General features: G+C 40.1%; 3 protein-coding genes across 19 annotated transcripts; 2 read left to right on the forward strand and 1 right to left on the reverse strand.

Annotated features, from left to right (window-relative positions):
* The first annotated feature begins 17,201 nt into the window (after positions 1-17,201).
* Positions 17,202-21,950, forward strand: ZNF32 (zinc finger protein 32). 3 transcript variants are annotated; one of them, XM_025990175.2, is made up of 3 exons: positions 17,202-17,303; positions 19,613-19,752; positions 20,968-21,950. In XM_025990175.2, the coding sequence occupies exons 2-3, from the start codon at positions 19,683-19,685 to the stop codon at positions 21,759-21,761; spliced, it is 864 nt and encodes a 287-aa protein (XP_025845960.1). In that variant the 5' UTR covers positions 17,202-17,303; positions 19,613-19,682; the 3' UTR covers positions 21,762-21,950. The 3 variants fall into 3 exon arrangements, with proteins under 3 accessions (XP_025845960.1, XP_025845976.1, XP_025845985.1); XM_025990191.2 differs by having other exon boundaries at positions 21,010-21,950; XM_025990200.2 differs by lacking the exon at positions 17,202-17,303 and having other exon boundaries at positions 19,618-19,756; positions 21,010-21,950.
* Positions 21,951-33,728: 11,778 nt separating this feature from the next.
* Positions 33,729-110,509, reverse strand: ZNF485 (zinc finger protein 485). Of its 15 annotated transcripts, XM_072739408.1 has the most exons (13): positions 110,382-110,509; positions 77,245-77,321; positions 65,071-65,341; positions 60,294-61,075; positions 55,321-55,472; positions 52,220-55,041; positions 49,121-49,426; positions 47,833-48,007; positions 46,685-46,956; positions 46,027-46,113; positions 43,372-43,498; positions 42,915-43,010; positions 33,729-35,228 (listed from the first exon to the last, which is right to left on the reverse strand). In XM_072739408.1, exons 8-13 carry the CDS (start codon positions 47,873-47,875, stop codon positions 34,147-34,149), a joined length of 1,707 nt encoding a protein of 568 aa, XP_072595509.1. In that variant the 5' UTR covers positions 47,876-48,007; positions 49,121-49,426; positions 52,220-55,041; positions 55,321-55,472; positions 60,294-61,075; positions 65,071-65,341; positions 77,245-77,321; positions 110,382-110,509; the 3' UTR covers positions 33,729-34,146. The 15 variants fall into 15 exon arrangements, with proteins under 15 accessions (XP_072595509.1, XP_072595510.1, XP_072595513.1 ...); XM_072739409.1 differs by lacking the exons at positions 65,071-65,341; positions 77,245-77,321; positions 110,382-110,509 and having other exon boundaries at positions 53,169-55,041; positions 60,294-61,463; XM_072739412.1 differs by lacking the exons at positions 65,071-65,341; positions 77,245-77,321; positions 110,382-110,509 and having other exon boundaries at positions 46,685-47,243; positions 53,169-55,041; positions 60,294-61,463.
* On the forward strand, positions 61,034-73,773 carry ZNF239 (zinc finger protein 239). The gene is given in 6 exon segments (XM_072739423.1): positions 61,034-61,097; positions 61,361-61,401; positions 71,919-71,983; positions 71,986-72,037; positions 72,040-72,123; positions 72,126-73,773. Coding segments are annotated over 6 exon segments (1,533 nt in total). The 5' UTR covers positions 61,034-61,083; the 3' UTR covers positions 73,403-73,773.
* Positions 110,510-144,179: the final 33,670 nt, after the last annotated feature.

Consider the following 144,179-nt stretch of genomic DNA (forward strand, 5'->3'; position numbering starts at 1 on the left):
CTCAGGGGAGTAGCAGTTCTGGGTGGGTCAAGGCATTGGAGGAATCCTAATAGCCCCTCCTAGCCCACCTGAAAGGCATGAGAGGCCATCCCTAAGTCCACAGGGGACCAAGTGGGACATGGAGGTTAGATAACCTATTCAGAGTTTTGAAACTGGAATGTGAGAAATAAGTCAATCGGAGAAGGACAAACAGTGTATGTTCTCATTCATTTGGGGAATATAAATAATAGTGAAAGGGAATATAAAGGAAGGGAAAAGAAATGTTGGGAAATATCAGGAAGGGAGACAGAACATAAAGACTCCTAACCCTGGGAAACAAACTAGGGGTGGTGGAAGGGGAGGAGGGCGGGTGTTGGAGGGGAATGGGTGACGGGCACTGAGGTGGACACTTGACGGGATGAGCACTGGGTGTTTTTCTGTATGTTGGTAAATTGAACACCAATAAAAATTAATTTTAAAAAAATTAAAAAAAAATTAAAAAAACAAAAATAAATAAATAAATAGCAAAAAAAAAAAAAAGAAAGAAAGAAAGGGGAGGGTCATCTAGCATCACCCCAAATCTTAGAATCTGACATCTTTCCAGTTATAAGGACTGTTTTTTTAATTCCAAAACATAAAAAGGAGAATATGAGCAAAAAAAAAAAAAAAAGAAGAACCCACTTGGACCCAGGGAGATTCGGCTAACCTCAGCAGATCTCTCTCTCCCGAGGAGCCAAGGGACCATAGACATCATTCCCAGAGCCTCCTAGCCCTTCTGTGAGTGGCCCAAGAGAACACAAAGCATAAACTGGAGATAGGCAGGGACCAGCAGAGGCCCCAGAGGGACTGAAGCCTTAGAAGAGGCTGGTCGCCTGTGCTGCTAGGTGGGTGGTTGTGTGCTCCCTAGGCAAAATCAGTTCAAGGATACAGTGAGAGGGAACCAGTGTGTTTTAAATCTAAAAATAGTCGAGCAATCTCTAAATCGGCGGAGTTAACCAGAAAGTGTTTGATTCATCCGTATCAGGCATAAAAGAGAAAAAAAAAAAAAAAAACAGGCTGGAATTACGGGAAATAATGGCAGTGACATGTCTTTTACACCCGTGTCTGAATGAGAGCTTTGGACCACAGCAAAGGCATTTCCAGTCTGCAAGTCGGCCTCCCCAGCACCCTGCGTAAGTCCCCGCTGAGAGGCTGCCCCAGGCTGAACCCACCTCCCTGCCCTCCCGGAAGGCCTGTCCCCGGCCCCGTTGTGGGGTGTCACGCAGCCTGACAAATGTCCAAGCAAAGGAGAAAGAGCAAGTTCCATCAGCTCCACGTGATTGTAATCTATGCTGCTGCTGCTTTTAAAGAATTCCCTCAGGCTGGAATGATTCGTGTGGAGTGAAAGTCAATAAACTTTAGACCATAAAACGGAGACCAAGCCGCTCCCAGCTTTTCCAAGATTTTGCAAAGTCAAGTCCAGCGCCGTCGGGGAAAGCTCCCAAGCTGGCCTGCACTGCCCCCTGCTGGAAGCGCCCCGCACCAACGCGCCCTGGCCAGAGCCGTGCAGGCATCTGCACTTCCCCGCATTAATTCGTCTACCCTCGCAGAACACTCCCTAGGCGGCCGTCCAAGTAGCGCCGTTCTTAATTCTCGGATTTCGCTGCATCCAGACTCTGACTTGGGCGCAACGAGCTGCTCTGGGATCCCCAGCCGGGCCCGTGGACCACAGAATCCAGACCAGCCCCCTGACTTTGGGTGCCAGGCCTGGGCCATGGGGAGGTTCAAGGAGCTGATATTTGTCTCCATACCAGGACATGCAGTTTGCTGCCATTGCAGTCCCCTGTGCTGTCCCCTCTGCCAGCTACTGGCACATCTGAAGAAGCACCTTCCCATGGCAGGGAAGGAGACCCCTATATGACAAGGCTTCTGAGCCTAGGAAATCATTGGGCCCAGTTTACAGAGAGGACCCAAAATCTCTAATTGGGCAAGAGTACCTCCTAAGGCAGGGGGGCAGCAGCAGAAGTCACAATATCAGAGAGAGAGTAGTGTAAAAATGTCATAATCAGAAAAATACAAACAAACCTTCAGAAAGCTACCCAACATTAAAAATTACATTTGAAATTTCCTAAATGTCCAACAACGTGGGAAATGGTTGTGTTATGTTATAATTAGAAATAGCCATTTATTTAACTGAAGCAACAAATTTTATTTACTAGTATGATCACATTGTGCCTTTAAATGCATCCAATGGGGCACCTGGGTGGCTCAGTCAGTTAAGCGGCTGCCTTTGGCTCAGGTTAGGATCTCAGGGAGGCTAGGGATTGAGCTGCGGTTGGGTTCAGGCTCCCTGCTTAGCAGGAAGCCTGCTTCTCCCTCTTCCTCAGCCCCTCCTCCTGCTCTCTCTCAAATAAATAAATAAAACATTTTAAAAATCAAAATGCATCCAAAAAATAGAAATATTCATGGTGATTTTCTATTTGATAGAATTAGTAACAAATTGGTTTTTTTTGCAAGTTATATTGTTCTTATAATCCTAAAAACATTTTTACTTTTAATAAGAACATTTGGAAATAAGAAAAGATACATGAAGGACTAAGTTGGCCAACTCCATCTGCTTCCAAAGTGGCAGCAGGTGGCCTCCCTGATGCCCACTCTGGGAGCAGTGGTACAGAAGAGCTAAGGGCTCAGGCCTGATGGTTCTCACTTCCTCTGAAGCATAACAGGATGCTGTCTGCTGAGGAAAGGGCTGCTGGCTGAGAAGAGGACAGCAAAGATCTTAAAGTGGAGCCTGAGGAGTGGCCAAGAGAGCTAAAAGGGGACATAGAAGGGACGGGAGTCTAGTGGTCACAGGTGCAAACGTGGGGCTGGGTGGCAGAGGCTGGCATCCCCACTTCCCTGGCTTCAGGGCAATGGGCAGGCTCTTTATCATGGCTCCCCTGGCTATTTCGGTCTGCCTTAATTTTTTTTAGCATAGTATAGAGTTTTTGTATGTATTTTGTTAGATTTCTTCCTAGATATTTGAACATCAGTGTTTTGATGCTATTGTAAAAAAAATACTTTTATTTCATTTTCTAGTTATTGGTTGCCTTTATGTATGAATACAATTAACCATTTATTGACTTTGTGCCCTGTAATTTTATCAAATTCAAGTATCGTTCTAGTAGCTTTATTTTTATATTCCAAAGGGTTTTCTACATACACAGCAATAACAGGAACCAATGACAGTTTCACCACTTCTTTTCCAATCTGTATGCTTTGGCTACTCTGGGGTTAGGATAAAGATGGGAAGCATCTTTTGGATTTTTTTTTCTTAAGATTTTATTTATTCATGTGAGACACAGAGAGAGAGGCAGAGACAGGCAAAGAGGGAAGTGGGCTCCCTGTGGGGAGCCCAGCATGGGACTCGATCCCAGGACCCCAGGATCACAACCTGAGCCAAAGGCAGTCAATCACTGAGCCACCCAGGTGTTCCAATCTTTGGGATTATTGAACAAATGTTTACTCACTTACTATTCATTGACTACAAGCTACATGTATGACACAACTCAGTAATGAAAGGGGCTCACAGACACACTTGGTCAAGATCTTATTGTTATAGTCAGAAGGAGATGTACATAACTACTACTAAAGCTGCATAGGAAGGTGCAAAGGTCATAAAATACAGACTAACAAAGTACTGTAGGATGTCTTAAGAGTTCTAGGACCACTGGGTAACATGAAACCATTAGATTCACAACCAGCTTTATGTTTTTCACAAAGTGAAATCTAACTACCAGAATTAACCTTCACAGGTCCATAACACAGGTAAGGTTGTTGTCATTTTTGAGGCACTTAAAAAGGTCTGCCCAAAGTTACAGAATGATGGATCTATGCTGGGGGTGTGATTTTTTTTTTAATTTTTATTTATTTATGATAGTCATACGGAGAGAGAGAAACAGGCAGAGACACAGGCAGAGGGAGAAGCAGGCTCCATGCACCGGGAGCCCGATGTGGGATTCGATCCCAGCTCTCCAGGATCGCGCCCTGGGCCAAAGGCAGGCGCCAAACCGCTGCGCCACCCAGGGATCCCGGGTGTGATTTTTATATTTGTACACTTCCCACCATTGGCCAAAAATGGTCCTTGGAAGTTATTTAATGCTAAAAACCCTTAAGCTGGAAAGGAACTTTGATGAACCTCTTTTCTAATTTAGCACTGCTATTCTAGAAGGATTGTTTGCCCTCTTGAGGAATAGACATAATCAGAGCCAGTTAATTATGCCTCTGGATTCCTGAAGCCCTTTCAACACACAGAAGAGAAGCTAAGTCCCTCCCTCTCCGACCCTCCTCAACTGGGCTTTAACAACAGTCTGACCTAGCATCTATTTCCTGTTCAGAAATCTACTACTTTTTTCCTGGAAACTATACTAACTTGCCAATTCATGCTATAAATTCCATGTTTTTTCTTTCTCCATCAGGACTTTAGGATTCTCGTTTTGATGTTCACTCCAATGGAGGTTGAGCAAACCGGAATCTTCTTGATCCCTTCTAAACTCTAGCATTTAAGCCAGGAGCAATCCTGCTCCCTGGGGTCTGTCAACAAAATGAATAGCCCAGAACTCATCCTGGACTTCTCAGGAAAGAGAGGGAAAAAGAAATTAAAAACTACTACTATGCCCTCTGGTGGTCATGAGAGAGACCCAAAACACCAAAACATCAAATTTCCCAAAAGTATTTAAGTTACAATTAATAATATCTGTTTATAACTTTATCAAATAAATTATATCTTTACCATAAATTATATCTTTACAGAATAAATTATATCTATAGTTTAGTAATGAATTGTATCTACTACTACTCTTATTTTTTTTTTTTTATAAGTAGGCTTCACACCCAGTTGTACAGGGCTTGAACTCACAATCCTGAAATCAAGACCTGAGCTGAGATCAAGAGTCAGATGTGTAACCGACTAAGCCACCCAGGTGACCCTACTCCTTCTTAATTATAGTACTGTTTGTACATATTGATCTGTTTTTCTTGATCATATTTTTTAGTGAGTTGTCTTTTTGAGGTTCATAATTTTCAGTTTTTATTTTCTAATTTTTTCTTTTATTACTGTTATTTTTGTCTTTTACTTCTTTGTATCCCTCTTTCCAAGAAATGCATATTGAATGCTTTTTTTTGCTTTTTTACTTTAGTGATGATAAAAACACTCTATATGGGGATCCCTGGGTGGCCCAGCGGTTTGGCGCCTGCCTTTGGCCCAGGGCGCGATCCTGGAGACCCGGGATCAAATCCCACGTCGGGCTCCCGGTGCGTGGAGCCTGCTTCTCCCTCTGCCTGTGTCTCTGCCTCTCTCTCTCTCTCTGTGACTATCATAAATAAAAATTAAAAAAAAAACACTCTATATGAATTTTCTCTTGAATATTGTTTTGATAAAAATCACAGATTTTTGCATGTAGTGTTATTTAATAAACAGCATGTTGCTATACTCTTTAATTTCCCACTGTAGCCAATTATTGTTCGAGAGACAATTGAGCATATTTTAAATGGCACAATTTTGTAATTCCTATTGAAACATTTATTATTACTAGTTTTGCTATATTGTGGGAAGATTTTAAAGCCTGTAAGATTTTTTTGTAATGTATTGGTTTTCTTTCTGTTGTAATGAATTATAATACTTTATAAAAATTTCAGACAGTGGAAAGTTTTTAAGACTTAGATTCTATTAATGAATTCCATTTTATTGTTTTGTAATATATACCTACATTTTGCCAGCTTGGCTTAATATTAACTGGTAACAGTAAAATCAGGTTTCTAAGTAACATATTTTGTCAAATACTCCTTAACTCTAAATGTTACATCTTTAGGTCAAAAAGTAACAAAGTTCATAAACTTTTTAAAATATTCTTTAAGGGCAGCCCCGGTGGCTTAGTGGTTTAGCACTGCCCTCAGCCCGGGGTGTGATCCTGGATACCCGGGATCGAGTCCCATGTCGGGCTTCCTGCATGAAGCCTGCTTCTCCCTCTGCCTGTGTCTCTGCCTCCCTCTCTCTCTCTCTCTCTCTCTCTCTCTATCTCTGTGTGTGTGTGTGTCTCATGAATAAATAAATAAAATCTTTAAATATATATATATTCTTTAATATAATCATAATTTTGTTAAATGCTATATATGTATATACATATATATATAGCCAATTTCTGTTGACTAAACACTGCTTTCTTTAATATTGATGTTAATGTCAGCTCTGTGTTCATGTCTGATAAAGCCCTTCTGGGTTGTCTTGTTTCAGGGGCCCCACTGCAGTGCAGGGCACCTCCTGTCCAGACAACCCAGTGGGATGGAGGAAGCCACATGCTTGGAATAAGAACTGGACAGAATCCCAAACTGGCCACTTAATGGTTGGGAGACCCTGGATACGTAACAGACATCTCTCTGCTAACTAGGATTGTTGTGAGAACCAAATTATATGTAACATACATAACTGTCCACTGAGACACTGTTTCCAAGAGCATCAGACTTTCCAAGTCCATTCTTGGGAGCTTTTGTGTAGTCACTATGGCTTAGTATCTACTGGGGACCTAATATGTACAATTAATTGTGAATTTTAGGCAAATCAACATTTAGGAACCTATCCTGGAAATCCGGGGCTGGAAATCCAGGTCACACATTGTGGACTGGCAGAGAGGCAAGAGTGGAGGTGGCAGATCCAATAAATAGGAGTAAAACTGGGACAGAGTTTGATGGAATGTGGGAGGTGAGAGGGGAGCCTCTTTACCATCAGAAGATGCATCTTGTGAACATTCCCCATCCAAGCCCAATTTTTCACACTTGTCTATTTTTTATCTTCAGATAAGTGAACGTATTCCCATTTGCTTCCATCTTTTACTAAGGTGAAGCAGGGAAACAGCCCAGTTTTGATCCCATGATTGTTATCCTAAACCGTATCAGTCTCATTTAAAATATCTTAAAATAACAATAAACTTACAAAGCTCTATTTACTTGCCTTTATTTTATTTATTTATTTGACACAGAGAGAGAGCACAAGCAGGGGAAGCAGGAGAGGAAGAAGCAGGCTCCCCACTAAGCAGGAACCCAGGAAGCTGGGATCACAATCTGAGCTGAAGGCAGACATTTAACTAACTGAGTCACCCAAGAGCCCCTCTATTTGCCTTTCAGATAAAAGATTCTAATGAGTTTTGGCTTCTCTCAATCTACTTTCCCATTCCTTCCTATTCTTTTATTATTTAGTCTATGACTTAAGCGCTGGTTTAAAATCATACTGTCTTGGAGGTGAGTCAGGAGATGGGTGAAATAGGTGATGGAGGTTAAGGAGGCCACTTGGTCACAATGAGTTCTGGCTATTGTATGGAAGTATTGAACCACTATACCATACACCTGAAATTCATATAACACTATATGATAACTGTTCTTGAATTTAAAATGTTTCAAATTTAAAAATTTTTATATGTTTTAAAATAAAATAAAATGTAAATTGAACACCAATAAAAAATAAATTTATTTTAAATAAATAAATAAATAAATAAATAAAATGATACTATTTTTTCTCCCAATACGTGTGTATGTTGCTGTTGCATCTGCTTCTGTTGGTCCATCAGATTTCTTAATAATATACCCTTATCTATTGGAATTTGGTGATTTTCTTTCTTTTTTTTAAGATTTTATTTATTTATTAATGAGAGACATGGGGGGTGGGTGGCAGAGACAAAGGCAGAGGGAGAAGCAGTCTCCATGCAGGGAGCCTGATGGGGGACTCGATCCCGGGCCTCCAGGATCAAGCCCTGGGATGAAGGCGGCACTAAACCGCTGAGCCACCCGGGCTGCCCAGTGATCTTCTTTAATCTCCAATTCCTTCATGTAGTTTTTTTATTTGTTTGGGGGGTTTTCTGTTGTTTGTTTTTTGTTTTGTTTTGTTTTGTTTTGTTTTGTTTTGTTTTGTTTTTGAGAGATAGCAAGCGCACACACAGGCACAGGGGTGGAAGCAAAGGGAGAGAGAGAGAATTTTAAGCAGACTCCATGCCCAGTGTGGAGCCAGACACAGGGCTTGAACTCACACCGCTGAGATCAAGGTCTGAGCCAAAATGAAGAGCCCTAGGCTTAACTGAATGAGCCATCCAGGTGCCCCAAACTTCAAGTTGTTTTGAGGCCCACCAAGAGCTTTTCACCTCTCAATAAGACTGATAGTTCTGTTGTGTTATTTAGTTCATATGGTATCTCCTGTTGGGTTCCCCAGAAAGTAGACCCAAGACAAAGACTTAAAAGCAAGTAATTTGAGAAACACAGGTAGGTAGTGGGAACATGAGCCAGGAAGGGAAAGAAAATCAATCAAGTGTGCATGAAAGAGTGGAGTAAATGTGGGCAAATGAGGTACAAGCCTGCTGAGGCCCTCTGAGAAAATATAGGACTTACTCCAGAATTGTCCAACTGAGAGGGGAGCAAGCTGGAACATTTCTCCATGAACTCCTATTCCTGATTGGTTGAAGGGGACTCCTGAAGGCACTAAATCCCCATTACTTGAGGCCTGCCAAGAAAATTCCTATGGCCAAAGAAAGTCCTCAGGCAAGGAACTCAGGTTCTTGAGGTAAGGAGTCCTCCACATATGGAAACATTGTTCAATGAAGCTTAAGGAGAACTCAGGAGATAGAAGAGAGGCACCAACAGCATCTACTAATGGTGGTATTTTATAAAGTCCCACAAAGAGCATCAGAGGCCATACCAACTGGACGTATTTGACAGTAATTGCATTACAGTGCTGCTTCACAGCTATTTTTGGAGTCTGTGCCATGAGAATGCCTTTCCATTCAGACCTCAAGGCATGTGAACAAGAACAGATTCCAAAAATTATAGCAACTTCTCCTTTAGTTGTAGAAAGATTACAGAAAAAAATTTTACATCTCTTATTTCGTTAGTAAGCACTTTTAAATGTTAAATATTTTCCAATTAAATGTTTTAAATTTTTATCACCGAAGGCATTTCTGAAAATATTATTCAGAAAAATGTAGGAAAATACTTTCCAGCAGCTTGTTTTATGAGTTGGAAATACCTCATTTCAACACTTTGTGCAACAAATTTTACTTTAAAGACATCTTCTTTAGCAAACTGGCAAGTTCAGAATCAAATACTGGAAAAGTCATAAACATTTACCAACAGTTATATATCATACAATGGAATATTACTGAACCATAAAAAAGAATGAGCTCTGTCATTTGCAATAACTTGGATGGCCCTAAAGGGTATTATGCTAAGTAAAATCGATCAGAAAGAGAATATGGTTTCACTTATATGTGGAATCTTAAAAAAACAAAACAAATGAATAAATAATCAAAAAATAAAATCAAATATATAAGTACAAAAAAACAAACTGATGGGGGTACCTGGGTGGCTTAGTGGTTGAGCATCTGCCTTTGGCTCAGGGTATGATCCCAGCGTCCTGGATTAGATGCTATGTCAGGCTTCCTTCGAGGAGCCTGCTTCTCCCTCTGCCTCTGTCTCTGCCTTCTTTATATGTCTCTCATGAATAAATAAATAAAATCTTTAAAAAAAAAAAAAAAAAAGAACAAACTGATGGTTGCCAGAAGAAAGGGGGAAAGTAGGTATGGGGGAAAATGAGTAAAGGGAAGTTAGAGATAACAGGCTTCCAGTTTGGATTGGATAACTCATGGGAATAAAAGGTACAACATAGGGAATATAGTCAATGGTATTATAGCAGTATTGTGTGGTGACACATAGTAGTTACACTTGTGGTAAGCATAGCACAACATATAGAGCTGTTGAATCACCATGTTGTATACCTGAAAGTAATGTAACACTACACATCAACTACACTGAAACTGAAACCAAAAATAGTTTATGAACATTTGAAATGCCAACAGACTATATTACTTTTTAATGGTTGAAATTTTTAAATAGTTGAAAGGATTTCAAAAATAAAAAAGGACAAAACACAAATGTTGTGTTCATATGTGCCCATTGGCATATTTTGCCACATATTTAAATTTTTTAATGAAAAATATGCTCCAAAATGCTATAGCATAAACCATTTTCTCAATTAGGGTCCATTTCCATAGTGCTCTGAAAGCAGCAGTCTTTGACAATGTGAAGCATAAATTTAGCAATCACCCTACAATTTATCTTTTCTCTCTTTTTTTTTAATTGGAGTTCAATTTGCCAACATATAGCATAATACCCAGTGCTCATCCCGTCCAGTGCCCCCACTTTCTCTTTTTAAGTAAACACTGAGACTTCTATTTTTAGAACCTGACTAACCATCAAAGTAAGCCTGAATGTCTGAAAAATACTCTGTACTTGAGGGTGCCTGGTTTCTATAATGAAGAGATGCACTCTACTCATAGTAATTTTATCAGATTTGAACATTTGGAAAGATACTCCCATTACCATACTATGCACAACCACCACCTCTACTGGAATCACATATATTTAGCACTAAGATGGAAGTTTCTAAAAACAAAACAAAACAAGACTACAAAGCTGTTCTTTAGGCCTAAAGAACTTAGATCTCAACAAAACATTCAAGATATTTTTTAAAACTCTAGAATCTAGACATCTGTGCGACCTACCAATAAAGACTACCACAGATCATGATCAGGGTCTTTCAAGACAGTGGTTCTAGGGGCATCTGGTGTCTCAGTCGCTAAGCATCTGACTTCAGCTTAAGTCATGATCTCAGGGTCTCTGGATCAAGCCCTGCATGAGGCTCTCTGCCCAGCAGGCAATGTGTTTCTCCCTCTCCCCCCACTGAAGCTCTCTTTCTCTCTCAAATAAATAAATAAAATCTTAAAAAAAAAAAAAAAAAAAAAGACAGTGGCTCTATTTTGAGTTTAATCCCCACCATATTTAAAAGAACTATTATGTTTGTTAGAAACCCCTAGGGCAAGTAAGGTAACTTCAGGTCTGAAAGTGACCAGCTCAGTTCTACTGTATTCTTACAAATAAAATGTGTTGAAATGAGGAAGGAAACTTCAGTTGAAGTGGGTCTACTAAACATAAAATGACACTTAACCAGTAACAATATCTCATTTGTCTCGGGAGAATAATTATTTTTATCTTCAAGTACAAAGTTTCAGATTCAACTCTACAAGTCATTGCAAAAGTTTAGGCCAGTTGCAAAGGTGGGGGAACAGTCTACAGGATCACCTCACTTCTGACATCAATTTCAACTTTGTGGGGTTCCCAAAAGCACCCTTAGTTTTTATAATTTGCTAAAAAGATTCAAGGAACTCACTGAAAGTTGTTGCACTCTTGATTGTGGTTTATTACCAGGAAAGAACAGAGATTAAAATCAGCCAAGGGGAGAAGTGCATAAGGCAGAGTCCAGGAAAAGTAGCAAGCATGGAGCTTTCTATTGTCCTCTCCCCAAGGAGTCAGGACAGGATTGCTTTCCCAGCATTAATGTGAAAGTACAACAGAGTATTGCCAGCCAAGGAGGTTCACATGAACCTTGATGTCTCTGGAGTGTTTATTTGGGGTCTATCACATAGATATGATTAACTGCCCAGGTGGCTGATCTTAATCTCCATGTGACCCAAAGTTCCCATGCTGTGTCATACTATTACTACCTGGAGTGTCCCGGTTCCATCCTAAGACTATCTAGTGTGGCAGCCCACACCCTAAATCACATTTTTAGACTACCCAGCATAATCTAAAACCTCCAAGCAGTTGAAGACATTCCTATCAAGCGTGAGATTCACTTTCCCTCTTCCTCCGCCCCTCTCCCCACTAGCACTCTTAATTAATTAAATTAATAAAACCATCAGTTGCATTTTTTTTACTTACTTTAAAATAAATAAGTTACTACAGTTAGCAAATAAAAATAATTTGGGGGCATCTGGGTGGCTCAGTTGGTTAAGTGTCTGCCTTTAGCTCAGGTCATGATCCCAGGATCCTGGGATGGAGGTCTACATGGGGCTCCCTGCTCAGTAAGTCTGCTTCTCCCTCTCCCTCTGTGTGCTCATGCTTTTGTTCTCTCTCTCTTGCTTTCACTCTCTCTCAAATAAATATAATCTTTTTAAAAAATGAAATAAAAAATAAATCTAATTTTTAAGTTTTCCTTAGAAAGAAAAATGAGTAAAAAGGAAAAAAGAAGGCAGCAGATCATTTGTTTGTCCTTACATTTATCTTGCATTTTAAAGTCATCACTACCAACAGATTTTATTTTCTTCTTTAAAGTAAAATGGGTAAAATTATCAGTAAGGTCAGTTATTTACTGTTAAGCATTACCCTTGGGTCTTATATCAGTGTTAATCCAGCTGGGTGAAAGATGAATGTGAGAACTCCTGTATTGTTCTTGCAACTTCTTTTAAGATTATTTATTTATTTATTTGAAAGCGACAGAGATAGCAACAGAGATGGCGAGAGAGAGTGCTAGTGGGAAGGGAGGGAGAAGCCAGGCTCCCTGCTGAGCAGGAGCTCAGTGCAGCTTGATCCCAGGACCCTGGCATCATGAACTAAGCCAAAGGCAGACATTTAACCGACTGAGCCACCCAGGCACCCCTGTTCTTGCAACTTTTCTATAAGTCTAAAATTACTTCAAGATAAAAAGTCAGAGTGTCTAGGCACCTCAGTTAAGTGTCTGACTCTTGATCTCAGCTTAGGTCTTGGTTTCAGGGTCGTGAGTTCAAGCCCTGTGTTGGGCTCCACGCTGGGCATGTAGCCTACTTAGAAAAAGTTAACAGAAAAAAAGTTTAAAATGATCTATGTTTATTCAAGGATTCTCTGAAATAATCATTTTCATCTTTTTGGAGGTCAACCAATTATTTGATGAGAAATACTAACTGCTCCAAAAGTTCACTTATGCCATTTTGCAAGTTCACAGATCCACATGGGGCCCAAATGTGGGCCCCCAGTGAAGAACCCTGGCTCCAAGGGATGTAACTATGACTTCAGTGTAGCAGGAAGTGACATCCAACAGATAATCTGAGCAGGAACAACTTTTAGCCCTTACCTACAGTCCCATTCATGCCTTCATTGTCTGGCTGCTTAGGAGGCCTTTCTACAAAATGCGCTGAAGATGGGGATCCCTGGGTGGCTCAGCAGTTTAGCGCCTGCCTTCGGTCCAGGGCATAATCCTGGAGTCCCGAGATGGAATCCCACATCAGGCTCCCTGAATGGAGCCTGCTTCTCCCTCTGCCTGTGTCTCTGCCTCTCTCTCTCTCTCTCTCTCTCTCTCTCTCTCTCTGTGTCTCTCTCTGTGTCTCTCATGAATAAATAAATAAAATCTTTTTTTTAAAAATGGGCTGAAGAATCATAGCACTTCATGCTCCCCCTTGACATTTCCTTAGAAAGGTCATTATGAAAGGACACACTTACCCACACAACAAAGGGCACCTCCTCTTTCTGAGCCAAGCAGCACCATAAATATACCCTAAAAGGATTCCTACAGGCAGCCCCACTAAGTATGACCAAAAAAGTTAGCTCTGGGCATTAGAGCCTCGGCAGGAAACTATGGTCTAACCCCTAGCACTGGAAATAGATGCAAATATAAACTAAGTGTGGGACATCAATCGCCACCCCAAGCTTCCCCTTCCATCTTCTGCTTTATAAACAACTCCATCAAAAAACTGAATGAAAAAAGGCGTAGTTACATAGTAGAAATAAATGGCAAGAATAAAAATCTGTCTGAACCCTGCACAAATAGTTTTCCACAAAGATGAATGATTTATATTGGAATAGCTGTGAGAGTTACAAAGTTACAAAAGCTAAGATGCACATTCTAGGCATCATTAATGCCAAACTGTTAGCATCAGGTAAGAAGAGTGAGAAGAAAGACAAGACATATTTCCTCAAAGGAACAGAAGCAGCTGCAGAGAACAGGAATGGCTTGTCCAAGAAGAGGCCAGGATGACTTCCAGCCCTAAGAAAGACCTAGCAAGTCAAGAGGCACTTGGATGGCTCTAGCTGAGAATTTAACCTTTCCAAAGAATTGCACTAACACGGAGATCCCTTTCTTTCTGGTAGGTTCAGTTCCTCAAGCCTGGCCACTGGGCAAAAAGGACCTGAGAGACAGCCAGCTTTCTGCCAAGCACTGGCCTACATGACGGACATAGTGGGATAGCTTTGGGGGGATGGGAAGGCTGGTTAGTTCAGTGAATGTACAGAATAGTGGTACAGAAGACATAAAACACAGTTGTTGAAAATGAATAAAGGGGCTTGCATTTCTGACATGGACTAGAATAAATACAGACTCAAAACATAATGGAAATTGTTCTGATAAACTCTTCCAGGAGGGCAGATTCTTTACCACTCTAGACCCAAAGACTGTTCAGAACGATGGCAGCAAGCGAAAGAGTGGAGCTCTCCTGCAGTATCTCGCCATCTCATGGAAACTTCCAGGGCAGAAAATCCCTTCAAAGAAACCAGTCAAGTCCTTTCCAAGTCAATTATTCACTTTACAAACGTGGATGCTGCAGCTTTCGTTCCACATTTATAATACATTTATCTCATTTTCTCCCCCTGGGGAAAATATTCTAGACATAATATATACATTTTTAGGACTTTTTGATACATATTACCAAATGTCTAATCAGAATGGCTGTTCTATTTACACATGGATGAAAATGTCCATTACCTTAGTCCCTTTCACAATTTTTGCCATTCAATAGTTAGAGGGGAAAAAATGTCCTGTTTCACCTGGCATTTTAAAAAGATTAATAGCAAATCTGAGTATTTTTTCTTTAATCCTATTTTTTCTTTTGTGAGTTGCTGTACGTTGCCAAACTTCTATTGAAATGTTTTTATATGTTATCTTTAAATATGAAAGTTACTAATATTTTCCCAACTTATCATATGTTAACCTCGTAAATGGTGTTGACACACATAAGTGTTGGATTTTAATACACTAAAATCCAGCAATCTTATTCTTTACTGTTTCTACCTTTGTTACCATGGTTAGGAAAGCCTTTCCTATGCTAAGATTATAAAAATATTAAGGCATACATTCTTCCGGGCCTTTTGTAGATCTGGGTTTTACATTTTACATTTAATCCATTTGGAGGCTAGTTTGGCTATAGTAAGGTAAACATTTAACTTTATTTCTTTCCCAAATGGTTGTTAGCCTTTTGTCATAACACCATTTATTGCATTATCTGTCCTTGCCTAGTGTTTTGAAATGCAGGCAAGTTGGGGGAATAATTCTTCAGCAATTTTTCAAATCTATCCTACTGATACCATCACCCTGCTTCCCCACCTCCTGTTGAGTGTGGGCCTTAAGCTGCTCGTAGTAGTTGAAGACTGGGTCCCATTTAGGATTGGGGTGAAGACTGCTAGGTGTCTGTCTAGGGAGCAATAGGTCTCATCAACTCCAGGCCTAACTGCTTTCTCCCCCATTTCCATTCAATATGCCCACTTTCCTGAGACTCCTTAAGAGAATTTATGCAGATTTGTGTGAGAAAAATAACTACAAGTCCCCTTTTACAGCCACTGTTTTCCACCAAAGCTTTGTCATCTACTTTCACCGTGTGATCTAAAACTTGTCCTAACATCCACAGCTGATCCTGACCTCAACAGAACCAATATGCCCAGAGTGATTTCTAGGAGCCTGGTGCTGCTTATCAGCTGGAGAAATGACTCCTGGGTTTTTGGGAGGTGAGCCCTACTGACACAGCCTTGGGAGAGAAGCAAGCAGAGACACTCATACAGCAAACACAAGGATTGGCCTTTACTATGTGCTTCCTGAGCTTTGAAATGATAAAAGTGTCTGGATGTTCAGCAAGGAAAGAGAGAGAGAGGAGTGATTGTGCCCCATCCCCTGGTGCCCTATCCCTTTCTCTCCCTGACTCTCCCTAACAAACAAACAGAGGAGGCATCACAGAGAACTCCTCAGTGGTGCTAAGGGGACTTTTAGGAGAGGCGTATCAGTCATAGTAATGACTACCATTTAAGAACCAACTTATTACACTCTGTATACTCTGTGAAATTAATTTTTTGTTCTGTTTTGCTTAACAGATAAGTGGCTGTGGGGTAGAGGACAAGGATATAGCAAGAGGTAAGTTTGGTGTATGAAGCCCTCCATTCAAGAGGGCAAACCAGTGTCCAAATGGGAGTTCTGGAGCAGGGAGCCTGAAGAGCACAGTGAGCAAGAGAGCTCCAGGGAAAAGGAAAAGGAATGGCGATTCTAAGGAGGAGGGAGCCCCAGGCAACAGCAGCCTCAGTCATCAGGAACTTTAAAGCCATTCTTCTGCGTCCAAAATTTTCTCTTGAGGAGAGGTCAGGATCTTATAAAAGTACATTTGAAGAGGCTTAGGGCATCTTTAGAGAACCTTTATCTCACAGATGCTCAAAAGCAATCTTACCCCTAGAAGTATCACACAACGGAGACTAAGGACTTCACTGCCTGTGTTTGAGTGGCACTTCAGAGACGCCCCATAAAAAAAGAGCTCTGGCACCACGTGCTGAGTGATTATCAGAGCTCACAATTCCTCCAAGTTTCAATCACATCTCCAGTTAAGAAATCTAATTTGCTACCCTAGAAAATACTGTTTTCTCTCCATAATTCATAGAGTACATGAAGAACGGTTTTTCTGGGTTCACTCACGTACCTGCCTTTGCTCTGAAGGAACAGAATGAGGGTTGCCTGGCCTGAACCCTGGCTCTCCCGAGAAACTCACCTGGTGCCTGTTCTGCCACTTAAGCATAGCCTGGCCTCCCCACCGGGGTAAGAAGCCTATCCAGAGCCCTGCAGCTAGTCCATGGTGGAGCTGCCAAGTATCTTACTAAAGAGATCTGAAAGGAGTAACTCTACACCGGACAAAAGTATCCTCCTCCCAGACCCTCGAAATTCTCCGGTTGTGTCAAATTCTTCCCCCACAGTCTCTGCTTGAAAGATCTGCTCCTAGCTTCAGAGCCCAAACTGCAAAACATCTAGTCTTTGCTCATGCAGCAGCTCAGTACAAAGCCCTTAAGCACCCAAGGCTTTTCTCTCCACAAGACTTTGTTTCCTTCCTCGAAACACTGCAAGAACCCCGAATTCCCGATTTCCTAGCCCAGCTGACTGCTTTCCTAGACTGCTATGCCAGGCATAGCTAAACTGAGCCGCTGCGTAGCGCCCTCACTCTCGGAACTAGGCAGGTAGATCAGACGCCTCTGCCCAGAGGCCCAAGGGGACCTGCCTGAGGGCCCCGCCCCGTCGCGACCTTCCGAGCCCCAGCGGCAGGGCGCGCCGCCGGACTACGTTTCCCACAGTGCTCCGAGACGCCGGGACGCCCAAGGCCCGGGACCCGGCGGGCGGGCTCACGCGCAGCCTCCTGGGAGTTGTAGTTCGGTCCGCTCGCGCCGGCGCTGCGGTGGGCTCGGCGCTGGCCTTTGTCTGTCTGCGGGCGCGCGCCGCTGCGGTGAGTGAGGCCGCGGGCCGGGTCAGTGCGCCCGGGCAAGGCGGGGCCGCGTGGGCGGGCCGTCGCCCCCGGGCCCTACGCGGCCCCGAGCAGGCCGGGCGGCCTGAACCCCGAGGGAGGCCCCCCGCGAGGGGAGAGGCGTGCGGCCCGCGGAGAAGGGTCCAGCACGCAGGGCGGGCCGGGGGTCCTGAGGCGGGAGGGGAGGGTGTGCCCGCGGGAGCAGGGGCCACCCGACCGCCGCTCCGCAGGACAGAGCATGGGTGAAGGCCCCGCACCCTGGAGACGCGGGAGGGGGAGGCCACAGGCAGGTGTGCGCAGGGGCCTGCAGTGAGGATTTGACCTCACGGCCTGGGGAAAATACTGCCTCTCCAGGGGCGGGGATGGGAGAGAAGACATTTGTCAGGGTGGAGAATGGGAGAAAGGACAAAATGGATTCAGATGTGAATCACCCCTACCCTCATCTCCTAAACCTGAGACTGTCGCCCAAGAGGTTCCAGAGACAGCAAAGTTTACCTCCTCTGCTAGGGCTCTCCTGAGGACACTCAGCTTTAGGCCTTCAGTCTGTAGGTCCTATCAGAGATCCTTCACATTTGGTTCTTTGATTCTCCCAAGAGTTACCTGATATGACAGTGTTGTTAACCTGTTTAGTTCCTGAGGAAATAGAGCCAGGGCTGTTTGGTTACTTGTCCAAGGCTGTATGGGGGTAGGGGAGAAGTCAAGACAAGAATCCAAGGCTCTTACGGCCTAATTCTGAATCTTTACAAAGGATAAATAACCTTTCTGGTAGGAAAAGCAATTTTCTATTAATAAAGCCACTTCTCCAAAATCTTCAGGAGATTATTTCCTCAGATTTGTGACCTAGGGAGAAAAATAAAATAATCTCCCTTTATTAACCAAGGCAGTTCCTGAGACACAGCTGAGCTTTTACTTGTTGGAAGATCTCATAGCATGTGGAGAGGCAGAGCTATAAATTCTACCCACTAGTTCTGACCAAACTAGTTGCTGGATTTCCCAGGGACAGAGTCCAACCTGAGGCACCAGGTTTTGTGCACTTTCCAGGGACTCTTGATGGATATGCAGTTGTTGAGCTGTAACACCCTGAACTAGCAAATGAATGTCCTATAGCATTCTGGTACCCTCATAAAAGATTCCTTTTTAGTTTCTACTCCAAATTGGAGCTGAGGCCTCCAAATACAACTTTAAAATGCTTCTCCAGTCAAAACAAATGTAGCATAATATATAGTTGTCAAGACCAGGTGCTCAGGTTAACAAAACAAGAATTGTAATTATTTGTAATTATTTACTATTTCAGTAAATCAGGAGGCCAGCATTTTGATGAGATATATTGGAGGGAATATGCAGTGAACCACTGCATAAAGTACAGATTTAGTAATTTGGGTCATAAAGTAAGGGGGAAAAAAAAGATAGATAATATGGAGCAAGAGGATTCCTAGGATCTTGAAGAGTAGTAAAGTCTGGTCAAGCACTGTTATATTCTGTTCCATTTTATAAAAGTTCTCACCAGCTCTTTAGTGAAACTAGAGACCTGTCTAGTGTAAAGGCGTAGACTTTGGATCTCGAAAGTCTTGAATTTGATCCTTTGTCCACCCTGGACTCCTTATTGGCTCTGAGAATTTGGGCAGGTTATTTATCCTAGTTGGAGTGCCTTGGGCTTGGTTTTGAGAGTCTAAAGTAGGTCTTCCTCTTCCAAGAATTGACAAGTATTTACACTTAGAATTGGTATTCTCATATCTTGAAGAATAGGAGAGGGGTGGATCTGGATCTGGAATCTCCTAAATAATGTTAAAAGGTAAAAACATATGAGATCTCTTGCTTTGTCCTTATAACTTAGGGGGAACTGGAGGGGAGAGCTAGAGCCATTTTCATCTTAGAACAAATCATGAAGGCTGAAATGTTTTTTTTTTAGATGCTGAATTCCTTTCAAGGCTTGAAGGATGAAAGAGTAGGTGGTTAGGTGGGGGAAGAAAGTGGGAAATCCCAATCACATGCCAAGGCTAAAGTACAAACAAGAGTGACCATTATCTTGGGATTGGCAGGAAGAGATATATATGTTTTCTGCTTCCCCACCTCATGTTTCCACTGTGACTCATTTATGTGTGGTCATGGTACTTTTTGGCCAACTTTGCAGTTACATTATAAGTGATTACATCACGCCAATCCAGATTTCCTCCATTTACTCCTACCCCAAACTGCAGCTCCTGTTGACTTTATGCTTCTCACCTATTAATTCTCCTGCCCTTATCTGTTATTTTTGTTGTTCTGTTTTTTGTTTGTTTTTTCCTTTTCAGGTGTTCAAGAATAGCCCATGGAAGAACCATATGAAGAGGTGGTGATTAAGGTCATACAGCAGGCGTGGACATGTTTGGATTTCCAACAGCTACCCTGCTGGATTGTCATGGAAGATATGCTCAGAATGTAGCATTTTTCAGTGAGTGAGTCGGTTGATTGCTGAGATGACCTCAAATGACAATATTCAGTGTTCCTGTACTCAAGCACTGGTCAGCAGGCTGAGGAAGTAGAGGAGACATTCCTTTAGAGGAGTTAACTAATCCTGGGGGCTACAGGGAAGGCCTGCAAGCCAGAATTAGAAATAACATTAGAAATAGCAAGAAAATGATCTTGATATGGAGGTAGTTTTGAGGTAGTCTCTGAAAAAAATGAATAAGCAGCTTTATATCTCCACACAATCACTGAATAAGGGGTAAGGCAAGAGAACAAGGAGAAAATCTTCCTAAGATGACTCCAAGAAAACTGTTAATAGTGATAAATGGACCCATAATAAAGTGCAGTAAGAGACTCAGATGTAGAGCAGTATGGAAAACACTGTCGGCATCTGCATAGGAAATATTTGAGAATAACTTCCAAGCCAAAATTGATTTCAGTTCCACTGTAGCTTAGTAGACTGAAATAGCATGGATATTAAGGGGGACATTTCCTTGGATTAGATTCTATAATTTTCCTACTTTGATCTAAGATATCAGACAAATTATTTAACTTCCTTTAGCTCCAGGCTCTTCATCTGTAAAATGGGACAATAAACTACCTTGCAGGGTTACTGGAACTAGAGATAATAGATGTAATGTATCAAAGATTCTGATACATATTTTCTGATATCATGGTGCTTACTTGTCAGGACAACAGATTGGTGCAGAGATAGATTTCTCATGTATTGGTCTCTTCAGGCCCCAGTATCTAATTTTACAGTTTTTCTTAATATAATGCCTCCAAAATTTTAAAGCTTTCAGCCCTACACAACCTGGATCCATACCTGTTTTGGAGTCAGATAAAACTTGGGTATGGGGCTCTAATTGATCCTATGTAGTTTTCTTAATTTTTCTGAGCCTGTTTTCTTATCTACAAAATGGAGATAATCATGTCTACCTTACCAGATTCTTTGGGAGGCTAAATTAAACTAAATTTAGAGGCAGAATACTACTGTGGATCATGCCTGCATTTGAATATCAACTCTACACTTAACTAGTTGCAAGATCTGTGACAACCTCCCTATGCTTTCATTTCTTTAGCTGTAGCACTCTCATAGGATTGTTTTCAGGATTAAATTATCTATGCAAAATTCATAGTATAATGTCTGGCACATAATAAGCATTCAAAGCATTGTTTCTTTTTTCCCTATTCTTCTCAGCATATTGGTGCATCTTACATGACTTCCCTCTCATTTTACCAGATGTGATGACAGAAGCCCACCACAAATATGATCACTCTGAGGCCACAGGATCCTCAAGCTGGGATTTCCAGAATTCTTTCAGAAGAGAGAAGCTGGAACAAAAATCCCCAGATTCTAAGACACTACAGGAAGATTCACCTGGAGTGAGACAGAGGGTCTATGAGTGTCAGGAATGTGGAAAATCCTTCAGGCAAAAAGGTAGTCTAACCTTGCATGAGAGAATCCACACTGGTCAAAAACCCTTTGAGTGTACCCATTGTGGAAAAAGCTTCAGGGCCAAAGGCAATCTTGTTACACATCAGCGAATACACACAGGAGAAAAGCCCTATCAGTGCAAGGAGTGTGGGAAAAGCTTTAGTCAACGAGGTAGTCTGGCCGTTCATGAAAGACTCCACACTGGACAGAAACCCTATGAATGTGCTATTTGTCAGAGAAGCTTCAGAAATCAAAGTAACCTTGCTGTTCATAGAAGAGTTCACAGTGGTGAAAAGCCCTATAGATGTGATCAGTGTGGAAAAGCCTTCAGTCAGAAAGGAAGCTTAATTGTTCACATCAGAGTCCACACAGGCCTGAAACCCTATGCCTGCACACAGTGCAGGAAGAGTTTCCACACCAGGGGCAATTGTATCCTGCATGGCAAAATCCACACAGGAGAGACACCCTATCTGTGTGGCCAGTGTGGGAAAAGCTTCACTCAAAGAGGGAGTCTGGCCGTGCACCAGCGAAGCTGCTCACAAAGACTCACCCTTTGACCACTCTCTTCAAAGGAAGTTTTCTTTATGAATTAAAAGTACAAAATCCTCAGATCAAGCAACCTATCCAATTCTATGGAATGAATGGAGACTCTTTCACAAAGACCATGATTGGGTAGGGCAAACTGACTTTTCCCTTTCCCCCCAAATAAGTATGAAAAATAAATGTCTTGTTTATTATCATTATCACATATGTTTCATAATTTGTCAGTTTATTTTGACCTAAGTTCCCAAAGTACCTCCATTAATCTAGTGCATACTTGGGAGATTGTTCTGTGTATAACATATAAATTTTAAATTTGTAAGTTGACACCATTAAATAGATCAGCTCTTATGAATCCAAAGTCTTCTCTTTACATATCCAAATCAATCTTGTATTGGATTCAAGACCTCTGGGAAGATATTCATCCCAAAACACTTGATAGCAAATCTTTATCATCTAGAGAGGTAAATTATATCAAAGGTCTTTGGACACAGAAATGCTTTAGAAATACTATGGCTTTGAATAGTAATATAATATTGGCCCCGAAGATACCCTGATACCATTTGAAGATGTATACAAGAATGTTCATATCATCCCAATTCATAATAGTCATAAACTGGACAAAACCCAATATCCAACAATACATAAAGTAGTATATTATAATATGTTCATATAATGAAATAGGACTCAACAGTAAAAAATAACAAATGATACATGAAATAATATGGGAGAATCTCAAAGCTTTATGTTGAATGAAAGAACACACATACACACACCAGGAAAAACTAATTAATAGAATAGAACTAATAGATTCAGCTAGTGGCCAACTATGGGAGGAAGAAACTGGGTAAGGACTTGAAAATGGCACAAAGCAACTTTATAGAGTGAAAACATTCTCTATACCTTATTTCAGGTGGTGGATGCTTGGGTCTGTACAATTATCAAGATTCACTAAGCTCAATATCTACAGTCTGCACTTTTTTTTTCTGTAAAGCATACTTCAGTAACAATAAGGCAGCTTAAAAATACTACACACAAGTTCTTTAACACTTAACTCATGAAGAGATGGGGGGGTCTGTCACCTCCCCTTGAGTTTGGGTAGGGTTGTGACTGCTTCAAGCACAAAAAACAACTGATGCTACATGATTTCCAAGAATAGGTCTGAAGAGCTCTTTAAAGGTGTGAAAGTTTCTGCATGATTCTCTTGAGACACATACTCTGAAGAAAACCAGCTGCCATGTAAAAAGTCTATCTTAAGGCCACTATGATGGACAAGCTGCATATACATGCTCCAGTTGACAACTTCAGCTGAGCTCCCCACAGACAGGCAGCATCAACTACCAGCCATGTGAGTGAGTTATTGTAGATGTCCAGCCAAGTGCAACCTTCAGGTGACTGGAGCCCCATATGACATCTGACCAAAACTGTATGAGAGCCCTAAGTAAGCCTTCCCAAATTCCTAACAGACAAAATCATTAGAGAAATCAAAAGTTATGGTTTTATACCACTAAATATTTAGATTATTTATTATACAGCAATAATAGAACATTTTCTAAAAGGATAAGATACTGTGAAAAGAAAAGGAAAAATCTGGAAGAACAACTTGAGATTTACTTACTGATTAAACCAAAACAGGAAATTATGATTCATAATTCATCAGAAAACAAGATTTAAAAGTAAACATTTCTTTTGACAAAACAGAAGGCAAAGTATAGATTAATTAACCCAGATACAAGTTACAACATGAAAAAGTAAATGCTGGTCTCCAGCAATCCTGCACTGTAAGAAATTTATTGGATAGATAGATACTCAGTAACAATGAGGCAGTTTAAAAACATTTCCCATAAATTCTTCAACACTAATCTCATGAAGAGATGGAGGTCTTTTTCACCTCTGGGTAAGCTTGTGACTGCTTCAGACACACACACACACACACACACACACACACACACAAACAACTAATGGCACATGACTCACATGACTTCCAAGAATAGATCTGAAGAGCTCTAAAGGTGTGAAAAGTTTCTGCATTAAGTACACACATATCTATATATAGACATCTTAGAATCCTGGTTCTGCAGAAAAGAAATGAGTAAATAAAGAGTAAATAGATTAGAAAATATAAAAGATCTTTTATAATGTTCTTTTTTTAAGATTTTATTTATTCATGAGAGACACAGAGAAGCAGATACAGGCAGAGGGAGAAGCAGGCTCCCTGTGGAGATCCTGATGTGGGACTCAGTCCCAGGACCCCAGGATCACACTCTGAGCCAAAGGCAGACATTCAACCACTGAGCCACCCAGGTGCCCCTAAAATGTTCTCTTTATACATATGTTATTAAATTTCTTTGAAGATTGCTGGCTGCTTCTATTATAGTAATAACAAAAGAGAATACCAGATTAAGAGGACAATGTAGGAAGATCCTGGATTCACCTCTTCACACATAAACCTAATCTACAGCTACCTATGAAACAATTTCCTCTGGGGGGAAAGAAAAAAAACAACTAGAAACTCACTGAGTGACTCCAACAGATAACACAAATAAGAAAAAACACACTGAAGCTGGTAGGAGAAGTGGAGACAATTGCCGTAAATCCTACCCTTGGTGCAGCAACCCACATTCAGGAGGGAACCCACAACCGCAGCTTCTTTCTGAGGAGCAAAGACTTTGAGCCCCAAACTGGGTACTCCAACTTTTAAGACTTGAGACATGTGTCCCCAAAACATCTGGCTTTGAAAACCAACAGGACTCACATTCAGGAGACCCACAAGGCAAGACTAGAGTGAACTGAAAAACAGCTCTTAAAGGGCTCTCACGTTTAGACTTTTCCCCGGGACCAGCATGGAAGCAGCCAATCCAGAAGCATTCAGATTTCCGGTGAAAGAACCTTATTTTCTTAAAGTGATGGCCTGAGGCACAGGCATCTAATTTAACACACACCTAGGGGCTTTGCATTTCCAGGTATGGAAAATGGCTGGCACCATCTTTCCATTCTCCCTCTGCCTCACTTCAGCCCACTGGTGTCTCCCAGAAAAGAGCTTATAGCTTCCTCTGGCATACCAATTATTGCAGCTGTGGCCCAGGTGGACAACTCTAGTTGCCTGGCTCTGGTAGCCAGTGGGGCTTATGCTCATGGGTCCAAAGGACTGTAACCAATGGAGAAATAAGTTCACTGGCTCCCACCCTCAGGGCACAACAAGAGACAACAGACCAAGGCACTCAGTCTCTCTATGAAAGAGCCCTATTAGCTTATCTTCATAGATGTGGCCTGAAGGGCAGTATTCTAATTAAACATATAGGTAAGAGCACACTATAATTCTCTCCAGAGACCTCAGAGGGCAGTCATTATCTTCATTCTCCCTCTGCTGTGCTCCATAGCACCAGTATTTCCCAGAGAAAGCATGTCTCTGGTATGCTGGGTTTTATGGGTACAACCCAGAGGACACCCTTTGAATTGTCTTTCTCTAGTGGCCAATAGGGCTTGAATTCTTGTAACCCAGGGGATTGTTACAAACAAAGAGACAGTTCTTGGCTGGCCACCAACCCTAAGGCACTGTGCAGAGAGGAAATTGAAACACCCCCCTAGTCTTTCTGGGAAAGAGATCTATTTGCTTGTCCTGGAACATCAGCCTGAGGGGCAGGCTTCTGGTTTTGCACACAACTAAGTGCCTACTGAGATACACTAAGAGATGGGTGCTAGTGGATGCCATGTTCATGCTCTCTGCCTCACTCCAGATCCCTGGTATCTCCCAGAAGGAAACTTGTATACTCACCTGGCACCTAAATATAAGTGACTGCCTGACACCCAGGAGACACTTCTAGAACATCTAGCTTTGGTGACCAGTGGGACTTACACTTGTGGCCCCATAGGACTATGTATATTTGCAAAAGTTAGAAGCTACTGCCTGAGCTGAACCTAAGTGCTGCTTGATATCCTACCCTTTGGGACACTGACAGGTCTTAGCACATCCTCTGCTAGTAGGAGGCACTAAAATAAAATAAGCTGCTTGGACAATCATGAAGGCTTGAGAGGTAACCAAGAGTTAGGGCAAGGTTTGCATGATAAGGCTCATCTACTACACAAGTCTACTTCATCAAGACTGGGAAAGGTGACTATTTTATCCAGCACATAAAAACCAACACAGAAAGAAGGAAAATGAAGAAATAGGGGAATATGTTCCAAATGAAAGAACAAGATAAATACTTCATAGATGTGGCCTGAAGGGCAGTATTCTTTTTCCCTTCAGGGGAAAAGTCCTTAATGAAATGGTGATAAGTGAGTTACCTGATAGGGAGTTCAAAATAATGGTCATACAGATACTCACTGAACTTGGGAGAACGCATGAACACAGTGAGAACTTCAAAAAAGGTATAGATAATATAAGAAGGAACCAAATAGAAGTCATAGAGATGAAGAATACAAGAAGTGAATCGAGAAATATTGTAGAAGGACGACTGGGTGGCTCAGCAGTTGAGTGTCTACCTTTGGCTCAGGGCATGATCCCAGGGTTCTGGGATCAAGTCCTGTATCAGACTCCCTGCAAGGAGCCTGCTTCTCCCTCTGCCTGTGTCCTGTGTCTCTGCCTCTCTCAATTTCTCTCTCTCTCTCTCTCTCTCTCTCTCTCTCTCATAAATAAATAAATAAAATCTTTTTTAAAAAGAAAAATATTGTAGAGGGGTTAAATAATGAAGCAGAAGAAAGACTCAGTGAACTTGAAAACAGGGCAGTAGAACTTACCCAGTCAAAGCATCAAAAAAAGAAGAATAAAAAACACTGAAAGTACCTTAAGGGACTTATGGGACAACATCATGTGGACCAACATTCACATTATAGGGGTTCTACAAGGAGAACAAAAATAGGCAATTTACTGGAAGAAGAAATGTCTAGAAACTTCCTTAATCTAGGGAAGGTAACATATCCAGAACATATCCAGGAATCCCAGAGTTCCAAATAAAATGAACCCCAAAAGACAACAAAATGCTTTATAATTAAAGGGTCAAAAATAAAAGACAAGGAAAGAATCCTAAAAGCAAAAAGACAAAAACAACATCTTACGTGCAAGGAACCCCCCCCCCATAAAGGTATCAGCAGAAACTTTGTATGTCAAAGAAAGTGGCTTATATATTCAAAGTGCTGAAAGAAAAAAAAAAAACTGCCAACCAAGACTATCGTACCAGCAAAAGAAAAAAAAAGTCCTTCTTTATCCTGCAGGATAGTTTTTCAGACCAAAAAAAAAAGAGTTTTCCAGACAAGCAAAAGCTAAAGGAGTTCATTATTACTAGACCAGCCTTACAAGAAATGTTAAAGGGACTTCTTTAAGCTGAAAAAAAAGGGACACTAATTAGTAGCAGGAAAACATATGAAATTATAAATCTCACTGATAAGGTAAATAAACACATAGTAAAATCTAGAAAAATCTAATGTTGTAAATGTGGTAGATTAATCAATTATGAAGCAATTATGAAGGTTAATAGACAAAAGTAGTAAGAATAACTATAATAATTATAACTATAATAATTAGTTAAGGGATACACAAAAAAGTATAAAATGAGACATCAAAAATAAAACGTGGGGAATGAGTAAAATCCAGAGTTTTAGAATATATTCAAATTTAACTTACCAACTTAAAAGACTATTACAAATTGTTACATGCAAGCTTCAGAAAAAGAAATCTAACATACCACCGAAGAAAATAAATCATAAAGAAGAAAGCAATGGAAGATAGGAATAGAGGAACTACAAAACAGCAGAAAACAATTAACAAAATAGCAGTATGTACATCCCTATCAAATTACTTTAGGTATAAATGGACTAAATTATCTAACCAAAAGATATAGAGAGGCTGAATGGTTAAAAAACAAGACCTAGGGATGCCTGGGTGGCTCAGTGGTTGAGCATCTGCCTTTGGCTCAGGACCTGATACCAGGGTCTAGGATCAAGTCCCACATCAGGCTCCCTTAGGGGAGCCTGCTTCTCCCTCTGCCTGTATGTCTCCTTCTGTATGTCTCTCATAAATAAATAAATAAAATCTTAAAAAAAAAAAAAAAAAAGACCCAGGGTGCCCGGGTGGCTCAGTCAGTTGAATGTCTGACTCTTGGTTTCAGCTTAGGTCATATCATGGGTCATGGGATCCAGCCCATGTCAGACTTCACACTTAATGAGGAGTCTGCTTGAGAGTCTCTTCCTCTGCCCCTCCCCTCAGCTCACACACCTGCATACACACACCCTCTCTCTATAAATCAATCAACCAATCTTGAAAAAAAAAAAAGACCCATATCTATACTGCCTACAAGATACTCCAGATGTAAGGACAAACACAAACTGAAAATGAGAAGATGGAAAAAATATTTCATGCAAATGAAAATCAAATGAAAGCTGGAGTAGCTATACTTAGACAAAATAAACCTTAAAACAAATACTAAAATCAGAAACAAAGAAAGGGGTGATAAATAATGATAAAGGGGTCAATCCAACAAGAGGGTAAAACATCTGTAAATATTTATGCATCCAATGTAGGAGTGCCTAAATAAATATATAAAGCAGTGTTAACAGAAATAAAGGGAGAAACAGACAACAATGCAATAATAGGGGACTTTAATATCCCACTTAGATGATACAGACAAAATCAGTAAGGAAATATGGCTTTAAACATGTTAGACCAGATGGATTTAACAGATATATAACATATATAAGACTATGACAGATATATACAGAGCATTCCATCTAAAAGCAATAGAACACATTCGTCTCACATGTGGAACATTCTTTAGAATAGATCATATATTCGGTCACAAAGCAAACCTTAATAAGTTTAAGACTGAAATCATATCAAGATCTTTTCCAATCACAATGGCATGAAACTAGAAATCAATTACAAAAAGAAAATTCACAAATATGTGAAGATGAAACTGAACAACCAATTAGTCAAAGAAGAAATCAGAAGGGAAATTTTAAAAATACCTTATGGCAAATATAAATGAAAATAGAACATACCAAAACTTATGGGGTGCAGCCAAAGCAGTTCTATGAGAGAAGCTCATAGCAATAAATGTCTACATCAGGGAAAAAATGATCTCAAATAAACAATCTAACTTTACACATGAAGGAACTAGAAAAAGAACAAACAAAGCCCAAAGTCAGTAGAAGAAAGGACATAATAAACATCAGAGGAGAAATAAATAACATTGAGACTAAAAAGATAATAGAAAAGATAAAGGAAACTAAAAGTTTGTTCTTTAAAAAGATAAACAAAACTGACAAACCTTGGTGAGCAAAACTCACCAAGAGAAAAAGATAAGAGGATTCAAAATCAGAAATGAAGGAGGAGATATTATAACTGATACCACAAAAATGCAAAGGATCACAGAGATCTACTATGAATAATTATAGGCCAACAAATTGGACAGCTTAGAAGAACGGATAAATTTCTAGAAATACACAATCACCAAGGCTGAATTGTGAAGAAACAGAAAATCAGGGATCCCTGGGTGGCGCAGCGGTTTGGCACCTGCCTTTGGCCCAGGGCGCAATCCTGGAGACCCGGGATCGAATCCCACGTCAGGCTCCCGGTGCGTGGAGCCTGCTTCTCCCTCTGCCTGTGTCTCTGCCTCTCTCTCTCTCTCTCTCTCTCTCTCTCTCTCTCTTTCTCTGTGACTATCATAAATAAATAAAAATTAAAAAAAAAAAGAAACAGAAAATCTGAACAAACTGATTACTAGAGATTAAATCAGTAATCAAAAACCTCTTGACAAACAAAAGTCCAGGATTAGATGGTACACTGGTGAATTTTACCAAGCATTTAAAGGATAACTACAAGCCTTTCTTAAACTTTTCAAAAATTAAAAAAGGAACACTTCCAAACTCATTTTATGAAGTAAGCATTACCTTGATACCAAACCAGATAAGGAAACCACAAGAAAACTAAACTATAGGTCAATATACCTGCTGAACAAAGATACAAAAATCCTCAACAATATATTCATAAACTGAATTCACCAATACATTAAAAAATCATACACCATGATGGAGGGGATTTATTCCAGGGATGCAAGGATGGTTCGACACCCACAAATTATCAGTGTGACACACCACATTAACCAAAGGAAAGATAAAAATCCTATGATCATCTCAATACAGAAAAACATTTGACAAAATTCAATATCTGTTCATAATAAAAATTCTCAACAAAGTAGATAAGAGGAAACACACCTCAACATAATAAAGACCATATATGACAAGTCCATGGCCAATATCATACTCAAGGGTAAAAAGATGAAAGCCTTTCCTCTAAGATCAGAAATAAGACAAGGATGCCCACCATCCCCACCTTTATTCAATGTAGTAATGAAAATCCCAGCCAGAGCAATTAGGCAAGACAAAGAAATAAAAGGCATATTATTTCAAATTAGAAAGGAAAAAGCAAAACTGTCACTATTTGCAGATGACATGATCTTTATATATAGAAGACCCAGGAGTGCCCAGGTGGTTCAGTCAGTTAAACATATAGCTCTTGGGACACCTGGGTGGCTCAATGGTTGACCATCTATCTGCCTTTGGCTCAGATCATGATCCTGAGGTTCTGGGATCAAGTCCCACATGAGGGGAGCCTGCTTCTCCCTCTGCCTATGTCTCTGCCCCTCTCTCTGTGTCTCTCATGGATAAATAAATTCTTCAAAAACAAAACATACAATTCTTGATTTCAGCTGAGGTCATGATATTAGGGTTGTGAGATCCAGCCCTATGTTGGGCTCTGCATTGGGCATGGAGCCTGCTTAAGACTTTCTCTCTCTCTCCCTCTGCCCCTTCCCCACCATGCACACATTCCCTTTCTCTCTCTCTCTCTCTCTCTCTCTCTCTCTTTCTCTCTAAAAAAAGAAAACCCAAAGAATTACCAAAAAACTGTTAAAACAAATGAATTCAGTCGAGGATAGAAAATATACAAAATCTGTTGCATTTCTGTACACTAAAAACAAACTATCAGAAAGAAAAATTAAGAAAACAATCCCACTTACAATTGCATCAAAAATAATAAAATAAAATAAAAAATAATAATAATAATAAAATATCTAAAAATAAACTTTAAAAAGGGGGTGGAAAATGTGTACAATAAAAACTGTAAGACACTGATGAAAGAAATCAAATAAGAAAAATAAAAGAAAGATATTCCATGCTCATAGATGGAAGAATTAATATTGTTAAAATGTACACACTACTCAAAGCAATCTACATGTTCAATGAAATCCCTGTCAAAACTCTGATGGCATTTTTCACAGAAATAGAACAATCCTAAAATTTGTACTGAACCACAAAAGAGACCCCAAAGAGCCAAGGAAATTTTGATAAAAACAAAGCTGGAGGCAACATACTCCCTGATTTCAAACTATAATACAAGCTATCATAATCAACAGTATATATTGACATAAAAGAGACACACAGATCAATGGAACAGAAATGACAACCCAGAAATAAACCCACAATAAATTAATCTATGACAAGGGGGATTAAATGGGTGATAGGTGTCAAAAGATACAAACTCCCACTTATAAGTCACCCTGCCAAGGCACTCCCTTCACAGAGTACTCTGGAAACCTCCAACCAGAGACCCACTTCAATCCCATCCACTGGCATCCACCCATGCCAGTGTACCCCCTCTAAGTAGCACCCCATGAACCCTAGGCTCATATTCTGCCTTGGCTCCAGGTACCCTACCAAGGTGTCCCCTGTGCTGAGCACCCCAAGACACCCCAGCTTATATTCTCTTCAGCTTCAGCTGTCCTGCCAGGATACTCTGCACAGAGAACCCTAGGACTGCTTTGGTCCACACCTACTTCAGCTTCATCTGCCTTGCCAGAGTGCCCTCCATACAGAAGGCCCTACCTAAGATCCTAGCCAAAAGCAACAACCACCAAACTTGTGAGCAGGCTTTCAGATCAGTAGTAACCAAAAGAAATATAATTTGAACCCCAAAATGTGAGTCATGTATGTAACTAAATTTTATAGCAGACACATTAAAATCATTCTAAATCATTTTAATATATTTAACCTAACCTATATATCCAAAATATCATTTTGACATGTAATAATGTAAAAAAAATTGGGGGATATTTTAGTTTCTTCATACCGTGTCTTCAAAATTCAGACCAGCCTCTTTTTAACTGTTCATTAGCCGTTTATGGCTACTGTACTGTGACAGCCTCAAATGATTCAACCATGCAACTGTTAAGTCAATTCCGGCCTTGAGTTTTCCCAGCTTAGACCCAAGCAACATCATACAGTTAAAAAGTTGTTCCTGCTGTGCCCTTTCTGAATTCTTGATACAAAATCTGTTAGCAGGGGCAGCCTGGGCAGCTCAGCCATATACCGCTGCCTTCAGCCCAGGGCTTGATCCTGGAGTCCCAAAATCGATTCCCACATGGGGCTCCCTGCATGGAGCTTGCTTCTCCCTCTGCCTGTGTCTCTGCCTCTGTGTGTGTGTGTGTGTGTGTGTGTGTGTGTGTGTGTGTCTTTCATGAACAAATAAAATCTATTTAAAAAAATCTCTGAGCATAACAAAATGGTAACTAAGTTTGGGTGGCATATTATCTACCAGTAGTAACTGGGGTAACAGTCTATGAAAGTTCTATAATTTATTTAAACATTTTACTATCTCAGGTGTTTTTCTCACTTCTTTCCAGGGCTTTATTATAAACACTTCTATAGTGAGTAATACAACCTCTGTAAGCTCGTATTTCCTTGAGAGTGGCTTTTCTGGGTTAAATGGAGCACCCATTTAGATTTACATTCATGTTATCAAACTGCTCCATGCAGGGAGCCCAAAGGTGGCACTAAACTGTTGAGCCACCAGGCTGTGCCTTTTTTTCTGACAATTGTATATTCAGATATTATATTGTATATTCATATTCAAACCATTTATCCACTGGGATATTTATATTATTCTTTTATTAAAAGATTTATTTATTTTAGAGAGAGTAAGTGCATAGGGGGAAGGCAAAGAGGGAGAGGAGAGAGAATCTAAAGCAAACTCCCCACTGAGTATGAAGTGTCAGATCACAACCTGACCCACCAAGGTGCCCCTCAGGTTTTTTTTTTTTAATTTTTTTTAAATTTTTTAAAATTTATTTATGATAGTCATACAGAAAGAGAGAGAGAGGCAGAGACACAGGCAGAGGGAGGAGCAGGCTCCATGCACCGGGAGCCCGACGTGGGATTCGATCCTGGGTCTCCAGGATCACGCCCTGGGCCAAAGGCAGGCGCCAAACCGCTGCGCCACCCAGGGATCCCGCCCCTCAGGTTTTTATATTATTCTTATGTATGTTTACGAACTCTTCAGATATTCTTTTTTTTAAGATTTTATTTATTTATTCCTGAGAGAGAGAGAGAGAGAGAAAGAGGCAGAGACACAGGCAGAGGGAGAAGAGGCTCCATGCAGGGAGCCTGACATGGGACTCGATCCCGGGTCTCCAGGATCAGGCCCTGGGCTGAAGGTGGCACTAAACTGTGGAGCCACCAAGGCTGCCCCACTCTTCAGATATTCTAAGTATTATTTGCTATATATGATGGTGAATACTAATTCTATCCAAGTCTCGTTCTTTGTATTTTAACACTGTGAAGACTCTGGTCCTACAAAGGTTTTTAGTTTTTATGTGTTTTTTGTTTTGCTTTGTTTTTTATTTTTATGGCTTCTGATTTTTTTTTTTAAGATTTTATTTATTTATTCATGAGAGACACAGGGAGAGACGCAGAGGAAGAAGCAGGCTCCCTCTGGGGAGCCTGATGTGGGACTGGATCCCAGGACCCCAGGATCACAACCTGAGCCAAGCGCACTCAATCACTGAGCCACCCACATGCCCCTGAATTTTCTTATTCATTAAGACAACTATGTTAAATTATAGAAGATTCATTAATATATATGTTTAAATATTTCAAAAAACAAAGCCAAAGTCAAAATTTCATCATACCAATAAAAACATTCTTCTCAAAGATAACAGCTTTTGGACTTTATTTTACCAGGTGTTTTTTAATACACAGGATATATATGAACAAATAAAAATAGCCTTATTTTTTTAAATATAAATTAGACCACAATATGTAGATTTTCTGCAACTTGGTTTTTTAACTTGAACAAGGTATCATGGGGATATTTCTATGGCTCTATAAGAAGCTCTACCTCATTCTTTTTACTTCCTATATCATGTTCTATAGTAACTATTTCCAAATTGATAGACATTTAGGTTCTTCAAATATTTCACTAGTACAAACCATACTACAGTGAACATCCTCACAAGTGGGAAGTTCTCCAGGATACAGGTACACAGACTATTTTTCTTAAATGTGTGATTTGTTGAATGTCTCTTCTTTGAGTATCAAAAAGAATAAACTACTTCTGCATGATTTACCACACTAATTACATTTGATGGCTTTTTCTTTGTTATGCATTTTCTTATGTTGTTTAAGGGCTGAACTCTGGGGAAAAGCCTTCCCACATACATTACATTCATAAGGTTTTTCTCCAGTATGGATCCTCTGATGTTCAACAAGGCCAGAGCTATGCCTGAAAGATTTCCCACATTTCTTACAGCGATAGGGCTTTTCTCCAGTATGAATTCTCTGATGTCCAATAAGGGTTGAGCTCTTTGTAAAGACTTTCCCACAATCATTACATTGATAGGGCTTATTTCCACTATGAGTTTTCTGATGTCCAGCAAAGGATGAGCTATACCTGAAAGATTTTCCACATTTACTGCAGTGATAGGGTTTCTCCCCTGTATGCATTCTTTGATGACTAACAAGAGTTGAGCTCTTCCTAAAGGTTTTTCCACATTCATTACACTGATATGGTTTCTCACCAGTATGGATTTTTAGATGTTCCAACACAGTTGAGTTATCCCTAAAAGCTTTCCCACACTCATTACACTTAAAAGGCTTTGCTCCACTATGTATTCTCTCATGACGAGTAAGGGCTACATTCTGAGTGAAGGCTTTCCCACAGTCATTACATTTGTAAGGTTTCTGACCAGTATGAATTCTCTGATGACGTAAAAGGATAGAGTTCTTTCCAAAAGCTTTTCCACATTCATTACATTTATGAGGTTTCTCTTTAGAATGAATTTTCTGATGATTAACAAATGTTGAGTGCTTCTTAAGGAATTTCCCACATTCAATACATCTATAAGGTTGCTTTCCTGTGTGAATTTTATGATGATTTAAAAGAGATGAGCTGCTCATAAAGGCTATTCCACATTCATTACATTTATGGGGTTTCTCACCAGTATGATTTCTCTGGTGGCTAATAAAAGAGGAATTATATTTGAAGACTTTCCCACATTCCTCACATTTATAATGTATCTTCTCTGTGGAACTTCTGCCCTCCCAGTCCAGGCCTCTTTCCATCATGACACTTTTTGTTTGCTCTCCCAGACAAGATCCTTCAGAAGTACATTGCTTTATGGTGGACATCTTTGTTTGAAACCAGTACTCCTGAACTAAAAAAAAAAAAAAAAAATTAATTCAAACATTTTCTATGTTGAAATACTAAAAGTGAGAGGTGCACAGGATAAAAATAAGTTTCTATTCTACACAACTAAGGATTGTGTAAAATTAATTCACCCCACTTTGATTCTTGCTAAGAAAAGATAGCAACACTAAAGATAAAAATAAGTAAGAGTCTAAAGAAATAGAAGGAATTATATAATAAACACTGTATTTAAAGAATGCAAGGAGCATCTAAGAAGTTAGCAAGTTAGGCAGGTAACACAGAAAACACACATCCCCCAAAATAAATGAGAATATGAAAATAAACACATATCTAGAGAGAAAACCACGTATCCCAAAGCAAGTCATGATTGCTAGTGCAGATTCTTACAGGGTGGTACATTTGAGAACATTTTAACATATTCAAAAATTTATGATTAGCTTTTTCTGAGAATTATTTTTTAAAATTTTATTTATTTGAGAAAGAGAAAGAGCACAAGGAGAGGGAGCATCAGGCAGAGGGAGAGGGAGAAGCAGGCTCCCCGCAGAGCAGGGACCCTGACGTGAGGCTGGATTCCAGCACCCTGGGACCATGACCTGAGCCAAAGGCAGATGCCTAACTAACTGAGCCACCTAGATGCCCCTCTCTGAGAATTTAACAGAGAACCAATATTTAATGTCTCAGAGAAAAAACAGACAAAATATTTAAGGAACCAAAACAGTTCTCAGGCCAAAAGATTTTACTGTAATCTACATTTTTTAAACATATCTTAAAAAGAACATACCAATCAAATGGCAATTTTTTTTTTACAAAGTACACACATGAGACCCAAGAGAAAATATGATAGGTAAGATGATTCTGACAAGTAGATTCTGAAAAACTAATGGAGCCAAATCTGTGATAAAACAAACACTGCCCAATTCTTTTACTGAATGAATTTTTTCTTATATATACATATATTTATATCTTTTATTATTGATATTTATTAGCCTGGGGAGAGATTCCATATATCAGATACTAGAGCTAAGACTTATTTTTTTAGAACAATTCAAGTGAAGCTGGGTGAGAAACAGCCCAGATCTTTCAAATGGCCATTGATGGGATATACATTTAGTGCATAATGGTTAAAATAGAGAAAATTTCAAGATACTGATTGTTAAGGTAGGTGGAGGCAAACTAGCCATATGAAGAGAAATGCAGGCATATGGACACTTGTACTATGACAAAGGTAGCTTACAGAGCAATAAGGAAAAGAAGACGACATTAGCACTTGTAAGATGTGGGGGGTGGTTAAACATGAACCCTACCTCTTGCCATACACAAAAATCAACTTTAAGAGGATGATAAATCTAATAATAGGGGTGCCTGGGTGGCTCAGTCAGTTGAGCACCTACCTGCCTTCAGCTCAGGTCATGATCCCAGGGTCCTGGGATCAAACTCCATGTCAAGCTCCCTGTTCAGCAGGAGAGTCTGTTTCTCCCTCTCCCTACCTTGCTCATGCTCTCTCTCACTTGCTCTCACTCTCAAATAAATAAAATATTTTTTTCAAAAATCTAAAAGTAAAAAACAAACAATAAAATGTCTAGAAGTTAACACAAAAGAATGTTTTTAGGAACTTGAGGAAAGGATTTATTAAAAAGGATACAAAAAGCACTGACAAGAAAGGGAAAAAGATTAACTAGCAATCATTAAAATTAAGAATTTCTATTCATCAAAAGACCACTGGGATCCCTGGGTGGCGCAGCGGTTTGGCGCCTGCCTTTGGCCCAGGGCGCGATCCTGGAGACCCGGGATCGAATCCCACGTCGGGCTCCCGGTGCATGGAGCCTGCTTCTCCCTCTGCCTATGTCTCTGCCCCTCTCTCTCTCTGTCTCTGTGTGACTATCATAAATGAATAAAAGTTAAAAAAAAAAAAAAAAGACCACTAATAGTGAAAAGCAAAGCACAGAAAGAAGGGTGAGACTGCATATATAACCAACAAAGTGTTCTCTGAACAGATATTTCATGAAAGATGATATATAATGTTCAATAAACATTTTTAAATGTCCTCAACCTCATTAGATATAAGGGATAAGTATATTAAAACCACAATGAGATACACAACACACCCAAAGAATGCCTAGCTCCAAAGACTGGCATTACCAAACATTGCTAAATATGGAAAAATGAGTAGTCTCACACACTGACGGTAGAAATATAAATGGCACAAACTTTTGAAAAACCATTTGGCATTATGTACTAATATGTGCTTTTCCCATAAAATAAAAATTCTACTCCTGGGTATATGCCCAAAAGAAATGTATCCACACAGGGGCACCTGAGTGGCTCAGTGGTTGAGCATCTGCCTTTCACTCAGGGCGTGATCCCTATCTGGGGATTTTCAGTTCACACTCCAAACCTACTGAATAAAAAACCCTGAGGGAAGGGCCTTCTAATTGTACTTAAGTATGCATTCTGATGCATGCTAAAGTTTTAAGAATCATTGATCCACAGCAAGGACAATGAATTACAGTGGTCAAATAAACTTTAGTGTTAGATTGAGGGAGGGAGGGGAGGATGGCTAATCACTGGGAAGGATCAACATGTGATTTAGTAGTATTGCCAGTGTTCTCTTCCTTGACCTGAGTGCTGGCTACATAGTATTCAATTTAAAAATACGAATTAAAGGATGCCTGGGTGGCTCAGTGGTTGTGTCTGCCTTCGGCCCAGGGCGTGATCCTGGAGTCTTGGGATCGAGTCCCACATTGGGCTCCCTGCATGGAGCCTGCTTCTCTCTCTGCCTATGTCTCTGCCTCTGCCTCTCTCTCTCTCTGTGTCTCTCATGAATAAATAAAGTCTTTTAAAAAAATACTAATTCAGACTGTGTATATATGTATTTTTTATCAATTTTTCTATATATGTATTAAATTTTTTAAAGGCTTTAAGAAAGAAAAAGGAAGGCTAGCTTATGAGTCTCTTAATACTTTGATCAGAGAAATCAAAACACAAATTGTAAAATATCTAATAGTCATGAAAAACATATTAGAACTTATTGTAATGAGACTGGGTGTTACACACAACTGATGAATTATTGAACACTATACCAGAAATTAAGTATGTACTATGTATGTTGGCTAACTGAATTTAAAAAATTAAAAGAATTTTTTCTTAATTTTAAGAAAGATGATAGTTGAAAAAAGAAACTCTTGAATACAACCAAAACACTGCACAAAAGTTTAAAGCTTTGAATATTTATATTTTATGACCAAGAATGAAAATCAGTGAACTAAGTAAATAATTAAGAAGGTTAGAAAAAGTAAATAAACCTAAGAAAACAAAAGAAAAAAGAAATTAAAGATTAAAAAACAGAACATAATACATAAATACATCTAAAAACTTTTTTAAAAAGCAAAAGAGTTAATAAATTTTAAAAAGATAAATAAATAATGTAAGAAATCAGCAGAAAGTAATCATAAATATAGAGGATATTACAAAAAGAATCATAGGGGTGCCTGCTGGCTCAGTTGGAATAACACACAAATCTTGATCTCCGGGTCATGAGTTTGAACCCTGCACGGCATGTAGAGGTTATTTTAAAAAATAAATTAAGTAAACTTTTTAAAAATACATAAAAATCAAAAAGAATCATAAAGTCGATTTTGTTCAAAACTATACAGATAAATTTGAGAAATGGAATTACTGGTTATTTTTAGGAAATGGTAAATTATCAAAAACATTTATAATGCTTTTGAGCAGGAGCAAAAATCTATTTGGACAAGTTACTATGAAAGAGAATATTACGAAATAACTACTCCCCAGTGCCTCTCCCCTGCTCCCTGACATTAAAAATAAACAAGTAAAAACAAAACAAGTGCCAAACTTTCAGGGAACCAGCTATCATGTGAATTAAACCATACCAGAGGATGAAAATAGGAAAGGTTTAAAAAATAATTTTAAGAGGTATTACAAAACTGAAATCAAAACCTAATGAAAATGGCCCTACAAAAAAGAAAAATGTAAATAAATTTTTATAAGTATCAGTACAAAAATTTACACAAAAGATTAGCAAACAGAATCATCTACTGGCATATTAAAAAAATAATGTAATGATGTCATAACCAAGAGGGTTCTATTAAGAATGCAAAGTCATTAAGATAATTGAGGATAAAATTTACCATCCTAACAGATCAAAAGGGAAAAGAAAGATATCTCCATACAGGCTGGAAAAGCATTTGATAAAATCCAATACCCATGGTTACTTTTTAAAAAATAATTTCTTAATGAAATAAGTGAATTAAATACTTTCTTTACATAATAACATTTATGTATCCCAGCTAAAAGGGAGAATCCTACATACAATGCCATTAAAGACACAAAAAGACAATCATATCCATCATTATCATTACTGTCGATAACCCAAAAAAAGTCAATATAAAAGAAACTTTAGGGACACCTTGGTGGCTCAGTGGTTGAGCATCTGCCTTTGCCTTAGGTCATGATCCTAGGGTCCCAAGGATCGAGTCCTGCATCGGGCTCCCTTTAGAAAGCCTGTTTCTCCCTCTGCCTATGTCTCTGTCTCTCTCTGTGTCTCTCATGAATAAATAAATTCTTTAAAAAATAAAACAAGGGGATCCCTGGGTGGCTCGGCAGTTTGGCATCTGCCTTTGGCCTGGGGCGCGATCCTGGGGTCCCGGGATCAAGTCCTGCGTCGGGCTCCCGGGATGGGCCTGCTTCTCCCTCCTCCTGTGTCTCTGCCTCTCTCTCTCTCTCTGTGTCTATCATAAATAAAAAAATAAATCTTTAAAAATAAATAAATAAGTAAAATAAATAAAAAATAAAACAAACTTTAAAAAAATACATGAAGTATACTCCTGATTAAAAAAAAATCCAGGGATCCCTGGGTGGCGCAGCAGTTTGGCGCCTGCCTTTGGCCCGAGGCGCGGTCCTGGAGACCCAGGATCGAGTCCCACGTCGGGCTCCCGGTGCATAGAGCCTGCTTCTCCCTCTGCCTGTGTCTCTGCCTGTGTCTCTAGCTCTGTCTCTCCTTCTATCTCTCAAGAATAAATAAATAAAATCTTTAAAAAAAAAATCCAAATTAAAACTACAATAAAATAAAAGTTTTTAACTATCAGATTGGCAATTATCAAAAAGTATAGGACATAGTTGACAACGTATGATCGGACTGGCATTCATACATTGTCAATAGGAGTATAAATGTATGGATACTGGTATTATCCACTATTTTCAAAAATATATTTACCCTTTCACCTAAAATTATTTTTCTAGAATTTATCCTATAGATATACTGGTACTTCAGAGAATTGATATGTGTATCAATAATCATTGCATCATTATTCATAGTTATTGTGTCCATTAATAGGGAACTAATTACATAAGTTACAGTACATCCATAAAATGGAACATTATATAGCCATTAAAAAGTAAAACAGCACACACACAAAAAAAAGTAAAACAGTGCTCTAAATGATGTAGGTATTTGAAATGATTTCCAAGATAAGACAAGAGCAAGATTTAGAATAATGTACTACCATGTACTTAAAAAAAAAAAAAAGGAATACATGTATATTCTTGCAAAGCATACATTATATCTGGAAATTTCCACAATAAATTTACACAAAGATGCCTCTAGGAAGAGGAACTGGTATGTGAAGAAGGGTACATACCATTTGAACCATCTGAATTTTGTACCATATGCACTTCTGAAAACTAATTGGATTTTTGAATATGCAAAAAAGGAGTGGGAAGTGTAAAACATGGAATGATTGTAAATCTAAGATTTATTAGTCTTCCAAATGGATGGAAGAAATGTCAAAGGAAACATTGTTAGCTTTTACTATGTCTAAATTCTAAACACCTTCTATCAAAAAATACCAAAATTAAAACAGAAAGAACAAAAAACAAGAATGAGTTACTACTGTTACTCTATAAAGAATCTACAGGGATCCCTGGGTGGCGCAGCGGTTTGGCGCCTGCCTTTGGCCCAGGGCGCGATCCTGGAGACCTGGGATCGAATCCCACGTTGGGCTCCCTGCATGGAGCCTGCTTCTCCCTCTGCCTGTGTCTCTGCCTCTCTCTCTCTCTCTCTCTCTCTCTGTGTGTGACTATCATGAATAAATAAATAAAATCTTTAAAAAAAAAAAAAAAAAGAATCTACATAGGGGCACCTGGTGGTTCAGTGGGTTAAGCGTCTGCCTTCGGCTCAGGTCATGATCTCAGGGTCCTGGGATCAGCCAGGAATCAGGCTCCCTGCTCCGGAGGGAGTCTGCTTGTCCCTCTCCCTCTGCCCTTCCCTTCTGCCCTTCTGCTTGTCCCTCTCCTTCTACCCTTCCCTGCTCATGCTCTCTCTCGCTCCCTCTCTCTCTCTCTCTCTCAAATGAATAAATAGAATCTTAAAAAAAAAAAAAGAATCTACACAAAAATTTAGGGGGAAAAAGTTAAACATAGTAAGAACAAAAAGAATTACTGAAAAGTATTAAAAGCAAAATAAAACCAAAAACCTAGTTTAAACAAATTATGTATTATTGGTATCTTCCATGAAATACAGTTATAAAAGTTTCTCTGAGGATGATATAAGCAAAATAACAGTTTTTTAAGAAAGGAATACTGGTAGGATAAATATTTTAGGTGAGAAAAACACCCATGTTTAAAGATTTTGAAATAAACTATGACACAAAGAAAGAGACATACAGAAAATTCATGCAAAAGTATATATAGAAAAAAAATGAGAGCCAAGTGCAAAGAATTACAGAGAAGAGAAATTTAAAAAGACCACAAGAAAAGGGAAGTAAATGCTTCCTCTTCAGTTTGTTAGCCAAAAATAGTAATTATCTGATAGTCAGGAAACTATGCTTACCCTTGGAATCTGCCACTGTTACAATATGATTAGAGATAATGGATATTAAAGCTAGAAAGGGATATGAGTCATTTATTTTTTAAAGATTTTATTTATTAAAAAAAAAAATTCATTTATTTATTCATGTGAGACCCAGAGAGAGAGGCAGAAACATACACAGAGGGAGAAGTAGGCTCCATGCAGGGAGCCTGATGCAGGACTTGATCCTAGGACTCCAGGATCACACCCTGAGCCGAAGGCAGATAGATGCTCAACCACTGAGCCACCCAGACATCCCTATGTAGTCATCTATTAAGCTAACGAGGAGAGAATTTGAAAGGAATCGAGAATGGATAGAAATAAAGTATATGGCCTGACAAGTGCCTGAAAACAGGAAGGGGCAAAAGCACACAAGGAGACTGAGGATTTTCAGAGTGAGATGTCATGGGCCTAAGGCCCTCAAGAAGGGAGCAGGGGATCCCTGGGTGGCACAGCGGTTTGGCGCCTGCTTTTGGCCCAGGGCGCGATCCTCGAGACCCGGGATCGAATCCCACGTCAGGCTCCCGGTGCATGGAGTCTGCTTCTCCCTCTGCCTGTGTCTCTGCCTCTCTCTCTCTCTATCATAAATAAATAAAAAAATTTTTAAAAATTAAAAAAAAAAGAAGGGAGCAGCTCTCCATAGGAATGAAGAGAAAAACTGTAAGTCATTTGACAAAACAATGACATTAAAAAGAGGAAACTGGTATCAAGTGCCCCAGCCCTGCTTGCCCAGACATGGGCCCTCTAAGATGAGCCTTCTGACCAAGAATCCCTCAACATTCACTGTGCTCGGCTGCTGCTTGAAATGGTTCCCACCTCACTCACCTGAATAATTATCTGATGGTATCTGTTGTACTTCCATCCATGGCTCTGCCCCTTGCTCCAACTGGGTGATTAGTTTGGGTTTGTAAGAGAGAAATCCTATTGTAGATAAAGAAAAAGAAATGTGATTGTGCTGGTGAACACAAGAGTTATCCCAAACCTCAGGGAGATCTCCATGTCAGGAAGGCCTAGAGAGTGGTATCAGGATGTCCAAATCATGTAGTTACAGATATATACAGGGAAAATTTAGAGAACTGGGCTAGACTGCACACAAAGCAGCCATCCTAAACTCTGTAAGGCTCTGACTTTCTGAGGGACAGAATGAGCAGTAACTCCAGCCTCTAAGCCTACACTAAAAACAAACAAAATCTCCCATTTACAATTTTCAAATACCCCATATATCCTGTGAAAACCCACAGTTGCCCAGGAAATCAATCTTGAGTTAAAAAGACATCCTTACCCACAGACAGCAGATTCCCATAGTTTTCCAGCATCACATCTTTGTACAGGGCCCGCTGAGTGGCATCCAAGTATTTCCATTCAAACTGGGTAAAGGCCACAGCCACATCCCCAAATGTCAGTGATCCCTGCAAAATCAAATCCAATTCTGCTCATCCGGGAACTGTTTACACCCTCGACCCTGAAGTAAGGAACCAAGAAGTCCTCACTGGAAAAGGAAAGCAACATATTCAAGGCCAGCTTCTGATATTTCAGATTGTTTATGCAGAGGGAAGTGGAACACAATTAATGAAAGGCTCAAGGAATAAAATATACAACATGCTAAGAAAGCAGACTTGCCACACAGGAACAAAACAGTAAAAGAAGCTAGAAAATGAAGCTAGGAATAAGGGGAGGTCGTGGCCCCTCATTTCAACCACACTGCCCTCCTTATGCTCTTCCAACACACCAATCATGCTCCCTCCTCTGGGCCTGGCATTTGCTCATCTCTCACTTTGTAGGTCTTTGCATAAATGTTACCTCATCAGAAAGTTCTTTTTTCTCTTCTCCCATTCTCTACCACTCTCTATCTCATGACCCACTTCACTTTCTTTTTTCTTTTTTTTTAGGATTGTATTTATTTATTCATGAGAGACAGAGAGACGCAGAGACACAGGCAGAGGGAGAAGCAGGCTCCATGCAGGGAGCCCGATGTGGAACTCGATCCCAGATCCCAGGATCATGACCTGAGCCAGAGGTAGAGGCTCAACCGCTAAGCCACCTAGGAGTCCCCCACTTCACTTTCTTCACAGGATTTCTCACTACCTGGCAGAATCAGATCTATTGTCAGTATTATCTATAATATGAGCTCCAAGAGGTTAGGGACCACCAGTGTCATTGCTGTCTCACCAGCCTAAAATTATGCCTGGCGCATTTTGGAAGTGTTCAAGGATCTGTCATTCAACAAATAAAATGAAACTCCAAGACATGCAAAGTAACATTAGCTTTATCCTAGAATTTACTGGGAAACAATACATATTTGTCAATTGCCTTTCATAGCAATAGCAACTTAATATGTACCAGGCACAGTGCTAAGCCCCATTATATATAACATTTATCTGAACTTTCACCAGGACTATCCATAAAGTAAACCTATTTTATAGCTAAAGAGACTCAGGCTCAGAGTTCAAAAACTTGTTCAAAGTCACTGAGCTGCTTGACTACAGTATGAAAAGAAGCTATAAAAAATGGTAATGAGACTAGAGCAATTTGGAAGACATGGCTATGACATATCAAAAGGAAGAAAATGGATAAAACTAAAAAATACATACACAGAAGTGTTTCAAATGAAATAATTTGTGTGATAGGAATATGGGTAATCTTTAATTTTTTAAACTTTCTGTTACTCTTAATTTTTATAATACTCAAATACATATTACTCCTGTTAACTTCTCAAAATCCTTAAAAACCCAGTTTTCTGCAGGATAAAGGCAAACTCTAGCTTGGCATTCTAAACTCTGAATGTTTCCCAATTTCTCTGGGCCCAGTTTGTTCCTGTTTCTTTTTTTTTTTTTTTTTTTAATTTTTATTTATTTATGATAGTCACACACAGATAGAGAGAGAGGCAGAGACTAGGCAGAGGGAGAAGCAGGCTCCATGTACCGGGAGCCTAACGTGGGATTCGATCCTGAGTCTCCAGGATCGCGCCCTGGGCCAAAGGCAGGCGCTAAACCCCTGTGCCACCCAGGGATCCCTGTTCCTGTTTCAGATGTAATAGCTTCACTCATGCTATAGCCTTCACCTAGTCACCCCATCCTCTGCAATTATGCAAGCTTCATCTAATCTTTGGGAAGAACTAAGAGGATTATTACCACCACTACTACCACCCTCCCCTCACCCTGAACATCAAGAGCACTATTACCACTGTGCCGTGTGTTATCACTCAGACACTAGGGCCTCTCCTTATATGATAAATGAGCCTGTTTCTCATCTTCTTTGAGTTGGCGACCCCTTTGAGGCGAGCGCTATACTTTACCTACAAAGTATTCTTCAGTTTCTAGCACTCTATAAATCATGGGTAGCAAGTCTATTCAGTGAACAACTGTAATGGGTAGAGAGGACTTGGGGCACCTGGGTGGTTTAAACTGGTTAAGCGTCTGCCTTTGGCTCAGGTCACGGTTCCAGGACCCTGGGATTGAGCCCCATATAGGACTCCCTGCTCAGTGGGTACCAGGAGCCTGCATCTCCCTCTTCTCCACACTTGTGCGATTTCAGTCACTATCTCTGTTTCTTTCTCTCAAATAAATAAAATCTTTAAAAACAAAAAATGTGGGGACACCTGGCCTTTGGCTCAGGTCCTGATGTCCGGGTCCTGGGTATGCCTGTGTCTCCCTCTGCCTATGTCTGCCTCTCTCTGTGTCTCTCATGAATAAATAAATAAAAGCCTTAAAAAACAAAAATAAAAACCAAAAAAAAGGGGGGGGGGGGCAAAGAGGACACGAAGGGACAACAGTGGGGAGAGATGTCCTTTCTCTGTAAAGCTGCATAATCCAGGACTGGCTTAGGCAACTTAACTTGGTCCAAACACAGGGCAGAGTATCTTCCAGGCAAGAAGTATAAACCCAACTTCACTTTGAAACGGTGGCAATTTCTCGGGGAAAGTTGAAATCAAACTTGCCTGGATCTGGGCTCTTGGTAGTCTTGGGGCCATCTGTCTCCTGAACTGTTCTCCCAGGCAAGGGCAAAGAATCCTGAATAAGCCAATCTGGGAAAGAAGAAAGGAAATATGAGGAAGTCCCTCCACGTCCTAAACTAGCTACCACTTGCTCTCTGCAGGCTGGACAAGCGCAGTCCTCCACCCTCCCTGCTCCGCACAAAGGAGGGCGGACACGAAGGTGGCTCAGGTCAGGGCCGGGGGTCTGCAGTCTGGCCCCGCGGGAAGCTCCAGGCCAAGCTCTGTCCGCCAGTCAGTCTGGCACCTCGCCAACACAGGTGGAAAGTCTCGTCAGTGACTCCATCTCCGGGCCTCCGTGGAGGCCTTTAAACTTTGTCAGGCGCCAGATTCGGGCGGTCACCCGCTAGGGCACGGCTCCTCGGGGTGGGGCCCCAGCCACATCTGCCCGTCCCCTCCTGAACCTCCTACGCCGCTCCTTCCTCGGCCGGACCCCTGGGGAGCACAGGGGCGCGCCAGGTCTCAGCGCCCCAGCTCGGGGGCGGCAACCTCAGAACCGAGCTGGGCGGGCTGCGCGGCGAGGCTGCGCGCGCCGCAGAACTGCGACCACCCAAGGTACTGGCCGCCGAGACCCACGAGCTCGCAGGAGCCTCGCTTTACTCACACGGAGGCCAGCAGGGCCGGAAACGGAAGCGGCTGCCGGCGCCTCTGGGAAATGTAGTCTGCGGTGCTGGCCAGGCGGTCTCAGGGCCTGGGGTCTCCATCCTACGCTTATCGCTCGTGGCGGGGGCGGGGGGGAGCTTTGAAAAGTAATTGGGCCGCGGTCACAGCTCCAGAGATTCTGGATTAATGCTCTGGGTGTAGTCCTGGCATCGGGATTTTTTTTGAAGCTCCCGGGTGATGCTAGTGTGCAGCCAAGATTGGCGGCATCCAACGCTAGAAACATGCAAATCTGTGAGATATGGTTTATGTTTCTTTGGGGCAGCTGTTTATGATTGATTTGTTCGCTTGTTTCCAAGTTATCTCATTTTTATTTTAAGCAAAGAAAATGCATATTAGAAAAGCAGAGCACCCAGGATGCCTAGGTGGCTGTCGGGTTAAGTGTGTGCCTTCCACTCAGGTCCTGATCCCAGGGCCCTGGCATGGAGCACGCATCTGGTTCCTTGTTCAGTGGGGAGCCTGCTTTGCCGTCTCCCTCTGCCTGCCATTCCCCCCTGCTTGTGCTGTCAAATAAATAAATAAAATCGTTAAAAAAAAAAAAAAGGCACCCAAAACACTATAGATTTTATTTGTTGACATAGAAGATGCAATAAGATTAAATCCATTTTTGAAAAATGTGTAAATATCTCGAAAAAAATTCCTACTTATAAGCTCCAGGAATTGGACAACTAAGGAAGGAAAATGTATCTCTTTTGTTCAATTAGGACTTTTTATTTAAAAGACTATCCCTCAGAAGGGGACACTTATTCACCAGATTAACAGTGATTAACCAGTGCCCTTCTAAATGCCACTGACTATTCTAGATGGTAAGGCTAGAGCACTTGACAAGGACTCCCTCCTTAACCAAACTTAGGCCAGGATCCTCTGAATCCTCTTCTAGAAGGCCTTGTCTTTTCTTTAGTGAGCCCAATTTTAGCAAAGAATCCTACTAAGCCAGTTCAAGAATTCCCCAACCCTTGGAATCCAATCAAGCTCTTCTTTCCCCACCCTTGATATTACACTCTCCCTCCCCCCACCTTGATATCTAACCAATTTCTTCATAGTCATTTTCCATTTACTCCCTCACCCTGTCAGCTGGCTATAAATACCCACTTGTCCCTGTTGTATTGGGAGTTAAATCCAAGTTCTCTTCCATATTGCAGTGCAATAAAGTATTGAATAAAGTCTTCTTTGCAAGTTTCAAAAGGTGTCATATTATTTCTCTTTAAGGCAGTGAACAAAACAAATAATGTCCCTCCCCTCAAAGATCTTACATTCAAATGGACATCTGAAAAAGAGAGATTCAACAAAATCAGGATAAAAAGGAGAGAAAAGGATTCTTATTTAATATAGAGCTTTAAAAATGTCCACAATAGGGACGCCTGGGTGGCTCAGCAATTGAGCGTCCACCTTCAGCCCAGGGCGTGGAGTCCCTGGATCAAGTCCCACATCAGGCTCTCTGCAGGGAGCCTGCTTCTCCCTCTGCCTGTGTCTCTGCTGCTGCTGTGTGTGTGTGTGTCATGAATAAATAAATAAAATCTTTAAAAAAAAAATATCCACAATAGCCAAACTGTGGTAGGAGCCAAGATCTCCTTTGATAGATGAATGGATATAGAAGATGTGGTATACACACACACACACACACACACACACACACACACTGAAATATTACTCAGCTATCAGAAAGGATGAATACCTACTATTTACTATTTACATCAACCAGGATGGAACTGGGGGGTATTATTTTGAGTGAATAAGTCAACTGGAGAAAGACAATTATCATATGGTTTCACTCATATGTGGACTATAAGAAATAGTGAAAGGGACCATAAGGGAAGGTGGGGAACTGAGGAGGGAAAAATTAGAGAAGAAAACAAATCATGAGAGACTCCTGACTCTGAGAAACAAACAAAGGGTTACAGAAGTGGAGGTGGATGGAAGGATAGGGTAACTGGGTGATGGGCATTAAGAAGAGCACATGATGTGATGAGCACTGGGTATTATACTATATGTTGGCAAATTAAATTTAAATTTAAAAAATAGAGCTGTAAGGACCGGCCCCTTTGATAAGAGATCATTTGTGCAGAAGTCAGAAGGAAGTGAAATAACAAGGAGTATATCTGTGGGAAGTTAGTTTCTGGCAGGTAAAATACCAGATACAAAGCAACTACAGAGTGTGCTTCATTTATTTGAGGAACAGCAAAAGGTCAATGTAGTTAAAACACTAAAGACAGGTAAAGGCTAGATCATGTTTGTGATGACTAATTTTACATGTTAACTTGATTGGGCTAAGGGATGCCCAGACAACTGGTAAAACATTAATTCTGGATATGTCTATGAGAATGTTTCCAGAAAAGAAAGATTAGCATTTGAATCAATAGACTGAGTAAAGAAGATCTACCTTTACCAACATGGGCAGACATAATCCAATCCACTGAAAGCTCAGTTGAACAAAAAAGTGGAGGGAGTATGAATTCTCTTTCTTCTTGAGCTGAGACATCCAATTTCTCTTGTCCTCAGACATCTAAGCTTCTGGTTCATAGGTCTTCAGACTTTAGGACTTCCTCCAGCATATCACTCCTCCCTTCTCAGGCTTTCAGCCATTGGCTCCCATGGCTCTTGGGCCTTCACATGTAGAACTGAATTATACTGCCAGCCTTACCAGTTCTCCAGCTTGCAGATGGCAGATCATGGGACTTCTCAGCCTCTATAACCAAATGAGCCAACTAATTAATTAATTAATTAATTACACATATCCTATCATTGTTTCTCTGGAAGACCTAATACAATATTGGTCCATTTAGTACAAGGAAGAACATTGGCTCTTACTTTGAATAAGACAAGAAGCCATCAGAATGTGGGGAATTGGAATCCTCATGCATTGTTGGTAGGCTCATAAAATGGTGTGGTCACTTTGGAAAACAGTTTGGTAGCTCCTCAAAACTTTAAACATGGAGCTACTATATCACTCAGTGATACCATTCCCAGATGCCTACCAAAGAGAAATGAAAATATACATCTACACAAAAACTTGTACACAAGTGTTCATAGCAGTGTTATTCATAAGAGCCAAAAGTGGGAAAGGCACAAATATCCATCAACTGTCCATTTTATCCACTGCACTACAGTAAGGGTCTACTGCAATGGATAAAAAAAGTATAGTATATCCAAATAGTGGAATATCTGGCAATAAAAGGAATGATGTGTTGATATATGCTACATAACTGATAAGCTCTGAAGCAATACTAAGTAAAAAAAGAGAGTTATAAAATACAATATAATTCCATTTATACGAAATGTCCAAAAAAAGACACTTCACAGAAACAGAACATGTATTAAACATATTAAAATATATCCTGCCAGTAAATGGAGGGAGGAAGGAATGTGGAGTGACTGTTAATAAGTATGAAGTGATAGCAGATGATAAAATGTTTAAGACAGAAATTACATTCGTTTCCTAGAGCTATCATAACAAAGTAACACAAACGTAAGAAATAGAAGTTAATTTTCTCCGTCTGGAGGCTAGAAGTTCATTATCAAGAGAGGCTGGTTCCTTCTGAGACTTTGGGTAGAATCCTTCCTTGACTCTCCCTAGCTTCCTTTGGTTGCTGTCAATCCAATTTCTTGGCTTGAATTCTCCTGTGTATCTGTCTTCATATGGTATTTCCTCTTGGAACAGCTAGATTTATTGGATTAGAACCCACCCTAATGACCTCATCTTAACTTGATTATATCTACAATCCCATTTCCAAAAAAGGTTACATTCTGGAGTTACTGGGCATCAGGGTCTCAAGTATGAAGGGGGAGGGGGAGGACACAATTCAACCCACAACATTTAGTTTTGTGTTTTATGTTTGTTTTTGTTTTTTTTTTTTAATTTATGATAGTCACACAGAGAGAGAGAGAGAGAGAGAGAGAGAGAGAGAGGGAGGCAGAGACACAGGCAGAGGGAGAAGCAGGCCCATGCACCGGGAGCCCGACGTGGGATTCGATCCCGGGTCTCCAGGATCGCGCCCTGGGCCAAAGGCAGGCGCTAAACCACTGCGCCACCCAGGGATCCCTATGTTTTGTTTCTTAATGTTTTACCTTTAATACTCTCTAATTTATTCTTAATAAAGTTCACATCTTATAAGAGAAAGGATCTAAATTTGTCTCAAATGATTGGATAATCTTTCCAGCACCATTCATTGAAAGGTCTATTCTTTCTTCCAGTAAATGAAATGCCATCGTTATCTTATGCCACACTATACTGTCTCTCGAACAAAAGTTTGAGAGATTTCTTAACCCGTGCTGCTTTTCAGAAGCACAGGGCTCAGCACACAATGTTACATTGTACGTCTAGTTTTAGGTGTACAATATAGTGATTCAACAAGTCTATACATTATGCTATGCTCACAAGTGTAGCTACCATCTTTCACCATACAACTATTATAATACCACTGACTATATTCTGTGTTGTATTCTGTGTTGTACCTTTTATCCTCATGACTTATTGACAAAACATCTCACATAGTAATATGATAATGCCAGAAACATGCTCAGCAAGGGTCTACTACAAGATATGACTCAATCTTATGCCAAGTCCCATGCTAAACTTTCTACTTGAATTATCTCATTTAATACTTAAAGCAACTACAATTACTATTCTCACTAGCAAAAAGTTTTTGTTACAGAAATTTCAAAATATGCACAACATAGAATAATATAAATAGTCTCCATGCATCCATAACCCAGGTTCACAAACATCAAGAGCATGCCTGTTTTATCTATCAATCACCCTTCCTCTCTTACTGACCTATTTAATCTACAAATAATCAGGTATACATCTTACCAATGGGCACCTTATTTTTTTACATTATACCATTGTCACACTTAAAAAAATAATTCGAGACTGATATGCAAATTGACAATGGCAAGATCACATATAAAAATGGCCTGTAGGAACTATCCCAGGAAACCAACCCACAATCTACAATAACTAGTCCAGAAGTCAATCTGCTTGCAGACTGACTTGTAAGAAATCAGAACGTCATCTCTAGCAATTAGCCCAGGCAGCCAGACTATCAATCACCCCCAAATAGGCCTTGATTAATAACTGTCAGTTACCCAAATTTGTCCCCACTTCCAGCTTAGGATTAATCAGAGAAAGCCAAATATACTCCAATCATATAGGATGCCCTCTTCTATGTAGCTATCCCTTTTCCCCTTGCCAACAGCCTGCAATCGGGGCATACCTGAAGCCTTCCCTTTTTTCCACTTTAAAACTTTACCACTCCACTGCCCTTTGAGTCTCTGCCAAAATGCAAGTGAACGAGTAAGTGCAGGAATAATGCTTAGGTGCATCTGGTAATGTGTATAATATAACTTTGAGTTTTCATAGCCCTGGGGCTGTCTACCTGCCCTCCCCCCCCCCCCCCCCCCCCCCCCCCCCAGCAGGCAGCACCAAGAGCTCTTCATTATTGCACAGGACTAACTTCCTTCCTCTCCCCTCACTACTTGCCTGGGGGCACTCGACCAATTTTCTTCTTTTCTCTGGGCCTCAATTCCCAGTCTGAAGAGTGAAGAGGACTGGATGAGGCCCCTTATTACCCTCTTCATTTCTATGGTTATACAGCATTGGAGCACATCCTGGGGACAGTTTGGGAAACAGAGCAGAAGACATTCTTAGACTGTTCAAGGCTCTGGACAGAGAAAGTTCTGCGCTCCCCTGCTCCAACCAGAAGCCAAGCTGCCCAAGGAAAGGGCTCACATCCACAATGGAGCCCTGACCTCCCTTTTCTAGGTCCAACAGTGATTTCTCCAGCTTTCCTAGGAGTCTGCTGTGACCAGACCTGCATTTGCCACCACCCTAGATGGCCTGGCATTTCTATATTGGCTTGATCCCCCAGGAGGCTGGACTGGGAGGCAGAGTCCAAGGGGTCCCACAGAAGTTCTTTTCTTCATCTCTCTTCTGGCCTGTTTCATCTGAGATCCCTTGAAAACATGAGATGACAGACAAATGCTCTATAGTGAAAGTGCTTCCAATTCCAAGGTGCTGAATTTCAATCCTGGCTCTGCCATTTACCAATAGCAGGAGCTTGTGCAAGTCATGGCCCCCTTTCTCTCTCATCCTCTGTGCCTTCAGCTTAAGATAAGTGAGGAGTAACCCCTATTTTGCAGTGCTGTTAACAGGCAAGAATGAACATTGGGCCATGAGCCCAGTGCAGAGCATCCAGGAGGAAATCAGTAAATGGAAGTTGTGTGTCTCCCAAGAGCTCTCCAGCCAAGGCACCAAGACTGAGATGCTCCCTGGCCAGTGCTACTCCAGGTCCCAAGACCCCACAGGCAGAAGATGCAGACCTCAAACGAAGACTTCTCAAGCTTCCTCCCAGTGCACCTGGCCCTGGCAACATAGAGAACATCCTGGAAACGGGGGCTTAGCAGGGCCTCGATGGCCTCGGGAGACATACCATTACTGCCCTTCTCTGGGATCAGGGTTGAATCAGCTAAGGAGAGATGCCAAAAGGGTACTGGATAGGAGTAGGACAGACTAAAATAAGACAGAAAAATAAAGCACGGTTAGATCATCCACACGGCAGATCAATTGCCTTGGAAAACAGATACAAACATTCCCATAAGCCTCAGTCCCAATATTTAGGCAAAAATTTCCTTCTGATATTGTGAGTCCCCCAAACAGTACTCCAGAAGGAATACTACTAACAAGTCTACATTCGTTAAATGTGACCACTTGGAAGCAATGAACCTATTCCCTGAAATCCAGAAACTACCCCACCCACCAAAAACAGATAATCTGAATAGTCATATTAACTATTAAAGAAACTGAACTTGTAATTTAAAATAAAAAGAAATCTCCAGGCTTACATTGTTTCACTGAAGAATTCTATCAAACATTCAAAGAGGACCTAACACAAATTTTATGTGACCTATTCCAAAAAATAAGAGGAAATATTTCCCCACCTCATTTTATGAGGCCATTATTATCCTGATAACCCAAAGCAGGGTTATCAAAACAACAAAACAAGTACAGACCAATATCTCATTAATTGAGATGTAAAATTCCTCAATAAAATATTATCAAATCAAATCCAGTAATGTAAAAAAGGATTATATACCACAGTCAAGGGGAATTTATTCCACATATGCAAGATAGGTTCAGTATCTGAAAACCTAATATAATCTACCATATCAATACTAAAGAAAAAAAACATTAAGATCATTCAACTGATATAAGAAAAAGCATTTCAGGGCGCCTGGGTGGCTCAGTTGGTTAAGTGTCTGCCTTTGGCTCAGGTCATGATCCTGGAGTCCTGAGATTGAGCCCCCCATCTGTCCAGGTTCCCTGCCCAGCGGGAATTCCGCTTCTCCCTCACCCTGTCCCTCTGTCCCTCCCCCCACTCATGTGTAAGCACATTTTCTCTCTCTCAAATAAAGAAAATCTTAAAAAAAAAAAAAGAAAAGAAAAGAAAAGAAAAAGCAATTTCATAAAATCCAACAACTACTCATGACAACAATACCCAGCAAATTATGCATAGAAAGGTAATTCCTCAAACTGACAAAGATCATCTGGGATGCCTACATGGCTCAGGAATGCCTGGGTGGCTACGCGGTTGAGCATTTGCCTTGGGGCTCGGGGCATCTGGGATCAAGGCCTGCTTCTCCCTCTGCCTAGGTCTCTGCCTCTCTCATGAATAAATAAATAAAATCTTTTTTAAAAAATTGAAAAAGGCCTAAAGTTAACACTAAACTTAAATGTTAAATAAATAAATAAATAAACAAACTAAAAAAAATAAATAAATAAACAAACAAACTTAAATGTTATGATCAAACGCCTTCTCCCTAAGATAGTAACAAACAAGGATGTCTGCTCTCATCTTATGCATCATAGTGCTGGAAATTCTAGTTAGTGCAATAGGTCAGAAAAAACAAAGGGATACAGAATGGAAATAAAGAAGGAAAATGAGCTTTAATTATAGATGACATAATTCTCTATGGGAGCAATGTCAAAAAAGCATTTAAAAAAGAAAACCCTCTGTAACCACCAAGTTTAGGAACATCACTGTGTCCAAGATCAACACACAAAAATTAATCACTTTTCTGTATACTAAAAATAAATGTGAAAACTGAAATTAAAAATTATCTTTCCTAAAAAAATGATTTTTTTAAAATTATCTTTCCTGGGGATTCCTGGGTGGGGCAGTGGTTTAGCGCCCGCCTTCGGCTCAGGGCGTGGTCCTGGAGTCCTGGGATCCAGTCCCACGTGGGGCTCCCAGCATGGAGCCTGCTTCTCCCTCCTCCTGTGTCTCTGCCTCTCTCTCTCTATGTCTATCATAAATAAATAAATAAATAAATAAATAAATAAATAAATAAATAAATAAATCCTTTTTAAAAAAATTATCTTTCCTAAGAAAATTAAATACTGAAGTATAAACTTAACAAAACATGTACAGAATCTGTATCCTGAAAATTATAAAATTCAGTTCTGTAAGATATTGCCATTAGAACAAAGTAGGTGAAGGATACAGGGATCTCCCTGTATATTTTTCCCAACTTCCTGTGAATCTATAATTATTTCAAAATAAGAAGTTTTAAAAATACATGAACTAGGCAGCCCGGGTGGCTCAGCAGTCAAGCACCTGCCTTCAGCCTGGGGCGTGATCCTGGAGTCCCAGGATGGAGTTCCCCATTGGGTTCCCTGCATGGAGCCTACTTCTCCCTCTGCCTGTGTCTCTGCCTCTCTCTTTCTCTGCGTGTCGCTCAAGAATAAATAAAATCTTTTAAAAATAATAAAAAATAAAAATAAATAAATAAAAATACATAACTGAAAAAATTAGGAATAATAATGTATTCTCTCACAGACAATAATGGGTGTTAAGCACATGCTGTGTATGAATATGGTCCTGTGGGAACATGCTGTGAAGGGGTACAGATTGTATTTATGTATACAGTTTGTGTGAATGAGTACAGGATCTGTTTGTAGGCGAGTTGATCACTGTCAGCAGAATGCCAGTCAGCATACATCCCAAGATCCCAGCACCATCCTGGGAGGAAATTCTCCAGGGATCATTCTCCAGGGATTCTAAACTGTGCAGAACACAATGTGATTATCTTTGTCCCCATAACAACCCTTGATGAGGGCCCTCAACTCATCCCTACCAACACTTCCTGACATTTTCTAAGTACAATGCACCACATTTCAGTGGTAATTATCTTCAACCCTACAGAATGCTAGAAAGTTACTGAAATACTTTCACTCCCTTTGCCTTCCTGGGGGTTTCCTTGAAAAGGTCTGTGATTACTGGGTCCCTTTCATAAATAAAGAAAACCAAGTCCTGAAAGGGAAAATTACATGGAAACACAGGGTAATTATAAAGGGAGTCAACTCTGAAGAACTCGTGCTTTGGAATATTAAAAAAAAAAAACTCTAGATTTGAATCCATTTTCCACCCTTATTATGAGACACTGAATATGCTTTTTGAAACTTTTAAAATGTAAAAGCTGTAAAATGGGGTCACACAAACCTACCCTCTCAGTAAAGTGTATGGAAAAGTTACATAAGATAAAGGTATGGTATTTGGTATATATATATATAGGTTAATTACTTGCTTAATTTGTTAAAAGACATAGAACCAGGATTGTAGAACCTAACTGCTCTCCTAAATATTCCCTGATCCATTGATTCTGTCATCCTTGCCCTGACTCTCACTCTCTGATGTTCTCATTTACCTCTCATCCAATTTAGAGGGCACAGCTCATCACTATGGTTACCAGTCCTTTGTATACAACTGTTTTGTGTGTGTCTCACTAGTTATACTCTCCTGATAAAACACCAAACCTGGTTGAATCCAATTCCCTGCCTGTTCTGTGCTTGCACTTGTGTAGTAGATGTAGACTGAGAAAAAACTTATAGTCATGATGATTAGTCTCATTTTCAATTTATGACCACTAAGGTCAAGGGGCCCTTAATGCTGCCCAGCTATCCTACTACATTTGCTTAGTCCAACCATTTTCTTAAATGACAACTTCACAGCTTCTCCTCTCCAAGGCTCTGACAACTCCTCCCATTTCACTCACAGCTGATGACTTTGCTTTCTATGAGAAAAGTACATTTGCCTACCTTTCTCTACTGGAATCTGTAGGCTCTACTTTCCAATCTGGTATCTCCTAGGAAGATAATTTGTGTTCCACAGACAAAAGGTAAGAAAGTAACTCAGAGGAGGAGATTGTCCAAACATGGTAGGTCACCCAAATGTGTCACTGTCCTAATCCCAAGAAACCAAATGTTACCTGATACAGCAAAATGGATTTTGTAAATGTGACTAAATTAAAGATCGCAAAATAGGGAAATTATCCTGGATTATTCAGGTAGGCCTGATATAAGGCCTTATATGAGTCCTTAAAAGAAGAACACAAGAAGAGTCAGTGCAAGAGAAGGTAATGTGATGACAGAAGCAGAGGTTGGATGGAGTCAAGCACTTTGAAGATGGAAGTAGAGACCATAAGCCAAGGAATAGAAGCTGTCAAATAAATGTACTTTGAAAAAGACAAGGAAATGGGCACCTGGGTGATCCCAGGGTCCTGAAATGAGTCCAGCATTGGGCTCCCTGCTGGGAGCCTGCTCATCCCTCTGCTTATGTCTCTGCCTTTCTCTGTGTCTCTCGTGAATAAATAAATAAAATATTTTTAAAAAAAAAGAAAAAGACAAGGAAACAGATCCTCCTCTAAGCCTCCAGAAGGAACCAGCTATGCTGATACCTTGATGGAGCCCAATGAAACTGACTTCAGACTTCTGACCCCCAGAAATAGGAAAATAAATTTGTGTTTGCGTTTAATGCAATCCCTATCGTTTAATGCAATCCCTATCAAAATACCATGGACTTGCTTCAGAGAGTTGGAACAAATTATTTTAAGATTTGTGTGGAATCAGAAAAGACCCCGAATAGCCAGGGGAATTTTAAAAAAGAAAATCATAGCTGGGGGCATCACAATACCAGATTTCAGGTTGTACTACAAAGCTGTGGTCATCAAGACAGTGTGGTACTGGCACAAAAACAGACACATAGATCAATGGAACAGAATAGAGAATCCAGAAGTGGACTCTCAACTTTATGGTCAACTAATATTCGATAAAGGAGGAAAGACTATCCACTGGAAGAAAAACAGTCTCTTCAATAAATGGTGCTGGGAAAATTGGACATCCACATGCAGAAAAATGAAACTAGACCACTCCCTTGCACCATACACAAAGATAAACTCAAAATGGATGAAAGATCTAAATGTGAGACAAGATTCCATCAAAATCCTAAAGGAGAACACAGGCAACACCCTTTTTGAACTCGGCCACAGTAACTTCTTGCAAGATACATCCATGAAGGCGAAAGGAACAAAAGCAAAAATGAACTATTGGGACTTCATCAAGATAAGAAGCTTTTGCACAGCAAAGGATACAGTCAACAAAACTAAAAGACAACCTACAGAATGGAAGAAGATATTTGCAAATGACCTATCAGATAAAGGGCTAGTATCCAAGATCTATAAAGAACTTATTAAACTCAACACCAAAGAAACAAACAATCCAATCATGAAATGGGCAAAGACATGAAGAGAAATCTCACAGAGGAAGACATGGACATGGCCAACAAGCACATGAGAAAATGCTCCGCATCACTGGCCATCAGGGAAATACAAATCAAAACCACAATGAGATCCCACCTCACACCAGTGAGAATGGGGAAAATTAACAAGGCAGGAAACAACAAATGTTGGAGAGGATGTGGAGAAAAGGGAACCCTCTTGCACTGTTGGTGGGAATGTGAACTGGTGCAGCCACTCTGGAAAACTGTGTGGAGGTTCCTCAAAGAGTTAAAAATAGACCTGCCCTACAACCCAGCAATTGCACTGTTGGGGATTTACCCCAAAGATACAGATGCAATGAAACGCCGGGACACCTGCACCCTGATGTTTCTAGCAGCAATGTCCACAATAGCCAAACTGTGGAAGGAGCCTCGGTGTCCATCGAAAGATGAATGGATAAAGAAGATGTGGTTTATGTATACAATGGAATATTACTCAGCCATTAGAAATGACAAATACCCACCATTTGCTTCAACGTGGATGGAACTGGAGGTTATTATGCTGAATGAAGTAAGTCTATTGGAGAAGGACAAACATTTTATGTTCTCATTCATTTGGGGAATATAAATAATAGTGAAAGAGAATATAAGGGAAGGGAGAAGAAATGTGTGGGAAATATCAGAAAGGGAGACAGAACATAAAGACTCCTATCTCTGGGAAACGAACTAGGGGTGGTGGAAGGGGAGGAGGGCAGGGGGTGGGGGTGAGTGGGTGACGGGCACTGTGGAGGGCACATGACGGGATGAGCACTGGGTGTTATTCTGTATGTTGGCAAATTGAACACCAATAAAAAATAAATTTATTATTTAAAAAAATAAATGTAAATTTGCCTTTTTAAAAAAAATAAAAATAAAAATTAATGTGGGGTAAAAATAAAAATAAAATAAATAAATTTGTGTTTGTTGTATGTCCCTAGGTTTGTGGTAATATATTACAGCAACAATTGGAAGCTAATACACAAATGAAGGGGGAAGATACAGAGAAGTCCAGGCAACATTTGACTCCCAGAATAAACCTGAAGGGAAGGTACTGGGGAGAACTGGAGTGGTGCTGCATGGAAGAATTTTGGCGCCCTCCCCTTGAAGGCTATAACAATTAAAAGCATCTCAAGAGGGCAGGGTTTGTGTTCCTGGTAAATTTATGATACACAGTAAATACTATAGAATTTTTATTTTTTATTTTTTTTAAGATTTTATTTATTCATGAGAGACAGAGGCGGGGGGTGTGGGGGCAGAGACACAAGCAGGAGTTGCAGGCTCCCTGCACGGAGCCCAACGCGGGACCGACCGCGGGTCCCCAGGATCAGGCCCTGGGCTGAAGGCGGCACCAAACCGCTGAGCCACCCGGCTGCCCATACTATAGAATTTTTAAAAGCAAACTATAGGCCCATATATGTGGCACGACCCCATGTTGTTTAAAACGTATATGTATATGCATATACACATAGCAAAGAGTTCTGAATGTTGCAGGACTGATTACCTCATCTCCGTATCTTTGCTCCAATAACCATATACAGTAACAGCAGGATTGCAAAGCACATCCTGACCCACACACCAGTACCCCTTAATCCTCCAACTCAGCTCTATTTTTTCCATTACACATATCACTTTATAATAAATTCCATACCATTTATAATTAATTGCTTTTTTGTCCCACTAAAGTCTAACATCCACAGCGATTTTTAAATTCCTGGAACATGGTAGGCCCTCATGTTTGCCAAATGAATGAACTCTAGATGCTGCTGCTGAGTAGCATATGTTCGTTTCAGAATATTTTTAAAAACAAAGACAAAAATTACAGGTGATATTTGCGTTCTTTTCACGCCAGTAACACTTTGGCAAAATAAAACATCCTTTAATGGGTATTCCTAAATAACCCTTACGCGTCTGTAACTAAAAAAAAATTTTAAATAAATAAGTATCTTGAACAAATTAGACTCTAACCTCAAAGTACAGCCAACAAACCCGCAGAACCCAGAGCCGAGAACGCGCCCTCGGCGTCGCGGTCGGTGTATCCCGGACCCGCGCTGGAAGCGTGCGCCGGAAGCGGGCGTGGCCATCCCGCGGCTTTCTGGGACTTGTAGTTCAGAGCCATTAGGCGAGGGCGCGGGTCAGTGTCTGGAGTCCTGCTCTTCCAGGTGTCGGATTCCACGTGGGAGGTGAGACGCTCTGGACTGCACAGCCAGCGCCCCGGCAGAGAGGCGTCTGGTGGCTGGGATGTGGGAGTGCCTCGGGGGAGGCGCAGGGCCGCTGAAACCCGGAACCCTGGCTGGGCAGCTGTGGGAGGGCACGCGACCTGGAGGAGGTGCGGCAGGGGCCGCACGTGCGCCCGGGCGTCGCGACAGCCGCTGCGTCCGCCGGACCTGACTTTGATCCCTGAGTCTGAGCGGCCCCCGGCGCAGAAGCGGCCGCGGCACGGCGCGGAGGGGCCCATCTTCCGCTCGCCTGAGCTCTGGCTTTGGCCGGCCTGGAGGCTTCGTAGTTGGCCGCCCCGGCCATTTCTGTGTGGCGACTGGCCTTATTCCAAGGTTTTCGGCGGACGTTAGACGACCACGAGGGGCCCCTTGGAGGGACCGAGGTCTCTGTCCCCATAGCACTGTCCTCACATCCCAGAGATGTGGCAGGTCGGGGAAAGCACCTCAGGGAGGCAGAATCCCTTCTGAGGCACCGCATCTAAGCCAAGAGCTCCTCCTCTTTCTCGAACTTTAGGGCAGAAATCAGAAACCCTGAAGAAATGGACACATCTCAGTCAGTGTTGCGGGGGGTAGCGGAATTTATTCACCCTCGGGGGTTTGGCGGGGAGGCTCGGCCTGGGTGGAGACCGGGGAGGGGGGTGCAGCCTGGGGAGGCTCGGAAGGCATCTCCGGAGAGTGTGTGAGGGGCTGACCGAAGGGGTGATCCGCAAGAGCAGAGTAACTTTTTTCCTACAGTCTTGCTGGACCGACTAGTGTGTATCCTGCAAGGTGAACTTGATTTTCATGGCATTTCTCTTTCCTTAACTGCCTTTCCAGGACTCTCTCCCTCCTGAGAGGAGGAAATGACCAGGTTCCAGGTGAGTTGGGGTTTCTTCTCTCGGAAAATGCCATGTCTGAGAATGAACATAACCTTCCTTTGCTTGAACAAAGGAAGAACGTCAGCATTAATCGAGTGCCTGTCTGTTGTCAGGTCCTGTCTTTGTTCTTTACGTTCTTTTTATTGCCATGTATGTGAGGCATACATTTTATAAATATGGGTGTAAGAACATTAATATACTGAGAACATGTAGCTATCGAATGATGCCTCCAGAGTCTGCACAGGTAGGTGGCTGCTTGGTTTAAATTCCACACCATTTTCCATTGAACCACCCTCCCTCCATGAACTTGCCCATTCCCCAGAGCACACAACTATTCTTTGAAAGACTTGACACAGCATCTTTGCTTGGTCCTCTCTCAAAGTCTCCCTTTTCCTGCCAAGACATTTCACACACATTGAAAGTTACTCAGAATTATCACATGCTCCAGCCAGTGTTAAGTGGTCTCAGGAAAACAGATAGAAGTATAAATTTTGGTGCTTCTCTCCATGAGCAGATTCTGCATATTAACAATAACCATTTATTAGACATTTAAAAATTTGTTAAATGCTGGCATAGTAGTTATCACATCATTCCCAGAATAGCTTTTTAGCCAGGCTGTTCATTAGCTATATGTGGTGTTTTTTAAGAATTAAGAGTCCTAGACACTCTCTCCATTCAACCTACTAACAGGAGAATTTCACTTTTTTTCTTAAATCCCATTGGCCTTTGTACATCCAAAGATTTGTTGGATTTATTGTGAGATATTTCTCTACATACTGATATAAGCATCGTTAAGGTAGGTAAGATGGGTTATTCATCTTTTGTGCTCTGGTTGCTTTGTCTCTTTACCAACATATCTGCATGTTTAATTGGTACAATAAATTGTTAAATTACCAAGTAGCACTTTTTAGGAATCTGATTTCTTACTTATCTCTATAAAACCATGCCTCAGGATGGTCACTTATGGTCATAGAATGTTTGAAATGGGAAGGATCAGCCTTGGTGCTGGCGTTTTGCAGAGGAGAGCTCTAATTCTGAGAGAGCTAACGGGAAGCACTGTTCTTTGTTGCAGAGTAGTAGAATCAGAAGGAAACCGCTTGTCTTCTAACTCCATGCTATTCCCTCTCCATAACTAAATAGGTCAATTACACCAGAAGTTACTTGAATCAAATATCAGGCTGGATTTTAAGGAAGAAATAATTAGCTCTTAATACTATCACCGCAAGACCATCTTTTTGGTTGGCAAATACAGTTCCTATGTGCATAGGAAGAGACCATGAGCTCTTATAAAAATCCGTTTAGAAGGCAGTAAGCTCCCTCAAGGTCCTGAAAGCATGCCATCTCTGTGGCTTGAAAAGGTCCAGAGGACATGAATGGAAATTAATGTGAATAAGCCCCTGTGCTTTCTGTATTTTCCTTTTCCTCTACCTGGTCCCTGATGAAGACTATTTATCACAAAGTTAGGGATTGCTAATATAGTGAAATTTTGAGATTCTGATATATGTTAATAACTTGAATTTAAAGAAAGGATTTCCTTCCTTGGATACTTACTGAGTGTTGTCTTATGTACCAGACTGTCCTTGAGTCTGCTGAAAGTCAGGAGTCCCAATTTAACCCCTCCCTCTGTGAACTTGAGTAAGTCACTTCAGTGTCATGAGCCTTGGCTTTCTCATTTTAAAATTAAGAGTGTTTTCTTTGATGATCTCAAAGTTCAGTTTTAGTTGTATCTTTTCATTATTCATTTAAATTGAATGTGAATTTATAAATATCATTTAGATTCCTAGTCAGTTGTGCTCATTGCTGGGGATTTAAAAATTAGCTGAACATGGCCCCTATTATCCTTTAGAATCCTGTAGCCAATATGGAAGACAGATTTTATAGCTTTGATAGAGCTATGTGAAAATACTATGAGAAATTGGAGGAGGAGGAGGCATTTAACTTATCCTATGCTTCAGAAAGGCAGTTGTTGATTGTCCTAAAATGAAAGGAGTTGTAAGATGGATGGGAGAAATATAAGTCAAGGCAGAAGCAGCATGTAAAGGGCTATTCTAGACTACAACATGACATTTGGTTGACTGAGGGTAATCCAGTGTGACAATAGCTCTTGTCCACCTCCTGACTTGCATTACTATTTACTGCCTCTAAGTAAATTGTTGGATTCAGCAAGGATGGACTCTGGGAAGGAAGTGGAAAGCCACATGAAATAAGTAGTTTTAAGGAGCTTGACATTTGTTGGGTGGGAACAGAAAACTACTAGTCCCATGACCGGACCCCTTTGGTTAGCTTTCAAACTCAGATATCGAGTCCACCTGGGATGTAATTTATTAGCTCCAGATGATAGTGGGGGAAACTTCATTACTCAAATTCCTTCATTCCCAACTTTGTCTTTAGCAGAACCACTATTTTCTTTCCCTTTTCCTTTGTCATACTGATTCCTTTCATTTAGCCCACTGTCCTACCATTTCTTCTTCTGGAATCTTCAATCTACTGCAGTTAGTAGTCCATCAATATATCCTCTAAAAAATAAATATATATGTATAATATAATATATGTTATTACATATTATATAAATAAATAAATATGTGTAATATATATCTATGCCCTTTCCATTCTTGGCATGGAATTGCCCTCACCACTCTATTTATGAGATCTCAAAAAAATTAGTAACTTTGTCTTTCAGTTTGTGGATTGAAAGGTGACAAAACTTGTATTTTAAAGACTTGATAAGGAGTTATTGTGATCGAGGTAAGAAACAATGGCCTTACTGAGGACAGTGGCAATGACAATAAAGAAGAGGTAACAATTTGGAGGGAGATTTGGGAGATGAGTTGACAAGATCTAAAGTGGTTTGAATATTATTGAGATAGGATAGGAGTCTTAGACCATCCAGATGACTGAGTAGAAGATGGATAAGAAATGAAAGGGAAAAAAGATAATTGATGGACTTGAATTTCAGAAGGAAGAAAAGGATTGGATCTAGAATGCATTGGGAGGGGTTAGCCTTGGATGGAAAGAAACCTTGTTCTCTGAGGTTGAAAAGAACATCTGGGGATCCCTGGGTGGCACAGCGGTTTGGCGCCTGCCTTTGGCCCAGGGCGCGATCCTGGAGACCCGGGATCGAATCCCACGTCGGGCTCCCAGTGCATGGAGCCTGCTTCTCCCTCTGCCTGTGTCTCTGCCTCTCTGTGTGTGTGTGTGTGTGTGTGTGTGTGTGTGTGTGTGTGTGTGACTATCATAAATAAAAATAAAAAAAAGAAAGAAAAGAACATCTGGTCATGAGTGGCTAATACTACTGCTTGATGTACTTTAGGCCCTGTTGTCCTAATGGGTGTATGTATGGCTCCCTGAGGTGTAAGCTCCACTTGTACCCCTTCTCTGTCCCACTCTTGCGCAGGGACTTGCAGACTTCTTTTTCTTTAAGATTTATTTATTTGGGAGGAGCACGTGTAGGGGGAAGGAAGGGAGATCCTCAAGCAAACTCCCCACTGAGTGTGGAGCCCAACACGAGGCTCAATCCCAATCAAGGTAGGGTTAAACACTCAACTGACTAAGCCACCCAGGTACCTCTGGATTTGCAGGCTGCTTGAGCCCAGTCTCATCGCTTTCACCTCAGACACAGTGGAGACCCATGGCCTTGAAAAGGGAACTGCCACCTTCCCTCATTATCACCTTCTCCACGGGTAATAAGTAGGGTAGTCGTGTCACTCCTATAAGCAGCCTGGTTGTCTTCAGTTCCTTGAGGAGCGAGTAGGTAGTGCCGCTTCAGCCTCAGGCCTGAGGGGTCGGAGTTCTGAAGGTTATGAGGCATTTCCCTGGCCCAGAGTTGAACTGCGTCTTTGGCTTCACTTGGTTCTCAGTCATTTTGTGTGTATTCTGTCATTCTGCTTTTCAGGGTGTTGCCCGTGGCCTCTTGCCAGCCCACAGACTGCTTGTTACCAGTCTGCAAAGACATAAGGAGAGAAACTAAGAGTGTTTAAAAATGTATTTTAAAAATGGTGTTAGTATTTTATACATCTAGGTTTTTATTTTCTAGTAACTCTTTTTTTATTGTATTTTTCAAAAATACCTATGACAAAAGTCTGTCATATTAGAAACATTTTAAAATAAACTAGTCCTTCACCAGGGGTAGTTTGAGAAGTGTTGCTCCATCAGCAGAACCCTGGAAGGAACCAGAGTCACTGTGAAGTTAACTAAATTAACTTATGGACTCCTATTAGATGCCAGGCATTCCTTGAGACCTTGGGGATGCAAGGATCAACTGTCTCTCTGTTCTTAAGGAATAAATATCTTAGTGGGGAGAGTTTATTAAATAAGAAAGCAAATGAGTAAATAAGAAAATGGGATAAGACATAAGTAGTACAAAGAAATTAAAACAAGAAGTGACAGTTTCTGGGTGCCACTGCGGATTAAGCAATCAAGGAAATGCTTCTCTGAGGAGTGGCAGTTTGGCTCGCCCTGAATAATAAGGAACCAGGCATGTGAAGATGTAGGAAATAAACATTCTGGGCAGAGGGGACAGCCAGTGCAAAGGCCCTAAGTTGGGATAAGTTTGGTGTTGTCAAGGACCTACAAGGTCACTAGGGCTGAGTGTGACACCTAGGGAGAAGTGATTCGGGCTGACTTTGGAGAAGTGACAGGATCTCAGTCTGTAAAGCCTTGCAGACCAAGATGAAGAGTCTGGATCTTACTTGATGCCCATTGCAAAGCCTTTGGAGGGTTTCATACCTGAGTGCTGTATGTTTTAAAAGATCACCCTGGCTACTATATAGAAAATCATTGTGTTGGAGAGCAAGTGTGGAAGCAGATAGACAAATTGGGAGGTTGGTACAGTTAGGACTTCATGATAGCTGGGGCTTGTAACCATAACTGGGCAAAGTGGGGAGACGTGGATAGATTCTGATACATTTTATAGGTAGGACTTGGTGATGGATAAAATGTGAGGAAGAAAAGAGAGAATCAAAATGACTTCTGGACTTCGGCTTCAGCAATTGAGTGGATTGTGTGACCATTTACTAAAAAGGGGATCCCTAGGGAAGAGCAGATATTGATGGAGATCGTTGGGAGCAAGAGTTCCGTTGGGGTCTATTAAATATTAAGTGCCTCCTAGACATCCAAGTGCAGATGATAGATTTGGAGCTTAGAGGTGAGGGGAAACAGGGCTGGAGGTAAATACTTTGGAATACCTAAGGAGAGTATTTTATAGTTTGTGTATGTGTGCTATTTTTTTTTTCCATGAATGTTCAACTGCTTAGTTTAGAACAAGAAAGAACATATGATTAATGGGACTTGGGAAAGACTTGAGATCAGAAGTATATTTTGGCTGGGAGGAAAAAAAGAGGAAGAGTTGAGTGTGGTGATATTGATAAAGCACGTGTGATAGAGGAAGATGAGCAAAAACATCATGAAGATGTTTTTAAGGAGGGATGCCTGGGTGGCTCAGCGGTTAAGGTCTTCCTTTGGCTTAGGGCGTGATCCTGGAGTCCTGGGATCGAGTCCCACATGGGGCTCCCTGCGATGGAGCCTGCTTCTCCCTCTGCCTCTCTCTCTCTCTCATGAATAAATAAATAAAATCTTTTTAAAAAAATGTTTTTAAGGATTAAGATATTAAGAGATTAATATTTCAAAAGCAGAGTGGTCCACATAGTGAAATAGCCCTGGTTATGGTTTTTGAGTGTGAAGAAATGAGATGGAGATCATTAGCACTACTCTAAGGACATTAAGAAATGTGAGGTTAGAGCATTCAGCAAATTGTTCTCTTGAGTCTTTTTTTTTTTTTTTGAGTGTCTTGAAGTTTCCAGGATAACAGTCTCTGGGGCTTGTCTGAGGAAGAGTGGGGCTGCCACATTAATGATTTATAAGTGATTAATGATAAAGAATTTTTAATTACATGTAAGATACATATATACCTACTAGGTTAAAACCTGTGAAATTGCCATTTTGTAGTAAAAACAGACATTGCACAAAAACCACTGAAACAAAGTAGCCTGTCATAGTGGCTTTTGGGGCTTTTTCCTGCCTCTGTCCACATGATTCTCCTTTTTTTTTTTTTTTTAAGGTTTTATTTATTCATGAGAGACACAGAGAGAAAGAGAGGCGGAGACACAGACAGAGGGAGAAGCAGGCTCCATGCAAGGAGTCCCCCAATGTAGGACTCCATCCTGGGACCCCAGGATCATGCATTGGCCAAAGGCAGGTGCCAAACCACTGAGCCACCCAGGGATCCCCGACTCTCTTCCCTTATAACTGTAGCTCTCAAACTATTATTTTCAACTAAACCTGGGGAGTAAGGAAAACACCACAGAGTAAATTGGTCCCTATAAGTAGTAAGAGCCCTGTGTTTCCATTTTCTTTCTGTAAACCAAATGCCTGTGCTCTTTTTGTGTACCAGAATTGCTCACCTGGAGGTCGCAAATTAAACTTTTGTTCCTTTCAGAGCTTTTCCTTTTTAAACTTTTCTTTCAAATTTACTGTTACCAATTCTTCTAATGCCTTCGATAGTGTTCATCTTAATCTTCAAATTTCCTGACATATATGAAGTCATAGTTTTCCTATTTCCTCTGGCCTTCCTCCTATTTCTTTTCTCTGTATGTTCACTGGCTTCTCTGTCTTTCCTCTAACTTTAGAAATCTTAAAAGGCTCTTTGCCTTCAGATCACCATCTATCAGTGTTTCTCAACCTTTTTTCGTGTGTGTTGTTTTGTTTTGTTTTCATCCCTTGGTGTCAAGGTGCCCCTGTTGAGGATGCACACTGTATCTGTACACTCGTCTGCCTCCCTCAAAGAGCTAGCACACATAAATGGCCTCAACTATCCTTTCTACTGTAATAACTGTAGTGTCTTCATTTCCTATCCTCATATGAGACTCTGTTCTTATGACTTTCTTGGCTGTGGGCTGTGTACACTTGAATATCCATTGTCACTTCACATTCAGTATATTGAGGATTTCCTAAATGATTTAAGTTCTTGTATTCCCACTTTTGTAGTATCCACATTCTTCCTGCAGCCTAGATTAGAAATAAGCCATTATTAAGTTTATCCCTCACCATCCCCAGCATCTGTAACTCTCTCACCAATTCTTTTTTGACTTTCAGTTCTTTTTTTTTTTTTTTAAGATTTTATTTATTTATTCATGAGAGACACAAAGAGAGAGGTAGAGACATAGGCTGAGGGAGAAGCAGGTTCCCTGCAGGGAGCCTGCTGCAGGACTCAATCCCAGGACCCCAGGATCACACCCTGAGCCAAAGGCAGATGCTCAATTGCTGAGTCACCCAGGTATCCCATTGACTTTCAGTTCTTGTAAATAACACTCAGTCCCACAGATAGCTCTAAAATGAGTCCACTGAATGCTAACAATGGTAACAGTAAGCCAAATTGTTGACATCATTCATCAGGCTCAAATTAGATGTGACAAGTAGACCTGTCTCCCCTAACATATTTATCATGTCACTTTTTGCAGGAAAACCTGGAATTACCTTTAATTGCTGGTTTAGAGCCTCAAAACTCCCTTCCTGGCATTCTCTGGAACCTTTGATGAGTATCATGCTCTGGTTCCTGATTAATTTTGTCCTTTAAGATTTTATTCAAAATCCAGTGTGAAACCTTTGACTACTCCTTGCCCTTGACTCCGTTCTCAGAACTTTCAATTTATAGCTCACAGTCTCATCAGACTGGATTGGATATTTTTTGTGTGTGCTTTTATATTAGCTCTGCAAGTCTGATTTATTTTCCTTGTTTCCAGTCAATTTCCCGTAGGTAAAGCAATGTATTTAATATTTCTTGTGCTGGGTATACATGGTCAAGATTTTAAAATTGACTACTATGGGGCAGCCCCGGTGGCGCAGTGGTTTAGCGCCGCCTGCAGCCCAGGGCATGATCCTGGAGACCCTGGATTGAGTCCCACGTTGGGCTCCCAGCATGGAGCCTGCTTCTCCCTCTGCCTGTCTCTGTCCCTCTCTCTCTCTCTTTCTCTCTGTGTCTCAATGAATAAATAAATAAATAAATAATTTTTTAAAAATAAATAAATAAAATTGACTACTATGGAGTTTAGCAAAGAAGAAATATTTCGGGCAGCCCAGGTGGCTCAGCGGTTTAGCACCACCTTCAGCCCAGGGCGTGATCCTGGATACCCCAGATCGAGTTCCATGTCGGGCTCCCTGCATGGAGCCTGCTTCACCCTCTGCCTGTGTCTCTGCCCCTCTCTCTCTCTCTCTCTCTCTGTCTCTCATGAATAAATAAAATCTTTTAAAATATATATATTTCTTAACAGTCTTGTCAAAGAGGCATTAAATAAACACAACATATTTTAATAAATTGCTACATCCTGGGAAGGATAGAATAGTGTGCCCTGAGAGAATAAAGGCATGGGATGGGTCAAGACTGATAATATATGTATTGCTGAAAGTTTCAGGGAAAGCCTCTGACATCTTTCAACTAAGAAAGATCTAAAGGCTTAATAAACATGTAACAGGTGACTGATTAGGATAAGAATATTCCAAGCAGAGAGAATAGTACAAGGGAAGATCTGATACCTGGAAGCAGCGTGGCAATAATACAAGGAGCATCTGGGAAGAATAGAGAGGGAAGACATGGTGGGCCAGGCCTGGCTCATTTGTGGCTTTGAAGGCACTGGTAAAAAGTGTGGATACGTGCTAAGTTCAGTGGGAAGCCAGTGTACAACAGGGTGGTATGATCCAATTTACATAGTGTCGGTGGAACTCAGTGTAGAAAGTGGTTTGCAGAGGGGCAAAAAATGAATAGGGAATGTGCTTCCAATTTTAAGCTTGGTCCTAGGTTTTCATTTTTAATTGATAAAAATTGAACATGGTTATCCATTTTTTTTATGCAAGTAAGATATAAAAATCTCAAACACAAAAGTGTAAAGTGAAATTATATCACTGATAATCGCCCAGTAAAAGTCCAGCCATTGGAAATGCCTAACTTGAGGAGTGCCTGGCTAGCTCAGTTGGAAGAGCATGCAACTCTTGATCTTGGGGTCATGAGTTCAAGCCCCACATTGAGTGTAGAGATTACTGGAATGAATGAATGAGTGGGAAAGAAAGAAAGGAAAGGAAGGGAGGGAAAGAGAAAGAAAGGCCTAATGTGAATTAATAAACCTGTTCCCAGGATCAACCTCTTTTTATAATTGTTGGTTCTGAGTTTGGAATTTGAATTTCTAGGATTTGTTGAGAAGATCTCCTAGTCTTTTAGAAGCTTTCTGTACATGATTTGAGCTATGCATTTGGGTTTTTTTCCTAGTTTCTCCATCATTTCTCATCCATCTGCTCTTTATCATCTAGTTCCTCAGCATTTTATGCTGATTGCGATCTTTCTATTTTTCCAAGATTATTGTGGACTTCTTTTTTGTCATCTCAGTATAATATTAAGATATTCACTCTAATTGTTTTGACTGACATACAGACTAGTAAGTCTAAAATCTGCATTCCTAGCACAGTTCTCTCTCAGAGTTCCAGACTCATATTACTGAACGGTTCAAGAATGTTCCACTAGCACCACAAATGAAATAACTCAAAGTTTGTTTTATTGGTTCCTACTTCACAAGTCCATCCTGTCTTACCATTTATACCCTCATACCTGATCACTCAAGCAAGGAACTTGAGGATCATGCTGGATGCCTCCTTCCAAGTTCAGTCAGTCATCACATGATATAGAATGAATTTCTCCCTTTTTCTTCATAACCATCCTTATCATTTTGCTTCTGATTTGCTGCAGCAGTTGTTTCTCTGCCTGAAGTCTTGCTTATTTCTGATGATGTTTATAAGCACAAAGTCAGACATTTTACTCCCTACTGAAGTCCTTAAATTTTAAATGCCTGAGGGTTGTAGCCCTGACTCCTTAGTTCTACATGCTGAGCCCTTCGTTCTGATTCCTGCCTTCCTCTCCAGGGCATATTCTTTACCACTGTCACCTGTTTTATATCCTCCACAAGAAGTTGCATATAGTTTTTCTGAGCATATATTTTCTCTACATTTTCACTTTTTTTTCTCCCTTACATTTACTCCCAGAAATCTTCCCACAGGTTGAGGTTGAATGCCCCTACTTTGTGCTCCCATGACTGGTTGTGCATGCATCTGTTGTTGTACTTAGTGTTATCACTGTTGATTTTTTTGTGTTGTTTTTTTCCCAATAGGCTCTAGCTTGCTAAGCAAAAGAATTTCTGTTTTCTTTTTGTATCCTCAGCACCTATTAAAGTGGGTTACCAATTAAATGCAAATTTAATTGAGTAAAGTGAAATGAAATATTTGTGACAAGGACATGGGATTCATAGCCTCTGCAGGATAGGGGAAAAACACTTTTATTGGCTATGCCTAAAAGCCAAGACAAGATTTCTGTCTCATACAGCTGAGCTTTCTCTAATATGAACCCAATATGGACATAACTATAAGGACAAGACTCAACTTTTTCCTAGATATTAAATCTTTAGGCATTAGGCAATCCAGTTCTAAAATCTTGAAATCTACTCTTTGTATGTTCTTATCACTGAATTCTCTTTGTTCCCTAGGAGACTTGAATGAAAATTCTATGGAGAATCTTCAAGACAAAGGACTTAGGGATCTATTACATAGGGGCTTTTCTGCCAGCTAATTTTAGAAGATATGACCAGTACAATAACAGAGTCGGAATTATATTGTGAATTCTTCCAGGAGAAGTGTACAGGAATCCTGAATTAGATTTTCCCCCTTATCAGAAGTAGGGAGAAACATCTTCTATATTTCCAGAAATAAGAGCAGTGTGGTAACTCTTCAAAGTGATGATTACAAAAACATGGCAAGTGAAGAATATTTGCCTTTGAAAGTCCCAAGCCAAATGGCCACACAGGCCTCCTCAGTGACATTCTGTGAAAATGAGTCTCAGGATCCTCAGAAAAGCAAAAGTCTGTTTGTAACTGAAGAAAGCACTGAGAAAAAAGTCTTGCGGGGAGAAAGTCCTTCCATGGACCACTGTTCAGAGAACCTTCAAATTAAACTTATGTCTGACGTAATAGACCTCGTCGCACCATTGGTCAGTGGTGAGACAAATTGCCAGAATGGCCAAGTGAAAGACTCTTTGGATCTCTTTGACTGTAACTACAAAGACATTTGTGGTTGGAAATCACAAGTGGTCGGTCGTAGTCATCGGGGAGCTCATACAGAGAAAGCTTGTAACCATTACAACCTTGGGAAGAGAAGTAACAACAGCTCAGATGGTCATCCATGTGAGAAAATCCACACTGCAGAGAAATTACACAGATGTAGTCAGTGTGGTAAGGACTTCAGTGAGCACTCAGAACTACTACTTCATCAAAGACACCACACAGAAGAAAAGCCCTACAAATGTGAGCAGTGTGGGAAGGGCTTTACAAGGAGCTCCAGTCTTCTGATCCATAGAGCAGCCCACACAGATGAGAAACCCTATAAGTGTGACAAGTGTGGGAAAGGCTTCACAAGGAGTTCAAGTCTGCTCATTCATCACGCAGTCCATACAGGCGAGAAGCCTTATAAATGTGACAAGTGTGGAAAGGGCTTTAGTCAGAGCTCCAAACTGCATATCCACCAGCGAGTGCACACTGGTGAGAAGCCCTATGAGTGTGGGGAGTGTGGTATGAGTTTCAGTCAGCGCTCCAACCTGCACATCCACCAGCGAGTTCACACTGGGGAGAGGCCCTACAAGTGTGGGGAATGTGGGAAGGGCTTCAGTCAGAGTTCGAACCTTCACATTCACCGCTGCATACACACAGGTGAAAAGCCTTTCCAGTGCTATGAGTGTGGGAAGGGCTTCAGCCAGAGCTCTGATCTCCGCATCCATCTCAGAGTCCACACTGGAGAGAAGCCCTATCACTGTGGCAAGTGTGGAAAGGGATTTAGCCAGAGCTCAAAACTCCTCATCCACCAGAGAGTGCATACTGGAGAGAAGCCTTACGAATGCAGCAAGTGTGGGAAGGGTTTCAGCCAGAGCTCCAACCTCCACATCCACCAGCGGGTTCATAGGAAAGATCCCATTAAATAAGGTCTTCAGTCATATGCTTATACGATAAGGACTTAAATATTTTTTTGACTTAAATATTTTTAACATTGTGCTTCCCTTTATATTCTCAGGAGAGAGATAATAAGAGTTACTCACTTATGTTCCCTCACTGAAAATCATTCATTCATTTAAAGTATTTAAGCTCTTTGTTAGACTATACAACAAGTTGATTGTTCTGGTTCCTCATATGGGTACAGTGAAATGTCTGTACTTTGCAGTTCAGCCAATGTTACTAGAACTAGATGCCCTACCCAGCCTTTTTAAGTACAAAAACTTTATATTTATGTAAGTGGAACATGTTTCCCTTTGTTCGTATTCTCTGAGGAATTGAAACTCTCTGGTTTCTCTTCAAATTTGGTGCCTTGTGTTTTTCATATTTCCTTCCAGCCCTGATTAGCCCTCTATAGGTCAAGGGAGTGGTTAGAGATATTATGGATATGAAATCTGTTGTGTTTGCAAAATACACAACAGTGTGTGGCACACAAGAAGGTAAAGGGCTACCTATGTGGTAAACCCCATATATTATAGGATGTTGAACCCTCTCCCTCCCCAAGGCAGCTGTTCAGGAACATCAGTAGTTCTTTTTTCCCTGGATGTAGCTGGTCTATTGGAATTCTTCCAGATCTCACCACTTCAGATGACCCCTTGCCAAACTAAAGCCAAATAGGATACATACACCATGTTGAAATGTAGCAAATGAAGTTAAAATATATTTAAATGTATATAATTCCTCACTATCTCATTTCTTTAATTTTCTTCAGCATTCGTGTTCTATATGATACAAAACGAAGTCAAGAGAAAAAGTTTCTAATATTTTTCTCTTTGGGCTTATCTCTTGTTTTAATATTTGATGTACCCCCAAAACCATTTGTTTTCACAGCATCCCTAGCCTCTATAGGCTTCATTGTAGATATAGAATTTATTTATAAAATTATTTTTATACTTGGCTGAATATAATTTATATAATAGCTATATAAAAACATTTTAAACCATATTTGGAGATCATGTTTGGGATGATCAGGCTTAAAATACGAACTGTCACATGCAATTCACTTGGAGTGTGATGCTTAGGACACTTCACCAAGTTAGACATTCATCCCCTAGAAGTTAATACAAGAAGCTCAAGCAAGTAGAAAAGTGATTGCATATGTAACTAAGTTGGAATTTACAATGAGGAGCTCCTGATAGCAACCCTCATTTTCTAACTAATGGTTAATGATTCCTCAAGCATTTCTTAGGAGACTACCTAGTGTTCAGTATTCCAGTTTTTCACCAATAACTAGTTTCTGTATATGAAAAGTGATAGAGAAAATATGGATGCCTTTATTAGTTGGGATGTGGGGTGATAACATATATCTTGACCAAGGTAACCTGAAGCAGTTACCTGGACATAGATAACAGGGAAAGTATACATTAATTTGAGAAACAGCTAATCTCAAGGAATGAAGGAGAGAGATGAAGACATTTGCCTTAGGCAAACATTCCATATATGGTTAGGGTGGTGATTGAGCATCTACCCTTTAGCATTCCATAATATCCTTCAGTTGTTTTGATACCCTAAGGCAACATCACAAATGTGATTCTGTTTCACCATTTCTAGAGTAATGAACGCCTCTCAATTCCTCCTGCCCTCATGGATCATACCTGAGTATCTATTCTGGATTCCACTTGTTTGGCACCTATGTCTTCTAATTGCCTGACGTATAGAATCTAACGGATTTGGAGCCAAGATCACAAGAACCCGCATGTAATGAGGCTGGGGGAAAGTATGAATTTCCAATCTCAGATGATTTTAAAATACCGTTTTTCCAAATTTCCTTTTATACATAACTTACAGTATCAATTTTTTAAAAGATTTTATTTATTATGAGAGACACACAGAGGCAGAGACATAGGCAGAGGGTGAAGCAGGCTCCCCACAGGGAGCCTCTTGTGAGACTCCATCCCCGGACCCTGACATACAACCTGAACCAAAGGCAGACACTCAACCACTGGGCCACACAGGTGCCCCTTACGGTATCTATGTTTTTTTTGTTTTGTTTTTGTTTTTTTTATGATAGTCACAGAGAGAGAGGCAGAGACACGGGCAGAGGGAGAAGAAGGCTCCATGCACCGGGAGCCTGACATGGGATTCGATCCCGGGTCTCCAGGATCGCGCTCTGGGCCAAAGTGTGGCGCCAAACCGCTGCGCCACCCAGGGATCCCGGTATCTATGTTTTTAACTATGTTTAGCTTTTACTGTTTTCTTTTAAACATCACCTTGCTTAATACAATTAAAATATGGTCAGAGTCCTTAGGACTATTTCACTGAAAGAAAGAGCTTTGAGGTTTTTGAAAAAAAATTTTTTCAGAGGTCAAGGGTTGCCCTTAATACTTGATAAGTACTTAGTTGAACAAAAAGCTTTGGATATTCTCAGTAATCATCAATTGTATTCAACTGATAATTCTATCACTAATTTAACAAAAGATACAGTTTACAGATTATTACTTGAGATACTTTACAATTCTTAAAATTCATACCTATTCAGTGGGTGCTATTTCCTTTGTATATGAATTGTTTACTAGTGGATATGTGATCCGTACTTGTAATCATAGTTCTAAATTATAAGCTTTTTAATCCTTTTAAGATTTTATTTGTAGTAATCTGTACACCCAATGTGGGGCTTGAACTCACAACCCTGGAATCAAGAGTTGCATGTTCTATCAACTGAGCCAGCTAGGCACCTCTAATCTTTGTTTCCTCCCGCCCTCTACCCCGACAGCCAGAATTAGGGGATAGAAGGAAATATGGAAGTTCCCATGCCTTCCTCATTGTACATCCATTGATAAGAAAGGATCATAATTGGTCATAGGGTGCAAGGCTGAACTCTAGATAAAGCAAAGTTCAAAGCAACATGCTCTAAGTAGTTGTGAGAGTAAAATTGGCACTGGATTGGTACCTGAGAGCAGGTGAGAACAAGTAGATTCAAGAGGTAGCTCTGGGAAAAGCTAATACATAGGAGCATGTGGCAACTGATCAGCAAGGGCTACAAAAATGTCAGTGTTTGGTCAGCTAAGTAAAATGACTAGAAAATGTGCTTTTTGTTAAACATCTCTCTGGACAGCACTAAAATGCTTTTAAAAATGGCATTTATAAAACCACAGCAATAAAGAGAGTCAGGAGAAAGACCACAACAAACAAGAAATCTCATCAAAAATTCGAAAGATGGAAGAAGGATGGCTAGTGTATCAGAGCAGAAGCAAGCACCATTTATAGTGCTTGCACATAAAGATAAGGACTAGAAGAGCCAATTTAGCTCCAGGCTAAGAAATGCTTAATACTGTAGGAGACAGGAGTGAGACATGAAAGGAAAGCAGTGAAATTAATGGTCAGTTGTATATGGAACATTCACCTAATCCCATACATGCCTGCCTTCCCAACTCCCGTGCACTTGCCAACCAGAGATTTACCCTCAGCAAGAGGTGGGACGTTTCTTCTCTGCAGAAATCAAATAGCCCCAAGGGAGAGATCTCTGTATTTCTAGCATTTGAGAATCCGAAAATAAAGCAGTTGTCTTCTAGTTCCAATACTCTTAAAGCTTCAAAATGTATGAGATAAAAACTGAAAATTAAGGGGTACCTGGGCTCGGGGCACCTGGGTGGCTCAGTGGTTGAGCATCTGCCTTTAGCTCAGGTTGTGATCCTGGAGACCCGGGATCGGGTCCCACGTCAGGCTCCCTGCATGGAGCCTGCTTCTCCCTCTGCCTGTGTCTCTGCCCCCCTCTATCTGTATGTCATGGATAAAATAAAATCTTTAAATTTAAAAAAAAAAAAAAAAAGGGTACCTGGGCTCAATTGGTGAGCATGCAACTCTTGATCTTGAGGTTGTGAGTTCAAGCTCTATGTTGGGCACGGAGCCTACCTAAAAAGAAAAAAAAAAACCAATAAAATTGAAATAAATATAGGCAAATTTTCGAGTATAGATATTTCAATAATTAAGTGATATCACAAAGAGAAAATCAGTTAAGAGTATATGACTATCAACTAAATTAAATGACATTTATATACCACCACCCAACAACAGTATATGTATTCTTTTCACGTGTACATATTATGGGCTATAAAACAAGTTTCAAGTTACTTAAAAGAATGGAAACTATGTAAAGTTTGTTCTGTGACCATAACACATAACACAATTAAATTAGAAATCAACTAACAAAGATATCTGAAGAATCCCTAAATATTTGGAAATTAAAACACCTTTCCCAAATGAGCCCTGAATTGAAGAGGTAAAAAGGAAAATTTGAAAATACTTTGAACTAGTCTACACTCATACCACCCTGAACATGTCTGAAATCTTGTGAAAATATTTTGAACTGAATGAATATATTGAAATTGTTGGACCTAGCTAAAGCAGTGTGAATTTAACTTTTTGTCAAATTCAGCAACTTAAGTGAAATGTAAAAAGTCCTTGAAAGGCACAAACTACCAAAGTTCCCTCAAAAAAGAAAAAGAAGAGGCACCTAAGTGGTTCAGTTGTTAAGCATCTGCCTTCAGCTCAGGTCATTGGGATCCAGGAGGATCAAGGTCCCTGTGGGTCCTCAGTGGGGAGTCTTCTCCATCTCCTTGCTGCCCCGCCCCCTACCACCACCTGCTGCTCGAGCTTTCTCTCTCTCTTTCTCTCCCTCAAAGAAAATCTTTAAAACAAATACATAGGGCAGCCCATGTGGCTCAGCTGTTTGGTGCCACCTTCGGCCCAGGCCCAGGGCATGATCCTGGAGACCCAAGATCGAGGCCCACGTCGGGCTCCGTGCATGGAGCCTGCTTCTCTCTCTGCTTGTGTCTCTGCCTTTGTGTGTGTGTGTGTGTGTGTGTGTGTGTGTGTCTCACGAATAAATAAAATCTTTTAAATATATTTTTAAATAAATAAATAAAACAAATACATAAATAAATAATAAAAAATTTTAAGCAAAAGAAAGCATGAATATCCCTAATACATTGAATTTGTAGCTGACAAACCTTTCCACATACAAAAAAGTACAGGCCTAGATGGCACAAATGAATTCTACCAAACATTTAAGGGAGACATATCAACAATTCTACATAAACCCTTCTAGAAAGAAACACTTTGCAACTCATTTATGAGCCAACATTGCCCACATACCAAAGCCAAAAAAAGACCTCACAAGCAAAAGTCATACATCAACATCTCTCATAAACAGATGCAAAATGTATTTCTAAAAAGTAATAAATTGAAACTGCTGTCTATAAAAGGTAGTAATACGTCATAGAGTTTATTCTAGAAATGCAAGTTTGTGTTAACATTTGGAATCAATGTATTTAATCATACTGACATACTAAAAAAGAAAACCCCTACCTTTTTTAAAATGTAGAAAAGTATTTGAAAAAAAAATTGATACTCATTTGTAATTAGACACTCAGATTTGATAAGAAATTAAAGGGATCACCCTCAATCTTCTAAAGGGCATCTGTGGAAGAACCTGCACCTGACATACTTAATCGTGAAATAAAAAGCAGTTTCCCCCTAAAACTGGGAAGAAGGCTAAGATGTCTACTTCCCTCTTCTAGTCAGCATTGTCCTAGATGTAACCAGTGCAACAAGGCAGTAAAAAGAAAAAAGGAGCAGGGCTACCATAAGTCTCAGCAAGCACCATGTACCAGCCTGCACTGGGTTTGGGGTAACTGAGCTGGGCCTGAGGATTAGGACAGAGCACACCATTAAGGGCAAATAGAAGAGACACAGAAACCCAGGCACGTGAAGGGGGAAGGCCATGTGACAGCAGAGACATTGGAGTTATGCAGCTGCAAGCCAAGACAACGAGGATAGACAGCCACTACCAGAAGCTAAGAGAAATGAACAATGTAAACATAAACACAAAAACCATAAAGTGCCTAGAAGAAAAAAAGCACAAACCATAAACAGGAAAAATTCGTAAATTGGACTTCAATTTTAAAATTTCAAAGGAAGAAAATAACATGGACTAGGAGAAAATATTTGTAGAACATATATCTAATAAAGGAGGACTTGTATGCAAAATCTATAAAGAACTCTTACAACCCAGTAATAGACAATCTGCTTAAAAAGTGAACAAAAGATTTGAATGGGTATTTCATTAAAGAAGATATACAAACGGCCAGTAAGCTCATGAAAGGATGTTTAACATCACTAATCAGAGAAGTGCAAATTCAAACCACAATGAAATACCATTGCACACCTAGAATAGCTAAAATTTTAAAGGTATAAAAACACCAAGTATTGGCAAGAACATGGAGCAAATTTCTGACAGAAATACAAAATAGCCATTTGGAAAATAATTCTGCTATTCTTATAAAATGAGATATACACTTATCACAGGGCCTGGCACTCGTAGATATTTACAAGGAGTAGTGAAAACATTCTCATCCAAAGCCTTTATATGAATGTTCATAGCAGGTTTACTCATAATAAGCATATTATTCATCATGGAAACAACCTAACAGTTGTTAGGCAGTTGTTAGTTGTTAACCTAACAATCAACAGATGAATGAGTAAACAAGTTTTGGAATACCCACACAACGGAAGGTTTTTTTCAGCAATGAAAAAAAAATATTTTTTTAAAAGATTTTATTTATTTATTCATAGAGATGCAGAGAGAGAGGCAGAGACACAGACAGAGGGAGAAGCAGGCTCCATGCAGGGAGCCTGAGGTGGGACTCGATCCAGGGTCTCCAGGATCAAGCCCTGGGCTGCAGGCGGCGCTAAACCGCCGCGCCACCGGGCTGCCCAAAAAAAAAAAAAAAAAAAAAAAAAACACACACACACACAAATTTTTAAAAAGCCTCCTGATACAACAGAATGAATCTCCAGAGCTGTATGCTGTATGAAAGAAATCAGACATAAAAAGCTATATAATGTATAGAAAATTCTAGAAAAGACAAATTTATGCAAGAAAGTAGTTCGCTACATGGGAGAGAATTAACTGACTGCAAAGCAGCATAATGGATGGAAAAGGTTCACTCAGCTGTGGTGGCAATGACATGAGTGCATTGAACTATTTATATAAAATGGGTAGGTTTTATCATATATAAAATTTACATGGCATATAAATCTAAATCAGTAAAACTAGTTGAAATATACACATGCATATACGTTCACCAGTGCACATCATTTTTTGTATTGTGGGATGATAACATTTCACATGAGATCTGCTCTCTTAACAAATTTGTAAGTGCACAATATAGTATTGTTAACTCTAGGCACAATGTCAGTAGATCTCTAAAACTTATTCATCTCGCATAACTGAAGCTTTATACCTGTTGAAATGCAGCTATTTCCCCTCCCTGAAGCCTCTAGCAACACACATTCTCCTTTTGTTTTATGGGTTTGTCTGTTATATGAAGCACTAATGCACATCATTTTGGAATATTAAAACTGCTTTGTTTTCACAGGATCTCTTAATTGGCAGCATTTGGCAAATTGCTTTACTGTTGAAAACTGGGGTTGAGTACTATGCTATCCAATTGATGTTAACCATGGGTTTCTTTGAACTTAGGGAAACACTTTCCCCACATAATTTTTGTTCAGTTTTCCTCTGAACAGCCACCAACTGTTCCCTATTTTCCTGTGAACACTGACACTCATTTATAGGAGTTTTCTTCCCAGAGTTCTGCATGAGACTCAGGACTTTGCAAGAATCAGTATCTTGATTTGTAAAAGTCCTTTGATGCTTCTTCTTAAATGTCCACCACTCAACCCTCTTTTGGGGGAATCTGATGAGATACTCCTCCTTTTACTCAATAAGGTTTCATTTATCTTCATCTTCTTTTAGTCTTTTTTCACCCCCATTTTATTCTGGCCTTTGTTCAAGTGACACCTCCTTAAGCATATTCTTCCCTGAACACCCTATTTTTAATATTTAATTTCATTATTTCATTAAATCATCCATTCACTCTATATTATGCTTAGAAGTTGAGGACACATCAGTAAATAAACTCTAACCACAAAGGGAAAAACCTGGTAAATTGGAACACATTAGGGGCACCTGGGTAACTCAGTTGGCTAAGTGCCTGCCTTAAGCTCAGGTCATGATCCTGGGGTCCTGGGATCAAGTCCCATATCAGGCTCCCTGCTCCGTAGGGAGCCTGCTTCTTCTTGTCCCTCTACCTGTTGCTCCCCCTCCTTGTGCTCTCTCTCTCTCATATAAATAAAATTGGAACACATTAAGATTTTTCTGTGCAAACAAATACTATTAAGAAATTAAAAAGGCAGGGCACCTGGCTGGCTCAGTTGGTAGACATGTAACTTTGATCTTGGGGTTTTGAGTCCCAGCCCCATATAGGGTATAGAAATTACTTAAAATCGGGATCCCTGGGTGGCGCAGCGGTTTGGCACCTGCCTTTGGCCCAGGGCGTGATCCTGGAGATCCGGGATCGAATCCCACGTCGGGCTCCCGGTGCATGGAGCCTGCTTCTCCCTCTGCCTGTGTCTCTGCCTCTCTCTCTCACTGTGTTCCTATCATAAATAAATAGAAAAAAAAAAAAAAGAAATTACTTAAAATCTCACAGAAAAAAAAAAAGTAAAAAGGCAAGCCACGGTAGATGAAATCTGCAATACTTATATCTGACAAAGACCTTATATCAAGAATATATAAATAAAAGTGGAACACCTTGGGGAGCTCAATCAGTTAAGTGTCTGACCCTTGATTTCAGCTGAGGTCATGCTGTCAAGTTCGTGAGATGGAGCCCTGCAATGGGCTCCGAGCTGGGCATGGAGCCTGCTTATGATTCTCTCTCTCCCTCTCTCTGCCCACCCCCTCACCGAAATATATATATAACCTATAAGACAAAGGCTGACAACACAACAGAAAAATGAACAAAAGACTTAAGCACTTCACAAAAAAAGCCTAACCAAATAGCCAATAAACACATAGTAAATTACTCTGTTTTAATAACCATCAAGGAAATGCACTTAAAATCACAAGGCAGGGGCACCTGGCTGGCTGGCTGGCTCAGTGGGTAGATCATGCGACTCCTGATCCCAGTGTTGTGAAATCAAGTCCACATTGGGCATAGAGCTGACTTTAATAAAACGAAACAAAAGCCTCACAAGGCAGAACTCCACATCCATCCTAATGACAAATGAAAAGGCAAGTAATATCTGCATTAATGTGGAGCAAACTGCAACTCTCCTACACTACTGGTGAGAGTCTAAATTGAAGCAACAATTGGAAGGTTTGGAAAACGATGGCAGACTCTATGCGTACCAAATGACCCAGCAATTTTACTTTTGGTCTATGTTCAACAGAAATGGGCCCTAATGTCATCTAAAGGCATGCACTGTCTTCGTCAGAGCCAAGAACTACAAATTCTCCAGTGCTTGTAACAGAACAGGTAACATGTGTGAGCTGACACAGAGGAATATCACACCACACTAACAATGAGCAGACCACAATTACGTGCAACTACAGGGATGAATCTCACAAACACATTATCAAATGGAAGAAGCCAGACATGAAATAGGTATATTGTGTGATTTTATTTATACCAAATGAGTAGAATTAGTCCAAGATGGAAAGTAAGAAATCAGCTGTTGCCTAAGATATCTATTATCTGATAACAGACATCAAGCCAGCTGCAAAGTTAACAAAAAATATTTCTCCCAAGGTCATGTCACAGCTGTAAAGTGCCATAATGACTCCTTTCTTCAAGTTACTCCTGCCTCTTTTGCTAATGATGCACCAGTTCCGCCTCGCTGTTCCCATCTTCTGACCCAACATTACGGAGATATTTAATTGCTAAGCTGCCTTATGGCAGCTACCAATTTAGAGCTGATCCCACTTCCCCTAGATCCCACTCAGAATTATTCAACCCAAGCCCAGGCTTTCCCTACTCCCTCTTCTAACCAAGATGCACTTAAGTTGCTGAGGTGCCCTCCCTTGTTGCAGCAAGCCAATAAGCCTACACTTGGACTAAATTGTTGCCCTTGGTACTCCTGGTTGGCATTAAAAAGTATAGCAAAAGCAGGAAAAAATAACGCATGGAGTTAGAAGTCAGGAGACTAGTCAACACTAGAGGGGTAAGGGACTGTAGTGTTGATAATACTGAATTTCTTGAACCAACAGGTGGTTATACAAGTGTGTTTATTTTATATGATTTGAGCTGTATACTTATAATCTGGGCACTTTTCTCTAATACTTTCAATAAAAAGTTTAATTTTTTTTAAAGTTTTATTTATTTGAGAGAGAGTGAGAGTGAGAGAGATCACAGAGGGAGAGGAAGAGAGGAAAGTAGACTTGCCCTGAGCAGGGTGCCCAATGCAGGGCTTGACCCCAGGATCCTGAGATCACAACCTGAGCCAAAGGCAGACGCTTAACCAACTGAGCCACCCAGATGCCCCAAAAGATTTACTTTTTTAAAAGACCAGTCTCCCCATTTCTGTGTCCATCAAGCCTGTTCACAGGCTGTTCACGCCCAATCTTCCCTTGACTGCCTTGCACCTATTTGTCATCTTATTATAGTCAGTTGGGTGACCAGAGGCTTCATCTCCTATGATCTAGAGAGTCTAGTCTTTTTCTTTTTTTTTTTTTAAGATTTTTATTTATTTATTCGTGAGAGGCACACGGAGAGAGAGAGAGAGAGAGAGAGGCAGAGACACAGGCAGAGAGAGAAACAGGGAGTCCGATGGGGAACTCCAGGATCATGCCCTGGACCGAAGGCAGGCACTAAACCACTGAGCCACCCAGGTGTCCCGGGAGTCTAGTCTTTGTAGTATATTCTCCTCTTGGGAATTTTGGGACTATATTGTCTGAAAACACATGGTTTTATACCTGGTATTGTGTGTCTGCTTCTGCTAACCATTATTCCTGTTCTTGGTATAGTTCTTAATTTTTTGGAAAAATTTCAAGTTAATTTCCAGTGTCTATCCTTCCTGACTTGCACGAGTAGAAATTGATCTATAATCTTTTAACCAGGTTTAAAAGATTTTATTTATTTATTCACGAGAGACACACAGAGAGAGGCAGAGACACAGGCAGAGGGAGAAGTAGGCACTTCACAGGGGGCCCAATGCAGGACTCAATCCCAGGACCCCAAGGTCACAACCTCAGCGGAAGGCAGACGCTCAACCGCTGAGCCACCCAGGCATCCCAGCAACTGTGTTTAATAAAAGAGAACATATAAACATGCATGCTCCATAGACTTGTAATATCCAACATACGACACAGAATACTCCTATATATCCATAGCTGAAAATAGGTCTCATTCAGCAGGGAGTTGGCCTGAGGATTCTCTCTCCCTCTGCCCTTCCCCCTGCTCGAGCTATTTCTCTCTCTCTAAAATAATTAATTTTTCAAAAAAAATGAGTTTTTAGGCTTTGTTTTTAGATAAAAAATAACCCTAGCTGGGGACACCTGGGTGACTCAGCCGTTGAGTGTCTGCCTTCCGCTCAGGGCGTGATCCCAGGGTCATGGGATTGAGTTCCACATCGGGCTCCCTGCGAAGAGCCTACTTCTCCCTCTGCCTATGTCTCTGCCTCTCTCTCTGTGTGTGTCTCTCATGAATAAATAAAATAAAGTCTTTTAAAAAAATAAAAAATAACCCTAGCTGAAAGGAAGTCATGAGCAAAGACATGGATGAAGAATGGTGATGGGTGTTGCTCAAGACTCAGGCATTAGATCTGTTTAGCTGAATGAAAAGAAAGCGAGACAAGGCTTGGAAAATAAGTTGGTGAGGGGAAAGACAGCCCCCAGTAACAAGCTGAAGAATGCCTTGTTCTAAACCTAAGATGGTGGAGGACATTGAGTAGCAGGGAAATGCAGTGACTCAGAAAATAAATACATAACAATTTTATTGATCCATCAGAAAAAATAAAAGCTACAGTGTAACCTGCATCCCCACTGGGGCTAAACCCCTTAAGCACAGATTATGACTCTTAAGTGCTGGTTCTTCTCAATGTCCAAAGTTAATTTTTAATCAAGGATCTCTCCTGGAAATAAGATTTTAAATCCTTTTTCATTCACATTAGGATAACAACTGAGATCTGCATCCTGTATCATATGTAAGAAGAGGAACATTGTATGAGAGCTATGACTCCATTAGTTCATAGCTAATTTGTGCAACAATGAAATGGTAAAAACAGCAGCAGTGACAGGCCCCAGAGATGAGTGTCCAACCGCCCCTACAGAGACGTGGTGGTCATGAGTTGGTGCGAACCAGAGGCAGAGCCATCCCTTATAAAATTGTCAAAGTCTTTAACCTCATGAACATTTATATCTCAGTCAAAACCATTCAGATCCTGCCCTTGCTCCCAGACAGGAATCTGAATGGACCCCCACCCCCACCCCTGTGGCACTCTTAGTAGCCTAGACAGATGACAGTGGCAGCCGAAGCACCTTCCTCTGGAATCTCCTGTGCTAATTTCTGCTTCAGGAGGGCGCCTAGATCCTTTGATGGGAAAGAATATAACTGTCTTGTACTCAAGACCATCAGCAGTTTTGGAGACAATACAAAGCTGCTTCTGGGTTTATTGACATGACTTCAGAAACTCCAAAGTAGGCAATTACTTCACTATTTCAGAGACTGCAAGGGCAGCTACAAAGCCCACAGCTGCAGCAATGGGTGGAGATGCTCACGCACACAGGTTTTTGTATCTGGAGAGCAGTCTCCAAAGGAGCATTAATTTAGGGGCTATTGCTGAGGCAGCTGCATCCCATGCCCCAACATCAGAGACTATTGAAGAGTTGGCAGCCACCAACTTATGCACCTTATGCATTGCCCTGGGATGGAGGCCGTGGGGTTGTAGCCTTCAGGGACTGTTGGCCTTCTGGACTGAGCTGCAGGAATGTGGGCAGACAGACCTGCAGCATCTGTCCCTGCTGTGCTCCTGGGCTGGGCCTGTGGCTGCTGCTGATACTGGACTATACTGGGCTGCAGCATCTGCCTCAGCTGTTCTCCCTGGCCAGTCTGCTGACCCTGGGGATGCTGCCGATCCCGGGCTCTAGGTGAATGGGACTGCAGCATCTGCTTCAGCTGCTCTCTCCAAGTGGGCTACTGACTCTGGGGCTGCTGCAGATACTGGACCATGGGGAGATAGGACTACAGCCTCTGCCTCAGCTGTTCTCCCCCAGTTGGCTGCTAACTCTGGGCCTGGGGCTGGGGCTGGGCCTGCTGCGGATACTGGGCCATAGACCGATGAAGCCACTGCATCTGTCTCTTCTGTTGTCTCCAACCAGTCCACTGGCCCTGGGGCTGCTGCTGCTACCAGAATGTAGGTATATAGGGCTGCAGAATGTTCCCATGCTGTTCTCTTCATCTGAGAGAAGTTGGTTTGCTAGCCCTGGGGCTGCTGCTGATACTGGACGGTGGGCAGATAGGGCTGTAGCATGTTCCCCTGCTGTTCTCTCCAGCTGGGCTGCTGCTGATACTGGACTGTGGGCAGATAGGGCTGCAGCATGTTCCCTTGCTGTTCCCCCCAACCAGGCTGCTGCCCCCAGGATGAAAGATATTCCTGAAGTATCCTCTTGAGTCTCTCATCTAAGAGCACCTGCCAAGAATGAAAATCCTGAAGCATGACCTGGAACAGCTTTTTTGTGTCTGACTGTGGATCTCTCATATCAAGAAGTATCTCCTGGGGATTCTTTGGGTATTGGAATTTTAGAAAATCCTGTAGAAGCATCTTGAGCCTTGGACTCTAGGGTTCTTCCCATTCTGGACATTCCTGCAATGATGGACCCAGGAGTTGGTGGTTGAATCGCTGAGATAGCCCTAGGTCTCCCCTAGACAAGCCAGTTAGTGTCTCAAGGGGCCCCTGTCCTGGGATGGGATTTTGTCTCTGGCTTCCCAATTCTCTAGACTTTTCACTGGGAGAATATGTCAAAGGCGGGAGCAGCTTGAGGCCAGACTGTTGAACTGCCTGTGGGAGACAGGGAACTACACAAAGCACCAGAAGCTCCTAAGCTTGCCCTAGTCATCACAGGGGAATCTGTAGCTACATCTACACTACTGACTCCAAGAGTCACAGAGGGATACTGTTGTCCAGAAACATGTTCTGTCTTTCTAGAATCAGTGGGCACAGGAAGCTTGTCATCAGGCCCATGAGAACAGGCTCCTGACTGGGGGCCTGGTTCTGTCCCTAGTAGACCATCACTTCTCTCCTTGCTTGTGTCCAGCTCTTCAATTTGAGGCCAAAATCAAGTGGAAAAAACAGAAAAAGAGTGTTAATTCACTTACCCACTTAAGTCTCCATCAATGCCTTAACATGAAATATTTTCTTAACAGGCTGTCTTAGTGTTATGGTCACCTAGCCAATCACCTGTACTCCTAAAGAACACAGATATAGCCCAGATCCTTAGCCCAAAATTCAGAGATCTTGGTGGTCAGGCCCCATTCTAGCCTTCTATAATCTTTTCTTGGTGCTTCCTCCCTTACAGGATCCCAGAATATACTACCCTGCTTACTGTGTTTGCACACCTACATGCCTTGACCAAGCCCAGAGAGCCCTTCCTGAACTGTCTTCCCTATCTTGAAAACCCTTTTCACCTCCCAGGACACATGGCAAGGGAAATCTTATGTTTGCTGAAATAATGATTTCTCTGATGAGGTGACTGCCTTCATCTAGACTATCTCTGGGACCTAACATATTAGATTGTGGGCAGAGCAGAGTCTGAAGCAGTGCTTCTTGAACTTGGCTTTTCATCAGAATCATCAGAGAGCCAGCTCCTGAAGCCCACAGAGCCACAGGCTCACCTACACTGGATAGGACTTGGGTTCTGCATTTTTACCAAGCTCTCCAGGTAACACTGATGAAAATCAAAGTTTGAGAAAAGCCCAAAACTTCAAGACAAAGCTTAAAGTCCTACTCTAACATGTGTCAGCTGTGTGGCCCTAGAGAGGTCTAGAATTTCCTGAACCGTACTTTCCTTGTAGGAAAAAGTGGGGATAGCAAAACCATCCTACATTTCTTATGGGCTTTCAAAGGTAAACTAAGGGGGTTTGACGGCCTGAATGGTACCATGCAAATGCATCCTTATCCTGGTGGGAGAGGCTTGCAAGTATGACAGCTGCAATGCTTATGGCCCAAATCAGCCATGTCCTTGTCCTCTTCTCCTCCAATATGAGATGTCCAGGACTTTACTAGGACAGCATTTAGGGCCAGAAAGAATTTGATCCACACACACTGGTAAACCTTTCTAAAACAGCCAGATGTACAATATGGCAGACAATTTCAAAGAAATTCTTATAACAATCCTGAGCTGGAATGTATCTTGCTAAATATCGGGTAGGTTAATTCATGTGTCCAAGTCCCACAGCAGTGGAGAAGTGGCAAAAACAGTCTCTCATAATCTGAGAATTGAGTGAATATCTAGTGCTTCGGAAGAGAGGGACAAGGAAATATAGAACAGGCTATGTGACAAAATAAATATGTGAAACAGTGCTCCCGTGATGTGTTCCTTCTTCCCAGGGCATATGAGCCCCCTCAAAGAGAACAGGGCCGCATGAACCTAACACATCAATTCCCCATGCAGGACTCAGCACTCTGAGAATCTGGCCTCCAAGAGTTCAAGCCTAGGAAATATCTATATAACTAAGCAACCAAGATGCCAGTGCTTCTGGGGTTTCTATACCTCTTTCAAAACTGCTAATATCAAGCAGGGCATCTGGTGGCCTCCTTCTTAGATACCTTGGCAATCGCTATGTCTGCTTTCCTTCCTGTAAATTTTGTGAGTTTTATTTATAGAGCGCACATGCTTAAGCCTAGTTGTCTTTGCATCTGATAGAGGCCCTCCCTTCTCAGCACCTCCCACTGACCCACCACGGGCTAGACCAGCACAATGCTGTGGAACTCGCCCAGCTCAGAGATGCCACCACAAATGCAACACCTTGTAGGGCCTTCATCTCCTCACCAGCTAGGGCTCTTCATTCCTGCTTCCTATGAGAATCACCTGGAGAACTCTTTAAAGATTCAGTCAGACGTCAGGCTCCCTACATCCTGGAGCCTGCTTCTCCCTCTGCCTCTCCCTCTGCCTCTCCCTCTGCCTCTCTCTCTCTTTCTCTCTCTCTCATAAATAAATAAAATCTTTAAAGATTCAGTCGGGAGGGGGGGTAAAAAAAATAAAGATTCAGTCAGAATTTCTAGAGGTGAGTCTGATGTAAAGATTAAAAACACTTTGGCAATTATGCATCCTAACAGCACTCATACTGAAGGTACCAAACGGGGCAAAACCAAAATGTTTCCCAGAAAACACTGACCTTCAAAGAGAGAGCATCTTCCTTCCTCCCCACCACCAACTCCTATCTCCAAGACAGAGCCCTGGTCTTTTTATAGCTTAAGTTTTAACAATCAACTATTTAAATCACTTGATACTGCCTTTAGTGCCTGAGGTGATGTTCAAAATTAAACTGTTTTCCAAAAAACATTTCCTGCCTATAAGATCTGCAAAACTAAAAACAATAATTATATATCATTCTAATATATAAATATATAAAATATAATAATTATTATAATTTCACAAATGGTAAAGTGCAGCTAGCATAGCTATACGTTGCTAATAAAGTTATAAATTTATACACCCGATCCTGAAAACAATTTGATTAAGTTCCTTTGTCAGAAAAATAGATATTACCCTTTGTCCTTGTAAATCTCTCTTAGGTAGTCAGTCTCTCTTAAAGGAAAATCAATGGCTTTCAAATCTCTACAAATCAATGGCTTTCAAAGCAACGTCCACAGATCATCAGCATCAGCCTCACCTGGGAACTAGTTAGAAATGCATCTCCTCAAGCCCACTCCAGACTTCCTGAATCAGAAGCTATGGGGGCAGGACACCACCCTGTGCTTTGATAAGCCCTCAAGTGACTCTGATACCCTCTCAAGTCTGAGAATCACCGCTATAACAGTTCTCAAACTTGGCAGCACATAACTATCACAGCTTATGAAGATCCCACCTGAGAGATTTTACTTTAATTGGTCTGGGGTAGGGCCTTAGCAAAGCTCCCCAGTGATTCCAACATGCAGTAATGTTTAAGAAGTAATTCAATAAATAAGTTGATTACAAACCTTTAGTGCTGTATTTTGTTTTGTCAAGTGGGGAAAATGTGGATGTGACCTAAATGTTCACATTTTTAAAGTCCACATATACTCATTCAAACTAGAAGCTATAAATTTGATATAATTTTTAAAGATTTAAAAAAAATTTTTTTAAAGATTTTTATTTATTCATGAGAGACACAGAGAGACAGAGACACAGGCAGAGGGAGAAACAGGCTCCCCTGGGGAGCCCGATTCAGGATTCCATCCCAGAACCCCAGGATTGCACCCTGAGCCAAAGGCAGATGGTCAACCACTGAACCACCCAGGCATCCCCAAATATTATATATTTTAAAAGGAAAATTATTGGGATATGATTGCATACCAACTAATTGTGCATATTAAAAATTTTAATATTACCTATAAAGAGAGAAAAAAGCATACTAAAAGGAAATACATGAAAATGTTTGTATTATAAACCAATTTTTTTCTATTGATCTGCATTTCTCAAGTGCATTTAAATGTGCAAGAGTTTTTATATAAGATTATTTTTTTAAGTAACCCTTTTCTAAAAAAGTAGTTGATATCAGTGTTTTGTTGAAGTAGCATGCCCTAAAATATAGGCATTAAATGAATAGGCAAAGGGATTTAAGGACACTGAACCTCTATTAAGTTTTTTCTTTCTTTTTATGTATCCCTTCTTTAAAAATGTTAATTCCAGGGGCACCTGGGTGGCTTAGTAGTTGAGCATCTGCCTTTGGCTCAGGGTGCAATCCTGGGGTCCTGGGATCAAGCCCCACATCAGGCTCCCCACGGGAAGCGTGCTTCTTTTTCTGCCTATGTCTTTGCCTCTCTCTCTGTGTCTCATGAATAAATAAATTTTTTAAAATATATTAATTCCATGGCTGCCTGGGTGGCTCTGTCAGTTAAGTGTCTGACTCTTGATCTCCCTTCAGGTCTTGATCTCAGGGTTGTGAGTTCAAGCCCAGTGTTGGGCTCCACACCCAATGTGGAACCTACTTAAAAAAAAACTTAAAAATGTTTTTTTTTTTTTTTTAAAGCAGCAGAAGAGGAATAGAAAGTGCAAAGGGGCAGAGTTGTAGGTTTTGACTTTTGCTAGTTTGTTGTTTTTTTTTTTTAATTTTTATTTATTTATGATAGTCACAGAGAGAGAGGCAGAGACACAGGCGGAGGGAGAAGCAGGCTCCATGCACCAGGAGCCTGATGTGGGATTCGATCCCGGGTCTCCAGGATCGCGCCCTGGGCCAAAGGCAGGCACCAAACCGCTGCACCACCCAGGGATCCCTAAAATGTTTTTTAATTCCAGTGAATTAAGATAGTGCTATATTAATATCAGGCTTATAATATAGTGATTCAAGAGTTCCATATATTGGGATGCCTGGGTGGCTTAGCTGAGCATCTGCCTTTGGCTCAGGATGTGATCTCAGGATCCAGAATCAAGTCCCACACTGGTCTCCTTGCGGGGAGCCTACCTCTCCCTCTGCCTATATTTCTGCCTCCATTCTCTCATGAATAAATTAAAAAAATTTTTTAAAAGAGTTCCATATATGAATGCTCATCAAGATAGGTGTATTCTTAATCCCTATCCCCTATTTTGCCCATGCCGCCACCCACCTCCCCTCCTGTAACCATTTGTTCTCTATAGTTAAGAGTCTTTTTTTTGGTTTGTCACATTTTTTTATTCCCTCGTTCACTGTTTTGTTTCTTTTTTTTTTTTTTAAGATTTTATTTATTTATTCATGATAGAGAGAGAGAGGCAGAGACACAGGCAGAGGGAGAAGAAGCTCCATGCAGGGAGCCTGACGTGGGACTCGATCCGAGGTCTCCAGGATCGCGCCGGGCCAAAGGCAGGCGCCAAACCGTTGCGCCACCCAGGGATCCCTGTTTTGTTTCTTAAATTCCACAAATGAGTGACATCATATGGTATTATTTTTTTTCTCAATCTCATTTAACATTATACTCTCTAGATCCATCCAGTTATTATAAATGGCAAAATTTCACTCTTTTTTATGACTGAATATTCCATTGTGTATATATGCATCTTCTTTAGGGTGTAAATTTTGATACCATATACCAAAAACATGGTGGGGGGGGGGGGAGGTGAAGAATGGGCTCAAACTTAAGCAACAATCAATTTAATATAGACTGCTATATGTAGAAGATGTTATGTACAATCCTAATGGTAACCACAATCAAAAACCAGTAGTAGATATGCAAAAATAAAGAGAAAGGAATCCAAGTCTATCACTAAAGAAAGCCAGCAAACCATGAGAGAAGAGCACAAGAAACTGAGAACCTCAAAAACAACCACAAAACAAGTAACAAAATGGCAATAAACACATATTTACCAATAAATAAGCATAAATGAACTAAATGCTCCAAACAAAAGACAGAGGGTGATGGAATGGATAAAAGAACAAGATCCATGTATATGCTGCCTGTAAGAGATTCATTTCAGACCTAAAGACACATACAGATTCAAAGTGAGGGAAAGGAGGGACACCTGGGCGGCTCAGCTGGTCAAGTATCCAACTCGTGATTTCAGCTCATTTTGTGATCTTGGGGTTGTGGGATCAAGTCCTGTGTCAGGCTCTGTGCTCAGCGTAGAGTCAACTTGACAGTCTCTCTCTCTCCCCATTCACATATGCACACTCTCTCAAATAGATAAATCTTTAAAAGAAACAGTTAATAACAAATATAAAGGAATTAATCAATAGTAATACAATAATAACAGGGGACTGGGGCACCTGGGTGGCTCAGTCGGTTAAGCATCTGCCTTCGGCTCAAGTCATGATCTCAGAGGCCTGGAATCGAGCCCCATGTTGGATTCCTTGCTCAGGAGGGAGTCTGCTTCTCCATCTTGCTCTGTCTCTCTCCCCTACTCACTCATGCACCCTCTCGCTCACTCTCTCAAATAAATAAATAAAATCTTTTTTTAAAATTTCTTTTTAAAAATAAAAATTAAAAAAAAATAATAGCAGGGAACTTTAACACCCCACTTACATCAATTAACAGGTCATCCAAACAGAAAAGCAACAAGTAAACAGTGGCTTTGAATGACACACTAGACCAGATGGATTTAACAGATATAATCAGAACATTCCATCCTAAAACTGCAAAATACACATTCTTTTCAAGTGTGCACATGGAACATTCTCCAGAATGGATCACATATTAGGTCATGAAACAACTCTCAACATATTCAGAGAGATCGAAGTCATACCATGCATCTTTTCTGACCACAATGCTATGAAACTAGAAATCAACCACAAGAAAAAATCTGGAAAGAGCACAAATACATGGAGGTTAAATAACACACTACTAAACAATGAATGGGCCAACCAAGAAATCAAAGAAGAAATTACAAATTACATGGAGACAAAATGAAAATGAAAACACAATAATCTTTGGAATGCAGCAAAAGTGATTCTAAGGGAAGTTTCTAGCAACACAGGCCTACCTCAAGAAGTATATTCTCCCAGAAGAACAAAACATTTCTGTGTTTGACTCTCCTAAGTAAAGCTACATGAATGAGTTTGATGAACTCTGGGAGTAGTGGGAAATCTGTTGTTGATCTGTTTTAGTGGGATGATTAGTGGCACTTAACTTCTTATTTTACACAGATATAAAAGGGGGAGAGGGAGAGAAGGTGTCAGTAGCTAATAACAAGATGGACACACAAAGTCATGTTGGAGAAAAAATTCACTGACCCTTCCCTGAACATCGTGTGATTCTTCTTAGATGTCCAGAGCATAGGAGGGGAGGGGTGTGTGAATATGTATGTTTTGTGTACATCAATGTGCCTGTGTGTTTTCTAAGGTTCACTTTCCCAAGGAGTTCTTTGATCCCCGGGAATGTAAAACTGGGCAAATTTGCATAAGAGCCAAGTATCCTCACAGGATTTTGGTATATATAGTAGAGATGACACATTAGATTAGTGGTAAAGTGAGAGAAAATGTACCTACCCTCCAAAATGTATACTTGGGGGGCATTAGCATCAGATTGATGTGTCACTACCTCCTAGCATTTCTAATGTCATGGCACCCATGAAAAACAGTAATATTTTTTATGTATGTATTGGAAGGGATTTGGAGCCATCTATACAGAACTTGGTGGAAAAAAATCATTCTATTTTCTATATATAGCAAAGTGCCAATATAGTAATAAAATGCAAAGTATTAGGGAAGAAAATAGATATTGAACTTAGACAAACTTCCAAATAAAGTCTTCAGACATTTTAATGAGAAATTGAAGATTGAGTCCATTAATTTGCATTTTTAAATATCAGGTTTAATCAGGTTTTGATTTGTATTTCCCTGATGATAAGTGATGATGGGGATCTTTTCATGTATCTATTGGCCAACTGTATTCTTCTTTGGAGAAATGTCTGTTCATGTCTCATTTTTTAATTGGATTGTTTTTTGGATGGAACCCCACATCAGGCTCCACGCTCATCAGGGAGTCTGCTTGAAGATTCTTTTTCTTCCTCTCCCTCTGACCCTCCTCCCACTTGCTCTCTCTCTCTCTCTCTCTAAAATAAATACATAAATCTTTTTAAAATAAATAAATAATAAAACCAAATATCTTAAATAGAAAAGGGTATGGAAACTTACAAATATGTCACATAAAGCAGGATGTAATACAATGTTCTTTTATACCAAAATATTCTAAAGTCTCAGATGACTTTGCTGCTTCTTTTTTCTTCAGGTGACTGTGCTTCTTAGGCCATTCTTAGGTATATCCTAACGAATCAACAAGAAGCTTTAAAACTTGGCCATTTTGAACTAAAACTGTTTCTCAGTGAAGCTAAACTATGTAGAAGGAGACAAAAAGTAGAAATCCTCTGTTGAGGGCAGCCCCAGTGGCTCAGTGGTTTAGCACTGCCTTCAGCCCAGGGCATGATCCTGGAGACCCAGGATCAAGTCCCACGTCGGGCTCCCTGCATGGAGCCTGCTTCTCCCTCTGCCTCTCTCTCTCTCTCTCCTCTGTCTCTCATGAATAAATAAATAAAATCTTAAAAAAAAATCCTCTGTCGAAATAAATCTTTTTCCATTTTCCAATTGCAAAAGTTCATGGTCCTATGTGAAAAATAGTTTGTCCATCATCTTGGAATTTCTGGAATAATCCCCTTCACTTTCACTTTCTTTCCCTCCCTCAAATAACCAAGGTCACTAGGATCTGGGGACTTTGCTTCAATACAACTTCTGACTCCAGTCTGCATTGTCTCAGTGCAGTGATATTATTAGGAAGGTCATGAGATTTACAGAAATACAAGTTACAGAGAATGTAAAGATTCTCTATTGTCAATGTTTATGGTAACTTATGAATGCTGTTATACAAATCAAGAAACAAGTATTCCAAAGAATTTCCTAAAACCCCTCCAAGGTTCCAGAGAAAAGGGGTATGAAGCTATGAATTATACCACCCATAGGAAATAAGGATTCTTTCTATTGCAGAAGCTCCCTTTGACATTCTCATTTGATGTTATATTATCTTGTCCTTCCAACCCACTCCTGACTGTTTTGTAGGTTTGGCTACATGTATCATATCAGGAGCAAATAACAAATGTAAAAGCAACTACAACTTATTTCTAAGCATCTATCACAAAATTAATTAAAATGAAAGTCCATTTCCAGTATCATCCCAAAGCAGGCATAAGCCTAGAACCTTGTCCAAAGTCCATGCCTACAGGAGATTTTTATGAAATTTGACAAGCTGATTCTAAAATTTATGTATAAGAGAAAAGGATCAGGAGTAGTTAGATGAATGTGAAAAACAAGAATAAAGATAGCTACACTATATTGAGGGGTGCATGGTGGTTCAGTCAGTTAAGCATCTGACTCTTGATTTTGGCTCAGGTTTTGATCTTAGGATGATGAGTTCAAGCCCCCGCATTGGGCTCCATGCTGGGTATGAAGCCTACATAAAAAAATAAATTAAAATGTTAAAAAATAAGAAAGATAGCTATAGTATATTGGGATTTAGTTAAAAGTTATAAAATTGTCTAATATTCACATAGGAATAGAGATAGAAGAAAAATCCATGAGAAAATAATACAGAGCTTAAAAGCGGACCATCAAATAAGTGGTCATTTGGAATACAACAGAGATAGCATTAAAATAATCAGAGGGAGCATAAGTAATTTAACAAATGATGTTGGGGCAACTGATTCTCCATCTGGAAGAAAACTAACATTTCCTACCATAGGAGGAAAACAGAAAAATAACTATTACATGAATTTAAGATCTAAATATGAACTGTGAAATATTCTTTTAGGGGAAAATATGTCCGTGTTTATGATGAGGGTTGGAAAGAATATTTCTTTTTTTTTTTTTTTTGGAAAGAATATTTCTTAAAAAAGATTTATGAGGCAAATATTCTAAGAAAAAAATAAATTTTAATACTTTACAACTAAAATTTTCTCAGTGACAATCCATAAATGAACTTAAATGCATTAGGCACAGATTGAAAAAGTATATTTGCAAAGCATATAGCAAACAAAAGATTTTTATCCAGAACATCTATGAAGACTCTCACAACTTTTTTTTTCCCCACAATTCTTAGAGAGAAAGCAATTAATGGAAGAAAAGAAACAGTGACTATTTACATATGAAAAGATACACAATGTCAATACTAGTCAGAAAAATGCAATTAAAACAGCAAAAATTAGTTTTATGAACATCAGGTTACAAAAAACTCATAAGCACAGTAATTTCAAGTTTTGGCCATGATGCATGAAAACATGAATTCTCATATACTGCTGGTAAAAATGTAAATGTGTACAACCCATTTAGAAAATATTTTGGGGGCAGCCCGGGTGGCTCAGCGGTTTAGCGCCGCCTTCAGCCCGGGGCTTGATCCTGGTGAACCGGGATCTAGTTCCATGTCGGGCTCCCTGCATGGAGCCTGCTTCTCCCTCTGCCTGTGTCTCTGCCTCTGTATGTTTGTGTGTGTGTCTCATGAATGAATAAATAAAATCTTAAAAAAAAAAAAGAAAGAAAATATTTTGGCATTATCCTGCAAGCTAGTTATTCCATTCCTAAGTGTATTCCCTGGAGAAATTGTCCACCATATGGAAACAGAGACATGTACAAGAATGTTCATTGCATTTCTGAAATTGAGAAACATTGGAAACAACCTAAGTTTTCATCAATCTAGAACTGGATAAAATATTCTGATTTATGCATACATCAAAATATCACAAATAAACCATATCTGCATATTGCAACGTGAATGAATCATATAAAACAAATTTCACTTTTTTTTTTTTTTTCAAATTTCACTTTTAAAAAGCAAACTGCAGGGACACCTGGGATGCTCAACAGTTTATTTTTGGAAATAAAAAATGTCAACATTTTGGCTTTTGAGACCACTGAGTCTGTCTTGGATAAGAAGACAGGGTACCCACTTGGGACGCCTGGGGGGCTCAGGGGTTGAGAGTCTGCCTTTGACTCACGTCAGGATCCCGGGGTCCTGAGATTGAATCCTGAGTCGGGCTCCGCGGCAGGGAACCTGCCTCTCCCTCTGCCTGTGTCTCTGCCTCTCTCTGTGTCTTTCATGAATAAATAAATAAACTATTTTTAAAAATCACACTGCATAAAGACACAGTTTGACAGCATTTATATAATCTTTTGAAACAGAAAATCTATATATTTATTTGACACACATCATTTTCTAGAGTATACTTTTTATTATTATAAAATGTCCCTCTTTGTCTCTAGTAACATTTTTGTCTTAAAGTCTATTTTGTCTAAGATTAGTATAGCCACTCCAGCTCTTCTTTAATTACTGCTCTAGAAGAGTTCTACAAGTTCTTGCAAAGCATCATCTGTTGTAACCCAGCCATTCAGGGTCTCTGCAAACTGTTCAATTTCAGTTTCAAAACTGCCAGGCTGCTCTGTAAGATGATTCAAAAACTCCTGAACATACTCTGGTAGAGTGGGATAATCCTCACAGCCACCTTCATAGGAATCTGTATAATTAGAAGAGTAACCTAATGGATAAAATTCAGGAGCGTTCTCAGACAGCTTAGACATCAATACAGGAGCTACAACCACCTGGGGTTTGGCCATTGCCGACTCCCAGTTCTGCGGCGGGATATTATCCTGTGAACTAGGTGGAGCTCTCTAGGGCCTCGTTTGTTCTGGGAGCGCCCCGGGCCGGGATCTCTTCCATCTGGTTATGTCCAATCTATTTGTATCTTTGAATCTAAAGTGTATTCTTTGTGGACAGCATATAGTTGGATATTGTTGAGGCTTTTATTTCAATCCAGTCTGACAATCTCTGGCTTTTTTTTTAATAATAAATTTATTTTTTATTGGTGTTCAATTTGCCAACATACAGAATAACAACCAGTGCTCATACCGTCAAGTGCCCCCCACAGTGCCCGTCACCCATTCACCCCCACCCCCCGCCCTCCTCCCCTTCCACCACCCCCAGCTCGTTTCCCAGAGTTAGGAGTCTTTATGTTGTGTCTCCCTTTCTGATATTTCCCACACATTTCTTCTCCCTTCCCTTATATTCCCTTTCACTATTATTCTCTGGCTTTTTATTAGTGTGCCTAATAACATCAAATGTAAACAAGTTACTAATATAGGAGAAGTTATGTCAGCTATTTTGCTAATTATTTTCTGTCATGTCTTTGTTACTGTTTTTCCTCTGTTCCTCCTTTAATGCCCTTTTTAAAATTATTAAGTACTTTCTAATACACCACTTTAATTCCTGTAATTTTTCACTGTTTTTGGATGCTTGTTCTAGGAATTAAAATATGCATCATAATTTATCACAATCTACTTCAGATTATACCAATTTAATCCCAGTAAAATATAGGAACTCCTTTCCTCTTTGTCCTATTACTGTCATACATATTATGTCTATTTATGTTATAAACTAATCAAAACAGATTATTGCTTGGTACAATCTTAGGACTTTTCTTTAAGTAGGCTCCACACTGGGCTTGAACTCACAACTCTGAGATCAAGACCTGACTTGAGATCAAAAGTCAGACACTTAACCAATAGAGCCACCCTGGAAATTAAGGAAAGACTGACTTATTTATAGACTCATATAGATTACATGTGATAAACCCAATAATACAATTTTTACAGCTACTGTTAAAACAATTGTATTTTAAATCAATTTTAAAAATAGAAAACATGGGGAGCCTGGGTGGCTCAGTCAGTTGAGGACTAATTCTTGATTTAGGCTCAGGTCATGATCTGTGGGTAGTGGGATGGAGCCTCACATCTGTCTCTTCCTCTGCCCCTCTCCCTGGTCACGCTTGCTCTCGCTGTCTCTAAGTAAATAAATAAAATATTTTTTTAAATAGAAAAAATATTATACTCTTTTTTATATGTTCCTGGGTAAGGGGCTTTTTTCCACTGCTCCTAATTCTTGGGTGGGGGGTGGGGGTTGGTGGATTCAAGTTATCATGTGGTGTCACTTCCTTACAATCTTAAAGACTGTCTTTAGTATTTTTTGTAGAGTAGATATGTAGCAACAAAAATTCTCTGTTTTTGTTAATCTAGAAATATTACCTTGTTTTTATTGTTTTTAATACACTTTGCTTTTTAGATGAGTTCTAGATTCACAGAAAAATTGAGCAGAAAGTACAGGAAGTTCCCAAATACTCCTTGACCCCAACACATCCACAGCCTCCCCCACTATCAACATTCCATAGTAGAATAGTGCATTTGTTACAACTGAATCTACACTGACATATCATCATCATCCTAAGTTCATAGTTTTTGTTAGGGTTCATTCTTTGTGTTTTATATTCTATGGATTTTGACGAATGTATAATGACATGTATCCACCATTATAGTATCATACAGGGTGGTTTCACTGCTCTAAAAATCCTGTTCCTAGTTATCTCTCCCTACCCCCCAACCCCTGGCAACCACTGATCTTGTTACTGTTTCCATATTTTTGCCTTTTCTAGAATGTCATGTAGTTGAAACCACACAATATTTAGCCTTGTCAGATTAGCTTCTTTCACTTAGTATAATATACATTTAAGATTCCTCAAGTGTCTTTTCACAGCATGAAAAGACCATCCCATTTCTTCTTAGCACTAATATTCCATTGTCTGAATGTACCACAGTTTATCTATCCTAACAAAAGACATTGTGATTGCTTCTAAGTTTTCACAGATATGGATAAATCTGCTATAAACATCCATATACATCCATATTTTTTTATGGACATAAGTTTTAAATACCAATGTGTCTGCTACATTGCACTGTAAGAGCATAGTTAGTCATATACATACACACACCCAGCTTTATTGAGATATAATTGACATTCATCACTGAATGAATTTCGGGTATACAGCATTAAGGTTTGACTTACATGTTGTGAAATGATTACCACAATAAGTTTAGTTAACATCTGTCATTTAATATAGATACAATAAAAATAAATGGGAAAAAAAAGAAAAAAATTCTCTTTGTAATGATAACTCTTAGGATTTACTCTCTCAGCAATATCACAATAACTCTCTTCATATATATCACATAGCAGTGGTGCCTACACTCATCATGTTATACATTATGTCCCTAATACCTATTTATCTTGTAACTTGAAGTTTGTGCCTTTTGACCACCTTCCTCCAACCCCCCTTCCTCCCACCCTTGCCTCTGGTAACCACAAATCTGATCTCTTTTTCTAGTAATTTTGTTGTTGTTGTTGCTGTTGCTGTTGTTTATATTCCACATATATGCGAAATCTCTCTTTCTCTGTCTGACCTATTTCACTTAGCATAATGCCCTCAAAGTCTATTCGTGTTGTTGCAAATGGCAGGGTTTCTTCTTTTTTTCATTAGTATGTTTGGTTTTATAAGAAACTGCCAAAGTGTGTTCAAAACTGGCTGTATCAACTTGCATTCCACCAACAATGAATGAGCGAGCGTTCCTGTTGCTTCACACTCTTGCCAGCATTGGTGGTGTCAGTGTTTTGGATTTACACCATTCTAACAAATGTGTAGTGGAATGGCCATTATTTTATCACTTTCACTTTTTAATATGGTAATTTTGCTAAATATAGAATGCTTGGTTTACAGGATAGTTTTTCTTTTTTTTTTTTAGTTTTTATTTTTCTTTCAGCACATTTTTTTTCCTTTTTCTTCTTGAGATATAACTGACATATAATACTGTGTAAGTTTAAAGTGTACAATATCTTGATAGGACACATTTCTATATTACAATATGATTATCACCATAGTGTAGGCTTTTTTTTACTCTTTTTTATACTTTCCCTTTGCTCTGCTCTGACGGGGTTGTTTGAAGATTTTGCCCTCTAGTTTACCTAATTCTGTTTTCCATTTGCTCTATTCTGATGCAGATGCTCTCTACTGCTTTTTTTTTTTTTCATTTCACTCATTGAATTCTTCAGCTCTACAGATTCTTTTTTGACTCTTCATTATGATTTCTATCTCTTTGATAAATACCTCATTTTGTTCATGTATGTTTTTCCTCATTTCATTGGACTGAGTTTCCTTGTAGTTGATTTGAGTTTCTTCAAAATAGCTATTTTGAATTCTTTGCCAGCTACTGAAGTAAAGTCCATCCCTTTGGGCTCAACTATTATCTTTTGGTGATGACATGTTTTCTTTATCTTCCTTGGGGTTTTGCATAACTTTTCACATTTGAAGTAGCAGACACCTCCTCAAATCCTTACTAGTTGCCATAGCATGGGGACTATTATTATTCAATGGCCCTCTTCTATCTGGGGCTTCTCCACCTTTGTATGGAAACTTCTGCTCCACACTTCTTTCTTCCTCTTGTGGCAGAATTTTTTTTCTTGTGGCAGAATTCTTAAGCCATTATGTCTTTCCTGGTTTTTATAAAACACCAAGCAGATGGCTCAAACCTCTCTTTTGTTTTCCAGAAGTTTGAGGATTCTCTCATGCCCACAGATCCTGGTCTGATTTTCGGATAGCACTCCATTTACTGATTGCTAGACTTCACTCTACAGCCATACTCAGGAGTGTGCACAAGGAGCCAGCCACAGTGGGAGAAGAGTGGGAAAAGATGTGTGTTTAGGACTCAGGATGTTTGGTGTGGGAGATCCTTGGGTGAGGCTGTCACACAAGCTCATCGGCAGACTTCTTGCAGAAGTCTGAAGGGTAGTCATCAGGAATCGTGTCCCTTCAATGCTTTGATAATCTTACATGCCTCCTTTCCTAATCTCCTCCTTCTACGTCTCAGAGAAACTGATTACTGTCCAGCAGTGTCTCACACTACTGGGGTAACTAAACACACATGCACTGCTTTCCTTTTCCCCTGCAAGAGAGGTTGCTGGAAGATAGTTAAACCTCACTGTCACCTCAGGGGATAGGCAGTGCTGGCAAAGATCCTCTTACTCTGTCTACTGCATCCAATCTCATAGTTTTGTTTTGTTTTTTTCCTCTAGTGATGTGCTGGAATCTCCCCCTTGGGAAGACTGGACTTCTCCAAAGTCTCTCTCATCTGTGTGTATCTGCCCAGGTCAGCACTTCATGTTTTCCCCAAACACAGCCAAGAGGGGCTGGGGCGGGTTCATCGGCTCTCCTGGTTCTGCAGCCCCTACTTAGGTCTGTCTGCCTATTGCTGAACACACAGGTGAGCAAGACTCCTTTCAGGTTTCTTGGCATATGGTACTGGATCCCACAAATCCTACAGAGGTACTTTTATTCATGAATGGGTGCCTAATTAAGTATTAAAGAAGGGAACAAGAAGGAAGAATATTGGTCATGCCATGATGCCGATGCTCCATTCAGCACTTGTCTTTCTATTGTTTTTGGTCTCCATTGTTTCTGATGAGAAATCAACTGTTAATATTATTGTATATGATAAATTGTTTTTCTTTTGCTTTCAAAATTTTCTGGTTTGGGTTTAACTATAATGTATCTAGTGGATCATTTGTATTTATACTATTTTGCATTTATTGAGGTTCATGAATGTATAAATACATTTTTCATCAAATTTAAGAAGTATTGGGGGCAGTCCCAGTGGCACAGTGGTTTAGCGCCGCCTATAGCCCAGGGTCTGATCCTGGAGATCCAGGAACGAGTCCCACATCGGGCTCCTTGCATGGAGTCTGCTTCTCCCTCTGCCTGTGTCTCTGCCTCTCTGTGTCTCGATGAATAAATTTTTAAAAATCTTAAAAAAAAAAAAACTTAAGAAGTCTTTGGACAGTAGTTATTATGCTTTCTATGCCTTTCTCTCCTCTCCTCTGGGACTCTCATTGTTTTGGTGATATGTCTGGTGGTGTTCCACAGGTCTCTGAGGCTCTCTTCACTTTTCCTCATTGCTCTTGTGCTTTCTGGTATCTAGACTGTAAAATCTTTATTGATCTATCCTCAAATTCACTGCTTCTTTCCAAGGCAAGTTCAAATCTGATGTTAAAAATCCTTCTACTCATTTTTTTTTTCATTTCACTCATTGTACTCTGCAAGTCCACACTGCCCATTTTTTAAAATAATCTTTTTATTAATGATCTCTATTTGATGAGCCAGTGTCATCATACTTTCCTTTTAATCTTTAAGCATTGTTTCCTTTAGTTCTTTGAACATAATTTATAATAGCTTCTTTGAACAATTTTCTTGTTAAGTACAGAATCTGGACCCCTTGGGAGATAGTTTGTATTGACTGTTATTTAGAATGGAAAACCTCTATCAATCTATCTTCATATTCAATGGTTCTTACTTATGCTAGATTAATCCTTTCAAACATATTTAGACTTGTTTTATGTCCCATAATATGGTGTAAGTATGCTATGTGTACAGATTTAATTTACTTAACAGATATACAGCTCTTCTCCTTTTTCTACTTAATTTTGTGTTGGATTTAGTACATCATGTTTTTCAATATATTTTTCCACCTCCTCCAAGTTATGGAATTTACTAGCATGTTTTTTAAAAAAATATTTATTTATTTATTCATGAGAGACACAGAGAGAGAGACAGAGACACAGGCAGAGGGAGAAGCAGGCTCCCTACATGGAGCCCAATGCGGGACTTGATCCCTGACCCCAAGATCATGCCCTGAGCCAAAGGCAGGCGCTCAAGCACTGAGCCACCCAGGCATCCCTAGCATAATGTTTTTCATAATATCTTCTTCTCTATAATATCTGTAGATATTATAATCTACATAATGGAATACATTGGAGTTTTTCTGTGGATTCTTCCATATTTTTTGCATAATCGTGTCATTTGCAAACAAAAACTATTTTATATCTTTCTTTCTAATCTGTATACATTTTATTTCCTTTTCTTGCCTTACTGTAATAGCAAGGGCTTCCAGTACAATTTTGAAAAAGAGTGGTAAGGGGACATTCTTGCCTTATAATAGATCTTAATGCAAAAGCATTGAGTTTCTCATCATTAAATATGGTATTAGCTATAGGTATTTTGCAGTCTTTTATCAAGTTGAGAAACTTCCACTCTAAACCTAGTTTACTGAAGTTTTTATCACACATTAGTGGATTCCACACATAATGGATTAAAAGCCATAAAAAAGGAAGAACATTACATTTACAACATGAATGGACCTTGAGGGCATTAAGCTAAGTAAAATAAGTCAGAGAAAGAAAGGCAAGTATGATCCCACTTGCATTTTTTTTTCTTTATTTTTAAGTAGGCTCCATGCCCAACATGGGCTTGAACTCACAACCCTGAGATCAAAAGTCACATGCTCTGGATCCCTGGGTGGCTCAGCGGTTCAGCGCCTGCCTTTGGCCCAGGGCCAATCCTGGAGTTCCAGGATCGAGTCCCGCGTGGGGCTCCTGGCATGGAGCCTGCTTCTCCCTCTGCCTGTGTCTCTGCCTCTCTCTCTCTCTCTCTCTCTCTATGTCTATCATGAATAAATAAATAAATAAATAAATCTTTGAAAAAAAACAAAAACAAAAGTCACATGCTCTGGGACGCCTGGGTGGTTCAGTGGTTGAGCCTTCAGCTCAAGGCATGATCCTGGAGTCCCGGGATTGAGTCCCACATTGAGCTCCCTGCACGGAGCCTGCTTCTCTCTCTGTGTGTGTCTCTCACAAATAAATAAATAAAATCTTTAAAAAAGAAAAAAAGTCACATGCTCTAACAGCTGAGCCAGTCAGGCACCACAATCTGTATTTTAACATATGATCTCACTTGTATTCGTATGTGGAGTCAAAAAAGAAAGAAAGAAAGAAAGAAAGAAAGAAAGAAAGAAAGAAAGAAAGAAAGAAAGAAAGAAAGCAAGAAAGGACAGATTGGTGGTTGCCAGAGGAAGGGGGAGAGGGTGGGCAAAATGGGTAAAGGTGGTCCAAAGGCATAAAATTCCAGAGTGCTGGGGTGGTTTAGTTGGTTACGTATCCAACCCTTTATCTCACTTCAGGTCTTGATCTCAGGGTCATGAGTTCGAGCCTTCCTTTGGGCTCCATGCTGCACGTGAAGCCTAATTAAAAAAAAAGGGGGGGGAAGTACAAACTTACAGTTATAAAATAAATATGTCACAGGGATGTAATGTACAGCATGGTGACTATAATTATACTATGTTGCAGATTTGAATGTTACTAATAGAGGTAACCTTAAAAGTTCTCATCACAAGAAAAAATTGTAACTGTATTGTGATGGATGTTAACTAGAGTTATGGTGGTGATCATTTCACTATATATATTAAGTCATTATGTTAGATACTTTAATATGTCAATTATAACTCAAAAAAATTAAATCTCAATAAAAGATAAGTGCAAATTTTTAAAAAGACTAAAAACCCAAATATGGGCAATAATATAGGGCAAAGAGTGCTCTTACACAATTCTCACACTGATAATATGAGTATAAAATGTTAAACTATTTTAGGGCAGCCCAGGTGGCTCAGTGGTTTAGCGCCACCTACAGCCCAGGACATGATCCTGGAGTCCTGGGATGGAGTCCCATGTCTGGCTCCCTGCATAGAGCCTGCTTCTCCCTCTGCCTGTGTCTCTGCCTTTCTCTCTGTGTCTCTCATGAATAAACAAATAATCTTTTTTAAAAAATGTTAAACTATTTTAGAAAAAAATCTGGCAGTTTCTTAAATACACACACCCTAGGGATGGGATAACTGGGTGACAGACACTAAGGAGGACACTTGAGGGGATGAGCACTGGGTGTTATATTGTATGTTGGCAAATTGAATTTTTTTTAATTTCATATACACACACTATAACTCAGAAATTCCAGTCCTAGGTATTTACCCAAGAGACATTAAAATATGTATCTACAAAAAAACTTGGAGCACAAGATTCACAGCTTTATTCCTTGTATCCAAAAACTAGAAACAATCAGATATCCGTCAATAAGAGAATGGATGTATTAGCTTTCTATTGCTGCTATAACAAATTACCACAAACAACACCCTTTTATTATCTCATATTTTCCAGAGGTCAGAAACACAGCATGGATTATATGTGTTCTCCTCTTTGGATCTCACAAGGATGAACTTGAGCTGAGCATCAGGTCTTATCTGTTGAGATAAGAATCCTCTTCCAAGTTAACTGGCTTTTTGCATAATTCTTTTCCTTATAGTGATGTGTAAGTGGCTTCCCTCCATCCTCAAGCCAGCAATGGTAGGTCAAGTCTTTCTCATGCTCTGAGCCTCTATGTCTCCCTCTTCTGCTTTTAAGAGTTCATGTTATTAAATTGGACCCACATGGATAATTCAGGATATAACCTCCTTATTTTCAGATCAACTTATTAGTAGCCTTAATTACATCTGCAAAGTCCTTTTGACCAAATAATGTAACATATTAATGGATGTAACACCAAGGGCAAAAGTCACAGGGGCCAAATTTTTGCCTACCATAATAGATAATATACTATGGTATACTCATAAAATAGAATATTACTTACAAAGTAGAAGAAAGAAAAATAAAATAAAATAAAATAAAATTTTAAAAAATAAAAAAAAAAACAAAGTAGAAGAAAGGATGGAAAGGAAAGAAATATACTATAAATATCAAATATTCTGTTAAGAAATCTTACACATGATAGTATATATGTGATTCCACTTATGTCTAATGATAACTATTTTACAATATACTCTTGAGTGTCCACCTGCATGTTCCTTTGATGATGATTACTTCCTAATTTCAAAAGATTTAAAATGTTTTAGAAAATAAAAATATCAGTAATAGAATCTAATTCAGCCATTTATTTTTTTAAAGATTTTATTTTTAAGTAATACACTCCATGTGGGGCTTGAACTCACAACCCCAAGATCAAGAGTTGCATGCACCATTGACTAAGCCAGCCAGGTGCCCCTCATTCAGGCATTTTTAAAAGATATGTTTAAAAAATTTTCAATCATAAGTGAAAATACTTACTTACCAGATGAAGAAACTGGGATGAGTTACTTAACCTCTCTGTTGAAGCAGTATTATCTATAATAGGGGGGTTTGGTGAGTATTAAATGAAATGATACACCAATCCTCAAAGTGTGGGCTCTGAACCAGCATCAGCATCAGCATCAGCATCACTTGGAACTTGATAGAAATGTAAATTATCTAGCCCCGTCTTCAAGTGGGGACTTTGATGCATTATGCTAAAGTTTGTGAACCACTGGGATAAAGTATTCAAAACATCTAGTACATAGTAATAATCATAGCTATCAATCTGTAGTATATAAAAAGCATTATGCTAGGGTTTTATATGCCTAATGTTACTTAACCACCATAACAATCCAGTGAGGTATCACTACAACCATTCTATATATGAGAAAACTGAGGCCCAGGGAAGATAAGGAGCTTAGATTCATTCTGTCTCATTCAGGTTTCTCATTTTGAGACATCAATGTAATAAGCCACAAATTCACTCACCTAGTCAATCACATGCTTGGCAACTCATTTAGTTTTTCACCTGATTTTATAGATTAAAAAAAGTAATTCCCAGAGAAGGAAAGTGACTTGCCAGGAGTCAAACAGTTAATGGAAGAGCCTAAAAAAAAAAAAATAATAATAATAATAATAATAATATTTTAAATGAAAAATAAATAACATTTTATTAAAATAGCTCAAGAAATGTATCCAGAGAAAATAAATTTGTTTATGCTTATCAGCCTCTTGGTAAGAAGAGTTGCTCACAGAGTTGAGAATATCTGGAAGCAACATCAATTGTCAATTAAAACACAAGGCAGGGCAGCCCAGGTGGCTCAGTGGTTTAATGCCACTTTCAGCCCAGGGCGCGATCCTGGAGACCCGGGATCGAGTCCCATGTCAGGTTCCCTGCCTGGAGCCTGCTTCTCCCTCTGCCTGTGTCTCTGCCTCTCTCTCTCTCTCTCTCATAAATAAAATCTTTAAAAAAAAAAAAAAAACACACAACGCAAATATCAAGTGGTTTTCCTTGTTTTTGATAAGTCAAAAGATGTTACTACTCAATTATTATTGTTTATTCAGAATGTCAATAAGAAATTTGACAAAAAAAGCAAAATCAGATCTATAAATACAGAGAACAAACTGATGGCTAATGGTTGCCAGAGGGGAGGGTTGCATACCCCTGGATTATGTGGTCACCTCTCATCCTGGTCTTTGCCTTTCACTACCTAATCCAGGGGTTAATAATGGAGAGGTGGAACAGAGACTTGATCTAACAGAAAAAGCTCAAAGAAAATCATGTCCTCAATTCATGGGAGAGAAGGGGAATTGCCTCCCAGGGTAACTTTATAAGCATTCCAGATAAACCAGGTGGCATTTGCAATAGGAAGCAGAGACAAAGATGCTGGACAGAAATAAGAGTTAGAAAGGTCTTAGGCATGTTGTGCCTGAAGTATCTGTGGAACAGACAGATAGAGATCTCCAGGAGGCAGCTGAATGCGTGGTTCTGAGCTCAGGAGGGAGGAAGCCCAAGATGAAGGTGATGATAGCAGAGTCACTGGCATTTTGGTGGTAACCAAAACCAGCAGTGAATCAGGTGGCTTACAGGAGAGAGACTGAGGATGTCAAATACAAGATCTGAGAGAAAGTCTCGAAGAATAGGCCATGAAAATATGAGAAAAAATCATACAAAAGGTAAAAACAAAACTAGCAATTCACATTTAAACACATTAGCTCTTCACTTATGGAAAATAAATAGAAAATAAAGAAGCAGGAATGTTTTTTAAAAACCAAGGGCATAAAGGTAAGAACTAAGACAATCAAAACAACCAAACACGGATAAAACAAAATCACACCAAGAAAAAAAGAAAATCTGCTTTTAGTTTCCAATGGTGCTTTTCCAGAGGAATAGAAAACTGCTTAAGGATTGACTTTAATAACAAGGAACCATCAGAGTTCAAGAGATAATTCCCAAAAAAGTGAAAAACTTGACTCCTGAATTGTGAAAAACAACATCAAAACTCTTTAGAGAAGGCCTGAAATAGAATGGATGGACATAAATGACCAGTTCTGCAAATCCCCTAGAATGTAAAGACTGCCAAGTGCACAGGGGAGCTCGGGCCTTCTTTCTCGATAATATAAAAATGGTAAGTTTTCCAGCTTAGTAGCCATCACAAGTAGACACTGGTTTACCCTCTGTTATCTGCTGGATGATACCTGCTCAAGAAACCCTAAAAGCCTATCAAAGGAGCCCACTGCTGGTTTCCACGTAGAGCGGCCGATTAGCAGCAACAGATGTGGACAACAGATCTGGCCTTTAAGGCAACTCCCTCACCCGCCGGCTCGGTGAACATCACCTCTCCAAGACCAGGTTTTATTTGCTTAAACAAACGGTTGTGAAAATTCAGAGAAATGCCCGCCGCTCGATCACCCACCACCGCGTCCCGCTAGGCTCCGAGCCTCCGCTACGCCTCCGTCCTCAGCGCAGGGGAGCCAGCCGAGGAGCGAGCCTCCGCCAGGGGGCGCTGCCGGCAGAGGCCAGCCGCCGTCGGAGTCGGCGCACGCGCGCAGGGCCGCAAGCCTCCCCGCGGGCGGCCCGCCTCGCCCCACCCCTGGGTCCCGCGCCACCCCGGCACGCACGGGCTCCTCTCGGCGGCGCTCTACCCGCCACGTCCGTCAGGAGACGCAGGCCGACCGCCGCCCGCCGCCCGCCGCCCGCTGCCCGACGCGGCAGAGCCGAAGGAACCCGCCTCAGGGCGCTCGTGCGCAGCGGGGCCGCGCGCGCAACTTCCCATCAGCCTCGGCGGGGAGCGCGCGCCTCCGCGGCGGGCGGGGCTGATCGCCGGGCGCACGAGCCGCGGGAGCCGCGGGGCTGCGCCTGGGGCGGGGGCGGGGCCGCGGGCTGCAGCCGCAGGGGGCGCGGGGCGCGGAGTCCGGGGGCCTCGGAGTGAGATGCGCCCGGGGTAGCAGGTCTTCTCCACTGCTTCATTATCATACTTGTTACGACGTTAGCCTCCACAGAAAACACAGTGACCCACGAAAATCTTAGGAACGTCAGAAAATACACACAGCCAAAACAATGGACACAGCTTCACCTCCCACTCTGAGACTTGGGGTTTAACCGTTGGACACACGATCTTACTGTAGTTTGCAGAAATGCGACCATATATACATAATTTTTATCACTATCCTTGCAGAAAACAATTTCTTGTAAAATCTAACACCAATAATTTTTTTTCCAGTGATAAATAAGTTCCATTCACAACAGCATCAAAAATTGTGCAAAATTATTATTCGAGTTAATAAAAGAAGTAAACCTGTTTAAAAAGGGGGGGCGGATCCCTGGGTGGCGCAGCGGCTTAGCGCCGCCTTCAGCCCAGGGCGTGATCCTGGAGACCCGGGATCGAGTCCCACATCAGGTTCCCTGCGTGGAGCCTGCTTCTCCCTCTGCCTGTGCCTCTGCCTCTCATGAATAAATAAATAAAATCTTAAAAAAAAAAAAAAAAAAAAAAGAGACTTGAATAGGTAGATATCCCTATGATTTTTTCCCGGAAAAGAAGACTCAGTCTTAAAATCAACAATATCCCAAACAGAATCTCAACGACTTTCTGTGCCTATTTTCTTTTTGCTTTTTATTTTATATCGTCTTATTTGACAGGGCCTTGTAACCTTAGAGGAAAAATAAGAATTTTTTGAAGAAAAAAAAAAAGAGTACTGCTTAACATATATTAAAATTCTATTATTATTTAAGTTTAGAATTGGCACCAAAGAAAAATAATATTTAAGAATGCATTACATGGTTAAAGAACCTAGATGCAATAATCTCCCAGTAGCAACGAACACAGAGTACTTAGAAATTATATATGAAAAGTAGATAGCAATCTTTGGAAAAGTGATTGCAAGTTTGGCCCAAAAAACTACAAGATGAAACTGAGAAAGCTTACTGTGCTAGAGAACAAGGAAGCACTCACAGATTAATGGGATAAAACATATACAGGAGCAAACTTGAGGAGGTACCTATTAGCAAAATCATGGGATCAATTAAAGCACTTAAAAACATAAAATTTTTAAATGAGGGAAGATACTTTCATTTCCAAGAAGATAAAGTAGATGTGCTTTTCTCTATTCTACCTAAGTACAACTAAAATCCCTGGACATTATATATAAAACAAATATAAGCAGACTGAAAGATGGAAAAAAAGGCAAAACAGCCATAGACTTCAAGATCCAAGGAATTAAAAAAAAAAAAAAAGATCCAAGGAATTGAAATAGTGATCTGTTCACTGGGTTTCCTTTTTGCCTCATAGATTTCAAATTTGTAGCAAAAGCAAGTGATGACCTGGAAACACAAAGGGGTGCAGATTAAAAAAAAAAAAAAAAAAGACTCGAAACAAGCCTACTCTGTCTAGCCAAAGGACCAGGAAAGAGGGAGCCCTCACAAGACAGAAAACTTCTAGTCCATAAGCACTATACCCCAGATAAATATCACAGAGGAAGAATTATGGCCTCAATCCCATCATGCCAGTAAAGACTAAGCAGAAGGCATAGACCTCTACCCTCACCTATCTATAGTGATGTATTTCAATTCCTCTTTCCCCTGTTGAGTTTATATTAGAAAGGCCAAGAAGGGAACTGGGACATTTGTCTCCATCCATTAGTAATGAGGCTATTCCTACCTCAGTGTCAGTGGAGATCATGTGGCATCTCAGAACTGGCAACCTCCCTCAAGAATGAAAAGGGAGAAAAAAAAAAAAAAAAAGAATGAAAAGGGAGGCCCCAACTCAGGTTTCAGAGAAGGATGAGTGGGAAACCTAGAATTGTACCTCCATTTGTCAGTACAGAGGCAGTGTTCCACAGTTCCCCTCCTGGAACAATGTCAGAGAAAGCCAGTTAAAACAGAAGATTTGAATAAGATCCAGCATGTTCTAAAATAATATGAAAATATCCAGGTTCCAAGGAAAAATCACTCATAACACTAAGAAGGAAGATCTCAAACTGAATTTAAAAAGACAACAGATTAAAAAAAAAAAAAAAAAGACAACAGATTTCAAAAGAACAGGATGTTAGAATGATCTGACAAAGATTTTAAAGCAGCCATGATGAAAATGCTTCAACAAGCAATTACAAACACACTTGAACTAAATTTAAAAACTGAAGAATATCACCAAAGGAATAGAAGATACAAAAAAAAAAAAAAAACCTTTCAAATGGAAATTTTAGTGGGACACCTGGGTGGTTCAGTAGTTGAGCATCTGCCTGTGGTTCAGGGCGTGATCCCAGGATCCAGGATCGAGTCCTACATCCAACTCCTTCAGGGAGCCTGCTTCTCCTATTACCTGTATCTCTGGCTCTCTCCCTGTCTCTCATGAATAAATACATAAAATCTTTTCAAAACAAAAACAAATGGAAATTTTAGTAATGAAAATTATAATAAGTGAAATTTAAAACAAAGTGGGCTCAAAATAAAAAAGAATGAAGCGGGGGGATGGAGGGCATTGGCTGGCTTAGTAGGTACAGCATGAAACTCTTGATCTCAGGGTTGTGAGTTCCAGACCCATATCAGGGATAGAGATTACTTAAAAATAAAATCTTAAAAAAAAGAATGAAGACAACAAAGAAAGGAATGGTGAACTCTAAGAGGAAACAATAGAAACTGCCTAATCTTCATATGCCACCTCCTTTATGAAGTCTCCTTAGCAATTCAACTAGGGGTGATTTCTTTCCAGGGCTTTGGACCCCAGCAATGCCCCTTGTCTTTGTACCTTCTCCCTTCCCCTACTGGGTTGTGATTTCTTTGAAGGCAAGACCTGTTTTGTGATTTTTTTTTGCACTTGGCAAACGATCACTAATAAATATTAAATTTGTCATATACTACCTTATATTGACAAATACATTTTCTTTTTAAAGATTATAAAACATACTTACCAAATTTGCCCCCAAGATGGCTCAATAAAACAGTTTCACAAGTAAAAAAATAAAAAAAGGGGGGATCCCTGGGTGGCTCAGTGGTTCAGCGCCTGCCTTCGGCCCGGGCGTGATCCTGGGGTCCCGGGATCGGGTCCCGCATCGGACTCCCGGAGTGGAGCCTGCTTCTCCCTCTGCCTGTGTCTCTGCCTCTCTCTCTATTTCCCTGTCTGTCATGAATAAATAAAATCTTTAAAAAAAAAAAAAAAAAAAAAAGGGAAGAAAAAGAAAGAAAAAAAAAAGAAACTGCCTATAATCTGAATAACAGAAAGAAAAGAGAAAGTAGACTTAAAAAAAAAAAAAAAACTAAAAGTCAGGGGCCTGACCAACTAAATTTGAAAAAATTAACATTCACATTATCAGAGTCATTAGAGAAGAAAAAGAGTAGCACTGGAAAAACACTTGAACAAATAATAGAGTAAAACTCTCCAAATTTGGCAGACATAAATATTCAGGAAAATGAGTAAAGCCCAAACAAGATAAAGCCAAGGAAATCCACAACAAAACCCATCATAATCGGGATGCCTGGGTGGCTCACCCGTTGAGCATCTGCCTGTAGCTCAGGACATGATCCCAGGGTCCTGGGATCAAATCCCACATCAGGCTCCCTGTGGGAAGTCTGTTTCTCCCTCTGCCTATGACTCTGCCTCTCTGTGTGTCTCTCATGAATAAATAAATAAATAAAATCTTAAAAAAAAATACCCATCATAACCAAACATTTGAAAATTAAAGATTTTAAGAATCTTGAAAGCAGCAAGAGAGCAGTGACATCTTACTTATAAGGGGGAAAACAATCTGAGTGACAATGCATTTCTCTATAGAAACTATAGAGACCAGAAAGAAGTGGCACAGAATTTTTCAAGTGCTGAAAGAAAAGAAATGTCAACCCAAAAGCCTACATCCAGCCAAAATATCTGACAGTAATGAAGAGGAAACACAGATGGTCTAAGGTGAATTTCCAAATAACAGAAAGTGTCATCCTTAGACCTACCCTAATAAGTGCCAAAAGAAGTTCTTTAAACAGAAAGGAAATGATTAAGGAAGAAATCTTGGAACACAGTAAACAAAAGTGAGTAAAAACACTACACTTCTCTTAAATTTTCTACGTTATATGTTACAGTTGAAGCACAGATTATAATGTTGTCTGATTAGATTCTGAATGTAAATATTTAAGACAATTATAAGCAGTAGAAGGGGGACATCTGGCTGGTTCAGTCCATAGAGCATGCAACTCTTGATCTCAGGTTAAGTTCAAGCCCCATATTTGGTGTATAGATTACTTTAAAAAAAAATCTTGGGGTACCTGGTGACTCAGTCGGTTAAGTGTCTGACTCTTGATTTTGGCTCAGGTAGTGATCTCAGGGTCCTGAGATGAAGCCCCACATCTGTGCTCAGCATGCAGTCAGCTTCAGATTCTTCTTCTTCTTTTTTTTTTTTTAAGATATTACGTATTTATTCATGAGAGACACAGACAGAGAGAGGCAGAGACAGAGGCAGAGGGAGGAGCAGACTCCATGCAGGGAGCCCAATGTGGGACTCGATCCCAGAACTCCAGGATCATGCCCTGAGTCAAAGGCAGACACTCAACCGCTGAGCCACCCAGGCGTCCCTCTGCTTCAGATTCTTGCTCTTCCTCTATCCTCCTCCTGTTCATCCTCTCTCTCTCAAGATAAGTAAATAAAAATCTTTTTCAAAAAAATTTAAATAGGATTATATTCTATTTTTTAAAAATTTTAAATCAAGCACTCAATCTTGGGGCACCTCTGATTGAGTTAAGCCTCTGATTCTTGATTTCACCTCAGGTCATGATCTCAGGGTCGTGAGATCAAGGCCTGCATTGGGCTCCACACTCGGCATGGAGTTTGAGGTTCTGTCTCCCTCTCCCTCTGCCCTTCCTGCTCATGCTCGCTCACTCTCCCCCCCCACCTCTAAAATAAATAAATATTTCTAAAAAATCGTTATATGCAGTATAGGGAAAAAGGATGTAAAGGGAGGTAAGATTTCTATTCTTCACTCAAATAAAATGAGAACACAGTTAATGAGTTATAAATATATAAAATATATTTATAAATATATAAAATACAGAACAACCACTAAAATAGCTATACAAATAGATATACTCAAAACCCTATAGATACATCAAAATGTAATGCAAAATGGAATTCTAAAAAATGTTCAATTAATCCGTGAAAAGGGAGGCAATTCAAAGAAACAAGAAACAAACGAACAAACATAAAACACAAACTAAAATGAGAGACTTAAATCCTAACATATTAATAATTACATTAAATCTAAGTGGTCTAATAATGCCAATTAAAACACAGAGATTGGGGATCCCTGGGTGGCGCAGCGGTTTGGCGCCTGCCTTTGGCCCAGGGCGCGATTCTGGAGACCCGGGATCGAATCCCACATCGGGCTCCCGGTGCATGGAGCCCGCTTCTCCCTCTGCCTGTGTCTCTGCCTCTCTCTCTCTCTCTGTGACTATCATAAATAAATAAAAATTAAAAAAAAAAAAACACAGAGATTGGCAAAGTGGATTTTAAAAATATAACCTAACTATATACTGTCCAGAAGAAACTTAATTCAAATACAATAAGCAGGGTAAAAGTAATAGAATAGAAAAAATATATGATGCCAACATTAATTTTTAAAAATTTAATGTAAAAAGGGCAAGAATGGCTATATAAATATCAAATAAGGTAGAATTCAGAACACAGAAAATTATCAACAAAGGTAAGAGCATTATATAATGAGAAAGGAGTTACTCCAGAAGGCATAGCACTCCTAGATGCCACATAATATGTGAAGTAAAAACTGACAGAAAAGAGCCATATAATATGTGAAGTAAAAATTGACAGAACTGAAGGATAGACAAATTCACAATTATAGCTAGTATTATCACATACCTCTCTCGATAACTGAAACAATAACGAGACAGAAAAGCACCAAGAATATAAAAGAACTCAGTAGCAACATCAACCAACAAGTACTAATTGACATTTATAGAATACCCAACAACAGCAAATACACATTCTTTTCAAGCACTCGCAGAATGTGTACCATAAAACAAACTTCAGCATATTTAAAAGAACTGAAATTGGGGCGCCTGCATGGCTCAGTCAGTTAAGCCTTTAGCTTAGGACATGATCCCTGGGTCCTAGGATTGAGCCCCATGGAGCAGAGAGCCTGCTTTTCCCTCTGCCCTGCTTATACTCTCTGACAAATAAATAAAACTTTAATAAATAAATAAAAGAACTGAAATAATACATAATACATTGTCCAGCTGCAATGTAGCCAAACTAGGTATCAATAAGAGAAAGAGAACAAAAAATTTTTAGAACCCTTATAAACTCAACAATACATTTGTAGGAAAATCTGTGGGTCAAGGGGAGTCTCAGAGGAAATTTTTAAAAATATATTAGGGATACCTGGGTGGCTCAGCAGTTCAGCACCTGCCTTCAGCTCAGGGCGTGATCCTGAAGTCCTGGGATCGAGTCCCATGTCCAGCTCCCTAGATGGAGCCTGCTTCTCCCTTAACCTCTGTCTCTGCCTCTCTCTGTGTGTCCCTCATGAACAAATAAAATATTTAAAAATACATTAAACTTAATGAAAATGAAAATAAAACATATCAAAAATTTGAGACACCAACTAAAGTAGTGCTAAGAAAGAAATTCCTAATGCTAAGTGCCTAACTCAGGGTTGCCACAAATGAGGTATATACAGGCATTTATTGCTTCACTGTGATATTTGCTTTACTGTGGTGTTCTGGAAATGAACCTGGAGTGTATCTGAGGTATTCCTGTTGTGGTAATGATTGCATAACTCTGTGATATACCAAAAATCACTGATTTGCACAATTCAAGTGGTGCATTTTGTGTTATATTAATTATATCTAAAATAAATTTGTTGTAAAAATGAGCAAATAAAGTTTCCAAGAGGAATGCAATATAACCAGTAAGTTAGGGACACCTGGGTGGCTCAGCAGTTTGGCCCTGCCTTTGGCCCAGGGCGTGATCCTGGAGTCCCGGGATTGAGTCCCATGTCGGGCTCCCTGCATGGAGCCTGCTTCCGCCTCTGCCTGTGTCTCTGCTTCTCTTTCTCTCTGTGTGTCTCTCATGAATAAATAAAATCTTAAAAAAAAAAAAAAAAAGCCAGTAAGTTAAAAAATAATTAAACCAGAGGCACCTGGCTGGCTCAGTCCAAGGAGCATGTGACTCCTGATCTCAGGATTGTGAGTTCAAGCCCCAAACTGAGAGTAGAGTTTACTCAAAAGAAAAGAAAGAAAAATAATTAAACCAGAAAAAGAAGATAGTAACAATACCAGATGCTGGTGTGAAGGGCAATAGTGACTAATGTGACCATAAACACAGCTCCTAATTCATTGGACACAGAAATTTTTTAACATTTATGATACTTTGAAAATTCAAGAAATAATTGTATGATTTTTAATTTTGTGCATAATGTGCATAATGTATTAGTATTATATAGTACTACTTATAATATAGAAAAATATATTTTCATATTTGCATAATTGAAATTATCCCCAAAATGCTACAATACTTTTTTATGCAAGACATACATACAGAGAAAGAGATAGAGACAGATTTGCACCATAAAAATGTCATAAAAGGAAGAACCTAGATGGCTCAGTCAGCTGAGCATCTGACTTGATTTCAGCTCAGGTCTTGATCTAAGGATCATGAGTTCAAGCCCTGCATTGGGCTCCACGCTGGGCATGAAGCCTACAAAAAAAAAGAAAGAAAGAAAGAAAAAGTTAGAAAGGCTAAACACTAAGCAAACATTTCTCTGATATATAAACCAGGGTTTCTCATATGAGGGCCTATGGGCCAAATCCAGCCCACAGTCTGTTTCTATCTAGCCTGCTGAGAATAGTTTTTATCTTTTTAAAGGGTCATTAAAAACAACAAACAAACAAAATACACACACACACACACACACACACACACACGAAATATTATGTGGCCCAGAAGCCTAAAATATTTACTATATGGCACTTTTTTCTTTTTTTTCTTTTTAAGGATTTTATTTATTTATTCATGAGAGACACAGAGAGAGAGGCAGGGACACAAGCAGAGGGAAAAGCAGGCTCCCTATAGGGAGCCTGATGCAGGACTCGGTCCCAGAACCCCAGATCACGACCTGAGCTGAAGCCAGATGCTCAACCACTGAGCCACCCAGGTGCCCACTATATGGCTTTCAACAGAAGAAGTTTGCTGACACTTGTTCTAAACAGGTATTTTCTTAACAAAGACCATATTGTTAATTCTCTGTTAAAATAAAAACTAATAATATTTTATATACAGTATTGGCCTGCAACAGCACCAGACTGTTTTACTTTTCCTTCTGAAAGGTTGTATGACCCGGATTTAGGGCAGCTTTTAGGGAAGATGGATTTTAGATAACAGGCTCAGAGATTTAAAAAAAAAAAAATTTCAAGAATTGGGGCATCTGGGTGGTTCAGTTGATTAAGCATCAGACTTTTGATTTTGGCTCAGGTCATGGTCTCAGGATCAAGTCCCACATGTGCTCCATGCTTATTACAGAGTCTGCTTGGGATTCTCTCTCCCTCTCCTTCATGCAGACACTTTCTAAATAAATAAATAAATAAATAAATAAATAAATAAATAAACAAACAAACAAATAAATAAATAAATAAATAAATTTTAAATGTTTGCTATTACTTATTTGAGGGGGAGCACAAGCAGGGGCAGAGGTAGAGGGAGAAGCAGACTCTCCACTGAGCTGGGAGCCCAACTTGGGGCTCAATGCCAGGACCGTAGGATCATGACCTGAGCCAAAGGCAGACGCTTAACCAACTGAGCTACTCAGGGACCCCAGTAAATAAAATACTTTTTAAAAAATCAAGAATCTCTTAAATCATGGATGCAAGAGGATGTCTTCTGTGAATTAACTGCCAATTGGGTTATCCATTCACTTTCACTATAAAAGAAAAATCACATAGGAAAGTCACTTTTTCAGCAAGAGAAAGACTGCTTGCTTCTTGGAGTGGGGTCAGCAAGACAACTCTGCAAGCATGAGGGAATCTGCATTGACCTGGATTCCAAGCCAGCCTTTTTTTGGGGAAGGTCAAGAAAAAACACCTTATGCCCCAGACTCCACAATGAAAACAAACAATCCATGCAATTGAGAAATGAAGACCTGGTTTAAGTTCAGCACTCCCTGCAAGCCTGATCAACTATATATTTCTTTTTAAATAAAAGAACACACACCCATTTCTTTCATGGTAGGATGTATTAGATTGTTATAGGACAATATTTCTTCTAAAAATGTCTAGTAAGAGGGATCCCTGGGTGGCGCAGCGGTTTGGCGCCTGCCTTTGGCCCAGGGCGCGATCCTGGAGACCCGGGATCGAATCCCACGTCGGGCTCCCGGTGCATGGAGCCTGCTTCTCCCTCTGCCTGTGTCTCTGCCTCTCTCTCTCTGTGTGACTATCATAAATAAATAAAAATTTTAAAAAATTTTTAAAAAAAGTCTAGTAAGACCCATATCAACAACAAAAATACACTTTTTTTGGTAACAAACACAACAGATATTTTATTTTCTGGATTCTTAATACTGATACTACTAACACCCAGTTACTCGTTCCAAGACTTAGAAATCATTCTAGATAATCTTTCCTTATCCTATTCAGTCTTTTTTTTTTTAATATTTTTTATTGGAGTTCGATTTGCCAACATATAGTATAACACCCAGTGCTCATCCCATCAAGTGCCCCCCTCAGTGCCCATCACTCAGTCACCCTAACCCCCCACCCACCTCCCCTTCCACTCCCCCTTATTCCTTTCCCAGAGTTAGGAGTCTCTCATGTTCTGTCACCTTCACTGATATTTCCAACTCATTTTCTCTCCTTTTCCCTTTAATCCATTTCACTATTTTTTATATTCCCTAAGTGAATGAAACCATGTAATGTTTGTCCTTCTCCAATTGACTTACTCAGCATAATACCCTCCAGTTCCATCCACGTTGAAGTAAATGGTGGGTATTTGTCTTTTCTAATGGCTGAGTAATATTCCATTGTATATATAGACCACATCTTCTTTATCCATTCATCTTTCGATGGACACTGAGGCTCCTTCCACAGTTTGGCTATTGTGGACATTGCTGCTAGAAACATTGGGGTGCAGGTGTCCCGGCGTTTCATTGCATCTGAATCTTTGGGGTAAATCCCCAGCAGTGCAATTGCTGGGTCATAGGGCAGGTCTATTTTTCACTCTTTGAGGAACCTCCACACAGTTTTCCAAAGTGGCTGCACCAGTTCACATTCCCACCAACAGTGTAAGAGGGTTTCCTTTTCTCCGCATCCTCTCCAACATTTGTTGTTTCCTGTCTTGTTAATTTTCCCCATTCTCACTGGTGTGAGGTGGTATCTCATTGTGGTTTTGATGTGTATTTCCCTGATGGCCGGTGATGCGGAGCATTTTCTCATGTGCTTGTCGGCCATATCATGTCTTCTTTGGTGAAATTTCTGTTCATGTCTTTTGCCCATTTCATGATTGGATTGTTTGTTTCTTTGCTGTTGAGTTTAATAAGTTCTTTATAGATCTTGGATACTAGCCCTTTATCTGATATGTCATTCTTCCATTCTGTAGGTTGTCTTTTAGTTTTGTTGACTGTTTTTTTGTTTTGTTTTGGTCTGGTTTTTGTTTTTTGGGGGGGTTTGTTTTTGTTTATTGTTTTTGTTTCTGTTTTTTGCTGTGCAGAAGCTTTTTATCTTTTTTTTTTTTTTTTGAAGATTTTATTTATTTATTCATGACAGAGCAAGAGCGAGAGCGAGGCAGAGACACAGGCAGAGGGAGAAGCAGGCTCCATGCAGGGAAGCCCGATGTGGGACTCAATCCTGGGTCTCCAGGATCACACCCCCAGCTGAAGACAGTGCTAAACCTCTGCACCACCGGGGCTGCCCAGAAGCTTTTTATCTTGATTAAGTCCCAATAATTCATTTTTGCTTTTGTTTCTCTTGCCTTCATGGATGTATCTTGCAAGAAGCTGCTGTGGCCAAGTTCAAAAAGAGTGTTGCCTGTAAAATCCTCTAGGATTTTGATAGATTCTTATCTCACATTTAGATCTTTCATCCATAGCAAAAATACACTTAAAGGCATCCAAATGTTGTGGGAACAAAGATAAAGGAGACCAAAACTTCAGAACAGAGGGGCACATGGGGTGGCTCAGTAGATTAAGCAGCTGCCCTCCACTCAGGTCATGATCTCAGGGTCCTGGGATCAAGCCCACATCAGCTCCCTGCTCAGTGGAGAGTCTGCTTCTCTCTCTCCCTCTGCTGATCCCCCTGCTTGTGCTTGCTCACACTCTCTCTCTCCTCATCTTTCTGTCAAGTAAATAAATAAATGACATCTTTAAAAAAACAAAAAAAAACTTCAGAACAGAAAGAACCACAGGAGAACTCCCGATTTCCTGCTGTTTGTGTGTGTGTTTCTCCTGAGAGTATTTTCTAATTCTGGATGCAAGCAGAGCCTCTGGGCTTGTCTTACTCTAGGCACTTTGTCTCTGCTGAGTTAAAAAACAAAGCAAGGACAATTTTGGCAGTGGTATGCTATGACAGGAATGACAAACTCAAGAGTCTCCCCTAAAAGGTTAATGGGACGAGACCAAAAAGGCAGAATGAAGTCTCTCAGTTTTGTAGTGCTTCGAATATAAAGACCTTCTGAAAATAAAACAGGCAAGATATGAAAACCCTAGAGAATGTAGTGAATTGCTCTTCAGGATCTAAATCCACTTCTAATCCAGGACCACTTAGCAATTCTGGCACAGGGCTGAGAATAAGGTTTGAGCCCCTGCAGAAAGCAGCTGTGGAGGACAGAGATTCTAGCATTTATCAAGGGTGGGAGTTAAAACCAAACTTTTGAATATGTAAAGTGTCTCAAGGTAAGTACCAAGTTTGAAGTTCTATGAGAAAACTTAAAATTTCTTTCTTTTTTTTTAAAGGCTATTTATTTATTTATTTATTTATTTATTTATTTATTTATTTGAACTGGAGAAGGCAAAGGGAGAAGGAGCCAGAAAATCTTAAGCGGGCTCCACGCCAAGTGCAGATTTGAGATGGATCTCACAACTCTGAGATAGTGACCTGAGCCAAAATCAAGAGTTGGACACTTAACCAACTGAGCCACGCAGGCACCCACAATTTTCTAAGTGCAAATTAAATAATTGAACAAGGTCACAAACAGGCACCAGAGTTTAGGACTTCATCATTATCTTTGAAGGGCACTTTATTCCATCCACAACAATTGCAGATGACAAAAATCTGTGAACTTGAGGACCAGGCAACAGAATTTGCCCATTTGAACCAGATAAAATAGACTGAAAGGAAAATAAAACAAGACAAAACAAAACACAAAGCCTCTGGGGGCCCCCAGCTGTGTGCTTAAAAAAAATAATGGCTGAAAATGTCACCAAACTGACAAAAGACAAATCTAAATTTGTCTCTAAATAGAAGCCAGTGATGCAACCCTCCAAAAATCTCAATTAAGCTTCTTTTTCTTTTTTTTCAATTAAGCTTCTGAAAATAAAGAAAAACCCTGAAAACAGCCAGAAAGAAAAAACACATTACTCCCAGAACACCAATTTGAATGACAGTGGATTTCTCAACTGGAATCATAGAGGCCAGAAGGAATTGTCACATTTTTCCAAAGCTCATAGGAAAATACTCTAAATTGTAAATTCTTCAACTGATTTGAAACTCTCTGTCAGGAATAAAAATGAAATAAAGATATTCTCACCTGAAAGAAAACTAATAGAATTTGTTGTACAGAGACCCACCATTAAAGAATGGCTAAAGAATAAACTATCTCTCCTCATGAGTCTTATAAATCATATTTCAAAGCTGAAACAGGGATCCCTGGGTGGCTCAGCGGTTGAGCGCCTGCCTTCAGCCCAGGGCATGATCCTGGAGTCCCAGGATGAAGTCCCACATCGGGCTTCCTGCATGAGCCTGCTTCTCCCTCTGCCTGTCTCTGCCTATCTTTCTCTCTCTCTCATGAATACATAAATAAAGTCTTTGGAAAAAACAAAAAGCTGAAACAAAAAAATACCATGTTGAAACAGGGAAACTAAAGAGACCCCATGACGGGCTTTTTCTTGCTCCTTTTTCTGCTCCTATTCTTGCTAGGGCCTGCAACCTTGCACTACACACCCTATGTCCTCCTTATAAAGGTCAAGGAGTTAATTATTTCTTTGAAGCCTTCCGGCACTATAGATAGCATCTAAAGAGTGACTAGATAGTGTCACAGGTATTTTCCAGACCAATGACTCACCAAGACCCCTGGCTCCAGGGCATAAGTGACCTATGGAGAAAACCTAAACAGTCTCTATCTGCTCTCTGTGCCTTCAGTAAACTGTTCTCATTTCTTTCCTCTCTGCTTGAGTTTGATTTCTCTCTTGGCTGGTCCTGTGTGCCCCCCTGTCTGGGTCCTTAGACCCAGCTTGCTTGCATCAATGCGATACTCAAGAGAATAATATTAGAAAGCCGGGAAAGTAAAAACTAAATGAAGGTAAGGTTTCCATGCTTCCAGGCAGCCCAGGTGGCTTAGCGGTTTGGCACCGCCTTCAGCCCAGGGCCTGATCCTGGAGACCTGGGATCAAGTCCCGCGTCGGGCTCCCTGCATGGAGCCTGCTTCTCCCTCTGCCTGGGTCTCTATCTCTCTCTGTGTGTCTCTCATGAATAAATAAATAAAATCTTAAAAAAAAAAAAAAAAAAAAAAAGGTTTCCATGCTTCCCACTAAGTGGTAAAATGTTGACATAAGTCAACTGTGATAAACATTCAGTTACATGTATATATTATGATACCAGGAGGAACTACTACAAATATTGACACCTACAGCTGTGAGAGGCAGTTGGTTAAGTTCTAACAGGATGCCTGGAGGCCAGCAAAGAGGAAATTGTGGCCAGCTATCAGGAGAGTCAGAGGCCTGTCCTGGCAGCACCCCAAAACAAAGCCACAAAAAGCTGGATCAAACCAGACAGGCCCAAGATGACAGGTACTGCAACAGGAACTCCTGACCCAACACAAGGAAGAAAAAGTCAAAAACCCTGCTTCGGGAAAAATGCCCTCCTCAAGTAATGAATATTCCTCCCCCCTTGTTAACAACTGTCAATAAAAGTTAGAAACCCAAACCCCCAGGACATGCAGCTCTCTCGGGGCTCTCTCTCTCTCTCTCTCACTGGCTCTCACATCTCTAGAGTGTACTTTCCCTTTAATAAACTTTCCCACCTGTGACCCTCAGCCGGGTGTTGTGTCTGTCCTTGAATTTCTTCTCATGATGAGAGCAAGAGCCTTTGGCAATATCTTTTGGATGGGCTGACTGAAGCCTCAGGGCCCAGGATCTCCCCAGGTCACCTGGCATCACTGCTACAACAAACAGTAGATGCAAAACCTAATCCCTCAACAGAAAAAATGTAAGACTACACACTAAAGGACTATTTACCTCATTCCTTTTATCCATTGTGAGGATTTGGTGTCAACTTCACAGTGCTAAAGGATGCCCACATAACTGGTAAGACATTTCTGGGGGTCTCTGTGAGGGTGTTTTCAGAAGAGATTTTCATTTGAATAGGCAGACTAAGTAAAAGATCACCCTCACCTATGCAAGTAAGTATCATCCAATCCACTGAAGGCCTGAACTAAAAGGTAGAGCTCCTTGCTGGAGCTAGGATATCCATCCTCTTCCTGCCCTTAAACATCAGCACTCCTGGCTCTCAGGCCTTCAGACTCTGGCCGAATGACACCACTGGCTTTCCTGATTCTCCAGTTTACAGAGAGCAGATTGTGGGACTTCTTTGCCTCTAAAATTGTAGGAGTCAACTCCTATAGTAGATCACCTCATATATATCTACCTGTATGCTACTGGTTCTCTTTTTCTGAAGAACTCTAATACATCAGTACATCATGTCCACATTTCAATAAAAATTAAAGGTATACCAAAAGACAAAAAAAGACAGTTTGAAAAGAAAGAGAAAGCATCAGAGCCAGACTCAGATATGGTGGAAATGTTGGTATTACAAGACTGAGAATTTGAAATTATGATTGAGTCACCTGGATGGTGTGGTCAGTTAGGCATCTGACTCTTGGTTTCAACTCAGGTCTGATCTCACTCTGCACTCAGAATGGAGTCTACTTAAGACTCTTTCTCCCTCTCCCTCTGCCCCTCCCTCCTGCTCTCTCTCTCTCTCTCTCTCTTTTTCTCTCTCAAATAAATAAATCTTTAAAATAAAATAAAATTATGATTACTGTTAAAAGCACTAATGGAAAAAATGTACAACATGCAAGAACAGATGAGAGACGTAAGCAGAGAATGGAAACTCAAAGAATCAAAAACAAGTGCTGGAAATCAAAAACACTGTGACAAAAATGAAGCATGCCTTTTATGGGCTCATCAAGAGACAGGAACTGAGGAAAGGATCAGCAAGCTTGAAGAAATGTCAACAGAAACTTCCAAAACTGGAGGCGCCTGGGTGGCTCAGTCAGTTAAGCGTCTGCCTTCAGCTCAGGTCATGATCCCAGGAGGCTGGGATCACCCTGTGTCAGGCTCTCTGCTCAGCGGGGAGCCTGCTTCTCCCCCTCCCTCTGCCTCTGCCTGCTGCTCCCCCTGCTTGTGGTATCTCTCTCTCTCTCTCTCTGTCAAATAAATAAAATCTTAAAAAAAAAAAAAAAAAAAAAAAAAAAGCCTTCCAAAACTGAAATGCAAAGAGAACAAAACAAAACAATATCCAAGAACCGTAGGACAATTACAAAAGTGTAAGATCCAATAAAATAAACTTCAGAACAAAGAAAATTACTAGAAACCAAGAGAAATATGACATAGTGATAAATGGAGGTATGTAACAGGAAGACATAACATTTAGAAATCCTAAATGTACATGAACCAACTGGGAGAGCCTCAAAATACACAAAACATAAAAATACAATAAATCTTTAAAAAATCACTATACCGGGATCCCTGGGTGGCAGAGCGGTTTGGCGCCTGCCTTTGGCCCAGGGCGCAATCCTGGAGACCCGGATCGAATCCCACATCGGGCTCCCGGTGCATGGAGCCTGCTTCTCCCTCCGCCTGTGTCTCTGCCTCTCTCTCTCTCTCTGTGACTATCATAAATAAATAAAAAAATTAAAAAAAAAATCACTATACCTGATATTAAGGCTTACTAGAAATAGCAACAGTGATTCAGAAAATATGGTATTAGTGGTGAGAGAGACACAGATCAATGCAACAAAACAGAGAATCCAGACAAAGACCCACATAAATACACTGATTTTTTGACAATGGTGCAAAATTAACTCAGGAAAAGAGGGGATAGCTTTTTCAACAAAAGATACTGGGACAATCAGATTTCCATATGCCAAGAAACTGAGCCTCGACCTACACCTCACTCCTTATACAAAAATAAATTCAAAATAGATTGTGGACTTACATGTAAAAAGTAAAACCATAAAACTTTTAAAAATAGGAGAAAACCTTCAATCAAGAACTAAACAAAAAATTCTTAGACTTCACACCAAAAGCTTAATCCATAAAAATACAATTAATAAATTGGACTCCATTAATACTAAAATTTTTTACTCTGTGAAGGATGTGAAGAAAATGAAAAGACAAGCTAAAGACTGGGAAAAGTATTTGCAAACCATATGTCTGACAAAACTCTACTATCTAGAAAATATAAAAGACTCTCAAGGAGCACCTGGGTGGCTCAGTGGTTGAACATCTGCCTTTGGCTCAGGTCATGATCCCAGGGTGAGATTGAGTCCCACATCAGGCTTCCTGCAGGGTGCCAGCTTCTCCTTCTGCCTATGTCTCTGTCTCTCTCTCTGTCTCTCATGAATAAATAAAATCTTAAAAAAAAAAAAACACTCAAAACACAACAGTAAAAAAAATCCAACTTAAAAATGGGCAAAAAAATAGGGACAAATCATTGAAGAGGATATGCAGATGCCAAATAAGCACATGGAAAGATATTTAACATTAGCCATTAGGAGGGTGCCCATTAAAAACACAATATAGGGGCACCTGGCTAGCTCAATGAGTAGAGCATGCAACTTTTTTTTTTTAATTTTTATTTATTTATGATAGTCACAGAGGGGTGGGGGCAGAGACACAGGCAGAGGGAGAAGCAGGCCCCATGCACTGGGAGCCCGACGTGGGACTCGATCCCGGGTCTCCAGGATCGCGCCCTAGGCCAAAGGCAGGCACTAAACCACTGCGCCACCCAGGGATCCCAAGCATGCAACTCTTAACCTCAGGGTAATGAGTTCAAGCCCCATATTAGATGTAAAATAAATAAATAAATATTCATGAAACCCTAGCATTAAAAAAAAAGCCCATAATGTTACATCACTACACTGACTAGAATAGCTAAAATAATAATAATTAAAAAAAAAAAAAAAAAAAAAAAAAAAAACAGTGACAAACCAAATGCCAGTGAGGATGTGAAGAAACAGAATCACCTCTACATTGCTGGATGGAATGTAAAATAGTACAGCCACTCTAGAAAACACTAAAAACTAAACCCTCTTAAGCATTTATCTCAGAGAAATAAAAATTTATATTCACACACACACACACAAGAAAAAACTATACACAAACACTCATAACACTTTTATTCATAATACAATATTGGAAACAGCCTAACTTAATGGGTAAACAAACTGTGGTACATCCAGACCACAAAATGATGTCAGCATTAAAAAAGAATAAATTACTGATATGCACAAAAACATAGACAAATGAATCTTCAGGCAATTATGCTGGAAAAAGCCAATTCTAAAAGGTTACACATTGTATGATTCTGTTTGTGCAACATAGTTTAAGTGGCAGCATTTTAGGAATGGAGAACCCATTATTTGTTGGGAGGAGCTAGAATGAGATACGGAAGGGAATAAGATATGGTTATAGAAGAGAAACACAGAACTTCTATGGTATGGAACTGTTCTGTACCGTGGCTGGTGGTGGATACACAAACCCACACAGGGAATAAAACTACACAAATGAGGACAAATAAAACTGAGAAACTTTAAACTGATTGGTGGATTCTATCAATATGGTCATTTTCCTGGCTAATACTGTACTACAGTTTTGTAAGATATCACCACTGGGGGAAGCTGGGTACAAAGAATACTTGATTTCTCTGTTATTAAAACTGTAGCATGGGGCACCTGGATGGCTCAGTTGGTTAAGTGTCTGCCTTTGGCTCAGGTCATGATCTCAGGGTCCTGGGATCCAGCCTTTCGTCAGGCTCCCTGCTCAGCAGGGCATCTGCTTCTCCCTCTCCCTCTGCCTCCCCCGACCTCCACTCATGTTGTCTCAAATAAATAAAATAAATACACAAATAAAATAAAACTGTATCTTACAATCTATAATTATCTCAATGAACATTTCAATTAAAAAAAAAAGTTGGGGCTCCTGGTGGCTCAGTAGGTTAAGTGTCTGTCTTTGGTTCAGGTCGTGATCCCAGGGTTCTGAGATCAAGGCCCATGTGGGGCTCCTAGCTCAGCAGGGAGCCTGCTTCTCCCTCTTCCTCTGCCCCATCACTCCCCACTGCTTGTGCTCTGTCAAATAAATAAATAAAACCTAAAAAAAAAGAACAAAACAAAAGCTACATAAGTATTAAGTATGGGACACCTTACCCATTTCATATTCACATTAAAATCACGAATTAAAAATTATGTAAGTTATTAAGCAAATATATGTGCTTCCTACTATAATGTACAATTCCAGTAAGCAAGCATGTCATGCAAAACTTCTCTTATATAAGATATATGTACCCTGCAAAAAAAAAAAAAAAAAAAGCCTCCATATTTTTTTTTACTTTTGTTGATAATGTAAATCTTCAAAATTTTAGTAAAGTTATCAAATACCACTTATTTTGCTGCTCAGTGAAACGCTACTTATGGGCAAAAGATTTCTCCTACTTATTGGGTTCCCCACCTCAGCCCTGGGCTGTTTCTGCTACGCAGTGAGCCTGACAAGAAGGTGAAGGTTTCTAAGTTTTTAGACTGTTGACTGAGGTTTCTTAGTGTCATTTCTCTGGTGTTAAGTGAGGTCAGGATTTTGGCGAGTGGTTCCAATATAATCCTGGGGTTTCTCCCTAGTGTGTATTCTCTAATGTGCTGGATGGCTTCTGTTGGAAGGTTTTCCCACATTCATTATGTTCAAAGGGTTTCTCCCCTGGGTGGGCTCTCTGAGGTACTGTGAGGGATGACTTGTGGTAGAAAGTTTTCCCACGTTCATAACATTTGTGAGGTTTCTTTCCTATGTGTGTTCTTTGATGTTCTCTCAGTTTACACTTCACAGAGGATTTTCTACAGTCACTGCATTCATAGGGTTTCTCTTCTGTGTGAGTTCTGTGATGATTAATGAAGTTTAGCTTCTGGGAGAAAATTTTCTCACATTCCTTACATTCAAAGGATTTCTCCCCAGTATGTATTATCTGATGTACAGCAAGAGCTGATCACTAAAGGCTTTCTGACATACATTACATTCATAGGGTTTCTCCCCTTGTGTGCAAGACCTGACTTCTATCTAAAAGTCTTTCCACGTTTGGCGCACTCATAGGGTTTCTCCTCTCTTGCATATCCTCTGATAGAAGATGAGAAATGATTTATATCTGAAGGTTTTCCCAACATTCATGACATTCACAGTTTTTCTCCTCTATAGGTTTTCTGACTCATAGGAAGCTTTGGCTTCTAGCAAAACGCACTAGCATATTGATTAATTTTATAGGCTTTCCTTCCTATATGTGTTTCTTGATGTTGAATGAAATTTGGCTTCTTGTAGAATACTTCCCTATCTTCATTACAGTCAAAAGTTTCCTCTCCTTTACAAATTCACTGGAGTGACTTCTTGCTGAAACTATTTTCACTTTCAACGCACTCATAGTCTTTCTTCCCTATGATAACTCGATTGTGCTTATTTAGAGTTGATTTCTCACCAATAGACACCTCCTACAGTCATTAAATTCATACTGATTTTCCTTTGTATGAGTTCCCTGATGAACAATGAATGTTGGTCTATCAGAAAAGGCTTTTATATGTTCATTATATTCATAGGGCTTCTCCCATAAACATGTTCTTATATGTAATGAAAGTTGCTCCCTCATGGAAGGCTTTCCCACATTCATTACATTCAAAAAGCTGCTTCAGAGTTTGAATGAGGACCTATGTTGAAACAGGTCCTCATTTTGACTGACAGCTTTTCCATTTTTGTCATATTCAAAAGGTTTCTCTCTGGGATGAAAATTCTGCTTCGTACAGAGGAGCAATTTCCCATGTGCATAAAACTCATCAAGCTTCCTTATAAAGAAGTTTCTATTAGTAATAATTACTTCTGAAATATAATTCAAATTCATTCCATATGAGTCACATATACTAGTCATTTTTTTCTTGTGGAAGAGTTTGTGTCCAGATAAAACGATTTTCCTCAGGGCAGCTCGGGTGGTCCAACAGTTTAGCACAGCCTTCAGCCCAGGGCATGATCCTGGAGACCCAGGATCGAGTCCCACGTCGTGCTTCCTGCATGGAGCCTGTTTCTCCCTCTGCCTGTGTCTCTGCCTCTCTCTCTCTCTCTCCCTGTGTCTCTCATGAATAAATAAATAAAATCTTTTAAAAAAATGATTTTCCTAATATACTACTTCTCTCCTTAGTCAATGTTTTGTTGTTGAAAAAATCAACTTTCCACAGATACTGACTGGTCTTGCTTTTCCTGGCTCTTCTCCATCAGGTCAACTATGCAAAAGTCTAGAAATAAAAATAATTTACCATAGTTTGAAAATATTAAGATATTTCTTAAGAAAAGATGGCATGTTTATATGTCTCATTATAGACCAGTCTTTTGCTGTGAAAGTAATCTGAGCAAAATCTAATTTTGCTGTGAAAGTAATACTGCCTCACTCCCCTAGGTTTGGATAAAATAACTTGCAGTAGTAAAGATAACTGGGCAATCTGGCAACAGAACATAATTTGGTAATTCTAAATGTTTACTGCAGTGATCATTTTGCAATAAAACACAAATAATGAATCATTATGTTATGTACCTGAAACTAATGTAATATTGTATGTCAATTACAACTCAATTTTTAAAAATGTGACATTCAGAGATCCCTGGATGGCTCACTCAGTGGAGCACGTGACTCTTGATCTTCGGGTTTTAAGTTTGAGCCCCATGTTGGGTGTAGAGATTACTTTAAAATAAAGTTTTAAAATGTGACATTCAAAAATGGATAGAGAATTTGAAATAAACATAATAAACACAAAATGTTTGGATAACTGCTTGATCCTGGGATGGGGAAATTCACAGGGAATAGGATCGGCCCAACAACTCAACAAATAGCAAGTAAAATCACAAAGCAAACTAATAGGCAATGATGGTGAGGGGAGATATCAAAGGAACAATTAGATATGGAACAATCAGATCAGGATCCAGTCTGTATCTCCTCAAACAAGAGCCTCACTAACATACATGCTTACAATGTCATCCCCTTTTTTCTATTCCATATGACATCACCAAATTAAATTTCAGAAAATACTCAGTTCCATTAGACTTAAAAGGAAAATTCTATTGCCTAGGCTATATTTGCATTCTTGCTGGGATTCACAAGAATATTAATTTCCAAGTAAGTATACATTCAAGCTGTTCTTATAACAGGATCGGATGCACACCTTTATTTGTCTACAATGTCATTATCTAATACTTACAGTCTATTTCACCTACAAATGAATTATATGGGGACACCTGGGTGGCTCAGTAATTGAGCGTCTGCCTTTGGCCCAGGGCGTGATCCTGGAGTCCCAGGATCAAGTCCCACATCAGGCTCCTTGCAGGGAGCCTGCTTCTCCCTCTGCCTATGCCTCTGCCTCTCTCTGTGTCTCTCATGAATAAATCAATAAAATCTTAAAAAAAAAAAAAAACCAAAAAAATGAACTATACGATATCATCATTGTTAGATCTACAGTGCTCTGTCTCTTTACATTTATCTTCTGATCTAATAATTATGAAAAGTCTTCTCATGTTAGCTTTCTGACTTTTGCACTTAAGAGCACAAAGCAAAAATTCTGAAATCTCAACTGTGTTCAATGAAAACTAAAAAAAAAAAAATATATGCCTGGTTGGTTCAGTCAGTGGACTGTGACACTCTTGATCTCAGAATTGTGAGTTCAAGCACCACACTGGGTGTTGAGATTACTTAAAAATAAAATCTTTTCTTAAAAAAATGAATAAGGTATCTTCAGATTTTTTTCATGCCTTCATCACAACTAATTCAGTCCTTCATAGAACTTAAGAAAACTGAATGATGACATAGCAGTGAGGGTTTACTTTACTATTACATTAACCTTCTAAGAAATTCCATCATTCTTCTATTTTCTTATATTTTAGTCTATTTTAGCACTTTTGGATGTAACTGATAAGTAATGCTGAAATAACTGCTACAGTGATAAAATAGCAAAACATTTCAAAATACATTAAAGTAATATCCCTACAATCCTATTTCTTAGATCTATACATAAGACTAAGTCATCCATATGGAAACTGCAAGACAGAATGAGTTTATTCAGTTAAAAAATAAAAGTAAATTTTCTTTGTTCATTTAAAATTTTAAACTTTATCTCTGTTAATTTAAAATTTCATTTTGTAGTTATAAAAAATTATGAAAGCCATAAAATGTCAATCCTTGCAAATAGAACTGCTTCAAAGAGAAACTCAAAAACTAAAATTGAGGGGGGCACCTGGGTGGCTCAGTTGGTTAAGCGGCTAGCTCTCAATTTTGGCTCAGGTCACCATCTCAGGGTTGTGAGATGGAGTCCCACTCAGGCTCTGCACAGAGTCTGCTTGAGATTCTCTCCCTCTCCCCCCACCACACTGCTTGCACTTGTACACATACTCTGTCTAATAATAATAAAATTATTTTAAAAAATTTAAAAGCCCATCTCCAGTTTCTCCCTGGAAAGGGCCTAACTACATACTTTCCCAGCTGCTGCCTGATGGATCAGCTTCCAATCAGCCTGGATCTAGGTGCTGACTGAAATCCCTGTACACTGATAGGTTTTGGCATACCCCAACCAGGAGCCACTGAAAACAAAGAAGGCAACCTGGACAATCACAAAGGTCTGGGAGACACCTGAGTACTGATGAGGCTGTGGAGGAAAGGGAACCTGTGTGTACTGTTAGAAATATTAATTGGTGCAGCACCTGTGGAAAACAGTATGGAAATCACTCGAAAAATTAAAAATAAAACTATCATATGATCCAGCAATCACACTCCTGGGTACATATCCAAAAGAAAAGAACACAGGATATGGAAGAAATATCTGTACTCCCGTAGTCACTGCAGCATTACACACAATAGCCAAGATATAGAAACAATCTGTTGCCCATCAAGAAATGAATGGACAAAGATGTGATTTATATATTCTCTCTCTCTCTCTCTCTCATATACATACATACAACAAACTGATTCAGCCATGAGAAAGAAGAAAACCTTCCTATTTGGGATAAGATGGATGGACTCTGAAATCATTATTATGCTGGATGAAATGTCAGACAGAAAAAGACAAATACTGCACAGTATCACATATATGGAATCTTAAAAAAAAAAAAAAAAAAGTCCAACTCAGAAACAGAAGGTAGAAAAGTGACTATCAGGGGCTGACAGGTAGTGGAAATAGAGTTTGGTAAAAGGTTACATATTTCCAGCTGTAAGATGAATGAAGTCTGAGGATCTAATGTATAACATGGTGGCTACAATTGATAACACTATTACTGTATACTGAAATTTGCTAAGAAGATAAAGTAAATGTTCTCACAAAAAAGTAAAATAAATACTTGAGGTAATAGATGTAATGAATAATTAACTACATGGTGGAATCCTTTCACAAAGTGTATATATATCAAATCATCACAATGTACCCTTTTTGTTGTTGTTGTTGTTGTTGTTTTCAGTAATCTCTAATCTCTACACCCAACATGGGGCTGGAGCTCATGACTCTGGATCAGGAGTTGCATGCTCTTCCACAAGGCAGTCAGGCACCTATATACTTTAAACACCTTACAATTTTATTTGCTAATTATACCCCAATAAAACTGAACAAATTTAAAAATAAAATGAAATAATAACAGTTTTCCAGCTTATTAGAAATACTGGGACACAGGCTGATTAAAAGACTGAAATATAATCATAAGATCATGAAATGCTTCCCTCTCAACAACTTCCCACCACATCAACAGGCTCAAGGGCAATAACAGATCACAGATGAAAAAGTTGAATAGTTTCAAGACGCAGAAGTACACACGGAAGTCCAAAGTTAAGAAGGGAGTCAAAAACAAGGAATTTGGAGACTCTGGTACCTAAGCTACACCAAACATTGAACACAGCCCATCTCTTCACCAGATTCACATAAATCCTCACACCAAAAATGCATTCATCTTAGTTCTATTACAAGATACATGTCCAGCTTTGAAAAAAAAGTGACAAAGCATATCAACAAGCAAGAAAAAAAACAACACTCAGAAAAGACAAAGTAATCATCAGAACAAAACTCAAGATGTTGGAATTATGAGACAGGGAGTTTTAATTTATTTTTTAATAAATTTATTTTTTTATTAGTGTTCAATTTGTCAACATATAGAATAACACCCAGCACTCATCCCATCAAGTGCCCATCTCAGTGCCGGTCACCCAGTCACCCCCACCTCCCGCCCACCTCCCCTTACATCACTCCTAGTTTGTTTCCCAGAGTTAGCAGTCTTCATATTCTGTCTCCCTTTCTCATATTTCCCACTTATTTTTCTCCTTTCCCCTTTATTCCCTCTCACTATTTTTTATATTCCCCAAATGAATGAGACCATATAATGTTTGTCCTTTTCTGACTGACTTATTTCACTCAGCATAATACCCTCCAGGTCCAACCACGTCGAAGCAAATGGTGGGTATTTGTCATTTCTAATGGCGGAGTAATATTCCATTGTATACATTAACCACATCTTCTTTATCCATTCATCTTTCGATGGACACCGAGGCTCTTCCACAGTTTGGCTATTGTGGACATTGCTGCTAGAAACATCAGGGTGCAGGTGTCCCGGCGTTTCATTGCATCTGTATCTTTGGGGTAAATCCCCAGCAGTGCAATTGCTGGGTCATAGGGCAGGTCTATTTTTCACTCTTTGAGGAACCTCCACAGAGTTTTCCAGAGTGGCTGTACCAGTTCACATTCCCACCAACAGTGTAAGAGGGTTCCCCTTTCTCCACATCCTCTCCAACATTTGTGGTTTCCTGCCTTGTTAATTTTCCCCATTCTCACTGGTGTGAGGTGGTATCTCATTGTGGTTTGGATTTGTATTTCCCTGATGGCCAGTGATGCGGAGCATTTTTTCATGTGCATGTTGGCCATGTCTATGTCTTCCTCTGTGAGATTTCTCTTCATGTCTTTTGCCCATTTCAAGATTGGATTGTTTGTTTCTTTGCTGTTGAGTTTAATAAATTCTTTATAGATCTTAGAAACTAGCCCTTTATCTGATAGGTCATTTGCAAAAATCTTCTCCCATTCTGTAGGTTGTCTTTTAGTTTTGTTGACTGTATCCTTTGCTGTGCAAAAGCTTCTTATCTTGATGAAGTCCCAATAGTTCATTTTTGTTTTTGTTTCTTTTGCCTTCGTGGATGTATCTTGCAAGAAGTTACTGTGGCCGAGTTCAAAAAGGGTGCTGCCTGTGTTCTCCTCTAGGATTTGATGGAATCTTGTCTCACATTAAGCTCTTTCATCCATTTGGAGTTTATCTTTGTGTATGGTGCAAGAGAGTGGTCTAGTTTCATTCTTCTGCATGTGGATGTCCAATTTTCCCAGCACCATTTATTGAAGAGACTGTCTTTTTTCCAGTGGATAGTCTTTCCTGCTTTGTCGAATATTAGTTGACCATAAAGTTGAGGGTCCACTTCTGGATTCTCTATTCTGTTCCATTGATCTATGTGTCTGTTTCTGTGCCAGTACCACACTGTCTTGATGACCACAGCTTTGTAGTACAACCTGAAATCTGGCATTGTGATGCCCCCAGCTCTGGCTTTCTTTTTCAATATTCCCCTGGCTATTCAGGGTATTTTCTGATTCCACACAAATCTTTTTTTTTTTTTTTTCTGATTCCACACAAATCTTAAGATGATTTGTTCCAACTCCCTGACGAAAGTCCATGGTATTTTGATAGGGATTGCATTAAACGTGTAAATTGCCCTGGGTAACATTGACATTTTCACTATATTAATTCTTCCAATCCATGAGCATGGAATATTTTTCCATCTCTTTGTGTCTTCCTCAATTTCTTTCAGAAGTGTGCTGTAGTTTTTAGGGTATAGATCCTTTACCCCTTTCCTTAGGTTGATTCCTAGGTATTTATGCTTTTGGGTGCAATTATAAATGGGATTGACTCCTTAATTTCTCTTTCTTCAGTCTCATTGTTAGTGTATAGAAATGCCACTGACTTCTGGGCATTGATTTTGTATCCTGCCACACTGCCAAATTGCTGTATGAGTTCTAGCAATCTTGGGGTGGAGGCTTTTGGGTTTTCTATGTAGAGTACATGTCATTGGCGAAGAGGGAGAGTTTGACTTCTTCTTTGCCAATTTGAATGCCTTTTACTTCTTTTTGTTGTCTTATTGCTGAGGCTAGGACTTCTAATACTATGTTGAATAGCTGTGGTGAGAACAGACATCCCTGTTGTGTTCCTGATCTTAGGGGAAAGGCTCTCAGTATTTCCCCATTGAGAATGATATTTGCTGTCGGCTTTTCGTAAATGGCATTTAAGATGTTGAGGAATGTTCCCTCTATCGCTACACTCTTAAGAGTTCTGATCAGGAATGGATGCTATATTTTGTCAAATGCTTTCTCTGTATCTATTGAAAGGATCATATGGTTCTTGTTTTTTCTCTTGATGATATGATGAATCACATTGATTGTTTTACAAGTGTTGAACCAGCCTTGCATCCCGGGGTAAATCCTACTTGGTCATGGTAAATAAGAGACAGGGAGATTTAAATAACTATAATTAAAAAGTTAAAGAGTTGAATGAAAAAAATTAGACAACATTCAAGAATAAATGAATTACATAAGCAGAGAAAGAAACTCCAAGGGAAAAAAATTCAAAAGGAAATGTCAAAATTCAAAACCACAGTCACAGAAATGAGGCATGACTTTTATGCACGTATTATACAACAAGCCAAGAACCCATGAACTTGAAGAGAGGTCAACAAAACTTGACAAACTGAAATGTGAAGAGAAAAAGAATGAAAAAAAAGAACATCCATCCAAGAACTGTGGAACATCAAAGGATATAATATATGCATAAGTAGAATACCAGAAGAACAGAGAAAAGGGAGTATCTGAAGTAACAATGACCAAAATATTCCAAAATTAATGACGGATCCAGGAAACTCAGGCAATTCCAAGTAGAATAAATACCAACAAAACCACATCTAGTCACACCATATTTAAACTGGAGAAAATCAAAGTCAAAGGGGAAAATCCTGAAAGAAGCAAAGAAGTGGGGAGTAAGGGAAGGCTGGAGGGGTGTGCACCTTACCTTCAAAGGAACAGTAATAAGAATTACAACAGACTTCTCAGAACCCATGCAAGGAAGAAGAGTGGAATTTTCTTTTAATTCTATTTATTTATTTCAGACACACACAGAGAGAAAGAGCAGGGGGAGGGGCAGAGGAAGATGGAGAAATAGACTGCCCTTTGAGCAGGGAGCCCGAGGTGGGGCTCAATCCCAGGACTCTGGGATCATGACCTGCACTGAAGGTAGAGGATTAATCGACTGACCCACCCAGGTACCCAAAGAACAGTGGAATTATTTTTTTTTTTAAGATTTGACTTATTTATTCGTGAGAGACACAAAAAAAGGCAGAGACATAGGCAGAGGGAGAAGCAGGCTCCTCTCAGAAAGCCCGATGCAGGACTCGATCCCAGGACCCCTATAACCTGAGCCAAAGGCAGATGCTCAACCACTGAGCCACCTAGGCACCCCATGAAGAGGGGAATTAAATATGTAAAGTAGGGCAGCCCCGGTGGCGCAGCGGTTTAGCGCTGCCTGCAGCCCGGGTTGTGATCCTGGAGACTCCTGATCGAGTCCTGCATTGGGCTCCCTGCATGGTGCCTGCTTCTCTCTCTGCCTGTGTCTCTGCCTCTCTCTTGCTGTGTCTCTATGAATAAATAAATAAAATCATAAATAAATAAATAAATAAATAAATAAATAAATATCTAAAGTGTTGAAAGAAGAAAGCCACCAACCTAGAATTAATGAAAAAGATGCACTGAGGCATACACTTATATAATACTGAATAACAAGGATAAACTCTTACATGCTTCCAGATGAAAGAACAAATGACTCACAAAATAAAGAAATATATTCCAAATTCAGTTTCTCCTCTGCAATGGGAAAACAAAAAGACAGTGAGATTATGAGAAAAGAATTTCAATCTAGAAATTCTATACACAAATAAATTGCTTTTCAAGTAGCAGGCCCCTTGGGGGTGCCTGGGTGGTTCAGTTGATTAAATATCTGCCTTGGCTCAGGTCATGATCTCAGGGTCCTGGGTTCAAGCCCCACATTAGGCTCACTGCTCAGTGGGGAGCCTGCTTCTCCCTCTCCCTCTGCCCCACCCTCCTCTCTCAAATAAATAAATAAAATCTTAAAAAAAAAAAAAATGGCAGGCCCCAAACCAGGTATATTTTAATGGGCACGGCCTCAAGAAATAAATCATCTGTGTTACCTCCACAGAGAAAATGCTGACAAACTGACAAGTCTCAAGCAAGAGGAAGCTGAGGAGGAGGGGAAGGAGTGGGAAACAACAGACCTTATTAGTGATATACAGCTACAACTAGATGGATAATATTAACATGATTTGAAATGTACATGACAGGGGCAATGAGTGTCCTGGTTGGTTAAGGCCTCGACTCTTGATCTCAGCCTAGGTTTTTTGTTTTGTTTTGTTTTGTTTAAGATTTTACTTATTTATTCATGAGGGACACACACAGAGAGGCAGAAACATAGGCAGAAGGAGAGGCAGGCTCCCTTTAGGGAGCCTGACATGGGCCTCCATCCCAGGACTCCAGGATCATAACGTGAGCCAAAGGCAGACGCCCAACCACTGAGCCACCTAGGTGCCCCTGAGCCCAAGACTTGAGCTCAAGGTCATGAGTTCAAGCCCAGCATTGAGCTCCACACCGGGTGTGGAGCCTACTTGAAATGTACAACATAATGTTAAAGACCTCTTGAAACAGAAGACTCTCCATAGGGAAGCACCAATAATATATTAATAAATTAGCAAAATTAAAGAGTCTGGATGTGGGGTGGGGTGGACTAAAGCTTTCCAAGGTCATCTAAGAGGGAGTGAGGAGGAATACCAATCACTAGATACATTTTAGATACAGGGCCCAGTGGTTTTGCTGATCAGTAAGATATGGAGCACAAAACAAAATAGGACAAGGATGATTCCAAAGGGTAGGCACCAGAGGGAGCAAGTTTGGAAGCGGAGGCCCAGGTCAGTTTTAGTCATGCTGAGCAGGAGTCCATTAAAGGATCGAATAGAGGTACAGATTGAATGATTAAACATACACATCTCAAGTGCAGGAAGAGACATGCAGGCAACAGATTATCCACATTTAAGACCAGACAAGATCACCAAGGGAGGGGCCTCTGACAAACGAAGGATGAAAACCAAGGACCTTGCTCCAATGCACACTAACACTGAGAGGTAGGAGGAACCAGCAAACAAGAGAGAAAAGGAGTATTAACAGATTGTGAAAACCAAGTAAGTAAAGTGAATCAGAAGGAAAAACTAACCAGTGATGTCAAATGTGCCTAAAAAAGCAAGTAAGGGGGCCCCAAGGTGGCATAGTCAGTCAGTTAAGCATCCTACTCTTGATTTCAGCTCAGGTCATGGTCTCAGGGGCCTGAGATCTAGCCCCCTCATCGGGCTCCTTGCTCAGCAGGGGGGTCTGCTTCTCCTTCTCCTTCTGCCCTGCCCCCCCCCCCCCCCGCTCGTGCACACAGCGCTCTTGCTCTCTCTCAAGTAAATATATAAATCTTTTTTAAAAATAACAGCACATAAGAAGACTGAGACTTTTGCCACTGGATTCAGCAATGGAGGTCACTGCAGACTGAATAGAAATAACTAAGGGATAGGGATAAGATCAAGGCTTTCAGTTCATATCAGGATGCTAAATTAACACTATTGTTGGCTCCCTTGCCCGAAGATTAGCCCAGGGGTAAATAGAGCCAGAAAGCAAAGCTAACTATGAGAAATCCTTTGTGTGACTCCGGTTATCTGAACTGGTATTCCTGAGCCATGCTTTGCTCGGAACAAAAAGCACCTACTCCCTATCTGGGGATGACAAATGATAAACTGGGAAGAAATAACAGCAACTTTTATCATGTTCTATAGGATAATTTTTTTAAAAAGAAAAAATAAATTCAATCTATAATTTTAAACTTACCATAAAGAAAATCCAGACCCTAGACAAAGCCACTTAGTTTTATAACTAAAGAATAAATAAAACCAGTATTTTTTTCTTTTAATGATTTTATTTATTTATTCATGAGAGACACATGAGAGAGAGGCAGAGACACAGGTAGAGGGAGAAGCAGGCTCCCTGTGGGGAGCCCAATGTGGGACTTGATCCCAGGAAGTTGGGATCATGCCCTGAGCCACCCAGGCGTCCCAAAACCAATCTTAACAAAAACACTTCCAGAGAACAAAAAAAAATACTTAGATTGTTTGAGGCCAGTAATAAAATTGATATAAAACCTAACAAAAACATTATAAGAAATGAAAATAACAGTCTCTCATAAATAAAGACAAAAATCGTAAGCAATTTATCATAAAATATATTTAAAGGTGACAGAATTTCAAGGTTAGGTGGGATTTTCCCCCCCGGAAAATAGACTGGTTTAACATTCGAAAATCAAAACATTAATAAAATTACCCTGGAAAAAAAAAATTACCTCAATCAATATGTTAATAGCAAACCATTAAAAAAATAAAGGAGAAAACCATATATAATCAACTCAGTAATCAAACCCATTGGATGATAAAAACTCTCAGCAAACTAGGGACAGAAGGAAACTTCCCAAAGAATATCTACCAAAGAACTTATAGCAAACATCAAACTGTGGAGGCTGAGAAAAATCAAGGCCATTCCACCTCAAGTTTAGCATTAGCACAAGTACAGCCATCTTAGGCCCCTGTGAATAAGAGCTGAACTTTATAGGAAAAACTGCAGAATATCCTCAATGTCCTCACAGGGAATCCCATATCAGAAAGACAACAGAGCCCACACCCATGGTAGAAAGTCCCATATTAGAATGAGAACAGAGCTCAATGCCCTTGAAAGCCCCATATCAAAATGTAAACAGAACTTGAGAAATTCCTCCATCCCTTCTGAAAAATCCCCTAGACCAGCCTATAAAAAACCCAGCTGTAACCCACTTCGGGGTCCAAGTCCCTGCTCCGCTGTGTTGGGTATACTTGGACCCAAGCTCGAGCTTGTAATAAACCCTCGTGCGCTTGCATCGGTGTACTATCTCTATTCCATAGTACATTATAGCTCTTAGCCACAGCAATAAAGAAAGGAAATAAAGTTCAAAAATAGATGAGAAATTAAGAAATGTTCATACAACATAACTGTAAGGGTAGAAAATCCAAAATAATCTATAGATCAAATATGAGAGTTAATAAATGGTAAGGTCACTGAAAACAAGTTCAATATACAAAAATTGACTATACTTCTATACATTAGTAACACTCAAATAAGGAGAAAAATGTTCAACTACCTAAGGACAAATCCAACCAAAAAAGTAGAAGATGTACATGTGGAATTTATCAAACGTTGCTGAAAAAAAGAAAATCTAAGTAAATGAAGAGAAATGTAATGTTCAAAAGTTGAAAATTCAAGTCTATATTAATATGACCAGTCTGCCAAATCATCTATAGATTCAATGCAATACTAAATTCAGCAAATTAGGGTGTAGAGGAAGGGGGGGGGTTGAACAGATTATTACAAAATTGATACAGAAATATAAAGGGCTTAAAGTAGCCAGGGCAAATCTTGAAGAATGAAAGCAGAAAACTTATAACCACAGATATGAATACCTTTTATAAAGCTATAATAAGAGCAGAATACTACTGGCATGAGGCCAATGAGACAACTACAATAGAAATAAGAATCCAAAAAGCAGGGTGCCTGGCTGGATCAGTCCGTACAGCATCTGACTCGATCTCCCCACGCTGGGCGAGGAGCCTACTTTTAAACAAATAAGAATAAAGGAGTGCCTGAGTGGCTCAGCAGACGGGTAGACAGAGCATCTGACTCTTGGTTTCTGGAGTTGTGACCTCAGTGGTGGGATAGAGCCCCAAGTTGGAAGGGAGCCTGCCTCTATCTCTCTCAGGAGTAAATAAATAAAATCTTAAAAAAAAAAAAAAAAAAGCCTCATGGTGACAGTAAACAAAACAGGGAGAACAACAATAAACAACTCACCTGAGATCTATTCATTTTCTGTGGAACTAGGAAACTACAAATGTGGAGCTGGGGGAGAAGAAAGATCACAAGAAATCTGACCCGCCTTGTACCTCCTGGATTCTTCTGCCTATAAAATTCCACTCACCAACTGGATAAAACGTCCTCCTGTAGGAGAACATCCTTTGGTCCTTAACTACCTTGGCAGTAGTTTCTCAGACTTTTGACAGAAACCCATCATAACTGTATCTGAAAAATCCGACTATTGGTTAGGCCACAAATGAACAGGATGACCCCAATATTTATCCTCTCTAGCTCAGTGTTTTTCATCTTTCACTGGAAGCAGAAACAGGTAATCCAGGATGTACTTTCCTGCACTACTTTGAGTCTGTGAAGTCAGAATGGAGGAAGCAACCACATCTTGCAACGCTGCATGTGGTCTGTGAGCCCCTCAGGCTCTGGAAAGAACGGAGCTTTTGAAAAGACGTCAAAGACTGTTAGGGAGGTCTGGGATAGAATTTTCTTGGTGGCAGATGGTATTTCTTTCCTCCAGACCATACTCTATCAAACCCTGAAATGAAGCGACTTGTCCTTGGCAGGCTTGCCCTTCGGCCTTGGCCCTAGCTCAGCTCTCCTGAAGCTCGGCTCAGACCTCAGGCCGTCACAAGTTTGAAGGGTGACTTAGACACAAGGATCCCACATTGCCACTAGCTGTGGAAATCTAGCCTCTGGTCCCAGGCCAGTCCTCTGCTCTGCAGCCCTGGTGGGAGGTCGCCATTCGGACTGGCCACCTTCCAGGTGGGGTTCCTCTTTACCTTAGAAGAGCTGCTCTGTTCCTAGGAACGAGGACATGAACGTCAGGGACAAAACCATTTCAGCTGTAACCTACCCTAAGGTTCTCAAAACTTGGAACTCCCTGTGCCCCATAATCTTG

This window comes from Vulpes vulpes, chromosome 15 (genome assembly GCF_048418805.1).
Source record: "Vulpes vulpes isolate BD-2025 chromosome 15, VulVul3, whole genome shotgun sequence".
In the NCBI taxonomy this organism is placed as follows: domain Eukaryota; kingdom Metazoa; phylum Chordata; class Mammalia; order Carnivora; family Canidae; genus Vulpes; species Vulpes vulpes.

Bases quoted from the DNA above. Each gene is read 5' to 3' on its own strand.
- ZNF32 (XM_025990175.2), top strand. From the start codon at position 19,683: ATGTTTGGATTTCCAACAGCTACCCTGCTGGATTGTCATGGAAGATAT. The intron at 19,753-20,967 runs GTGAGTGAGTCG...TATTCTTCTCAG, and splicing joins TCAGAATGTAGCATTTTTCA to CATATTGGTGCATCTTACAT.
- ZNF485 (XM_072739408.1), bottom strand. From the start codon at position 47,875: ATGGAAGAGAACTTGGATTTAACTCCCAATACAACAGGGACAA. The intron at 46,957-47,832 runs GTGGGTATTTAT...GCATGTTTCTAG, and splicing joins TCCCAATACAACAGGGACAA to CGTTGGATGCCGCCAATCTT. The intron at 35,229-42,914 runs GTGAGTGAGGTG...TTTTTTTTTTAG, and splicing joins ACCATCAGATAATTATTCAG to TTCAGGAGTACTGGTTTCAA.